Genomic DNA, 121,896 nt, shown 5'->3' on the forward strand with positions numbered 1-121,896 from the left:
AGAGAGAAAAACTAAAAAAAAATTCCTGATGTGCATAATGTAATGTAAATTGCTTCAGTGATTTTAATGGGAGTTTTTGAGAGTGCCTGAACTCTGGCTAGACTGAATGTTAAAATAAGTAACTTACAATATTGTTATTAAAATGTACATTAAATGCAAATTCAGTTGTATTAAAAATATTTTATGGCACGATATGGCACTTAAGTAAAAAGTCGGGGTTTTATGTGTAGTTAATAGATTACACTACCTTTCCATTTATTGATCAAATAACAATCTATAAAGGTAAAGGTATAAACATAAGCCTATATAAGTTATACAGTGCTTTCATAGCATGACTCAGTTGTTTATTGTTTTGTATCAATATTTAAGGTGGACTTATTGATTAGGTGCAAGAATAGTAGTGATGGTTAAAATAATAGATTGATAATGAAATAGTATCAATCAATCAATCAATCACCCTTATTTATATAGTGCTTTAAACAAAATACATTGCGTCAAAGCACTGAACAACATTCATTTGCAAAACAGTGTCTCAATAATGCAAAATGATAGTTAAAGGCAGTTCATCATTGAATTCAGTTATGTCATCTCTGTTCAGTTTAAATAGTGTCTGTTTTTATTTGCAATCAAGTCAATGATATTGCTGTAGATGAAGTGACCCCAACTAAGCAAGCCAGAGGCGACAGCGGCAAGGAACCGAAACTCCATCGGTGACGGAATGGAGAAAAAAACCTTGGGAGAAACCAGGCTCAGTTGGGGGGTCAGTTCTCCTCTGACCAGACGAAAACCAGTAGTTCAATTCCAGGCTGCAGCAAAGTCAGATTGTGCAGAAGAATCATCTGTTTCCTGTGGTCTTGTCCTGGTGGTCCTCTGAGACAAGGTCTTTACAGGGGATCTGTATCTGGGGCTCTAGTTGTCCTGGTCTCCGCTGTCTTTCAGGGATGTAGAGGTCCTTTCTAGGTGCTGATCCACCATCTGGTCTGGATACGTACTGGATCCGGGTGACTGCAGTGACCCTCTGATCTGGACACAGACTGGATCTCGTGGCCACGGTGACCTCGGAACAAGAGAGAAACAGACAAATATTAGCGTAGATGCCATTCTTCTAATGATGAGGAAAGTACGGTGTTATGTGAAGTGTTTCCGGTTCCGGTTTACCTAATTAATGCAGCCTAAAAATCCTTTAACGGATTTGGATATTAAAAGCATATTAGTATGTTATGTGTATGCCAGGTTAAAGAGATGGGTCTTTAATCTAGATTTAAACTGCAAGAGTGTGTCTGCCTCCCGAACAATGTTAGGTAGGTTATTCCAGAGTTTAGGCGCCAAATAGGAAAAGGATCTGCCGCCCGCAGTTGATTTTGATATTCTAGGTATTATCAAATTGCCTGAGTTTTGAGAACGTAGCGGACGTAAAGGAGTATAATGTAAAAGGAGCTCATTCAAATACTGAGGTGCTAAACCATTCAGGGCTTTATAAGTAATAAGCAATATTTTAAAATCTATACGATGTTTGATAGGGAGCCAGTGCAGTGTGGACAGGACCGGGCTAATATGGTCATACTTCCTGGTTCTAGTAAGAACTCTTGCTGCTGCATTTTGGACTAGCCGTAGTTTGTTTACTAAGCGTGCAGAACAACCACCCAATAAAGCATTACAATAGTCTAACCTTGAAGTCATAAATGCATGGATTAACATTTCTGCATTTGACATTGAGAGCATAGGCCGTAATTTAGATATATTTTTGAGATGGAAAAATGCAGTTTTACAAATGCTAGAAACGTGGCTTTCTAAGGAAAGATTGCGATCAAGTAGCACACCTAGGTTCCTAACTGATGACGAAGAATTGACAGAGCAACCATCAAGTCATAGACAGTGTTCTAGGTTATTACAAGCAGAGTTTTTAGGCCCTATGATTAACACCTCTGTTTTTTCTGAATTTAGCAGTAAGAAATTACTCGTCATCCAATTTTTTATATCGACTATGCATTCCATTAGTTTTTCAAATTGGTGTGTTTCACCGGGCTGCGAGGAAATATAGAGCTGTGTATTATCAGCATAACAGTGAAAGCTAACACCATGTTTCCTGATGATATCTCCCAAGGGTAACATATAAAGCGTGAAGAGTAGCGGCCCTAGTACTGAGCCTTGAGGTACTCCATACTGCACTTGTGATCGATATGATACCTCTTCATTCACTGCTACGAACTGATGGCGGTCATATAAGTACGATTTAAACCATGCTAATGCACTTCCACTGATGCCAACAAAGTGTTCAAGTCTATGCAAAAGAATGTTGTGGTCAATTGTGTCAAACGCAGCACTAAGATCCAATAAAACTAATAGAGAGATACACCCACGATCAGATGATAAGAGCAGATCATTTGTAACTCTAAGGAGAGCAGTCTCAGTACTATGATACGGTCTAAATCCTGACTGGAAATCCTCACATATACCATTTTTCTCTAAGAAGGAATATAATTGTGAGGATACCACCTTTTTAGTATCTTGGACAGAAAAGGGAGATTCGAGATTGGTCTATAATTAACAAGTTCTCTGGGGTCAAGTTGTGGCTTTTTTATGAGAGGCTTAATAACAGCCAGTTTGAAGGTTTTGGGGACATATCCTAATGACAATGAGGAATTAATAATAGTCAGAAGAAATAGTAGATTGTGCCTTGTTCCTATATGGACAGAGAATGGAAAGTAATATCAGATGAGGAGATGGAGATAGAGGAAGAAAAAGAGGCAAATGTAGACGCACAAGTGACAGAAAGAGCAGGTAAGCAAGCCAGGAGACAGAGGCTGGTGAGGAAGAGGAAAATGTAGAGTGTTTTCTGTAGTTTTTACTATAACAGCTGTTCTTAATTATTCTGTAGAACAGAGAAGAAAAAGCCATTAGGTTGGGACAATTTAAGACATTTCAGTTTCTAATCCCAGAGCTATTATTAGGTGGAAATAATTTTTCTTTTTGTTACTTTTAAACTTAAAATTGTCTCTTCTAATCTTTTTCTTTTTAAAAACTGCATCACAGCATTTGCTGCCATATCAATACATAATCATCCATATCGATACGCAAATCGGCAAGGAATGCATCACAATATATTGCTGTATTGCTATTTTGAACCGCGCTATTTAAAGCCTTGTTCCATGTGCCCCTTTTATACTTTGAGCACCTGCCCCTCCAAAGGTCTCTGCACGGCCCTGGGTAACGCATACTCAGAACGGGTTCTCTGCGTTTGACCCATCCAAGGTTTGCCACACATTGTCACTCAGTCACTAACAGTCGCTGTTGCAGGCTATTATGTGTGTTTAATAAACTTTTCCTTGGCAATAACAGTAGATAAATGTTTGATAAATGTTTTAAATTAAGCATGACTTCTAAAATAACTGAATCCACACTTAGAAATTATTACTGCAGGAAAAGTCTGTCAGTAAAGGCCCTCTCCCTAATATAATGGATTATGTGTATTCTTTTTGCTGTGTTATCAGGCATTCAGGTAAGATGACTTTCATGAATGCGTTTTGCTTGAGGGCTGATATGGTACTTTGTAATTTATCAGCAAAGGTGGAAATCACCGGATGTATTATTTTACCGGGTTGCCAGATTTCTTAAAAATTGAAAATATCAAAATACAACGATTCACCATGTCAGGAGAATTCATATTTAATCATATGTATATATTACATTTACATTTATTCATTTAGCAGACACTTTTATCCAATGCGACTTACAGATGAGGACAGTGGAAGCAATCAAAAACAACAAAAAGAGCAATGATATATAAGTGCTATAACAAGTCTCAGTTAGCTTAACACAGTACACGTAGCATGGGATTTTAAATAATATAATAAATAAAAAGAAAACAGATAGAATAAAAAAAAAGAATAGAGCAAGCTAGTGTTAGAGATATTTACACGTACACACACACACACACACACACACACACACACACACACACACAACTGCATAATAAATGAAAAGAAAATAGAATATAAAAAGATTAGAAAGGTAGTTAGATTTTTTTTAAAGAATAGAATTAGAATAGTGAGTGTTAAAGTTAGAGGGTCAAATAAAGATGGAAGAGATGTGTTTTAAGATGATTCTTGAAGAAGGACTCAGCTGCTGGGATTGAGTATATATGTGTGTGTGTGTGTGTGTGTGTGTGTGTATATATATCCATATGATCCATATATAATGTATTAAAGCTCGAACCGATCGCCTTGTTGCTTTGTCGGACAATAATGCAATATTTGGCAACCCTATCAAGAGCAAGTCCAGATGAATGAGAGCAAGTGAGTAGAGACGTACACCGACTCGAGCCGGCTCACGAAATGCTGCTTGGGTTTAGGAAATACCTCTGAAATCGCCCTGCACCGTTTTAGAAAACCGATTTAACACAATGCCGAAGCATCTTGTATTTGAGTTTGGTGTTTTTCATGCATTACTGTTCGCAGGAGTCTTTGGTTTTGGTGAGTATTGCTGAAGTCTCTCATGCACGTCGTTGTATCAGTTTCTCTGATCAGTTTATCTGTCCGATCGTGTGTATCCACAAGATATGAAGCATGCGTTCATGTGATATTAAAATAAATGACATTCTAAACAGTCCATTTTTATAAAATATCTTATTTTATATTATTTAAATGCGCAGATAGTTTCTGATAGCAGGAACATACTGGATATTACAATTATGATTCCCCTGCCAGGAAGGTTTTTTTTTTTTTATATAGGCTATAATTTTTTTTTTTTTTTTTTTTTTTTTTTTATATTATACTATTTTATATAGTCTTAAACTATTTAAATTTCAAATCCCTTGGGATTCAAACTAGTTCACATTTGGTTGTTTAAAACGTTTGTTTAGAGAACTTGTCATGAGCCTGTGTGTGTATTGTGAGGGTATTGGCCTGTGCAATAACAGTTAAAGATCCCCTTTCAGTTTTACTGCTGTTGTTTTCAGGCATGAGGGAGCCAAAAAATTGTGGAGATTTATTTGTATTGTACCAAAAATTTTCCTTTTCCTCTTTTCCGCTTAAAAAAATAAATAAATAAATAAAAACAAGTATTATTTTCTGGGGGAAGGGGAAGCCTAATGTCAGATTTTGACTTTAAATACTTAATATAAATGTTAACCTTTGTATAAGATAAAAACAAACTATACAAAGGCTACACATAAACACTGTACACTAACTAACCTACAGATTTGAATATGAATATACTATATATAAATGTTTACTTCTACATAGACTGAAAAGGAAAAATATATAGACTATACGAATGCTTCCCATAATACTGTACATGCGCTAAGAGAAATACTGTAAGTCAAGCAGCTGGCTGAGGAATAGTGCAGGATGATTTGAAGTGCATGAGCATGTAAACACATATTTGAGTCTTTTGTGGGATTATGTACACACAGCAGTGTGTGTGAAAAGTGTCTAGTGGGCATACAAATAATAACAAAAAAAAAATACAATTGCTAATTATTAAATACCAGTAAATAAATACTTTAGTTAGCACCACAAAGTTTTTACAAAAGTACTTTTGGACTTGCCAATACACTTAAATTATTGTTATATATTGGTAATATTTTATTAGCATTATAATTTGCAGTCTCATAAAATATTTGAGGCACACAGAGTTTTTTTCTTTCTTTTCCAAATACTGCTAGGTTCATGGCTTAATAGTTTTTCTTCTGTAGTGTTTTTTTCTTCTTCTCCAGACTCTCTAGACAGAGTATTCCCGAAACAAGGTGGCTGGTGAAGTGGATGTCTGTGTTGCTCTCTTTCTGTAGTCCATCAGCACGCTAATCGATTTATGAGCGTCTGCAAGAGAGAAATAGAGCTCTATATCATTTACGAATCGGAAGTGGAGTCAGTGTTGATTATCACGTTATTATGTACAGTAAAGCATATTTTAAGTGTTTGCTTTATGCCTAACAAATCTGTACACCATATACGCTACACTCAAATATATGTAAGTGATAAACACCTTAGTATTTCTATTTATTTCTGCGTCTGAAGATCTGTTATCTGGATCTTGCATCTCTCTTGCTCTAATTGCAGATTGTCACATGGCTTTCAGCTAGATTCCCACACGTTTGACTTTAGCAGGTCTCATATCTTTATTGAAGTCACTAGTATCAGTTTGCAGTATGTCTCTATAATGAGTGAATTCATGTTTTGGTTTAGAATTACAATGGGTGTAAGTTTTTCTTCTTCTGTGTTTGCGCGTTGAACCTCTCTTTCGTTTCCTTCCTGTTGCTCTTATCATTCCCTCACATCTTTCTCTTATGTCTCCCTTCTCTTTTCTTGTTGTGTTCAGCCAGTCACATGCTGAAATGTTCTGGCCAGGTTTTGAGTACAGTTCTAGAATGCAATGCATAGTCTTTGGTTTTATTTTCACACTTTTGTCTCAGTAAAACCACAGTTAGGTCTGATCTGAGCTGGTCTGAAAACGTCACTGATCGCACGTGGTTACAGCTGCAAATCAGTGTGACCTTAAACCTTGTTTGTTAGTGTACATGGATGTGTTACTCTGTCACTCTCGGGTTGATACCATAATAAGAATCAAGCAACAAACAAAGCAACACCCTTCAGTGGATGAGTGCTATTATTAAACCCCTGCACCCAGGACATGTACGACAGAGCCATGATCAGAAGACAGTAATGGAGAGTAACAAAACAGGATGGGAGAAATGAAAAAAGTTTGTGTGATCTCGGTTCTGTGGCATGGCTGTATATTCTTATATACTTTCCCATCTAATCTTAACCGTTAGCACTCTGTTAGCAGCACTAAACTACTTCTTACGAGAAAAACTGTATTTCTGCTTTCTAAATTTCTCTTCTCTATAATGGTGGAGTGTTCTCAAACATATTTGCAAGTCTTACATTTTTTTTTTAAAGGTTGCTTTTTCCATGGAGCCCATGCATTACAGTTTCCAGTTGAGTCACTTCTGCCATCTTACAGTGAAGAAAACAAGGGCATGGATGCACGTGAATTAACTGAGAGTTCTATTTTAAACTTTTAAACTAAAGCAGCCTAATATTAGTGTAATACTGTATATTAATTACACAATATATATTTTTAGTCTAGTAGAATATGGATGTCATGTCTCAATTTTTTTTAATATGACTGAATTTTTATTTTAATATAAATATTTACTAGTTACTAATTATAATGCTTACATTTACTCAGTTATTCAAATAACAGCTACAGAAAACTAGCAAAAAACATTTACATTATCATCACTGACTTCAGGCTAGCATGAGTTTATGCACTTAAAAAAACACTCCCATTATAATCAGTGAAGCTATCTACACTGTATGATGAATAAATCTCTTATACTTGTGCCATGTTCCAGGCAACCCGTAATCCATGTTTTTCAGCTCTGACGTCACATAGTCCGCGAAACAACAATGGCAGCCGCTACGGATAATATTGCCAACGGATGCAATGTATATGTAAGTGATACATGGTAGAAATAGACTTTAGGAAAATATATCGTTGCAATAAAATTAATAATCTAGCTACAATTCCTTGTGCTCATGCAGTTTGGCGTGACTTGCCTGGAATGCTACAAAGTCGTGAGTCGTGGTTTGAAGTCGTGACTTACGGCTCAAAAACCTGCCTTGAACGCAGCATTACAATGCACATACATTTGCACTTTGTTGTTTATGATGAGAGAATTTGGGAGTGAGCAGAAATCAGTCAGCAAAATTATCACAAATAGTTACTGATGCTTTGAAATAGTTTTCTATTGGTATATTGCTATTGGTCTCCTCGTTTACAGTTGGAGTAATGATGTGAACATCAGTTCCAACAATTCCAGGAAAGCCCACAATCCTCATAAAAGTGGCTTGTTTTTTGCAGCATGGCTTGACAGTCAGTCAAAGAACTGCCATATAGTAGTGGCCAAAAGTGATGTCCGATGGTCCTCGCCCCTTCTGAGACTTTTTCAAAAGCCTAGAAACAAAATCTATTTCTTGGACAAACCTTATCAAGATTCCAAGAATCTCCCATTTATCTAAATTTATATTTATATAGATCAGTGAACTCATCATAACATAATTACATAATCTAGCAGCATTACTGACTGTTTTAGCTACTTTCAGTTGAAAGCATTTGGCAACACTGGTCCAGTGTTTTCTTGACAATCAAATTTGTATCGTTTGATCATGTCCATATCATCATATAACTCAGAATACGCCATATCTTCTTTGAAAAGTGTGTTGTAAAGTGTGTCTCCTCTTTGCTGCCATCTTGTTATGACAAAACATTTACTCTGAGTGGCTTTATACGAATGGCCCCAGGTTTTTCCAACCCTGCTCCTGAAGAGTTACCTTCCTTTAGACTTAAGTTCCAACTCTGGTCTTTAAACTGGCCAGTAAGAGACTATTAACTACAGGTGCATCTCAATAAATTAGAATGATGATTTTGCCTCACATTTAACAAAAACAGACCAATTCTCGATCTCAACAAATTAGAATACTTCATTGCATCAATAAAAACACATTTTTAGTGAATTGTTGCCCTTCTGGAAAGTATGTTAATTTACTGTACATATACTCAGTACTAGGTAGGGGCTCCTTTTGCTTGAATTACTGGCTTCAGTTCGGCGTGGCATGGAGGTGCTCAGTCTGTGGCACTGCTGAGGTGGAATGGAAGCACAGGTTTCTTTGACAGTGGCCTTCATCTCATCTGCATTTTTTGGTCTCTTGTTTTTTATTTTCCTCTTGACAATACTCTACAGATTCTCTGTGGGGTTCAGGTCTGGTGAGTTTGCTGCCCAGTCAAGCACACCAACACTATGGTCATTTAACCAAATTTTGGTTCTTTTTGGCAGTGTGGGTAATGAAAATGAAATCATCATCTTCCAAAAGCTGAAGTGCTCCAAAATTTCTTGATAAACGGGTACAGTGACTGGTTTTCAAAAAACACAATGGACCATCACCAGCAGATGACACTGCATCCCAAATCATCACAGACTGTGGAAACTTAACTCTGGACTTCATGCAACTTGGGCTATCATCTGAAAAGAGGACTTTGGACCACTGGGCAACAGTCCAGTTCTTTTTCTCCTTATCCCAGGTAAGACACCTCTGATGTTTGTGGTTCAGGAGTGGCTTAACAAGAGGAATACGACAACTGTAGCCAAATTACTTTACACTTCTGTGTGTGGTGGCTCTTGATGCCTTGACCACAGCCTCAATCCATTCCTTTTGAAGTTCACTCAAATTCTTGAATCGATTTTGTTTGATCTCATAAGGCTCTCTCTTCTCTCGGTTTGTTTCATATATTTTTCTTCCACACTTTTTCCTTCCACTCAACTTTCTGTTAACATGCTTGGTTACAGCACTCTGTGAACAGCCAGCTTCCTTGGCGATGAATGTTTGTGGCTTACCCTCCCTGTGAAGGGTGTCAATGATTGTCTTCTGGACAACTGTCAGATCAGCAGTCTCCCCCATGATTGTGTAGCCTAGTGAACCAAACTGAGAGACTGTTTTGAAGGCTCAGGAAACCTTTTTCATGTGTTTTGAGTTGATTAGCTGATTGGAAGGCACCATATTTGTTCTGCAATACATTATATACACACACAGAGTTAAAAAATGTGCTCTTTTCTGATCCCAATGTCAATAATTTCACAATTTCATATAAATACTATTTCTTATTTAATATTGATAGGCTACTTAACCACAATTGAAAAAAAGATGGGTTTTGAAAAACTGTTTTGTATTGTTTTGGACACCTGTTGCTTATTTTGTTCAATGTTTCCTATTTAAGTCTCCTTACCATTCTGCCATGTGTTAATGAAAATTACACCAAAACCATAATTTTTAAAGCATGAAATTGCAGTTCTTTTGGAGGAGCTGGAAAATAATAAAGTCCAGCTATTTTCAAAGCTGAAAATTGACTTGTTCGGTGTTGCGTTACATAGCTGTGTGGGTGGACTCGGCGTGGGGAAAAAACAGTCCTTTCCCCCTCACTGAAAAAACATAGTGTAGACTACATAATGTGGCCTACATAATGTGGCCTGTGTACAAATATGGCTTAAATAAAATCATTTCTGTCACTCGACAAAACAACATATGTATAAAAGCTGAGATGTATTGGGTCGGACTGTCCGTGCGGTATCTGTGTCTTGACAAACGACCCAACGGAATGAACAAAGGTGTCGCTTCCCAACATTTTCTGTTACTTAATGGAGCAAGAGACCACTTACTACAAACCTTTATGAGAATGAGAGGACTTGTGAGAAGTGAACATTTGACGTTTTGATATGGTTCATTTTAATAAAGTGGTAAAGACTTGAGTAAAAACCTGTCGTACTTTATTATTATATATTAAAAATATTGTAACATTGACAAAACAGGTTCACTGAAGTGCCTTGAAATGCGCAGAATTATTCTATGTGGTGTGTGCTGGCTGCCTAATAATTTTCACAAATACATGCCGTAAAATAAATATATAACATGCACATTTGTCTATATGGTTTTTGGTTACTAGTTAGGACTAATCAGACAGATCACTGCAGATTAAATAGTGTAGCCTATCTCTGCTACCCGCTCAATGCTTCCTCCGGTAGTCTGTCTGTTTAAAATCATATACATCTTCAGATCGAGTTTTTTTTTTTACTTGAAAGTGACATGACGTGAAATTCAGCCAAGTATGGTGACCCATACTCAGAATTTGTGCTCTGCATTTAACCCATCCGAAGTGCACACACACAGAGCAGTGAACACACACCTGGAGCAGTGGGCAGCCATTTATGCTGCGGCGCCCGGGGGGCAACTGGGGGTTCGGTGCCTTGCTCAAGGGCACCTTAGTCGTGGTATTGAAGGTACATGCACTCCCCTCACCTACAATTCCTGCAGGCCCAAGACTCGAACCTACAACCTTTCAATTGCAAGTCTGATTCTTTAACCATTAGGCCATGACTTCCCACATTTCAGCAGTCGAGATTCCCACATTTGGGGAATTCACAGGGGTCAGTATGGCCAGAGTGCAATGGTGAAAGCCTCGCCCTGGGTGAACCGCCTTCTTGATCATGGTAAGTACTACAATTTTCATAGTCATGAAAATAAAGAAAACTCTTTGAATGAGAAGGTGTGTCCAAACTTTTGGTCTGTACTGTACATGTGCATGAACCAGGCCTTTGCCTTCAAAGTTCAGGTTCCCTTTCCACCCTGGGCCTCTAACATCAGGCCCTCTCCAGTCTAGCCCTGTAACATCAGGCCCCCTCCTGCCTGGTCCTCTTACATCAGGCTTCACATGTTCAGAGGGCAATAAGAAGAAATAATGCTTTAAATTCAGTTGTTAGCAACAATGCATTATTATGCTTTTGGAAAATTATGAAGGTGTTTATTAATGCCTGATGGGTGGGTGATAGAAGCACACATGACTCTTTTGTGTGGCCCACTTCAGCAGTTTGCAGGTGGCTGAAGAGGGTGCATGGCTTTGGTGATAGCTGGCTGCTGGAGACAGTGGATATCCTCTTCGCCCATACCTCCTGACACCTGTGCAGCATCCAGCCACCATTGCAGTTTAAACCATTTGTTTAATCTGACATTATTTCTGTTAAATATTTGGTTTATAAATATCGGTTTATTTGCCGATATGCATCAAATGAACACTTAAAAACATTAAAAAGTACTTTTGCAAACAGTGTATATACTGTGTGTGTGTGTCTCTCTTTCTATCTCCATATTTATAAACACTCACCTAAAGGATTATTGGGAACAGCATACTAATACAGTGTTTGACCCTCTTTCGCCTTCAGAACTGCCTTAATTCCACGTGGCACTGATTCAACAAGGTGCTGAAAGCATTCTTTAGAAATGTTAGCCCATATTGATTGGATAGCATCTTGCAGTTGATGGAGATTTGTGGGATCCACATCCAGGGCACGAAGCTCCCGTTTCACCACATCACAAAGATGCACTATTGGATTGAGATCTGGTGACTGTGGGGGTCATTTTAGTAAAGTGAACTCAATGTCATGTTCAAGAAACCAATTTGAAATGATTCGAGCTTTGTGTCATGGTGCATTATCCTGCTAAAAGTAGCAATCAGAGGATGGGTACATGTTGGTCATAAAGGGATGGGCATGGTCAGAAACAATGCTCAGGTAGGCCATGGCATTCAAACGATGCCCAATTGGCACTAAGGGGCCTAAAGTGTGCCAAGAAAACATCCCCCACACAATTACACTACCACCAGCAGCCTGCACAGTGGCAACAAGGCATGATGGATCAATGTTCTCATTCTGTTAATGCCAAATTCTGAGTCTACCATCTGAATGTCTCAACAGAAATCGAGACTCATCAGACCAGGCAACATTTTTCCAGTCTTCAACTGTCCAATTTTGGTGAGCTCATGCAAATTGTAGCCTCTTTTTCCTATTTGTAGTGGAGATGAGTGGTACCCGGTGGGGTCTTCTGCTGTTGTAGCCCATCCGCCTCAAGGTTGTGCGTGTTGTGGCTTCACAAATGCTTTGCTGCAAAGTTGCTCTTCTATCAGCTTGAATCAGTTGGCCCATTCTCTTCTGACCTCTAGCATCAACAAGGCATTTTTGCCCACAGGACTGCCACATACTGGATGTTTTTCCCTTTTAACACGATCCTTTGTAGACCCTAGAAATGGTTGCACGTGAAAATCCCTGTAACTGAGCAGATTGTAAAATACCCGCCCATCTGGCACCAATAACCATGCCACGCTCAAAATTGCTTAAATCACCTTTCTTTCCCATTCTGAATTTCAGTTCAGGAGATTGTCTTGACCAGAACCACACCTCTAAATGCATTCACACACAAACACATGTAGGGAGTATTATATTTTCTCATTCTGGAAAAACAACAAATCACTCATTTATACATTTTTGTTACTTTATTTTGGTACATTTGTTTACTATAAAAATACTGTGATTTAAGTGTTAATATTTAATATATGTGAAAACCTCTAACACACTGTTTCACCAATATTGTTACATGAGAAACAAAGAACTCTTGACAAACTCTCAGTTTCTTCGCACAAACGAAACGATGGCTGTGTTCCAATCGGCATCATTAATGCTTTCAGAGGGCACTTCGAAGAAATAATAATTGCGAGGGCCACACTGCTATATAGTTTCAAACTGAATTTGTAATAATAATAATAAAGAAGGTGAATTAGGTAATAAACTTAAACCACAACTTTAAGGGCCCTATTTTAACGATTTGAAACGCAAGTGTCAAAGCGCGAAGCGCAAGTAACTTTGTGGGCAGGTCTCGGCGCTGTTGCTATTTTCCCGGCGGGATAAATGGCTCTTGCGCCCGGCGCAAATCTAAAATGGGTTGGTCTGAAGTAGCTTCATTATTCATAGGTGTGGTTTGGGCGTATCGTGAAATAAACCAATCAGAGCGTCATCCAACATTCCCTTTAAAAGCAGGTGCACAAGTTCCATTATGGATTGCTATTATTATGGCGTATTTACCAGGCGCACGCCAGGAGCGGTTCACAGCCGAGGAGACTGATGTTCTTGTAAGAGCAGTGAAAGACAGAGAAGTTGTGTTGTATGGGGATGGGAGAAACCCAGCCAAAATAGCGTCATGATTTCCGTCATCTCATGTGTTAATATTTTTTATTATTTTTAATATTTTTATTTTTTAGTGTAAGAATTTATGATTTGCAAAAATAACTGTTGCATCTGTGTAGATTACATGAGCAAAGTGTATGCGCGTTGTGCACGCTATACATTATGGTCAAGCATGCGCCCCTAAAATAGCATAATGAACAACGCGCAACGCGCCACTGACTTTAGACTGTTTTGTGTGGCGCAGTGGCGCAATTGTTTAATGGAACAGCAAAATAGCACCAGGGATTGTTTGCGCTGGAACACGCCTCCTTTTGTGCGCTGAACCGCCCAGGAGGCGCAAGTACATTCACTAGTTTAGCGACGGTCTTCTGTTAAGGGAAAAGCGCGCTTTGCGCGGGTGCAAAATAGGAATGACACATGCGTCGGTGTACAAAGTCAATTGCGCTGGGTGCAAGATAGGGCCCTAAGTCTTTTAAATCACTCAAAGTGGATGGTGAAATCTTTTAAAGGAATAGGACATAGGGTCGATAACTTTGAATAGAATACATTCCAGGTGCGGCGCAATCAATGATGTCAACAAAACCAACCAACAATGAACTATGCTTCTAACCACAGGTGAAGAGCTGTCGTTCCAATGACACAATTTTGCGATGAAGTTTGCGAATGTTTGTTTGAACTATGGTTTCAGGAATTGTTGAGCTACGTTGGTAATGACAGAACTTGCGACCATAGTTGGCTAATGATGCTTTTGGGAAACGCACCCCTGATCAGAAGCTACAAGCAGAAAGTTTTTTTTTTTTTTTTTTTTTTTTTTACAATGTTTTGACCATTATTAGGTTCTGTGCCTAATCTACTCGATCAGAATTTGTTAAAGCATTGCAGAGATATGCATTTTTGCACAAACTCAGTAAAATTTGTTAATTGCTTTACAAAAATGGTTTGTTATATCAGAAAGTTTTGATAACTTTTTGCCAGAATACCGTTAAGATTATCAGATCCAAGATTGGTGAAAATTGGATAAAATATCTTGGACAAATTCAGAAAAAGTTGGTTTTTAGGAAAATTCAAATAGAAATTTACATTTTGGTGTGCATTCAACTCAGCACGAGCCAATGAATCCAAGGGATTCAAGACCTCGCCATATTAAAGTTGTTAGCAGAAACATGAGAACAAATTTGGCCTGTGGGTGATCCTAAAGAGTTTGAGATAGAGATGTCAAATTTGCTGTGGCTAATGATGAGACTGTCCTCTATCTGTGTGCCAAATTTAATATCTTTTGCCCAAGTGGTTCTATGGGCGGCCATAGACTTCCATGTATGAAGAAAGAAAAAGAAGAAGACAGCGGATGGATACAATAACTCAATAAGGACCTTTAATGTGTTTGCCCCTAATAATAATAATAATAATAATAATAATAATAATAATAATAATAATAATAATAATAATAATAATAAAAAACAATTTTATATGTACCAAAGTAAAATGAAAACATGCACAGATGACTGTGTGTATTTGTGTATTTGTGTAGCCTAGGTGTGCAACTTCTTTCTGTTTTCATTTTCAGTGTTTTTTTGTTAAGAACCCTGTTTTGCTTTTGTTTTGATTTTAAATGTACCAAAGTAACAATGCATACCAGTGTATAAAAAGTTACGGACACTTCCATGAACAAATCTGAATGTTTTTTAAGTCTTCATATTTAGTAAGACCTGCATTTCCTGTGACGGCACATGCTTAAAGCCACTTCCTCAGTTTAGTATGACCTGAAATATCAGACTATTATGATGGTTGATCATTTAAATAAAACATCTGTCTAGGGCCTATATATACTGTATCTTAATACTATGACTCTTAAATAGATTAGCCTCATATTATACATTACCAATCATACAATCTATTAACACAATTAGAAGTATAACTGTAGAATAACTGTATTTACCGTGTTGAAATATGAAAACTTATTTTTCAGTCTAAACTGGTTTACTGATTTTAGCTGCTCTCTCACTCTGTTCAGGCTGGTTTTAGGGGTTATTGAAGTAGTTTCCTTGTAAGCTTGACACTTGTATACTGCATGTTTTATTATTTATATATATAGTCATGGCCAAAAATATCAGCACCCTTGGTAAATATGATCAAAGAAGGCTGTGAAAAGTCATCTGCATTGTTAATCCTTTTGATCTTTTATTTAAAATAATTCACAAAAATGTATCCTTTCATTGGGTAATAAGAATTTAAAATGGGGGGAATTTTGGTTTTCGACACCTGTTTTAAACATTTATATTTAGATAATAAGATTAATTCATGTGTGTCCAAAACTAAGTGATTGTGTTTAAGCAATAATCAAAATTTACTCTAAGATTTTTTGAAGAAGATGATGTCTGTTTTAAAAATGCCTCTACATTTCAGCAGCCATTGAGAAATATTGGAAGGATTTGAGTTTGTATAATAGACTAATAGATTTTTTAATAGACTTACTTTTTTTTTCTACAGTTCCTTCTCCAACAAACGTCAGTGTTGTTTGTCACAACTTTGTGAATGTCCTCTACTGGAACTACAGTAACCCAACCGAACAGCTGAAATTCAGTGTAAAGATCGGAGGTTATTTAAGGTCTGTGTGTGTAAGCAGCTGATACTATTTCATTTCTTATTCATTATCACATTGCTTAATCTTTCTATCCCATTTATCTCTAGTGGTTCCCAAACCGTTGACACCCCTCAGACGTACCTTGATATCAGCAGCTACAGCAGTGATGTGGGTGACAACTACTTAGTGTTGGTGACGGCACATGATGGGCCACACAAATCAGAAAGCGTCTCCATTAAATTCACCTACAGCCAAGACTTTATTGCAGGGAAAAACCCTAAATGTAAGTTCTCCAAGTATAACCTAATCAAATGGAGACAGTATTACTGTTTAATACAGCGTTTTCAAGGCCCTTTAATGATGAAACACTAAGTTTCTCAGACATTTTAAAGATCGTTTTCTAAGTATTGTTTAGTATAGTTTCAGCCCAAACCATTGGTGTAGTTGATAAATCTAGTATTGACTTGCCTTAAAGCAGTGTTCAGCAGACAGTGTTGATGTCACTGATATTTGCTTAATTTTTCCTTTCTCTACTGCATCTATTTAACAACACAACTGCCTTATAATGAGAAAAGCACTGCATCATGTTCATGCTTATACAGCAGCATTTCATTTACCGAATTAGAGCCTAAAAAAAAAAAAATTCACTTCCTTAAATACTTAACTCTCGTTCTGCTGCCTTGCAAGCTCTGCTGCCATTTCCTTCCAGAAATGCAAATATTTTTGGATATTGTTGTAGTGTTGAAATTAATTTGCTTTAGTCTTTTACAAGATAATTTTTGGTAGCACTTTATTTTACAGTCCTGTTCCTCATGTATATACAATGTACTTATTATTGTAATTACAAAAACTATGTAATAACTAGGTACTAACCCTGAACCTTCCCCTAAACCTAACCCTACCCCATGTAGTTACCCTGTGTTACCAGAACTTTCTTAGATAAATACACTGTAAGTACACTATAATATAAATGTTAGTACACATACTGTAAAATAAAGTGCAACCACTTTTTTCTTGTTATTTTATCTTATATTGGCTTTTTCTTTTTCCAGGCTCTTTGGACTTCCCGCCTGTAAATACGTCTGTCCACAAAGACATGATTGAAGTGTCTATTCAGCACCCTTTCTTTTTTCATAAGCAATACATTCTGAAGGAACGGTTTACCTACACAGTCACACATGATGAGGTTAGAAAAGCAGTCACACAGACTCGCTCGTGTCCTTCATTTAATGTTAGTCATGTTAGGATGTTGAACTGTTCACTCTGTTCTTTTCTCCTTCAACAGCAAAAGTTTTCACACTCATGTTTTGTGAAGGACAAGCTGTGCACTGTGAAAATCCACCTGAATGAAAGCACAGCTGGACAGTGTGTGGAGCTGAAGTTTGAAGGGAAGATTGCTGGTATCCCTTTGAATACCTACAGAAATGTTTGTGTCCCTCAGCAGCTACCTGAGACCGGTAAAAACGTTACCAGTTTAATGTTGTTAATTTTTCTAGATTTCTTGTCATGCAATTAATTGCTGGCAGTGTGTGAAAAAAAGAGTTAGTTTGAGAGCTGTTTGAAATCACCACCATTCCCTCAATGACTTTTCCACATACACTTATCCATGAGACCTTTTGAGAGCATTATGGGCCTACTTTTTATTGTGGTGCATTTTCGATTTTAAATGAGCAGACATGATCACCTTCACTACAGTTTAAGACACCATAGGTTAAAGGGCAATTTTGGAGTCAAGACATGACATATGGATGTCATGTTTTAAAATATTCTTAATATGACTGTTATTTAATATGATACTATTTTAATAGAAATATAAATATTGTAAGTTACTAAAAAGTTACTTACAATTGCAGCCCCTACGGATGCAGTGTATATGCATGTGATACATTGTAGAAATAGACTTTAGGACAATATATCGTTGCAATAAAATTAATAATCTAGCTACAATTCCTTGCGCTCATGCAGTTTGGCGTGACTTGCCTGGAATGCTACAAAGTCGTGAGTCGTGGTTTGAAGTCATGACTTACGGCTCAAAAACCTGCCTTGAACGCAGCATTACAATGCACATACATTGAGATGAGAGAATTTGCGAGTGAGCAGAAATCAGTCAGCAAAATTATCACAAATAGCTACTGATGCTTTGAAATAGTTTTCTATTGGTATATTGCTATTGGTGTCCTCATTTACAGTTGGAGTAATGATGTGAACATCAGTTCCATCAATGGCTCCAACAATTCCAGGAAAGCCCACAATCCTCATAAAAGTAGCAGTCAAAGAACTGCCATATAGTAGTGGCCAAAAGTGATGTCCGATGGTCCTCGCCCCTTCTGAGACTTTTTCTTTTCCAAACGCCTAGAAACAAAATCTATTTCTTGGACAAACCTTATATAGATTCCAAGACTCTCCCATTTATCTAAATTTATATTTATATAGATCAGTTAACTCATCATAACATAATGGCGTAATCTAACAGCATTGAGAAAAAAAACCCTCCACACCCACTTCAGTGAAGACCCTCATCATTAGTGCTTTGCTGCATTTTCCAGCCAAAAATTTAAAATAAATAAATAATCACTACTTTAAATTCTGCAGTTAGAGCATTGATTTGTAGAGTGGAAGAATTAATTACATTTCTTACTTGGCCATATACAAAAATAATTAACTATCTTGACAATCAAATTTGTATCGTTTGATCATGTCCATATCATCATACAATTCCAATACATTGTATCTTCATTGAAAATTGTGTTGAAAAGTGTGTCTCCTCTTTGCTGCCTTGTTACTCCTAACTAGGTTGGAGACCTCTCCACCTCTTTTAAATAATTTAGCAGCTGAGACCTAGTCTTAACTTCATGAATCACTCTTATTTTTAAGTATAACAAGTAAGTCTTAAGTGTTTTGAAACACACTTAAGACAAAACATTTACTCTGAGTGGCTTTATACGAATGGCCCCAGGTTTTTCCAACCCTGCTCCTGAAGAGTTACCTTCCTTTAGACTTAAGTTCCAACTCTGCTTCGACACACCTGTTTGTAATTAGTAGTCCTGCACACCTTTATTTGCTTAGTGATGGGAGAAACAAACCATTTCAAAGCTTCAAATCCATTGAACCACTTACTTTTCAAAATGATTCACTGTTTTAGTTCTGTTACTATGGTTTTAGTAGGGTGTAGTACTACTCCTGTCCTCTAAGGAACCTAAATAGATTTTCTCATCTAGCTTAAATCCCAGTGAGGTAGTAGAGGAAGGAGAGAACTGTTTGGTGAAGTGGAAGCATGGTTCCCTTTCATAGGTCACGTCAATGCTGTGGTGACTTCACTTGATATGGGAACACCCCTCGGTGTGAAGAATGTCTGAAGCCCTATACCATCCCGCCAATCCTATTGGCCAAATAGCGCTTGGCACCACCCTACGCATGCGTACGCATTATATACCTGGGTGCCGCATGCCATTTCGCTCAGATTTCATTCCTTCAGGGAAGCGAATCATCTGTGCCCTAGGATTCATCTCGCGTTCTCCAGCGGTTTCTACGAGCAGTGTTAACTCCTCTTCGCGGATGCGATGAGTCAACGAAAGGTAAGAGCCATATAATTCGTTAGCAGCCTCTCTACATGTTCTCTCCGTGATAGCCTACGGCTACAGTAAAAAAAAAAGAAAGAAAGAATCCGCACTCTGGAGTGTATTTCTATAAGTCGCCTCGCGTCTAACCCCCACTGTTTCGCTTCTGCGGTTGCCGAGGCCCCGCACGAGGTGTTGGTTAGGGGCAATATGTTCGGCTTGACTATGAATACAGTGATGCACTGGAGTTTTTCCACTTGCTCGCTCTCCCCCACTCGAGCGTATTAATCAGCAGATTCGCTTTTTCAAACTATGTTTGTCCAACTGCGGCTTCGAACTCAGAGTAGGCTCTGGCTGGCATACGCTGTTCTCTCCCTCTGAGCGGACAGGAGAAACACGGCTCCCCTTCCTCAGTGAGCTATTTATGTGGCTACCCGCGTGGTGGATAAACTATCCCCCCCCGTGAGCCGCTACCCTTCTCACGGACCTCCATCAAGAGGTTTCGAAGTCCTGGAAGCAGCCTTAATCAGCACACGTCACGAACGCCGCGGGTTTCGCCACCATTGACTGACATGGCGGACTGCTGTTATACAGCAATGCCGTTTTTGACTAACTCTCTAGCCGAACGGATCGCATCTAACTCGGCCGCGGCCTAAAGTCTCATCGAAGGCGTATTGAGTCGTGTCTAATTTCTGCAAATTTACTTCTCTTTATGGTGGTTCTTAATGAGAAAGCCTCTCGTCCTCAACCCCCACGCTCTAACATTGACTGTCTCGCAGCAAAGGCACCTCGAGCGTCATTGAACTGAGCTATCATTTGAGCGCCCCCTCAGACACTCTGCACAATCCAGCCCTCAGAGTTTGAGGGACGGAACAAGAGGCTGGCAAAGATGGCCAGTTTATGACAGCTCACACAGCTGCCACGTTCTCACTAGCGGCGTGGCCCGATGTTTATCTTGTTGGATTAAATCCTGCCATGGATGCGCTTCAAGATAATACACAACGAAACACAGCGAGTTTGACAAATGCACTTTCCTTCATGTTTGCCAGGGACTGTGCCCTCCACTAGAGAGTGCTGTTGGACTGCTAATGCACATCCAACCCTCTCACTGCAGTCCCCACGCTCTAACATTGACTGTCTCGCTGCAAAGGCACCTTGAGCATCATTGGACTGAGCTATCATTTGAGCGCCCCCTCAGACACTCTGCACTATCCAGCCTTCAGAGTTTGAGGGACGGCACAAGAGGCTGACAAAGATGGCCAGTTTATACGGCTCACACAGCTTCCGCATTCTCGCTAGTGGCGTGGCCCGATGTTTATCTTGTTGGATTAAATCCTGCCGTGGATACGCTTCAGGATTATAAACAACGAAATGCAGCAACTTTGACGCATGCGCTTCCTTCCTGTTCGCCAGGAATTGTGCCCTCCACCAGAGAGTGCTGTTGGACTGCTAATGCACATCCAATCCTCTCACTGCAGTCCCCACGCTCTAACATTGACTGTCTCGCAGCAAACAGCGCTTCGAGCAGCATTGGATTGAATTGTAACGGCAAATGTTCCCTGAGACACTCTGCGCAATCCAGCTTTCAGAATTCGAGGGGCGATTCAAGGTTCCTGCACAGACGACCCGTTTGACGGCTCGCACAGCCGCCGCTTTTCGCTAGTAGCAGAGCCCGATGTTCAATCTTTTAGCCTAATTCCTGCTGTGGACACGTTTCAGGATTATACACAACGGGACGCAATGGCTCTTATGCATACACTTCCCCTGTGCACGAACGCCGCAGGCCTTTCGTGCCCGGACATTTTAACGTGTATGACAGCGTTGCAGGAAGCGGAAATTTTGAGACCGCTAGTATTGTTTCGGGCCGTGTGGGAACGCTTGCCCGACATTTCTCAATGGGTGTAACGCACAATTTGTCACGGATACACCATTCAGTTTCGAAGAGGCCTGCCTCCTTTCCGCGAAATTCTTTCTACGGCGGTGAAACCGATGGAAATAGCCGTGCTGCGACAGGAGATGTCAACTCTGCTGAGCAAAGGGGCTATAGAAGTACACCCCTCTGAGATGGAGGCAGGGTTTTACAGCCGTTATTTTGTGGTACCAAAAAAAGACGGGGGATTGCCACCCGTTCTGGATTTATGCCGTCTGAATCTTGCACTCAGGACGAGCAAATTCAAGATGTTGAAGGTAAAGTCAATTTTATCTCAGATTCAACCAAACGACTGGTTTGTCACGATCGATCTGAAGGATGCATACTTTCATATTCAGATCATCAAGAGACACAGGAAGTTCCTCAGATTCGCTTTAAAGGGAAAAATTTATTAGTACCGCGTTCTTCCCTTTGGCTTAGCTCTAGCTCCCTGTACTTTTTCAAAATGCATGGACGCAGCTGTGGCCCTGTTGCGGCTCCAGGGCGTTCGTGTTTTGAACTACATAGACGATTGGCTGGTGTTAGCGCAATCGCAGACTCAAGCACACTCTCATCGGGATCTTGTGCTGAATCACTTAAACAGCCTGGGTTTCAGCACGAATTTCCAGAAAAGTGTTTTAATCCCCCCTCAACGGATAACCTTTCTGGGAATAGAATTGGACAAAGCTATCTCTCCCGCACGCTCAGTCGATTGCGTCATGCGTGCAAGCGCTTCAAAGCGGGTCGCACAGTGACAACGAGATTGTGCCTCAGACTTTTAGGTCTAATGGTAGCAGCATTCCCCATAATACGTCTGGGATTACTTCACATGCGCCCTTTTCAGTGGTGGACGAAAAGACTAAATATTTCACCCCGTTGTCTTCTGCATCGGACGATTTCGGTGACACGGATGTGTGTGATGTCGTTAAAACTATGGATGTCAACCGAATTTCGGTCTCCTTATCCCAGGTAAGACACCTCTGGTGTTTGTGGTTCAGGAGTGGCTTAACAAGAGGAATATGACAACTGTAGCCAAATTCCTTGACACTTCTGTGTGTGGTGGCTCTTGATGCCTTGACCCCAGCCTCAGTCCATTCCTTGTGAATTTCACTCAAATTCTTGAATCTATTTTGCTTGACAATCTCATAATAATTCTTATTTATTTACAAGGGCTTGTTTTGTTTGCTTTATGGAGAGCTTGTTTAAACAGGCCAGTAAGAGACTTTTAACTACAGGTGCATCTCAATAAATTAGAATGTCGTGAAAAAGTTCATTTATTTCAGTTATTCAACTCAAATTGTGAAACTTGTGTACTAAATAAATTCAGTGCACACAGACTTAAGTAGTTTAAGTCTTTGGTTCTTATAATTGTGATGATTTTGTCTAATAACAAAAACCCACCAATTCACCCACAGTTTCAAACGATTCAGTTCGATTTGGAGGACTGGTTCAAGAAGAACCGGTTAAATCGAATGATTCGTTCGCGAACTGGACATCACTACACTGCAGTGTTGTGAACGTGCTCACAACAGACCCGGAAGAGAAGCCAATGCTGAATAAAGTCGTAGTTTTTGTTATTTTTGAACCAAAATGTATTTTCGATGCTTCAACATGCTCTCGTACTAAATCTTAAATATCTTAAACTGTGTTCCGAAGATGAACGGAGGTCTTATGGGTTTGGAATGACATGAGAGTCATTAATGACGTAATTTTCATTTTTGGGTGAACAAACCCTTTAACATGCTCGATTAAAGCACTCTGTGAACAGCCAGCTTCTTTGGCAATGAATGTTTGTGGTAGGGATGCACAGATATTGGTATCAGTATTGGGCCCGATACCGAGCTCCTGTACTCGTACTCGTTAAAATACGCCAATACCACACAGTATGTGATAAGTGCCATATTCAGACAAAGAAACACTGACAACAGAACAACAGACAGCAGAATGGAGTTATTAGAGATTTAAGGTTGTCTACGTAGGATATGTATGCAATGAATATAATGTTAAGCATTCAGTATTAATGCATGTATAGCTGATGTGCACGAGCTGATAAAGCACACTGAGTGGATTGAGTGCGCAGTGGCGGAGACACGCGAGCTTGTCGATTGAATATACATTTCATCACTGGAAAGTTTTTAGTTCAGTCGGATCTGTCAAAATCAAGTAAAACAACGCACAAGTTACTTAAGGGTAGGGAGAGGGAGAGAGAGATTGAGTACGCTCGTGCACTTCTGTTGTGTGATCTTTGACGTTCACTCATTTAGCACACGCATATGGATTAAAACTAAATCGTAAAAAAAAGACTACTTATAGGGGCATTCACTATAAACATAATTTATTTTCAACCTTAGGCATACATGACTTTCTGGCAAAAGTGAATCTAGCAGCTTGTGTGTAATGTGCTAGGCAGTGGGTTACTACTGACCCTCTCATTCTGCACCAGTACAAATACATGCACGCATTGCACGTGTTTTGCTTGCTTGAGTGTTTTTGCATTATATGAGTGGCTTTGAAATTTAAATCGCAGCACGTTTCAGGTTATTAAAAAAACTTGCCTTCTGTGTGTGAAAAATATCACAGGAGATTTATAACGAGTGGTTCCCTTCATTATTACATTATTAATAAGTCACTGCAATGGAGCAGCTCTAATGGTTTTAAATTACAAATGATGAACCAAAGAGCAAAAAAAAAAATAACAAAGAAAGTAATAAAAACTTGTAAAATACATTTTGATGGGCATAATTAAGTGTGAAAATATCTGAAGGATATACAGTCAAACCAACAATTATACAGAGACCAGATATAATTTTTTTTATTTTTTACTAGTGGGTGCAGGACACTATAGCAAAATAGAGGATAGGATAGCAAAATAGCAAAATAAACTATGACAAAAATTCTTCAGATGCTGGAAACAGTAAAACTGATACAATTCTGGAAATAAAAATTATTCAGACCAGGAAAAAAAATGAAGTTCAGGTTTGCATGAACCTGGATGACATCAGGCCCAGGAGACTACAGACAGTCATTAAGGCTTATGGGTTGGCCGACTAAGTATTGATAGTTGTGTAAAAAATGTCATGCTTATAGCTGTCTAAATAATTCTTGGTTGATTGTAATCCATTATGTAGGGGGTACCGGACTTCTGCATCAGCTAACAGTTAAGTGTTCCCAGCAGTCTGTGAAATTATGGAATAAAGACAGGACAAAAACGTGCGTGTGAATAGCTCTTGTCTTGCTGGGTTATATATTTTCAAAAAATTCTCACATTAGGACAAACATGTCAAAATATGCATTTTGTAACAATAAGTTGATTATGTAAATGTTCACTGTTTCAGTCTCTTTTTTGTGAATACACAGCATTTCAGTGAAGATCTGTCCATCAGCCAATTGCCGTGTTACTCGTTCACATTTTTACATGTTATTTTGTGTCAAATGACTCTGGCTTTCCCCTTGATTCAACTGTTACAATTACATATTCAAACAAAACACTCTCTGAATGTTTTACCCATTTTAGATCACTCACATGTATTTTAGAGTAAACTAAACTTTATAGGAACTGATATAAGAACATATTTTAACATCTTCACCTTCAGTAACCACTATCACAGGGCATATATATCCTCCAATCGCAGGTGAACATTGTGATTTCATTGCCGTATTAAACATGGAAAACTTCATCAAAACAAATCAAATTCCAACACTTGATATGCATGTTATCTTTCAACATTCATACAGATTGACACACAAAACAATCAACTAACTAGAGTTGATGGTGAAGATGGTGCCATTGTGTATGGCATACCGTCCACTGTCTTCGTTACTCACCTGGTTTTTGATGTCTCTACTATTTAAATTCAGTCACAATTTTTGTTTACGATCACCAACAACTCATTGATATCTATCATGATATGCCAAAAGATTATGGGCTCCACTCTACTCCAAAAAACTATGAGTTCCACTAGGGCTGGGCGATATGGAGCAAAAAAGATATTGTGATATATTTTGCTATATCTCGATATACAATATATATCTCAATATCTTTACAGGAAAAATAACCCCCCAAAAACTACTGTAAAAACATATATGCCAAATATTACATGTTTAGGGCCCTAAGAAATGTTTTATTTTTTTCTTCACCATATGTTTTATTGTTACCTAATTCAGTTTTTTAGCATGTGTAATCATTTAAATGCATGAAAACAACTTAATTTGTTAAATATTTTTCTTAAAATAGCCTTATGTAAAAATTTTTTTCCACTCTGAAATTCTGTATTTACATTTATCTGGTTATCAAATTAATGCATAAAACATTCATTTAATTTATCTTTTAATTATTGAAAATTAAGCAAACTAAATTTTTTGGTAAACAAAGGGGATTTACTATTAAAAATAAAACATGGAAGAAATGTTGTGTGATTATTCATTAAATTATGTTCATTTCATTTTAATAGTAGTAGTAGTAGGGTATGTACATTCAGTTGAACAATAGTAATAGATTTTTGGCAAATACTTTTATTTTGATGGGTTACTGTACCTTTACAGTTCTGTGTATGTGATACTACAGTCAATGATGTGATATGACGCTAGTTTTACTCAAATCAAACGGTCAGATGCTCATGAAGTGACTCTCAGTGCAGTTCTGGAGATGTTGTTCATGTGTTCACATCCTCATTTAGTGAGACAACGGATGCTGAAATCACCGCGAGCGTCACGCACGGTTCCATGTGACAACGCGCTTCTGCACCATTCATTAACACAGACACACAGAACATGCAGGATTCATATATAAATAGACTTTTCTGGCTTAATATTTAATGATATTAGTCCATATCGCAATTTGATGTGAGTGCAATGACCTACTTTTGATTAATTCATTCAACATTTGACAAATTCCGTGACATTCTACATTAAACTGTAAATTCCATTTTAATGACTGGATTCCGCGATTCCATGAACGTTTTCTGCATCACAGAAATCATAGGGCCCTACAGTAGACATCTGCCTGCTGTTCATCCAGTGCCTTAAAACCGAGGTATCTCCATATAATAGAGCCAGTTGTCCTTTTCTTTTTAGACTAGTTCTGTAGCCTCTGGGCTGGTTGTGGACGACGCCATGTTCACTGAGACAACACGCGAAGGTGGAGGAGGGAACAAAATCAAGGAGGTGGGGGCGAGCACAGCACAGAGAAGACAAACAAGCAAAGTGGCGGAATCAGAATTAAATATAAACAATATATCGATATATACGATATGTCAAAATCCATATCGTGTTTAAAAAATATCTTGATATATCTTAAATATCGAGATGTCGCCCACCCCTAAGTTCCACCCACCACCTACACAGTACAGTTTGTTTGACTACCCTTACTGGCGTACTCCCGGGGTTTCACGTAAGAGACACCAGAGACAATGCAGAAAACGAGGTGGTGTGGCTGTGCAACTGAAGCTGGCCTGGGCATTGGGTTCTGCTACTTCCCTATTGTCGGCCTTGGTCCCGCTGTGCTTGGTCTGCCGCATCTGGATTCCCTGGTGCTCAGTGGAACTCGGTTGTTCGGGGATGTTCAACCATTCCTGATTCAGATGGACTCTGGACTCGTGACTGTTTTTAAAAATACATTTCACCGACAATCATCTCCTATGGCCATCTATTTTTGTTAATTTACCCCCCCCCCCCCCCCCAGTAACTTTATAAATGAGTTTGCAGATCTCCCAGCAGATGTTTTGATCAGATATGATCATATTTTAATACTTGGTGATTTTAACATTCATGTATGCTGCTCTGCCTTAGCAAAGGAATTTCTAAATTTACTGTCTTCCTTGAATGTTACCCAATGGGTAAATGGTTCTACACACTGTCATGATCATACGCTTGATTTAATATTGACATGTGGTCTGTCTGTGGCTGACATTGACATCTGTGACACTCAACTTTCTGATCACACTTTTCAAATTTTTAATGATTTCCGATCACTACGACAGCAATGTTGATGGTTTGAACGTAGATGGAAGAAAGACAGGCTTCACATATCATTTAAATTGTTGAATGTTTCCTTATGGAATTTTCAAAGGGCTGTCAGGACAGTTAAACACAAATTCTTATCTGATAGGAATTTCTTCTCCAATAAATCAATACTACTCAAGCGCAAATGTTTACCTCGATACAACCTGTTTCCAGTCTCTTTTTCCCACTCACAGTGGAGCGAATTTACGCCGATTCCTCTTCAGACATGTACATTTTTTTAAAATGGAAACCTACTTTTTCTCCCCATGAGATCCTTCCACCACATTTTTTAAAACATATTTTCGAAACAGTCTTTCCTGACGTTTGACGTATTATTAATAATTATCTGTCGACAGGGACAGTCCCAGCCTGCTTTAAACTCAAAAGAAACTCTTAAAAAGAACGCAGACAATTATGCAAACTATAGACCCATCTCCAATATGTCGTTCCTATCCACACTTCACAGAACTGAGTCTGCTCTTGAAGTTTTTTAATGATGTTTTATTGACCACCAATGCTGGTGATACCATGGCTTTAGTGTTATTAGACAGTGTTATTAGACTTGAGTTCAGCCTTTGACTATGTGGACCACAGGAAAATTTTATCCCTACTTGAATGTTCAATCAGCTTATCTGGCACAGTTTAGAAATTGTTTCAATCCTTCCTGTCAAATAGAAATTTCTCTGTTACCCAAGGTGCTTCTTCATCCTCAATGCCTCAACTTACTTGTGGTGTACCCCAGGGATCAATTTAAGCACCATTACTATTTTCACTGTATATGCTACCCTTGGGATCTATTATTATTAAACTTGGGGTATCGTACCACTGCTATGCAGATGATACACAACTTTACATACCCATAAAACATAATTATAATTCAGCACTCAAAAGACTGGAAGACTGTTTGCAAGAAATCACAGTGTGGCTCACTAATAATTTTATGTTACTTAATGATGATAAAACCCAAATCATTCACTTTGAGAAATTCACGAGTTCACCCTTACATCTAATTTGAAAGCGAATAATAGGCATATTTTGGCATGCCGTCCTGGGGGAGGGGTCCGGGCCCGGAGCATAGCCCCAACCAAAAGAACTCCCCCTATCCCTAATTTGGGATAAAACAGATTAGAAGTGAGGAGTTAAAATGGAGGATGGATGCCCAAAAACTGTCGTAGAAAAGGAGGTAGGAAGGCTGGATATATATACACTTGTTGTGCCAGTTAAGATGGTTAGCTAAACAAGATGCACCTGTGCCAAATTGGATGATTATCTGATCGTGTCCCTCCCGAACTTTGTTAATAAAACCCAATTTCACATGTTCACCCTTACATCTAATCTGAAAGCAAATAGTAAGCAAATTTTGGCGTGCTGTTCTGGGGGAGGGGTCCGGGCCCGGAGCATAGTCCGAATCCAAAGAACTCCCCAAAAGAAGCTTAAAGGCATAGGACAGCAGCCAGAGAGCTAGATTTAGTTGGCCCCCAAAATATGCATGCTGAGAAGAGAGAAAAGCGCAGAGCGACCGGGAGAGCCCACGCAGAGTTCAATGAGATCTGTGGCTCGCAGCGCCTTACTGGCAAGCCCTCTGTGCCGCTATGAGAGGAGCACGATGCTCAAAATGAGGGACTCTTGCTGCATCCAAAGGGGAGCTGCAACTTTGCTGCACTAGAAGGGAGAGTCCCTCTTGTGGCAGAGTAAAAGGCGAGGTTTGATGCATCTGATGGAGGGCTCTCACTTCAACCGAAGGGAGCCAGCAACAGTACCCTATTGGGAGGGAGATCCCTGGCCACCATTGAGCATGCAACATAACTCAGATGGGGGATTCACACTGCGACCAAAGGGAGCCGTGGGTCTACTGCACCGGAAGGGAGAGCCCCGTCAGATGCTGAATAGACAATGAGATTCGAGGTGGGGTTTGGCGCATCGGATGTAGGGCTCCCACCGGAAGGGGGAGTCCCCTATTGCGAGTTGATGAGAGGCACGGTTTTACACCTCAGAGGGCTCTCCCAGCGACCGAAGGGGGCCCGCGACTCTGCTACATCGGGAGTGCTGCACCGGAGGGGAGAGCCCTGATTGATGCTAAATGGAACACGACTGGTGGAGGGACTCTTGCTTTCTCCAAAGGGAGCTGCAGCTCCCTTGCGACTAAATGCGAGGCATGGTTTGATGCGTCTGATGGAAAATTTTCTGCAGGTAGGCCTGATTGAGCAAGGATCAGTTTTAAGTTTTATTTATTTATTTACTTATTTATTTATTTATTTATTTATTTATTGGAACCAAAAGTCGTTGACAAAGAAAGGATCCAGCGCGAATTTAGATTTTCCTTTCTTTAGTTCTGCTATCAAGTATAGATAATCAGAGATTGTGTTTTTTTATTGGGGCCTCCTTCGGGAGCGAGAACTACTGCAGCAGTAGTGAAGGATGGAAGGGGCTCCTGCGGGATCAGACACTGCTGCGGCACAGAGGAAATATGGAAAAAAGGCTCCTGCGGGGGTGGACATCTGGTCGACTGTACTGCCTGGAGTATGGAAACTCTGAAAAGGAAGTGGGAGAGTGCTGGATGGTGGAGACATAGCATAGGGCAGTGGTTTTCAACCTGTGTGCCGTGGTATTGCAGGTGGGCCACCAATTACTATTAAAATAAATAATAATATTGTTAATATAAGTAAAAATGTCTAAGTCATAACATAATAACATCACTTATATATAATTAAATAACAAAAAATAAATATTAAACTGTTGCTAAGCTTCTACTATTCAAACTCGCTGATTGGTTTCAGGAAGAGGTTGTCGGGGTGCAGGCCAAGAGGTTAAGAATAAACCACCAATTTATCTTAGATATTTTTGGTGCATATGCTACAGAACAACAAATTCAAACATGCATAAATGGCTGTCAACGTGTTCCCTCCTGACTATTGCTCTGCTGACTGTCTACCTGCTGCCGAGCTCTGCCTGAATCTGGTTTTCCGGTTTTGCTGAGCAGTGCTAGCCCGAGTTATTTTCTCTTCATTTCCAGTCCATTCTAGAGCCGTGTGGTTAATCGAAATTGTCATGAACTCACGATTTTGAGCGTGCATGCAGTCTAAATCACTTTATAGCATGATTTTCCACGGTCCTGACCTCCTGCAGTATGCTATCCGATTCACACACTGTCTGTGATGCGCCTTTTTCTGAGCCCATGGTAATGGATCCGAGCGTTCACACTGCACGTGGTAAAAGGCTAGAAATAAAAACATGCAAAAATAATTAATATTATTAATATCTAGCACATGGGCATAGAGAGAGTTGTGAGTGCACAGGATGCAGTTTAAGTGAGGGGAGACACGTTTTAAGTGCGCACTCTCTCCGCACGAGAGCGGTGTGTATCTGAGCAAGCACATCTGGTTTTGTGACAGAGCAAAGGAAATCTGCATGGGAACAGAGAGATTCGTGCTCGTGCATTATTTTAATGTTACATGAATGCGCTCTCACTGGTGACCGTATACACAAACTGTATATGCACTTCAAACGGAGTGCATGTGAACCTGTATGTATAACAAATCTATTTCAACACCTGAGGCACTGCTACAATTAATGAGCTCTATGCAAAATGCATGGCAAAAAAGAAAAAAAAGTCACTGGACATGGGATTTATTTATTTATATTTTTTTTGCCTTTACTATAGTGATTATTTTGACTTATGTCTGTTCTAGAGACATTGCAACTTTTTGATAAAGCTCTAATTGGTATTCTTTTGGAAATATGTTTCAAATAAGGGAAGTCTTGGCCTAATTTTTAGAGAGTCGGACTGGCAATCGAAAGGTTTTTGTAGGTGGCGGGAGTGCATGTACAGTTCTCTCTCCACCGTCAATACCATGACTTAGGTGCCCTTGAGCAGGGCACCGAACCCCCAACTGCTCCCCGGGGGCCGCAGCATAAATGGCTGCCCACTGCTCCAGGTGTGTATGTTCACTGCTCTGTGTGTGTGTACTTCAGATGTGTTAATTGCAGAGCACAAATTCTGAGTATGGGTCACCACACTTGGCTGAATGTCACGTCACTTTCAATTAATCCTGAATGCATTTATGACTGTAAAGCATATCTGTGTGTGTCACAATTGCAAAATTTATCAAAGAAATCACAATAGGATTTTTTTTTTGTCCATATCGCACAGCCCTAGTTCATTCAATAAATATAGTTAACAATTTAGCTTGTTAACTAAGTTATTAACCCAACTATAGCGGGGACAGTTCATTTGTTTTGCAGTGTGCCACGCAAACATATGTGTTTGATTGTGTAGGTCGCAAGTTGAAAAAGGTTGAGAACCACTGGATTAGGGGCTTGTAGCTTGAATCTTTCTGCCGAGCTCCTCGTACGTCTTTAACATCTGCTGATAATCAGTGTTTGCTGTATATGTGTGGGTACAATTAGAATTTGTGTTTGTATCAGGTGTTATGCAATCAGAATAACCCAGCTGGCCCTGCATCTGTGCCATGTGTCTTATCTTTTTGTACTGCTATGTGCTGGGATTGAGTAATTTGTGAAAATGTGCCTGAGACAGCCCCGGCTGCACGCGCACTCACAGTCTTCAAACAACACGAGCGCTTCTTGCTCTCTCTCTCTCTCTCTCCCTCCTGCATATTAACCAAAATCATTAGACACGATAGAAAAAGGGCGGAATGCCAAAGTTTCACGTGGAGCATTCGGAGATTTATTTATTTATTTATTTTTTGGAAAAGCACTCTGTATTAGCTTAAAGCCCTCAAGTTTACATTGGTTTCTGTATTCTTTCAGTTGCTCTAAACGAGTATTTTGGGTGACCTTTTTTATTGAATGCTAGACATCAAGTTGTTATTTTCATCTGAAAGAAGAACTTTTTTTCAGTAAGCTAGGCCCTATGTGTTCAGTAAGCTTGTTTCAGTAAGCTATGTGTTTTCAAGGCTTCAAGGTTTTATTGAATGCTATCTCTATACAAGTGCAAAGTAATGCATTCTTAGTCTTTTATTTTGTAATTTTAAGATCAATAAACATATATTGCAATGTTAAGGAATTCATGTTTTTTTCATTCAGATATGTAAATCAACATGTATAAATTGTTAGTAGTCAATTAATGGGGAGATAATCTAAATCGAATCGGTCTGAAAAAATTAATCGTTAGATTAATCGATGCATCGAAAAAATAATCGCTAGATTAATCGTTTAAAAAATAATCGTTTATCCCAGCCCTGGTTCCCAGCAGTCTGTGAAATGGTGGAATAAAGACAGGACAAAACCGTGCATGTGATCAGCTCTCGTCTTGCTGGGTTATGACCAGCTGCCTGGCAGACGCATGACAACTCTCAACACTCTCAAGCGCCCTCTGTTGGTCTAGCAGAACCAACATTCCCTTAATGCATTTACACATGCAGAATCAATATTAGCTTCATCAATTGTGACGAACCAACAATTGGGGCACCACAATTACATACCTTTCTATCAAAGATATCTAACATTATCCAGATTAATTTGTTCTGGCACAGTTTAACTGTGAGTTCTTGACACATTTTATTAACATCTTTAAACTTTAGAGAATAAACTCTGATAATGTGAAATGTTGAACGTGTCGAAATAAATTTGGTTTTGAGTATCTATGTAATAAATAATGTCAACCAGCTAACATTATGCATACTATTTTGGTTTCTATACCCAATATTCTATACTCAAAATATTACTGTAAAAAAGTGGTATCAGTGCATTCCTAGTTTGTGGCTTACCCTCCTTGTGAAGGGTGTCAATGATTTTCTTCTAGACAAATGTCAGATCAGCAGTCTTCCCCATGATTGTGTAGCCTAGTGAACCAAACTGAGAGACCATTTTGAAGGCTCAGGAAATCTTTGCAGGTGTAACAAATTAGCTCAAAGTGAGATGTACATAATTAATCATAACAGGTTATTATTAAATACATTTATCTTCAGGAATTACTTGTAGCATTATAGCATTAATAGTACAATAAAATTTGTTCATCCACAGGGCGGACAGTGTTAATCGTTTATTGACTGTAAGTAAAATTATTTCTCTAGCCACAAAAAATAATTTTACAACTAATACATTGCTCCCAGAGCAAGGAAGGCATGGAGAGAGAGAGAGAGAGAGAGAAAGAGCGAGAGCTCACGTGCAAGACAGTGGAGAGTCATGGCAGTATTTACTCATAAACCAAATAAAAATCTGTTAAGAACCATCAAAGAATCTCATCACCTTAATTAAAAGGAGTCAAAGCCTAGAAGCGCACTTTAATAGTTAACAAGAAGATACTTGTATTGGTTCTGTAAAGTGTCTGGTCTGTAAAAGTGTCCCGGTGCATGTATAAAGCGTAGATTCCTGTTGAATCCTGTTAGGAGTGAAACCTTCATCATTTCGTCCATGGGTTTCGCAGTGCATCAACAAAGTTGCTGAAAACTGCCAGAGGATTAGACTCCCCCGAAGGGGAGTCGGGAGGTGTCCAAGGTGATGGGTGTCTCCAGGGTATCACAAATTAAGAGAATAAGCCTCTTTGGGTGTGAAAGAGTTTTTAACTGGTTTCCTCGTTACACCCCTTTTGGTTGGATTAACTAATAACAAGGCATATAACTAGTCATTCAGTACCTCGACTATGGCTGCAGCAATACAGACTATCATAGCTAGCGAGAGTGATCTGCGGCTTTGCTTATGCGTGAAAAGATCTCATGAAAAGACACACACCAGGCCTGCTCTGCATGTCTGGGGCTGAAACATGCTCAAATGGTGATCGATAGTCACGGATCCAGTGAGCACTGCGCATGTGTGGGGTGAACAACTGGATGTATGCAAACGCGCTGCAGAGAAACTCAACATTCTGTGGCTGACCATAGTAGCTGAGACTGCAAAGTCAAGTTATGAGGGGAAGACGCTGCCGAAAGCTAAACGGGCAGTGAGACTACTCCTTCCAATCTTTCCAGAGCTTCTGGAAGAGGTTTCTGTTACCTGGAAGGACAACCCTTTTACTAGTAAAATGCCCATCCAAGGGGGGTCTGCGATCGATGTGGAGGGTATGGAGAAGGGGGGTCTTCTTCGCATGCCCCCCATGGAGCCTTTAGTCGCAGCGCATTTGCATCCAAAGCATATGGCGGCTGCAAATCCAACATTGCCATCAAGAGTGGACCGATTCCAGTCAAGCATGATGGAGCGTGCTTACAAAGCAGTCCCTCTCTCAGTCTGGGCCATGAACGCCATCTCTCTGCTCACGACATACCAGGCCGAGCTACAAGATGAGTTGTGTGTCGTCCCAAGACAGACACAGCGGGAAGAAAACTGTGTTATCAGAGATCTCTCGCTCTGTCTTCAGAGATGTGCCGTTCAGGCAGCGGGGACAGCCATGGCCACAATGGTCATTCAGGAGAGAGGACGCTGACTTAATTTGGCAAATCTCTCCGACAGAGAAAAGGAAGCTATTTTAGATGCACCGCTCATCGCAGAAGGCATTTTGTTTTCTTCAGCGCTGACAGAAGAGATGCAGAAGAGATGCGAGTAGAAGAAAAGTGATGAAGAGGCCTTGCAGCTTTCCATGCCAAGAAATAATGCAACGACAGGTCAGAGTTGCGTACCAGAGCAGAGACCTCCCTAACCCAAGAAAATTTCCGGCCCGCAACCACTCAGACGGACCAGCTGGCCCCTCGCCCTACCCAGGTTATCAGGAGGAAGAAGAAGATTTACTAGTACCCGTCCCTCAGTTGTTTAGTGTTCAGCAGAAAAGAAGTTCAGATGTTTACAGATGTTCTGTGGGGAAACCAGGCTGTTCCAGGGGATGCAGAGCAGTGAAGCGAACGAGAGACGGTGCAGTGGTGCACACACACCCACTAGTCACAAGCACTTTACATTGTCAAACTTCAATATAGTTTTCACTGTTTACCCCAGAAATGTTGCAAAACATAATGCACATAATTCTACACTTCTGAAACTGGTGCACCTTAGGTGATTGGTTTACATCAATCGCCCTGAAGGATGCATTTTTCTACATAAGAATATATCCACCCCACAGGAAATTTCTGAGGTTTGCATTCCTTGGCGTGGCATATGAGTATCTAGTCATTCCCCTTTTGCTTATCTCTTAGTCCGAGGGTATTTGTAAAATGTACAGAAGTGGCCCTAGCCCCGCTCAGGGAGAAAGGCATTTGTCACGCTACTTACATAGACGACTGGCTGGTGACAGTTTAATCAGAGCACAAAGTGAGAGATCACACAGCCATGCTCCTAGAACATCTACAAAAACTGGGATTAAAATTTAACACCAGAAAGAGTGTTTGAGTTCCCAGACAGTCAATAACGTATCTGGGGTTGTTACTGTACTCAGTGACATCCATCAGATTCCCCATACTACGACGATGAAGTATTCCACACTTTACAAGAAGAAATTAATCAATACCAAATTCTTGGGAAAATTTTATTATGTGGAGATTTAAATGCTCGAACTGGTTCAGAACTAGACTATATTGATAATTCAGGAGATAAACATCTCTCTTTAGTACCCTACCGAGAAGAAATAGCCAGGATACAGGAGTCAATAGACACGGGAAAGAGCTAGTCCACCTCTGTCAGACTTCAGCTCTTTATATCCTCAACGGTAGAATCAGTGGAGATTCCTGTGGACAGTTCACATATAGCTCAGATCTCAGGAACAGTGTTGTAGATTATGCTATATCAAATATAGGACCTTCCCATTTCAGTGCATTTACCGTCAAAGCTCAGTCGCCCCTGTCTGATCACTGCCAGATCAATCTCTTCATTAAAGGGGAAGACAACAAATCAAGGGGAATTCATAAAAAGCCAATTCATCTACATAAACTCAAAGCACCATATAGATGGACTCGAAGTGCTGCTGAAACATATATTAAAGCATTGAAGTCAAACGAAACTGTCAGTTCCATTACACTATTTAACAATTCAACATATGATAATAATTGGAAAGGAATAAATTTAGCAATTAAACATATTAATGACATTTTTGAAAATATAGCAAAAAAGGCTCATTTAAATGAAACAACCACATATAAACACAAAAATAGAGCTAAACAAAAACCTTCTAAAAAGTGGTTTGACCATGACTGTAAAACAATAAGACAAGAGTTACGATTCATTTCAAATCAAAAACACAAAGATCCGGTCAACTTAGAGTTACGCTCTAAACACTCTGAACTCCTGAAACAATACAAAAACACAGTGAGACAGAAGAAACTGGACTATTATAACAACACACTTCAAAAGATGGAAAACTCAATTGATCAGGGTCAGTTCTGGAGCATGTGGAACAGTCTGAATAAGACAAAACCACAAGAGTTAGCCATACAAGATGGTCAGATCTGGAAGGATTACTTTGAGAAGCTCTATACACCTCAAACTGACCCTCTGAATAACCCCAACCAATTAAAAGTCCTCCAAAACTTGAATGCTCTTGAATCATGTATCAAAAACAACCAAAACCCACTAGATTATCCAATAACCCAACAAGAATTTAGTGAAAAACTGAAATCCCTCAAATGTCAGAAATCCTGTGGCCCTGACAACATAAAGAATGAGATGCTTAAAAACAGCTCTCCTGAACTGCAAACTGCATTACTCAAACTTTTTAATTTGATTTTGAGTTCAGGTGTTTTTCCTGAGGTCTGGAACACAGGATTCATCTCTCCCATCTTTAAAAGTGGAGACAAAACCGATCCTAATAACTACAGAGGGATCTGTGTAATCAGTAATTTAGGAAAAGTATTTTGCTCTATAGTTAACTCTCAGATTTCATCTTTCTTAAAGCAGCACAATGTCATCAGCAAATCTCAGATTGGCTTCCTCCCTAAACATCGAACCACTGACCATATTCACACACTACACACGCTAATAAATGAACATGTACACCAGAAGAAAGAGGGGAAAATATTTGCATGCTTTATAGATTTTAAGAAGGCTTTTGACTCAATCTGGCATAATGGACTATTTTATAAAATCATTCAAAGTGGCATAGGGGGTAAAATATATGACTTAATTAAAAACATGTATAACCAAAATAAATGTGCAGTAAAAATTGGCCAACAAAGGACAGAGTATTTTCCTCAACAGCGAGGAGTGAGACAGGGCTGCTGCCTCAGCCCGACCTTATTTAACATATATATCAATGAACTGGCAGATCTTCTGGACCAGTCGAACAGTCCAGGACTACAATTACACGACACAGAGGTCAAATATTTACTGTATGCAGACGACTTACTAATTCTGTCTAAAACACCAGAAGGTCTCCAGAACAACCTCGACATTTTAACTAAATACTACCAGGATTGGGCCTTAGACGTCAACATCCCAAAAACTAAGATTATGATATTTCAGAAAAAGCCCAGAAATCTAGAACATAAACATTTATTCACATTAAACAACACCACACTTCAACATACTTTACAATATACTTATCTTGGTCTGGTTTTAACTCCCACTGGAAATTTCAAATTGGCAATTAAAACATTACTTATAAAAGCCCGCAGGGCACTACACGCTATATGAATGAAATTATTTAAAATAAACATCCCCTTTAGAATCTGGACAAAGATCTTTGATAGTGTGATTCTGCCCATTGCCCTGTATGGAAGTGAGATCTGGGGCCCAGCGAGTAACTCCAGCCATAAAGACTGGAACAAACACCCTTTAGAAGCTCTGCATGTGGATTTCTGCAGAAGCATCCTTCACCTGCACAGAAACACTCCTAATAACGCCTGCAGAGCTGAGTTAGGCCGTCTTCCCCTACACCTCATCATTAAAAAACAGTTTTAAAGTTCTGGATCCATTTAAACTTTAGTTCAGAAGATTCTCTCCATTATAAAGCACTAAAAACACAAAAAAAGAGTGCTAAAAGTAATCTTTGTGTAATGGTATCAGAGCTAACTAACAAAGCACTCGATATCACCAATCCTGAAAAACATAGAAGAATCAAAGAGATTATGAATGAAGAGAAGGAGACATACATGCAGTATTGGAAAGAACAAACCAAAGACCAAAGTCGCCTCCAGTGTTATCTGAAACTCAACAGAGAGTACAGTATGGCTGACTATCTGCTCTCAGTCAGGAATATAACACACAGACAGTTACTGACCAAGTACAGACTGAGTGACCACCAGCTGGCCATAGAGAGAGGACGACCAGAAAGAGCTGGTTACCTAGAGAAGAGCGAGTCTGTGACGAGTGTAGATCAGGATCAGTTGAGACGGAGGAGCACTTCCTCCTCCACTGTGACAAATACACATCTCTGAGAGACTCACTGTACAGTCAAATACAGCACAACACTCCTGAGTTCCAGTCACTCAGTGAACATGAAAAAATATTACTTGGTGAAGGACCTGCTTCATCTGTGGTAGCACATTATATTTACAAATGCCACAAACTAAGAGGGAAAGAGTGAACACATCTACATTAGAAGTACTATCAATGTTTATAAAAATGTATATGGATTTATTTTGCATGTATTCTATTCTATTTTATTTTATTTTTTCTTATGGATATATATGAATTTTTGTTTTGTTTGTTTCTATTCTGCTATGTACAATGCTTTGGCAATATGTACCTTTGTATGGCATGCCAATAAAGCAATATGAATTGAATTGAAATTGAATTGAATTGAGTGTTATCAACTGTTTGTGTCTTGGACGAAGCTGCGAATGGGGAAGACGATTACTAAACAGCTTTTATACCACTGGATAGTGGAGGCAATTTCTTTTGCATATTCCAGTAAGGGTCTTACGCCTCCATCTGGAATGTCAACAACATGGGCCATCTTTAAAGGGGTTACGTTACAAGATATTTGTGATGTGGCGAGTTGGTCCACACATTTGCGAAACGTATGCTTGAAAGAGAACAATAGTTCTCTGATAGCATTAAGTGAGGTGTCTCACCAGATCACCCTCCTTGCTGTGTGAAGTGAGGAAGAGGTGTGCTTGTTTTGAATGTCGTAATGACGTTGCGTCACTTAGTGGTCTCACTTCCCCATAGGCACCTCACCACAGACACTACAATTCCCACAAAGACGTGACCCTTCATCACAGTAATTGCACTCCTGTTAATTGCATTCAGGTGTCTTCACTTGATAGTCATTACCCTGCCTATATTAACCGGTCTGTTTCTGTTGTTTTCATGGAGTCCTTACTTTCCGTCACCCAGTTTCCTCGCGTTCCTAGTTTCTAGTTCCTATTACTGTTCCTGTTCTTTTCCCTGTTTGTTTGTTTGTTTTGGATGGATTTTTGGTTTTGACCCTCTACTTATTGGATTCTGAATTTGGATCCACATTACGTTTGGATCTCTCGTCTCGTGTGTTTCCCTGGGTTCCCGATTGTAACAGCCACTCCCTGACACAACGTCATGTCTGCCAGCCAATTGGGGCTGGTGTAAAGGAATTGGGCTTCTGAGGAATATGCGGAAAGGGTGTGTCCCATAGTGAGACACCTCACTTAATGCTATCAGAGAACCGGGGTTATGCAAGTAACCTATCGTTATATCAGAAAGCTATTGATAACTTTTTGCCAGAATTCTCTTAAGATTGTCAGATCCATGATTGGTGAAATTTGGATAAAATGTCTTTGGACAAATTCAGAAAAAGTGAGTTTTTAGGAAAATTTTAATAGAAATTTACATTCAAGACCTCACCATATTAAAGTTGTTAGCAGAAACATGAGTGCAAATTTGGCCTGAGGGGTGATCCTAGAGACTTTGAGATAGAGATATCAAATTTGCTATGGCTAATGATGAGACAGTCCTCTATCTGTTTAATTTCATACCTGCAAGTGGTTCTTTGGGCAGCCATAGACTTCCATGTATGAAAGAAGAAGAAGACGACAGCTGGTGGATAAAATAAATGCTTAAGTACCTTAGGTGCTTGCCCCCCAATAATAATAAACTATTTTATGTCATGATTCTGCCCTCGTGTCATTGATTTTTCCTAGTCTTGAGGCAGGATCATGACAGACCCGTGTTTTGTGTACAAGCGCATGGCCTTGTCTTTGGGCCATGTGCTTGTGTTGTCTCGTTCCCTTGCCCCGCCCCCCTTGTTAACCTAGTCGTGTCTTGATTGTCCTATCTGTAACACCTGTCGTGTCTTGATTAGTACCCCTATTTAGATCTCCTAGTGTGCTCTGTCTTGCGTCGGTTCATTGTCATTGTGATTGTACCTCAACTGTGTCCTACATCGTGATTGTGTGTGAGATTGTGCTGTACCCGCTGAAGTCCTTGTATTACCGTGAGTGTTTATAGTTAGTATTTAGAGTCCTTGTTTATCTTGTCAGTCCAGTCCCGTTTTAGTTATTTAGTCTTTACCTTGCTCCGTGTTTTCCCCCTCGTGGGTTTTGTTTTCCCCTTTTTGTAATAAACCCTTTGTTTGAGAATCCCTGTCTGCACTTGAGTTCCTCCCTTGCAAACCCTGACAGAATGAACCGACCAAAAGGGAACTCAGCAGACAGGAGGCAATACTGGATGTTGTCAGCCAGCAAGCGAGATTGTTTTGAGGGCTCTCGCCTTGTGGTGTTCCGGGGGACCAGGGGAGGTCGTTCCGGAGCGAGCGGGCGAGAGGAGGAGCCCCAGAGGTCCCCACCTACCCAGCTGCCAACGGTTCCAGAGGGTCGTATCCTGGCCGTGGCCACTCTGGGGGATCAGGCACTTCCCTCACCGAGTCCTGAGGTGCCTCCCACACCCGTCGGTCTCCCCGGGAAGCGAGGGAGACGGTTATCGTGGGAGTCTGCCTCGGAATCGTCGGAGTCAGCCCTGCCAGAGACCGAACTCCCCCAACCCGCCTCTGACCCAGCTGTGGTCTCTGCACCGCGCCCAAGGAAGAAGAGGAGGAAGAGGGGGCCTGCCGGTCCTGTGACCCCGTTTCCTCCCGTGCCAGCAGCGGAGAGCGCTGGCGTGCCCGTGCCAGCAGCGGAGAGCACTGGCGTGCCCGTACCAGCAGCGGTGGGCGTGCCCGTGCCAGCAGCGGAGAGCGCTGGCGTGCCCATGCCAGCAGCGGAGAGCGCTGACGTGCCCGTGCCAGCAGCGGTGAGCGCTGGCGTGCCCGACCCAGCAGCGGTGAGCTTGCCCGAGCCAGCAGCGGAGAGCGCTGGCGTGCCCGAGCCAGCAGCAGTGAGCGTGCCCGAGCCAGCAGCAGTGAGCGTGTCCGAGTCCGCAGCGGTGAGCGCTAGCGTGCCCGAGCCGGGAAAGAAAGCTGTATGCAAGTCGGCAGTCGTGAGAGCGGAGGAGAGAGCCGCGGCCGACTCTGCAGCAAAGACTCTTGTACAGTCGGTTTCATCTCATAAGGAGATGCCAATTGTCCTAGCTGCTAAAGCATTTTCTGATTATTTGTCCCGTCTTGTCCAAATTTTAGAAATCCCCGTCAGTCCTGTCTTGTCCCCTGACCCTGTCCCCAGAAGTCCCAAATGTCCAGCCGTTGTCTCCCCGTGTCCTGTTGATGTGGCCCCGTGTCCCGTTAATGTCCCCCCGTGTCCTGTGGTCCCCCCGTGTCCAGTAGATGTGGTCCCCCCGTGTCCAGTAGATGTGGTCCCCCCGTGTCCAGTAGATGTGGTCCCCCCGTGTCCAGTAGATGTGGTCCCCCCGTGTCCAGTAGATGTGGTCTTCCCGTGTCCAGCCGTTGTCTCCCCGTGTCCTGTTGATGTGGCCCCGTGTCCTGTTGATGTGGCCCCGTGTCCTGTTGATGTGGCCCCGTGTCCTGTTGATGTTGTATCCCCGTGTCCAGTAGATGTTGTATCCCCGTGTCCTGTCGTCTCCCCGTGTCCTGTCGTCTCCCCGTGCCCTGTAGATGTAGTCGCCCCGTGCCCTGTAGATGTAGTCGCCCCGTGCCCTGTAGATGTAGTCGCCCCGTGCCCTGTAGATGTAGTCGCCCCTCGTCCTGTAGATGTAGTCGCCCCTCGTCCTGTTGATGTTGCCCCGCGTCCCGTAAGTGTTGCCCCGCGTCCTGTGTCTGCTCCTGTCAGTTATCCCGAGAACCCTCCCCGCCCCTCACCACCCAGACCTGCCCGTACCCCCCGTCGTCAGCCTTCGTCCTGTCCTTCTAAGATCCCTACCCCTCCCACCCACCCTGGTCTGTCCCCCATGAACTTTGTACTCCCGCCTCCTCCCCTTCCCTGTTTGTTTTTTTTGATTTGTCACCCTAACCCTGCCGTTGTGTACTCCTGTTTGCCTTTGTTGTTATTTGTCATGTCTTGTTGGTTTGTGTCTGTGTCCCAGTCTGTTATGTCAGTCATGTCCCGTGTTTGATGTTCCCTGAGGAGCGTCTGGAAGCCGCTCCTTAAGGGAGGGGTTCTGTCATGATTCTGCCCTCGTGTCATTGATTTTTCCTAGTCTTGAGGCAGGATCATGACAGACCCGTGTTTTGTGTACAAGCGCATGGCCTTGTCTTTGGGCCATGTGCTTGTGTTGTCTCGTTCCCTTGCCCCGCCCCCCTTGTTAACCTAGTCGTGTCTTGATTGTCCTATCTGTAACACCTGTCGTGTCTTGATTAGTACCCCTATTTAGATCTCCTAGTGTGCTCTGTCTTGCGTCGGTTCATTGTCATTGTGATTGTACCTCAACTGTGTCCTACATCGTGATTGTGTGTGAGATTGTGCTGTACCCGCTGAAGTCCTTGTATTACCCTGAGTGTTTATAGTTAGTATTTAGAGTCCTTGTTTATCTTGTCAGTCCAGTCCCGTTTTAGTTATTTAGTCTTTACCTTGCTCCGTGTTTTCCCCCTCGTGGGTTTTGTTTTCCCCTTTTTGTAATAAACCCTTTGTTTGAGAATCCCTGTCTGCACTTGAGTTCCTCCCTTGCAAACCCTGACAATTTTATATGTACCAAAGTAAAATGAAAACATACATAGATGACTATTATTAGATTTGTATATTTTTGTTGCCTAGATGTGCAACTTTTTATTTTACTTTTTGTTTTAATTTTCTGTATTTTTTGTTGAGAACCCTGTTTTACTTTTGTTTTGGTTTTAAATGTACCAAAGTAACAATGCATAACAGTGTATAAAATGTTACGGGGACTTCCATGAACAAGTCTGACTGTTTAGTAAGACCTGCATTTCCTGTGACGGCACATGCTTAAAGCCACTTCCTCAGTTCAGTATGACCTGAAATATCAGGCTATTATGATGGTTGATTATTCAAATAAAACATCTGTCTAGGTCCTATATATATTTTAATACTATGACTCTTAAATATATTAGTCTCATATTATGCATTACCAATCAAACAATATATTAACACAATTAGAATTATATGAATTACTGTATTTACCCTGTTTAAATATAAAAACGTCTTATTCCAGTCTTAGATGGTTTACTGATCTTAGCTGGTCTCTCACTCTGTTCCGAATGGTTTTAGGGGTTATGGAAGTAGTTTCCTTGCACTTGTATGCTGCATTTCTTTCACTTATTGTATGTGTGTGTGTGTGTGTGTGTGTGTGTGTGTGTGTGTGTGTTTTAAACATTTATATTTAGATAACAAGATTCAGTCATGTGTGTCCACATAATCAAAATCTACTCTAAGATTAAAATCTAGCCTCAGCTTTTCAGTAGTCATTGAGAAATACTGAAAGTATTCGAGTTTGTATAATAGTCTAATAGATTTGTGTAATAGACTAACTTTTTTTTTTCTACAGTTCCTTCTCCAACAAACGTCAGTGTTGTTTGTCACAACTTTGTGAATGTCCTCTACTGGAACTACAGTAACCCAACCGAACAGCTGAAATTCAGTGTAAAGATCGGAGGTTATTTAAGGTCTGTGTGTGTAAGCAGCTGATACTATTTCATTTCTTATTCATTATCACATTGCTTAATCTTTCTATCCCATTTATCTCTAGTGGTTCCCAAACCGTTGACACCCCTCAGACGTACCTTGATATCAGCAGCTACAGCAGTGATGTGGGTGACAACTACTTAGTGTTGGTGACGGCACATGATGGGCCACACAAATCAGAAAGCGTCTCCATTAAATTCACCTACAGCCAAGACTTTACTGCAGGGAAAAAACCTAAATGTAAGTTCTCAAAGTATAACCTAATCAAATGGAAACAGTATTACTGTTTATTACAGCGTTTTCAAGGCCCTTTAATGATGAAACACTAAGTTTCTCAGACATTTTAAAGATGGTTTTCTAAGTATTGTTTAGTATAGTTTCAGCCCAAACCATTGGTGTAGTTGATAAATCTAGTATTGACTTGCCTTAAAGCAGTGTTCAGCAGACAGTGTTGATGTCACTGATATTTGCTTAATTTTTCCTTTCTCTACTGCATCTATTTAACAACGCAACTGCCTTATAATGAGAAAAGCACTGCATCATGTTCATGTTTATACAGCAGCATTTACCGAATTAGAGCCTAAAAGAAAATGCACTTCCTTAAATACTTAACTCTCGTTCTGCTGCCTTGCAAGCTCTGCTGCCATTTCCTTCTAGAAATCCAAATCTTTTTGGATATTGTTGTATTGTTGAATTTAATTTGCTTTAGTCTTTTACAAGGTTACGTTTTTATTTTTATTTTATCTTATATTGGCTTTTTCTTTTTTCAGGCTCTTTGGACTTCCCGCCTGTAAATACGTCTGTCCACAAAGACATGATTGAAGTGTCCATTCAGCACCCTTTCTTTCATCATAAGCTAGAAATTTTGGATCATGAGTTTACCTACACAGTCACACATGATGAGGTTAGAAAAGCAGTCTCACAGACTCGGTCGTGTCCTTCATTTAATGTTAGTCATGTTAGGATGTTGAACTGTTAAAATCACTCTGTTCTTTTCTCCTTCCACAGCAAATGTTTTCACACTCATGTTTTGTGAAGGATGAGCTGTGCACTGTGAAAATCCACCTGAATGAAAGCACAGCTGGACAGTGTGTGGAGCTGAAGTTTGAAGGGAAGATTGCTGGTATCCCTTTGAATACCTACAGAAATGTTTGTGTCCCTCAGCAGCTACCTGAGACCGGTAAAAACATTACCAGTTTAATGTTGTTAATTTTTCTAGATTTCTTGTCATGCAATTAAATGCTGCCAGTGTGTGAGAATCAGTATTTTTTATGCTAAACAAAACAGTTTGTTTGAGAGCTGTGTTTGAAATCACCACCATTCCCTCACTGACCTTTGCACATACATTTACATTTATACATTTTAGCTGAAGCTTTTATCCAAAGCGACTTAGAATTGCTATATATATCAGACTAATGGCATGCATCTTATCCATTGCCCCATCACCACCCCTATATACATACACTCATCCATGAGACCCTATGAGAGCATTATGGGTACACTTTTTACTGTGGTGCATTTTTGGTATTAAATGAGCACCCATGATCAGCTTCATTATAGTTTCAGACACCACTAAGATACCAGAGGTTACAGGACAATTCTGGTGTCAAGAGTGCCTCTAGCTGCACTAAACAGAACTACCTTACCCTAAAAGCATATTTATAATTAATTCAGTACTGAAAAGGGACTCTTTAATTTATATGTCTGCTCAGTGACAGTTTGGGGGAGCACTTGAAACTTATTTGAAAATTTTTGATCTGTCTGATTTTGATAGTGGTATGGAAATTCTGAACTTTGTATTCTGAAATAAAGTCAGTATTTGTGAGTACTAGAGTAGATGCTTCATTGAATTGTTCTTGTCTTTTCAGTTGACGAAACGGGATTCATCGGAGCTGTGCTAGGCGGAGGGACCGTCGTGCTCTTGGTTATCATTGGCTTTGTGTGGCTGTTTCTCAGGAAGTTGTCCAAAATCCCCAAAATTCCTGAATTTTTGGTATGTGTCTTCCGGTCCTTTTGTTGTGTATTTATTATTATTATTATTATTATTATTTATTCATTTAAATTGTAATATAGGTACTTTTTATCAAAAGAACTGGTATTCACCCTTATGTTGGTCCTAACATTTTTATCATCTGTGGGAATGTCCCTGTGATAGTGATAGCCTGTGAGTTCCACTTTCATTTTAAGAGCAACCCACAGAATAGTCATTCATGTTTGAAGCAATATGAAGATCAGTACATTGACTTGCTGTCGTCTCAGTAGTTTTAATAGCACCAGCAGCAGTACCTAACCGTTTGCTCCTTTCCATATGTAGCGAAATGGTATACCTGGCCAGTCTCCACCAACCCAACCAGAGTCAACTGCCATTTCTGCAATGACATCTCAGGGACACACACCCCTACTGACAGATGACACTTTTAGTTATGGTTCTCCGCCCATTTCCCCGAATGAGAAAGACTGCAAAGAAAACACTCTCCTTGATGAAACAGTAGTGCGTCTACCTGAGATTTCTGATGATGTAAATTGTGGTGACTCTGAAAACTTTGGCTTTTCATCTGACTATGACAGTCCCAAATTCCTGCATGAGATGAGTACGGGGGATATTACTGAGGGATACGGCCCACGACCACCAGTACTGTAGGTCCGAACGTGAAAAGATGGGTTGTTCACATCAGTTAACAATTCACACACCGATCAGCAGACTTGTTCTGGCAGTGTGACGTCTGGTTCTCACAGTGCACAGTGTTTGATTGTGGTGAGAGAGATGGGGTTTTTTGTGATGTGCCACAGCGTAGATGCTTTGATGGTATTAACATAACATAGCTGGTTGAAGTAGTTCCTCATATCTAATTTTACAGACATTTTCTACAATCCTAAAATACAACTCAATGCAATGCGTGATTCTAAATTTTGATACACCTGAATAAACAGACGATGGTACCTCCTACAGACGATGATGCTGTATGGTCACTTCGTTTGATATATTTGGTACTGGTCCGCTGAGTGTTCATACTGGCATTTTTGACAGCGAACCTAAAATACCGAACGTAAAGGCATAGTGAAACGATCACAACCTGACTGGTCTACTTGAATGAGGTATTTCATGACTGAACTCACCGAACACCCCAAACAAAAGATTGTTTAAATCGAATCAAACATGACAAGTGTGAACACACCGTTAGGAAGTAATGTGAATCAATTAATGAATGCCTGCATCAGATTGCGTTTCAGTAAAAATATATTTTTTTACTGAAACGCAATCTGATGCAGGCATCCATTAACCAATGAGAGTGTCAGATTGGTGAATCCAGAAATTGCTGCATTCCCACTCAATTTAAAACTGACCTGACTTTTCAACAATGAAACTCGCTCCTTCCTCACTCCTGATGCTTTGGCAAGGCCTCTATAGTGTGTGAGGAACTAAAACTGCATGCGAGTGTGATATGAGCCATGACTTTTCTGTTTTTCATAAGGTGATATTGCATGTTGGTACTGTTATTTTTGATTTTTGTCATGAAAAACGTGTCATAGCATACATTAACATCAGAGGCGAATGACTTGCTGGATTCAGTGCTGCTGTAGCTTTCTCTTTGGAGAACTTTCCAAGCTGAATATATAACTTGTGTCACTATATGCACATTTCTAGGCAGTGGTTTATTGTTACGTTTGTGAAGTGTTTGCTGTGATAACCCTTATGTTCAGATGCCTGCAAGTATCTGCCAAATGCATCTCTGTTAATGTACAATTCTCTGGCTGAAAATTTTACACATTCTAGATTGTATAAACAGAACTGCATTGCTCTGAATGCCTCATAAGCAAAAAATACATAGTTGTGATGTTGCTATTTAGTAATTAGAAATATGCCAAGATTTAAGTTCAAGGGGAATACTGTGGTATTCAAATTTTTTTTCCTTATATATTGGAAAATGCTTCTATTTTATTTTTTCTTCTCATCTTAACGCTTAATGCTCTTTGAAGAATCAAGCAAATTTGCACTAAATCATAATTTATAATCTTGAATATAAGAGTCTCTACACTGAGAAGAAAAGAGACTATAAAAAAGGCAAATACAAAATTAGACCGGGGCTGCAAAAATGACAATCCTATATTGTACTAATCAATATTTTCCTTCATGGTTTTATCCGAAAACACACACAATACATTCAATGCATACATTTGATCAGTATGGGTATTTCCAGGAAATTGCACTTTTGGCTTAGCTGTTGTGCACAGATATTTTCTGCACTTTACTGTTTTCTTTTCTAATAGAATTTAATTTTTCAACTATAACTTGATAAAGTCTGTATATCATGTCTGTTTCTATTTGTATTACAATAAATGGCTGCTTTGTTACTAAAGCTGTTGATTAAATCTCTCTGGCACTGCAGTGCATACAGTTTGGAGGAGAACTGTTTTTACTCTGCTCCGCTATTGGCTGCTTGTTTGTTAACCTAGAAACATCTCAATATATATGTCGCTATATTATATGTCCCTACTTCCACAATTTTTCAGCAGTTGGAAAAACTGTAAAGACAAGCTGTTAATACAGTATATGTACTCTGGAAACAAACAAACCGTATTTTCCGGACTATAAGTCACACTTTTTTTCATAGTTTGGCTGGTCTTGCAACTTATAGTCAGGTGCGACTTATTTATCAAAATTAATTTGACATGAACCAAGAGAAAAGAACCAAGAGAAAACATTACCGTCTCCAGCCGCGAGAGGGCGCTCTGCTGCTCAGTGCTCTTGTAACCTACACTGAAGACATAGAGCGCCCTCTCGTGGCTGTAGACGGTAATGTTTTCTCTTGGTTCTTGGTTCTAAACGTATTTTTTTGGACTGATGCGACTTATACTCAGGTCCGACTTATAGTCCAAAAATATGTTAAGTAAATTCATCAATGTATGAGTTGCAAAGAGCACATGTCTGAAATCATGTACCTCTTTCAAAAAATTGTTTACGTTCTCTTAACCCTTAGTTTGCAAGGATGGTGATGAAATCCACAGAAATTCCTTATGTTTATAAACTCATATCTCAGTCGGATCGTTTCTGCTAAAAGGTCCTGGGCAAAAAACAGCTTTGATCTGCCGTGGATGATATCTAGCTGTCTCAGGGAGTGCAAGATAAACTCCTCATCTTGAAACTTGAGAAAATGGATGAGCACTGCTTTATTTTCAGGTTTTCAGGTGCCAGCATGCGGTGAACTCTCTCCAAGGTGAAGGATTTCTCGGCTCCAAGCTTCAGCCACTAAGCAAACATATTGTGTTTTTTAAGTCAAGTAATGAGCATCTGCCTTCAGCTCCCTCTTTGAGGCCGAACACCCGAATATCCTTCCATGGTTTTCCAGATCGTCTGTCTTCAATTCAAGCTGTTTAATCCATTCTGAATCCAAAGCTAGTGTGGATTCAGTCCTATCAATCTTGTCCTCTATTGCAACTGTATGGATCTCAATACAATATGGGTTCTCCATACATTTTTCATTAGCTGAAACAATTAATGTCAGACATGCTGCTTTCCAAAGCAGATATGGAGCTTGCCTAGATGATTGTTTATACCATCTAATTTTGATCCAAAATGTGAGCAAAGTGCTTTTAGCATGGTAAGCACCTCAGCTATCTCTGCCATGCTGTTAGCATCCACACTCTCTTCTGACAGTACTCTTTTCAAACTTTGTGTACTTGTCTTACATGCTTTCGAAAAGGTGTTACATTCTTTAACTGAAAGGGGCTTAGACTTAATTGCACCCAAGTTGAAAGATCAGGTTTATAAAAGTTAGGGGTAGATTATGTGCAAAGCTGTGGATGACTCTCACACTATGCAGCCATCGTTGTTGAGGTCACGTGCACCCCCCAGGAGATACTCTGTTAATAAACTGTGTGGACAACAATCTATTTGTAATGTTTTAGATGACCATGCTCCACTAAAAACTAGAACTGTCCCTTCTGCTCACTCCTCTTGGTTCACCCCTGAACTTAGAGTAATGAAAGCTGAATACAGGCACCTTGAATGACTTTATAAAAAATACTCCATTGTGTTGTATGCCATTGCTTTTTTAGATTCAGTAATGAAATATAAATGAACACTTCAACCTCTAACTATATCTCCACTGTCATTAATAAAGCCAAGTATCTATGAGCCTAAAGCTCTTTTCTCTGAGATCAACAAACATGTTAAACCAACATCTGTAGCTATTAATAGCTCTGTTGATCTTTGTGAAAGCGTTAAGTGTTCTTTATAGGGCTGGCCTCAGATTTTTCTGGTCGATTAGAAGTCATTTTATTTAAGCATTAGTCGACATTATTCGCCTGTCTGTTAATAAACCATTTAAATCATTATATCGAGCCTTTAATTGCCTACATAGCTAAAAAAAAGCACACAAGCACACACATAAAGCTTCCCACAGCGCACCGGTAAAAGTAAAGATAATGAATGTGTCTGTGAAAAACAGTAAGGAAGATTGCATTAACATTTTAATAATTTGATAAACTTTAATGAAGCTTTCTTTGTTTTAAGCTTCAGAGATAAATCGGCGACACGGACTCGTCATCTCCGCAGTACTGATGCGCCTGTATGCATGTTTCATATAAATTACATAATCTGAGAATATCTGTTTTCTATTTAAATTGGTTCATTTGAAAGTAGATATTTCATTCTCTATAGATATTGTAAATTTCTGTTAGGCAAAGATATACACAGAGATTTGTGCTCGAGTTCACAGACTGTTTGAGTCCCTCAGTTAATTTTGAAGATGCTGAAACTATTATCCATGCTTTTATAACCTCCAGATTGGATAACTGTAACTCATTATATTGCGACTTACCTGCCAAAGTTATTTATTGCCTCCAAATGGTACAAAATTCTGCTGCTCAAGCCCTTACATTTAATAAAAAATCTGCCCATTCACTCCCATTCTTCACCAACTTCACTGGCTTTCTGTAGCCACACGTATTCAGTTCAAACTCTTAGTTTTAGTTTATTAGGCCTGCACAGACTTGCACCTCAATACCTAACTGAGTTAGTGAAACCATACATTCCTGCATGGAATCTTTAGATATAGCAATGATATCTTGCTTGTTGTGCCCAACTATAAACTCTCTATGGTGGGTTGTAAGGCTTTCTGTATTATAGGCCTGAAGCTACGGAATTAGCTGCCCCATAATATTTGTGCCTATTTGTGCAGTTTTAAATGTCTCAACTTAAAACTAATCTATTACCTTTATATCTAAGTAACTAATTTATATCTCTGCTCTTCTTTTCAACTTGTTTTATTACCTTTCTGTTCTTTTTTTTTTGCCAATTTGCTTGTATTCTTTTGTAAGGTGTCCTTCGGTTCTTGAAAGGTGCTGTAAAAAAAAAACATAATATTATTAGTATTATCATTATTATTATTTTCCAGGAACGGTGGTAGCTTTGACCATTGCCATTAGAAGATATTGATTAACTCTTTCCCAACCAAACACAGAACTTTCCATTATTTATGAGACAATATTTAATATTGTATATAACATATATAACATATATATAAATATAACATATTTCTGATATTATCAATCAATCTTATCAGATTAATTTTGATCGTTCACTTTTATTTTATATCCGTGAGTGCAGTAGCCTGATAATACCAGACTCTGCTACTTCACTTTGCTTCGTAGACAGAGTCTGGAATGGCATAATAGAGAAGTGTTTTCTCTCTCGCTAGGGGGCGCTTGTCTGAAGTTTAAAATCATTGGTTACCCGTAAGCCAATCAGATGCGTTTAGTTATGACGTATGTTATGCGCCTGTACAGCCGCATCGAAGCACAGACATCATGCATCGAACTCAAATCTATGATTGAACTTCCACTGTAAACCTGTTGTGAAACACTCTTCTTGTTCTGGCTTCAGTTTGAAAAAGAGTTGAATGTTCTCCATAACAGAGCGAATTTCATCCCGTGTCTCGTTTCCCATATCCGCGGTCGTTTCGGTTTTCGATTTCTCTAACCTACAATTTAAAACTCGGTGCTTAGCATCTATGTCATGGCTCTCAGCCCGCCCTCTGCTCGTTGATTGGCCCGGCTGTTTTCTGACCGGTGGCAAACAGAAAGCTCTGACGCTGTATCAGACCGAGTACAGAAGCTAAATTAAATTGAGCGGAAGTAGGAAGTCTGACGTAGTCAGGCTGTGAGTGCAGTGCACCTGCATTGCATTAGCACTCTATAGCTTGTCATTAGCGTTTTCATTCGAACCTATCACTGTTTTCTTTTCTCCTCTCCTCTCTCCTGCTCCAGTTTTTCACAAGTTCATCAAACAACTGTGGTAAGAATATTTCATCAAGCACGGTGAGTAATGGCTTCTCCTGCTATTGTTATTTGCACCTCTTGCCACATGTACAGTTTATCTATCTCTGTCGCAGATGAGGGATTCACATGTGATAAATGCAGGGAAACAGTTAGGCTGACAGAGAAGATTTCAGAATTAGAGACATGCATCCAAACTTTAATTGAGGACAGTAAGAATGTTAGGGCTCTAGATGCCCTACGGCTTTGGATGCGTCTAACTCAGGGATTCCTGTACATTGTTTGGTTCCGACAACAGAGCACCTGCAGCAGGGCAACTGGGTGACAGAGAGGCAGCATAGTCGTGGGTCAAAACACCGCTCTTCTGTTCCGATCAAAACATTAAACAGGTTCTCCCCACTCAGTGATGCACCCACTGAGAAACCTGATGAAAGTGCTCTAGTTATTGGTGATTCTGTTGTACAGAACGTGAATATAGAGACACCAGCCACCATAGTCAAATGTTTACCGGGAGCCAGAGCGCCTGACATCTTGGCAAATTTAAATGTGGTGGCTAATGCTAAACGTAAATACAGTAAGATTGTTATTCATGCCGGCGCTAATGATGTTCGACTTCGCCAGTCGGAGATCACTGAAAATAACATTAAAGAGGTGTGTGAACTTGCAAGCACGATGTCAGACACTGTAATATGCTCTGGTCCCCTCCCTACTTACCGTGGTGATGAGATGCATAGCAGATTGTCATAACTCAATGGCTGGATGTCTAAGTGGTGCCCACAGAATAACATAGGTTTCATAGACAATTGGACGAGCTTTTGGGGCAGACCTGACCTGTTGAAAAGAGATGGTCTTCATCCCTCCTGGGGTGGCAACACTATTTCTCTCTAGAAATAGGTCAATTAGTTTTAGAGTTTATACTTGACTAACTGGGGCCCAGGTCAGGAAGCAGACAGACTGGCTAAACCGACCGTCTGCTAGCTGCCTCCCGTCACAGAGGTCAGCTTATTCTCAGCACATAGAGACTCTTTCACCTAGATATCACACTATAGAGACTGTGTCTGTTCCACGAACTAGAAAATACAAAAAACGTCCAAACCAAGTTAAGGTTAACAATTTAATTGAGGTTCAACAAATAAAAAACAAAGGCAATATGGATAAACAAATGATAAAGATTGGCTTATTGAATATCAGATCCATTTCAACGAAAACACTTTTTGTAAATAATATGTTAACTGATCATAATCTAGAAACCTGGCTAAAACCTGATGATTACATTATTTTAAATGAGTCCACCCCCCAAGATTACTGTCATAAACATGAGCCGCGTCTAAAAGACAAAGGGGGAGGTGTTGGTTCAATTTATAACAACGTTTTCAGGATTTCTCAGAGTGCAGGCTTCAAGTATAACTTGTTTGAAGTAATGGTGCTTCATATAACATTATCCAGAGAAACAAATGTTAATGATAAATCCTGTTATGTTTGTACTAGCTACTGTATACAGGCCACCAGGGCACCATACAGACTTTATTAAAGAGTTTGGTGATTTTACATCAGAGTTAGTTCTGGCTGCAGATAAAGTTTTAATAGTTGGTGATTTTAATATCCATGTTGATAATGAAAAAGATGCATTGGGATCAGCATTTATAGACATTCTGAACTCTATTGTGGTTACACAACACGTTTCAGGACCTACTCATTGTCAAAGTCATACTCTTGATTGAATACTGTCACATGGAATTGATTTTTGTGAGTTTTGTACAAACTTCATATTGTGACGGTGGGATTAAGGAAAGGCTGGAAACAAATGCGAGTTAACAGTTTTTAATGAAAATAAACAAACAAACAAACATGAGGGAACAATGAGGCTGAGAAGACGATAATCCAGTGTGGTGGTGAGGAGGTGGGGAATCCAGATGATGGCGGTGAGAAGGCAGCAGGAGAGGATGGCACAGGAACTGCGAGGAATAGAGCCAAAGGTAAGTCTTTGTAGCTGAGTGGTAGTGCGTAGAGTGGATGAGGTTCTGGGAAAACACAGACATCCAACGCAGATGACACTGAAGCCGACAAACAGGGTAGACAACATTAAACAATGATCTCACAAACACAAGACGTGAGACAAGCCAATATATATGGGATGAGTAATGAGTGACAGCTGCTGCTGATGACAATTAACGGGGACGCCCACAAACTAATCAGTGCAGACGCGAAACACACAGACTTCACCACAAAGTGCAAACACCCAGAGATCACGGTTTACCAACCGTGACACATATAGACAAAATTGTAAATTCTACTTCTTGTTACAAGTATGGAAGAACCATCACTTCTACCACAAAAGACTGCATTTTAAGTTATCTTCCTGATGTATCCGAATTCCTTAGCATATCCAAAACCTCAGAACAACTTGATGATGTAACAGAAACTATGGACTCTCTCTTTTCTAGCATTTTAAATACAGTTGCTTCTTTACGCTTAAGGAAGGTTAAAGTAACCAGTATGACACCATGGTTTAATGAGCATACTCGCACCCTAAAGAGAGCAGCCCGAAAAATGGAGCGCAGCTGGAGGAAAACAAAACTAGAGGTAATTTGTATTGCTTGGCGGGACTTAACCTATCCTGCAGAAAAGCATTAAAGGTCCCCTTCTTCGTGATCCCATGTTTAAACTTTAGTTAGTGTGTAATGTTGTTGTTAGAGTATAAATAATATCTATAAAATTCTAAAGCTCACAGTTCAATGCCAAGCGAGATATTTTTTTAACAGAATTCGCCTACGAAAAACGATCCGTTTGGACTACATCCCTCTAGTTCCTGCAGTAATGATGTCACTAAAACAGTTTTTTGACTAACCTCCGCCCACATGAATTCACAAAAAGGGGGGCATGGTCTTGTTGTGCTCCAACGGAGAAGAAGGAAGACCTGCGTTTGTGTTTGTCGCCATGTCGTCGAAACGCTGTAATTTTCATCTCAGAGTCCAATCATCTTTGTTTGGGCTTCCCAGGGACGCTGTACTTGTTCATGCGCATCTCATCAGTAAAAACGCTCCTGTGATTATAAGTACATCTCCAGCACATGCCCCTGCCCATTTGCTTCTCAAAACTAGTCTAATCACGTTTCCAGCCTGCTCTAAGATGGTGTCGAATCACAACACAGGAACTGCAGGCCCAATCAGAACTCATTACATATTTCTGAAGGACGGACTTTATAGAACAAGGAAGTCATCAGCCCGTTTTTATGACAGTGAAAACAGCGGTATGCAGATAGGTGAATTGTGAACACACGAAATATGAACACATGTTATATTGCACACTGTAAACACAATCAAAGCTTCAAAAAAGCGCAAAAAAGGGGCTTTTAAAAACTGCTAGATCCGATTACTTTTCTTCTCTTTTAGAAGAAAACAAACATAACCCCAGGTATGTATTCAATACAGTGGCTAAATTAACGAAAAATAAAGCCTCAACAAGTGTTGACATTTCCCAACATCACAGCAGTAATGACTTTATGAACTACTTTACGATACTATTGCGAGCCTCTGCAGTGACCCTCTGATCTGGATACAGACTGGAACTGTTGGCTACGGTAACCTCAGAATAAGAGAGAAACAGATTAATATTAGAAAAGATGCCATTCTTCTAATGACGTACCAAGTACATTGGGTGTTATGGGAATTGTTCCCGGTTCACCTAATTAATGCAGCGTAAAATCCTTTAACGGATTTAGATATTAGAAGCATATTAGTGTGTTATGTGTAAGCCAGGTTAAAGAGATGGGTCTTTAATCTAGATTTAAACTGCAAGAGTGTGTCTGCCTCCCAAACAATGTTAGGTAGGTTATTCCAGAGTTTAGGCGGCAAATAGGAAAAGGATCTGCTGCCCCACAGTTGATTTTGATATCTAGATATTCTAGGTATTATCAAATTGCCTGAGTTTTGAGAACGTAGCAGACGTAGAGGATTATAATGTAAAATGAGTTCACTCAAATACTGAGGTGCTAAACCATTCAGGGCTTAAGTAATAAGCAATATTTTAAAATCTATATGATGTTTGATAGGGAGCCAGTGCAGTGTTGACAGGACCGGGCTAATATGGTCATACTTCCTGGTTCTAGTAAGAACTCTTGCTGCTGCATTTTGGACTAGCTGTAGTTTGTTTGCTAAGTGTGCAGAACAACCACCCATTAAGAATTACAGTAATCTAACCTTGAGGTTATAAATGCATGTATTAAAATTTCTGCATTTGACATTGAGAGCATAGGCCGTAATTTAGATATATTTTTGAGATGGAAAAATGCAGCTTTACAAATGCTAGAAATGTGGCTTTCTAAGGAAGGATTGCGATCAAATAGCACACCTTGGTTCCTAACTGATGACTAAGAATTGACAGAGCAGTCTTAGACAGTGTTCTAGGTTATTACATGAAGAGTTTTTTAGGTCCTATAATTAACACCTCTGTTTTTTTTCAGAATTTAGCAGTAAGAAATTACTTGTCATCCAGTTTTTTATATCGACTATGCATTCCATTAGTTTTTCAAATTGGTGTGTTTCACCGGTCTGCAAAGAAATATAGAGCTGAGTATCAGCATAACATTGAAAGCTAACACCATGTTTCCTGATGATATCTCCCAAGGGTAACATATAGATCGTGAAGAGTAGCAGCCCTAGTACTGAGCCTTGAGGTACTCCATACTGCACTTGTGATCGATATGATACATCTTCATTCACTGCTACGAATTGATGGCGGTCATATAAGTACGATTTAAACCATGCTAATGTACTTCCATTAATGCCAACAAATTGTTCTAGTCTATGCAAAAGAATGTTGTGGTCAATTGTGTCAAACACAGCACTAAGATCCAATAGAACTAATAGAGAGATACAACCATGATCAGATGATAAGAGCAGGTCATTTGTAACTCTAAGGGGAGCAGTCTCAGTACTATGATTGGAATTCCTCACATATACCATTTTTTTCTTAGAATGAATATAATTGTTGTGTTTTTTTGATGAGAGGCTTAATAACAGCCAGTTTGAAGGTCTTGGGGACATATCCTAATGACAATGAGGAATTAATAATAGTCAGAAGAGGATCTATGACTTCTGGAAGCACCTCTTTTAGGAACTTAGATGGTATAGGGTCTAACATACATGTGGTTGGTTTAGATGATTTAACACGTTTATACAATTCTTCCTCTCCTATAGGAGAGATGAGTGGAACTGTTCCTCAGGGGGTCTATAGTGATTTAATTTAGATATATTTTTGAGATGGAAAAATGCAGTTTTACAAATTATAGAAACGTGACTTTCTAAGGAAAGATTGCAATCAAATAGGCTCACCTGATGACGAAGAATTGACAGAGCAACCATCAAGTCTTAGACAGTGTTCTAGGTTATTACATGCAGAGTTTTTAGGTCCTATATTTAACACCTCTGTTTTTTCATGATACAACCATGATCAGATGATAAGAGCAGGTCATTTGTAACTCTTAGGAGAGCAGTCTCAGTACTATGATAAGGTCTAAATCCTGACTGGAAATCCTCACATATACCATTTTTCTCTAAGAAGGAATATAATTGTGAGGATACCACCTTTTCTAGTATCTTGGACAGAAAAGGGAGATTCAAGATTAGTCTATAATTAACTAGTTCTTTGGGGTCAAGTTGTGGTTTTTTGATGAGAGGCTTAATAACAGCCAGTTTGAAGGTTTTGGGGACATATCCTAATGACAATGAGGAATTAATAATAGTCAGAAGAGGATCTAAGACTTCTGGAAGTACCTCTTTTAGGAGCTTAGATGGTATAGGGTCTAACATATATGTTGTTTTAGATGATTTAACACGTTTATACAATTCTTCCTCTCCTATAGTAGAGAATGAGTGGAACTGTTCCTCAGGGGGTCTATAGTGCACTGTCTGATGCGATACTGTAGCTGACGGCTGAATTGTTAATTTTTTTTATCTCTAATAGTATTGATTTTAGAAGTAAAGGAGTTCATAAAGTCATTACTGCTGTGATGTTGGGAAATGTCAACACTTTTTAGGCTTTATTTTTCGTTAATTTAGCCACTGTATTGAATAAATACCTGGGGTTATGTTTGTTTTCTTTTAAAAGAGAAGAAAAGTAATTGGATCTAGCAGTTTTTAATGCTTTTCTGTAGGATAGGTTACTTTCCCGCCAAGCAATACGAAATACCTCTAGTTTTGTTTTCCTCCAGCTGTGGTCCATTTTTCGGGCTGATCTCTTTAGGGTGTGAGTATGTTTATTATACCATGGTGTCATACTCGTTTTCTTAACCTTCCTTAAGCGTAAAGGAGCAACTGTATTTAAAATGCTAGAAAAGAGAGAGTCCATAGTTTCTGTTACATCATCAGGTTGTTCTAAGGTTTTTATATGCTATGGAATTTGAATACATCAGGAAGATAACTTAAAAAGCAGTATTTTGTGGTAGAAGTGATGGTTCTACCATACTTGTAACAAGATTTACAATTTACAATTTTGGCTATATGAAGTTTACACAAAAATAAATAATGATCTGAGATATCATCACTTGGTTGCAAAATTTCAACACTATCAACATCAATTCCATGTGACAGTTTTACATCTAGAGTATGATTTCGACAATGAGTATGTCCTGAAATGTGTTGTCTAACCCCAATAGAGTTCAGAAAGTCTATAAATGCTGATCCCAGTGCATATTTTTTATTATCAACATGGATATTAAAATCACCAACTATTAAAACTTTATCTGCTGCCACAACTAACTCGGATGTGAAATCACCAAACTCTTTAATAAAGTCTGTATGGTGCCCTGGTGGCCTGTATACATTAGCTAGTACAAACATCACAGGGGATTTTTTCATTAACATTTGTTTCTCTGGATAATGTTATATGAAGCACCATTACTTCAAACGAGTTATACTTGAAGCCTGCACTCTGAGAAATCCTGAAAACATTGTTATAAATTGAAGCAACACCGTCCCCTTTGCCTTTAAGACGTGGCTCATGTTTATAAAAGTAATCTTGGGGGGTGAACTCATTTAAAATTTAGCCAGGTTTCTGTCAAACGGAGCACATCTAGATTATGATCAGTAATCATATTTTTCACAAAAAGTGTTTTCGTAGAAAGCGATCTGATTTTCAATAAGCCAAGCTTTATCATTTGTTTATACGTATTGCATCTGTTTTTTCTTTGTTGAACCTCAAATAAATTGTCACTCTTATCTTGATTTGGACGTTTTTTGTATTTTCTAGTTTGTGGATCAGACACAGTCTCTATAGTGTGTCTGACATCATGCTTGCAAGTTCACACACCTCTTTAATGTTATTTTAAGTGATCTCCGACTGGCGAAGTCGAACATCATTAGCGCCGGCATGAATAACAGTCTTATTGTATTTACATTTAGCATTAGCCGGCACATTTAAATATGCCAAGATGTCAGGCGCTCTGGCTCCCAGTAAACATTTGACTATGGTGGCTGGTGTCTCTATATTCATGTTACATACACTAGAATCGGCAATAACTAGAGCACTTTCATCAGGTTTCTCAGTGGGTGCATCACTGAGTGGGGAGAACCTGTTTAATGTTTTGATTGGAACAGAAGAGCGGTGTTTTGACCCACGGCTATGCTGCCTCACTGTCACCCAGTTGCCCTGCTGCAGGGGCTCTGTTGTCGGAACCAAACAATGTACAGGAATCCCTGACTTAGACGCATCCAAAGCCGTATGTATCACATGTGAATCCCTCATCAGCGACAGAGATAGATAAACTGTACATGTGGCAAGAATGCAAATAACAATAGCAGGAGAAGCCATTACTCACTGTGCTTGATGAAATATTCTTACCACAGTTGTTTGATGAACTTGTGAAAAACTGGAGTGAGAGTGAGGAGAGGAAAAAAAAACAGCGATAGGTTAGAATGAAAATGCTAATGACAAGCTAACGAGTGCTAATGCAATGCAGGTGCACTGCACTCACGGATATAAAATAAAAGTGAACGATCAAAATTAATCTGATAAGATTGATTGAAAATATCAGAAATATGCTGTGAATTAAGTTATAATTTATCATTTTAAACAACAGAGAGTGATAGTAAGATAAAGATTCTAGAGAAAAAACCACTACACGGAGCTACGATCAGCTGCAGAAAAGATGAGCCAAAATCATCACAATTTAAAGAACCAAAGAGTTAAACTACTTCAGTCTGTGTGCACTGAATTTATTTTATACATGAGTTTCACAATTTGAGTTGAATTACTAAAATAAATGAAATTTTCTACAACATTCTAATTTATTGAGATGCACCTGTAAAAGCAAAAATACCTTTTTTATTATGTTTTTCCATGGCTTCCGTAGACTACTACTATAAAACTGTAATTTTCTGCCACCAGATAGTGTCCACCCACAAAATACTTCATCACTGTTTGGAAACACAAAATTGGTCTATATCAGTAGCTGCGTTTACATGGACTCTACTAATCCTATCATAATAGGACTAGAAGCACAATCAGAATAAAAAGTCACATGTAAACATGTTGATCAGATTGAATTGGCCAGATTTGACTAAAATTTTGATTGGATTGTAAGGGGTGGTTTATTCCTTTTGTAATCCAAGCAAGAGGAGATTTAAACACTTTTGAAAACCAAAACTGAAAAAATAATTCTGAACTCTATTGGGGTTAGACAACACGTTTCAGGACCTACTCATTGTCGAAATCATACTCTAGATTTAATACTGTCACATGGAATTGTTGTTGATAGTGTTGAAATAATGCAGCCAAGTGATGATATCTCAGATCATTATTTAGTTTTGTGCAAACTTCATATAGCCAAAATTGTAAATTCTACTTCTTGTTACAAGTATGGAAGAACCATCACTTCTACCACAAAAGACTTTTTAAGTTATCTTCCTGATGTATCAAAATTCCTTAGCATATCCAAAACCTCAGAACAGCTTGATGATGTAACAGAAACTATGGACTCTCTCTTTTCTAGCATTTTAAATACAGTTGCTCCTTTACCCTTAAGGAAGGTTAAGGAAACCAGTATGACACCATGGTATAATGAGCACCCTAAAGAGAGCAGCCCGAAAAATGGAGCACAGCTGGAGGAAAACAAAACTAGAGGTATTTCGTATTGCTTGGCGGGAAAGTAACCTATCCTACAGAAAAGCATTAAAAACTGCTAGATCTGAGTACTTTTCTTCTCTTTTAGAAGAAAACAAACATAACCCCAGGTATTTATTCAATACAGTGGCTAAATTAATGAAAAATAAAGCCAACAAGTGTTGACATTTCCCAACATCACAGAAGTAATGACTTTATGAACTATTTTACTTCTAAAATCGATACTATTAGAGATAAAATTGTAACCGTTCAGCCGTCAGCTACAGTATCACATCAGTCAGTGCACTATAGACTCCCCCGAGGAACAGTTCCAACCACAACTTGACCCCAAAGAACTAGTTAATTATAGACTTATCTCGAATCTCCCTTTTCTGTCCAAGATACTAGAAAAGGTGGTATCCTCACAATTATATTCCTTCTTAGAGAAAAATGGTATATGTGAGGATTTCCAGTCAGGATTTAGACCGTATCATAGTACTGAGACTGCTCTCCTTAGAGTTACAAATGACCTGCTCTTATCATCTGATCGTGGTTGTATCTCTCTATTAGTTTTATTGGATCTTAGTGCTGCGTTTGACACAATTGACCACAACATTCTTTTGCATAGACTTGAACACTTTGTTTGGCATTAATGGAAGTGCATTAGTATGGTTTAAATCGTACTTATATGACCGCCATCAGTTCGTAGCAGTGAAAGAAGATGTATCATATTGATCACAAGTGCAGTATGCAGTACCTCAAGGCTCAGTACTAGCGCTGCTGATGATACTTAGCTCTATATTTCTTCGAGGCCTGATGAAACACACTAATTTGAAAAACTAATGGAATGTATAGTCGATATAAAAAACTGGATGACGAGTAATTTCTTACTGCTAAATTCTGAAAAAACAGAGGTGTTAATTATAGGACCTAAAAACTCTGCATATATTAACCTAGAACACTGTTCAAGACTTGATGGCTGCTCTGTCAATTCTTCGTCATCAGGTGTGCCTATATGATCACAATCTTTCCTTAGAAAGCCATGTTTCTAGCATTTGTAGAACTGCATTTTTCCCATCTCAAAAATATATCTAAATTACGGCCTATACTCTCAATGTCAAATGCAGGAATGTTAATCCATGCATTTATGACCTCAAGGTTAGATTATTGTAATACTTTATTGGGTGGTTGTTCTGCACGCTTAGTAAACAAACTACAGCTAGTCCAAAATGCAGCAGCAAGAGTTCTTACTAGAACCAGGAAGTATGACCATATTAGCCTGGTCCTGTCAACACTGCACTGGCTCTCTATCAAACATCGTATAGATTTTAAAATATTGCTTATTACTTATAAAGCCCTGAATGGTTTCAGTATTTGAATGAGCTCCTTTAACATTATAATCCTCTACGTCCGCTACGTTCTCAAAACTCAGGCAATTTGCTAATACCTAGAATATCAAAATCAACTGCGGGCGGCAGATCCTTTTCCTATTTGGCGCCTAAACTCTGGAATAACCTACCTAACATTGTTCGGGAGGCAGACACAATCTTGCAGTTTAAATCTAGATTAAAGACCAATCTCTTTAACCTGGTTTACACATAACATACTAATATGCTTTTAATACCCAAATCTGTTAAATTTTTAGGCTGCATTAATTAGGTAAACCGGAACCAGGAACACTTTCCATAACACCCGATGTACTTGCTACATCATTAGAAGAATGGCATCTACGCTAATATTAGTCTGTTTCTCTCTTATTCCGAGGTCACCGTAGCCACCAGATCCAGTCTGTATCCAGATCAGAGGGTCACTGCAGTCACCCGGATCCAGTACGTATCCAGACCAGATGGTGGATCAGCACCTAGTAAGGACCTCTACTGCCCTGAAAGACAGCGGAGACCAGGACAACTAGAGCCCCAGATACAGATCCCCTGTAAAGACCTTGTCTCAGAGGACCACCAGGACAAGACCACAGGAAACAAATGATTCTTCTGCACAATCTGACTTTGCTGCAGCCTGGAATTGAACTACTGGTTTCGTCTGGTCAGAGGAGAACTAGCCCCCCAACTGAGCCTGGTTTCTCCCAAGGTTTTTTTCTCCATTCTGTCACCGATGGAGTTTCGGTTCCTTGCCGCTGTCTACTCTGACTTGCTTAGTTGGGGTCACTTCATCTACAGCGATATCATTGACTTGATTGCAAATAAATGCACAGACACTATTTAAACTGAACAGAGATGAAATCAGCGATGAACTGCCTTTAACAGTCATTTTGCATTATTGAAACACTGTTTTCCTAATGAATGTTGATCAGTTGCTTTGGCGTAATGTATTTTGTTTAAAGCGCTATATAAATAAAGGTGACTTGACTTGACTTGGAAAGTACTGCGCATGTGCAGTGATGTAGAAATAGCATAATGATGTATGACGCATGGTAGAGCTGTTCTTCCTGGTGAATAAAGCGTCATAAATAAGTGTCCTGTCATTATAAAACTCCCCTTTCACTCAGCGTCTGTAAAGAGGAGCAGGACAACGTCCACCAGTCCTTGTTTAAGACTCTCATCAACAGACAACTAGTTTTGGGTGTGGGAAGGGGCACTTTTACTACTTTTTAAAAAAAGTAACATTAAGCAGCACAGCAAAACAGTTTATGTGCTGGTCGTCGCCTAATTAGGACCCTAAGTAGATTAATATCACATGTGCTTTTTAAAACAGTATGCGACACCAGCAGGGAAACTCTGTATATTCATGAAGTGTGCGCATGTTAAAAGATTAAATCCGATCAGAAGCTTGTGACATATAAACATGCTTATCAACCCAATCACTTTTTTTAGCGTTCATGTAAACACTACGTTTGGATTGGTCAGTCAGAATTAATTTATTCCAATGGAAGCAAAACGTGTCCATGTAAATGCACCTATTAATCCTAATAACCTGGCTTGCAAGGTTCAATGCATTTTTGTTGTCCCACCAATAGACTGTGGGTCTTCGGGTATCCAGTTCAGGTATCATCCAACTTCAGTCCAAAGTAGAGTCAATTCCCAACCTTCCTGTGCCAGCCTCATCTGGACAGCCTGCATCCTTCCTTGGCATGACTGCTTAGTATCGCAGGTTCTTACCTCAGTATTCTGCAGTCTATGTATAAATATTTATAGATAAATATAAATATATCTATAAATATAGATAAATATCTAGATTTCAAACGCAATAAACATTTTGACATGCGCATGCATGACACATACATCTTCCATCTTCCACCTGCATGTCTTCCGGTTCCCCATAGTCAGCAGAAGTGAAAAAAAAAGTGTTTATTACATTTGAAATCTGGATATTTATCTCATAAAAACACATTGATTCACTACAGGGCATCTTTATTCACCCCCCGGAGGGATGTTTTATTACAGCTGCACCCACTTTTTCATGTCTTCAAAACAGTTGACAAACACCCGCTTACCCCATTGAAAAGCTTGGAAGAGCAAGGACTATTTTTAATATAACTTCAATTGGATTATTCTGAATGAGGAAAGTCACATACACCTAGGATGCTTCAATGTTATATTAAGTATATTGACATTTCATCGTGGTATGGAAACAGCTCAGCCCAGGATCGTATAGCCCTGCAAAGAGTAGTGCACTCAGCTGAACGCATCTCCAGAACATCTCTATAGAGACAGGTAGACCCTCTTTGCAAGACATCCACATCTGAGTAGTACTGTAATATATTGTTTATATTTCATTATTTGTATTAAATTTTTTCTTATTTTTTCTTCTAATTTTTTTCATATATTTCATTATTTGTATTTAATTTTAAATTTAATAAATCTTTTTAGCATAGTCTACAAAGAGTATGTCAGACCTATATTTCACTGCTTGTTGTATGTGATATAACTTGTATGTGACAAATAAAATCTTGAATCTTAAATCTTGAATCTTGAACGGGTGATGTAGCCTACGATAAGTCGATCTGATGACACATTTTCTTTCCAGTGAAGGTTATTTTCACAGAAATTGTATTATTTTATTTAGATGATTGTGAAATTATGAATTGCTTAAAATAGGAAATTGTGTCATTTTATTTAAAAATAATGTTTAAAAGTTTGTCATTTAAAAAAATATTTAACAATTATAAATATTGTTTTTACACTAGAGGGCCCTGACGGTTCCCCTTAAGGTCATATATGTGCTTTTTTATTAGTTGAATGTTGTGTTTTTGTTTCTATGGCGGATTTAGCTAATCAGGCGAATTAGAGATCATTACTAATATATTTTTATTAAACATTATCAGTTGTCCAAATTCCTGTACAATTAATCTTTAATTTGGCCAGAATTACAGGTAATATTCAGCCTATAATCCGCCCCGCCCCCGGTCGGAGTATTTGGTAACCCTGTCAGAGCAAGTCCAGACGAAGTAAGAGCGCGTATAGAGACTACAACGCAGAGTCGACTCAGGAAATGTCTTTTTGGTTTAGGAACCACATCTAAAATTGCCCTGAGACGTTTTGGAAAACCGGCTTATCATAATGTCCAAGGATCCCGCTGTCCAGTTTGGTGTGTTTTACGCCTTTCTGCTTCCAGTCTTTGGTTTTGGTGAGTAGCTATCGCTGAAGTCTTCGTACTAACTAACGGTGGCACATCGTTGTTTCAGTTTAACTTATCTGTCCTTATGTCTAAAACCTTTCATTTTGCAATATTTAAATGCGTGGACAGGCTCTGATAGTAAGTTTGGGTTCGGAAGTAAGTTACGATTCTGGAATTATAAACACGTTTTACAAACATGAGATTCCTGTCTGGAAATTACGCAAATCTCAAAGTCACCTTTATAGAGAATATGCTATTATATTAATGTAGACTACTTTATCGTCTAGCCAGTTTTTGAGTTCAATCTATAATTAATATACTTAAATTTCAAAACCTCTCGAGATTCAAACTAGTTCTGATTTCTTGGTTTAAAACACTTATAGGGAACTTGTAGGCTATACTGTAGCAGCGAGCCGTGAGTCTCTGACAGTTTGCTAATATTGAAATGTTCCCCTTCATCACGAGCAGTGACCGCTCGTGGATTTTAAAATAGACGAAATTACTCAATTGTGGCTGTACCTGACGATTATTTTGTTGTTGTTGTTGTTGTTGTTATTGTTTTGGTTCTTAGCTGCTAAATAAAAGCATTCTTTTGGTCACGTTTATGTACGAAGATGTATGCGTACACAATATAAATTTTAACTCACCTATTACACAAAGAAAAAAAAATCCACCCTTCTGTCCTTTTTTAGCAGCAAATGTGACTATGACTCTGTTGTTAAATACGCCTGTCTTCTTCGGTTCATCAATAAAAAATAAAAATCTAACTACCTTTCTGATCTTTTTCTATTCTATTTTATTTTAATTTATATATATATATATATTTATTTATTTATAAAGACCTCTAACACTAGCTTGCTCTATTGTTATTCTACTCTGTTTTTTGTTTATTTATTATTTAAAAGCCCTTGCTATGTGTACTGTGTTAAGCTAACTGAGACTTGTTATATCAATTATATATCATTGCTCTTGTGTAGTTTTTGATTGCTTCCATTGTCCTCATTTGTAAGTCTCTTTGGATAAAAGCATCTGCTAATTACTAAATGTATATGTAAAGGCTCTTTTCTTCATAGACCACAAGCGGCTAAATTTTCACTGCAAACTGTCAAAAAATGGGTAGCGTTAGACCTTTAAAAGTGTGGCCAGTTCAGCATCGGGAAACCCTTTTTGTTCAACAAAATCTGCAAATGCTACAAATTTGGATAAAATAGGACATTTGATATCACTAAAACTCTCTGTCATCTGACAGATAACTGCATCTATGATTAATAAGTGTCAGTGAAGCTTGCCGAAGATAAATGCCTCCTCAGAGTCTTGCCACGGTTGCCAGCCCAGACGGCGCCGCTTCCTTCAGTCATGAATGGGGTTCTCATCACTTCTGTGAATGTTGTGTCGTCTGTGTAGTCAAACGACCATCTCAGATCAAGGCACCTAGCTTGGAGACTTGTAACTAAACATCGGTGTGTGCAAAAATTGTTCAGAAAACATCCAGCAGAAGCATGACCTTTAAATCCTGCAATTTCTCTTTGAGTGCCATGGCCTGAGCAATCGTGTCATTATTCCAACCTAGTTCTGTTATCATTCATTTAAAGTCAATATTCAGACACTGGCTGCCTTCACATACATAAAATAAAAATGTGTGGAAACAGGCCAGTGTAGCAAAAAACTATATATCTTTGGAATATTGTATGTTCTTCATTCCCTGAACCAATACTAAATTCGACATGTGAGGAACCAATGAGATGTGCTTTCGTAGAAAACATATTTGACAAGTTCCTGGTGAAGAAACATTACACACAATCCTAAAGAGCCATTCATCAGCCACAGAGCCTGTTGTTACCATGGGAGCGTAGATTACGGCAGGAGAGGTCAGTGAAGGCCATCTGCCTCTATGAAACACTGGGAATGATGTAATGAAACTGGTGAGATCATTAGCTCAGACAGGACACCCATTTCTGTCAGAAAACCACACCTCAAAATGACTTGACAATAAACTTGAATTACTCCGTAATTTTATATATTGTTAATATTTTATTATTATTGATGTTATTATTTACATAATTTGAATTGCCTTATAAAACTCTCTCTAGACAGGGTATTCCCGAAACAAGGTGGCTGGTAAAGTGGATGTCTGTGTTGCTCTCTTTCTGTGGTCCATCAGCACGCTAATCGATTTATGAGCGTCTGCAAGAGAGAAATAGAGCTCTATATCATTTATCATCAGAAGTGGAGCTCAGACACTTGCTGAGGGGGGTGCTTTTGGGGCTTTTTCCAAAATTAACCAAAAGTGCCCCTTTGTCATCAATTATCAGCAATGATATTGTGGTCAATGAAACAGAAAGCATTTGAATTATAATTATTATGACAGTAACAGTAACAAATGGCTCAAAACTGACCCTAAACAAGTCTTAGAAAAACCAAATTTGTCAGGATGTTTCCAAATCTCCCCCAATACCCGGGTGCCCACCCACCCAAATCAGACCATAGGTGGCGGAAAGTACCTTTGTGTTTTTCCTCATATTTCCACAACCACACAGGCTAAAATCAAACCTTATGGAATGATCTGTTGAACGTTATAATGTAACTGATGTTTTACCTGCAGTTTCTTGCATTTCTCTTGCTCTAATGGCAGATCATCACATGGCTTTCAGCTAGATTCCCACTCATTTAAATGGATACTCCACCCCAAAATGAAAATTTTATCATTAATAACTTACCCCGATGTCTTTCCTTTGTTCCTCTTCGGAACACAATTTAAAATATTTTGGATGAAAACCGGGAGGCTTGTGACTGTCCCGTTCACTACCAAGCAAGTTACACTGTCAAGGTCCAGAAAAGCAGAGGTGTAAAAAGTACTGGATAATTTTTTGCAATTGAAAGTACAAGTATCTGCCCAAAGGCATACTTGATTAAAAGTAAAACTTTCAACTGTACTCAAGTATTAAAAAAGTAGAAGTACTTTTTTTTTTACAGAAGTTTTGTTAAAGGCAGAAAATGAAACTTGAAAAATTACAAATGTACAGGTCAAACACGTACAGTACAGACCAAAAGTTTGGGCACACCTTCTCATTCAAAGAGTTTTCTTTATTTTCATGACTATGAAAATTGTAGATTCACACTGAAGGCATCAAAACTATGAATTAACAAATGTGGAATTATATATGGAATTATATACATAACAAAAAAGTGTGAAACAACTGAAAATATGTCATATTGTAGGTTCTTCAAAGTAGCCACCTTCTGCTTTGATTACTGCTTTGCACACTCTTGGCATTCTCTTGATGAGCTTCAAGAGGTAGTCACCTGAAATGGTCTTCAACAGTCTTGAAGGAGTTCCCCGAGAGATGCTTAGCACTTGTTGGCCCTTTTGCCTTTAGTCTGCGGTCCAGCTCACCCCTAAACCATCTGGATTGGGTTCAGGTCCGGTGACTGTGGAGGCCAGGTCATCTGGCGCAGCACCCCATCACTCTCCTTCTTGGTCAAATAGCCCTTGATGCCTTCAGTGTGACTCTACAATCTTCATAGTCATGAAAATAAAGAAAACTCTTTGAATGAGAAGGTGTGTCCAAACTTTTGGTCTGTACTGTACATCTAGTGCAACAATAACATAAAATGCAGCACAATGGAACATACACACACACACACACACTCACAAATACAGGGAAGGGGATTAAAAGGAAAAAGCGTCAGTGTCATGAAAACTCACAATAGACCCGGAAGAGAAGACAATGCTGAATAAAGTCATAATTTTTGTTATTTTTGGACCATGTTAAATGTATTTTCGATGCTTCAACAAATTCTTACTGACCCTCTGATGTCACATGGACTACTTTGATGATGTTTTTATTATTTTTTCTGGACATGGACAGTATTTTCTAGCCTGGTAATACCAGACTCTGCTACTTCACTTTGCTTCGTAGACAGAGTCTGGAATGGCATAATAGAGAAGTGTTTTCTCTCTCGCTAGGGGGCGCTTGTCTGAAGTTTAAAATCATTGGTTACCGTAAGCCAATCAGATACGTTTAGTTATGACGTATGTTATGCGCCTGTACAGCCGCATCGAAGCACAGACATCATGCATCGAACTCAAATCTATGATTGAACTTCCACTGTAAACCTGTTGTAAACACATGATGATCCGAGCGAAATACCAGAGTGAACATGGCTGTAAACGACTTTTGCAGATTATTCGAAGTTAATCTACACATCTACGTCACGGCTCTCAGCCCGCCCTCTGTTTGTTGATTGGCCCGGCTGTTTCCAGACCGGTGGCAAACAGAAAGCTCTGACGCTGTATCAGACCGAGTACAGAAGCGAAATGAAATTGAGCGGAAGTAGGAAGTCTGACGTAGTCAGGCTAAGTATTTTCAGGTTTAAAGATTTTTATTATTGTTAGCAGATAGTCACTTGTAATTAAAAAATTTTAAAATACAAACATATATATTACTTACATTTTAACAAGTCACCTTTATTTATATAGCGTCAAAATACATTGCGTCAAAGCAACTGAACAACATTCATTAGGAAAACAGTGTGTCAATAATGCAAAATGATAGTTAAAGGCAGTTCATCATTGAATTCAGTGATGTCATCTCTGTTCAGTTAAATAGTGTATGTGCAATCAAGTCAATGATATCGCTGTAGATGAAGTGACCCCAACTAAGCAAGCCAAAGGCATACTGGATCTGGGTGACTGCAGTGACCATCTGGTCTGGATACGTACTGGATCTGGTGGCTACGCTGACCTCGGAATAAGAGAGAAACAGACTAATATTAGCATAGATGCCATTCTTCTAATGATGTAGAAAGTACATAGGGTGTTATGGGAAGTGTTTCCGGTTCCGGTTTACCTAATTAATGCAGCCTAAAAATCCTTTAACAGATTTGGATATAAGAAGCATATTATGGTGTTATGTGAAGGCCAGGTTAAAGAGATGGGTTTTTAATCTAGATTTAAACTGCAAGAGTGTGTCTGTCTCCCGACCAATGTTTGGTAGGTTATTCCAGAGTTTAGGCACCAAATAGGAAAAGTATATGCTGCCCGCAGTTGATTTTCACAATCCTTCAGAAATCCTTTTAACAATCTGATTTTCTACAAAAAAACAAACAAACATTTATTATTATTATTATTATTAATGTTGAGGATTAAATTTAAAGAACAGCATTGCTTATTACATTTGTGACAGTTACATTTATTTGTTACATTTATATTATTTACATCAAGCTTTTGAATGGTATAGTAGTGTATATTGTTATTGAAACTTCATAATGTTTTACTTGATTATACATTTAGTCGGGAATTATAGTTTGGAAAAAGTCTAACTAGTACAATGTTTGCACGTTATGTGAAAACTAGTACAAGTATATACAGTACAGACCAAAGTTTTGGACACACCTTCTCATTCAAAGAGTTTTCTTTATTTTCATGACTATGAAAATTGTAGAGTCACACTGAAGGCATCAAGGGCTATTTGACCAAGAAGGAGAGTGATGGGGTGCTGCGCCAGATGACCTGGCCTCTACAGTAACCGGACCTGAACCCAGTCGAGATGGTTTAGGGTAGGGGTGTGCCGGTACTATTATCGGTACCGAACGGTTCCTGGGCAAATTCCAAATGGAAGTGATCATCCCTATCACCTTGGAGTGGGGACTTTGGAGTGAAAGTTAACAGCTTAAGTCATTTGTGGATTAATGCTTATTGGAGATGTGAACCGTTTCAAATTATTCAGTTCGATTTGGTGAACTGGTTGAACTGGTTCACTAAGAAGAACTGGTTAAATCAAAGTATTCTTTCATGAACCAGACATCATTACTCACTATTGCGAACATCGAGGGGAAGAGAGTTCCATAGGTGGGGGGCAGCATAACTAAAAGATCTGGCACCCATGGTAAGTCGAATCTGAGGTACCACAAGAGAAATTGAAGATGAAGATCTAAGTGCATGTGAAGGAGTGTAAACATTGAGAAGTTGAGTAAGGTATTGTAGTGGAAAGATTATGAAGTGCCTTATAAGTGAGGAGCAAGATTTTGAATTCAACTATATATTTTACTGGAAGCCAGTGCAATTGCTTGAGAACCGAAACAATTTAATCAGTATCAGGTGTTCTAGAGAGAATTCTGAATTCTGAACCAACTGAAGCTTATATGCAGCAATTTGGAGGGAATACCTGTTAGAAGAGCGTTGCAGTAGTCTTTACATGAAGTGATTAGTGCGTGAATGAGAACTGCATTATTTGAAAGAAATGGACAGAGATTGTTTATATTGATTAATATTAATTTGAGCTTTAAAGGATAGTGTGTTATCCATGATGACACCCAAACAAACTTTTAACTTGAGAGGAAGGACAGATTGCAGTATTGTCTATGTATAGAGAGAAACAATTCAATTAGGCACAACAGATCTTAGTGCCAACAAGCAGAGCCTCTGTTTCGTTACCATTTGCCTTCAAGAAGTTCGCTAAAAGCCAATCTTTAATATCAGCTAAACAGCTTGACAAAGATGGCGGAGGAAAAGACCCGGTGGGTTTGGCAGACAGGTAAAGTTGGATGTCACCCATAATTTTCATAACAGTGAAAATTAATACCATATTTCGGTTGCACTTTATTTTACAGTACGTGTACTAACATGTACTTATAGTGTACTTACAGCATATTTATATAAGAAAGTTCTGGTAATACAAGGTAACTACATGGGGTAGGGTTAGGTTTAGGGGTAGGTTCAGGGTTAGTACCTAGTTATTACATAGTTATTGTAATTACTATAATAAGTACATAGTATTTACATGAGGAACAGGACTGTAAAATAAAGTGCTACCCATATTTCCTTAAAATATAACCAAGAGGGAGCATATATATAATGAAAAGAAGTGGGCCCAAAACAGAACCCTGGGGGACACCAGTGATGACTGTAGATATTCGTGAACTAAAACCTTTTAATTGAATACGATGATTGCGTCCAGATAGATATGACCTATACCAAGAAAGAGAAGTGCCAGTAATACCAATTAAAACCCCAGAGTCAGCTGCCAAAAGTAGATCATTGGTTATTGCAATACACTTTTTCACTACCTTAGAGATAAATGGTAAATTAGAAATTGGAAAATATTTTCATAATTAAATGGATCACCACCTGGTTTCTTACGTATGGGTGTAATAATAGCAGATTTAAGGGATGGAGATACAAAACCAGAACCAAGTGAAGAGTGAACAATTTTAGTAATCAACGGCAAAAGTGCTGGTAAACAAGCTTTAACTAAAGGAGTTGGTAGGGGGTCTAACTGACAAGTCGAAAATTTAGATTTACTTATCAGAACCACTATCTATGAAATAGTTGATAGTGTAACGTAAGAGAAAACTGAGTGGGGAGGTGTGTGAGTTATAGACTGACAGGAGTCATTGAGTACCATTAAGTAATTTCTGATGTACATTTTCAACCTTAGATGCAAAAAAGTCAAAAAGTGAACACATAAGTCAGTGGAATAGATATACGATGGCAAAGAATCAGGTGGTTTCAGAATATTGTTTACCACCAAGAAAAGAGACCTAGAGTTCCCATTGCTAACTCAAATTATGTTGTAGTAGTAATCGGATCTAGCTTTAGTCAGTGCCTTTTTATAATTTTGAATATGTTCAGCATACATTTCTTTATGAACAGTAAGGCCAGACCTGACGTACAGCCACTCTAACCTACGGCCTTTAGTTTTAATTTGACACAATAAAGATGTAAACTAAGGAGCTGAATGTACAAATGAAACCGTTCAAGTTTTCACAGGTGCGAATTCATCTAAAATCATGTTCATCAACAGTAGAGAAATCAGATTTACTGAAGAAGCTCATCAGCAAAAGTGGTCAAATCAATGTTCTTAATATTCCGAAATGTAACTGGGCGACACAGGTTTATCTTAAAAATGGCCAGTTAGGAACAAAATGACACCAGAAAGTGATCTGATAAGGATAGATCAGAAACAGTACAATTAAAAGATATATTATACCAGAGCAGCAAACAAGATCAAGAGTATGCCCCTTAGTATGAGTGGGCAGTGTGTTAAATTGTTGTATACCAAAGTAATCCAAACGTGATCAAAATTCACTTGTAAATGCTTTACTGACATTATCTGCGTGAATGTTAAAATCACCCAGAAGGATAACATTTGAAGATATGGAACATAGATAAATCAAGAGTTCAGATAGTTCAGTTAAAAAGACATTATTGCTCTTGGGAGGGCGGTAGATATGTAGACGAAGTTAATTGAGATACTTTCAATTTTTCTTTGTAAAGTATTGCTAGCCCCCCTCCTCTTCCCGTGTAACGAGATTTACAAACATAACTACATCTTGGGGGAACAGACTAGTTAAGATGGAAAAAGTCATCTGGTTTCTGCCGTGTCTCAGACAGAAAAAAGTCAAACTCTCAGTCAGACAGTAGATCATACACCAGGGGTACTTAAGTGGAAAGCGGTCGTATATTAAGTAATCCAAAGGAAAAATATTTTTATCAGAATCGTTGCCAACCGATCTGGCCATGTTGGTTAATACACTGCGATCGACAGTCCGTGTAAGCCTCCTTAGTGAGCATGGTTTAGATGACCAAAAGGACCGTATTTGACATGAGCCATCGATGTTATAACTCCGCCGAGACCGACGATGTATATATTTCCGACGTGGTACATACACAATATCCAAGGGAAGATGTGGAGCTGACAGAAGATTAAAAAGATGCAAACAGAGCTGAGTAAGTTCCGCCGCCGAATATTGGAGCATCGTCTATACTATCGAGTGGTATAATACAGGAAGGACGACCCAGATGTAGTTCATCCGCATCAGTAACTCAGTAATGAAGTAAAAGTACAAGTAACCAGTTTAAATTGTACTTAAATAAAGTAAATATCTGACAAAATAAGTAAAATATTAAGTAAAATTACTAGAGTATTTTAAAACCTCTCCAGAAAAGTATGAAAGACATCATCAGAATAGTCCATCTACCATCAGTGGTTCAACCATAACGTTATGAAGTGACGAGAATACTTTTTGTATGAGAACGACTTTATGAAAGGTTTTGTCTCCTCTGTGTCTCTCTGCATCACTGTATCACCATTTTGGAGAATATCCGCTTAATGCAAACTGCGTATTCTATTCTTTCATACTTTTCTGGACCTTGACAGTGTATTTTACCCTGCAGTCTATGGGACAGTCACAAGCCTCTGGTTTTATCCAAAATATCCTAAGTTGTGTTCCAAAGATGAACAAAGCTTTTAGGGGTTTGGAGCAACATAAGGCTAAGTGATTAATGACCTTTTTTTTTATTTTGAAATGGAGTATCCCTTTAAGGTTTTACTTTAGCAGGTATTTATATCTTTATTGAAGTCGTTAGTATCAGTTTGCAGTATGTTTCTATAATGAATTAATGTTAGGGTCTAATTGCTGTTCATATGGTTTCCTTCTGTGTTTGCATTTTAAAACTTCTCATTTCTCTTTTGCTCTTTCAATTCCTGTTGTTCTTTTGATCCCTTCCCTTACATTTCCTTCTCTATTCTTGTTGTGTTCAGCCAGTCACATGCTGGAAAGTTCTGGCCAGGTTTTGAGTTGTTTATTTAAAGCACAGTTCTAGAACGTGATGCGTAGCCTTTGGTTTTATTTTCACACTTTTGTCTCAGTAAAACCACAGTTTGGTCTGATCTGAGCGGGTGTGAAAACAGCACTGATCACACGTGGTTACAGCTGCAAATCAGTGTGACCTTAAACCTTGTTTGTTAGTGTACAGTACATGGATGTGTTACTCTGTCACTCTCGGGTTAAAATCATTTTAAGAATCAAGCAACACAAACAACAAACAAATCAACACCCTTCAGTGGATTATTGCTGTTATAAAACCCCTGCACCCAGGACATGTACGACAGAGCCATGATCAGAAGACAGTAATGGAGAGTAATGTTGGCATGTGATCTCAGTTCAGTAATTTTTTGTTATTTTATTTTATCTTCATTTTTTATTTTATTTTTACAAAAACACAATGTTTTGTTTATTGTTTTTTTTTTTACAATGTTTATTGTCTCTTGTCAGGGACTCGTAAGTGAAAGCATATATCTTCTATTCTGTCTTCACTGTTTCAGATTGATTTTAAGGCATTCGTTTTTTAGTATGTAAATGATTTAGCACCATATTATTTGTTCTTTTATTTTTATTATTTTTATCTTTTACAGGTGTATAAGCCCGTTAGGTGTTTAAGATCTTCTGATTAATCTACGTTAACTGTACAGAAGACTAGGTATAAGTGGATGGGAGATTGGGGCTTTGCAGTTGCCACTCCAAAGCACTGGAATAGGCATCTGCCTCATATCAGACATGCTAACTCTAAATATTAGACATGCTCCAACTCTACATGTTTTTAAGAAACACCTGAAGTCGAAAGGGTTGGCGTGTGTCTGAAGAAGGAAATGGTGACCTTTAGGTTTCGCAAAAATAAAACTGGCAGAGGCATTGGTGGTGTTAAGGATGGTAGATGTAGATTAAAAGCTAATGAAATGATCTGAGATGTGTAAAGGTTTAAGATGTTATCTATGATTCAATTGCATGTAAAGATGAGGTTAGTCTGGTTACCTGATTTATGAGTACCTGTAGTAGGACATACATAGTGGAGTTCAAAATTAGAGAACATTCTACAATTTCCTACATTTTGAAGTCACTAATTGTGGTTCTATTTGTAGTTATCATAACAGAAGTAAAAGCATAGTTTAAAATATTGTCTGAAAACAGTATAAAAAAAACTTAAATTAGATATTAGAAAAAGAAAACTAATACAAATTAGAGAACACTTCAGATACCTCCCAGTTATTGGTGTTAATCTGGCACCTGGTGCTTATTATCTGACAAACCCTATTTAACTGGCAGCCTAACTTTCCAGTTGTCAATGACTTTGCAAGATGGTGAGAACATTCGTTCTAAAGGGACTGAAAGCCCTCGACAGCAGGTTGTCCAGATGACGGCCATTGGCAGCTATAGCGAAAGAAGATGGTCATCCAAAATTTGTGATTTCTAGAACATTGCATTTTTATAGTGTCACTTACTAATTCAAGTCGAACAAAAAGGCTGGTCGTCCACATAAGACTAATGCACGAGAGGACAGGATAATGTGGAGACTCTCAATGGGAAATTGGTTCAACACTGCAGCTGGAATTGACCGTTAAGTGCTGAACAGGATAAGGATCTGTTTCGGCATTCAGTGTCTCAACGTTTAAGAGAATTTGGACTGAAAGCCCACTCTGCAGTGACCAATCCTCTCATCAGCAGAAAGAGTCAAAAAGCTAAGCTCGTCTTTGTTGAGGAGCATGTTGTGTTGGAGAGAGGAGAACTGGTCCAATGTTTAATTTATTTGGGTCTCATGGGAAACATTATGTTTGATGCCCAAGTGTGTAAAGAAGTCAGTGAAGGTGGAGGAGGAAGTGTCATGGTTTGGGGGATGTTTTCTGTTGATCAGAAACTTCAACAACATGCAGTTCCTTCCCTGCAAGCATCTCCCAATCAGCCTGCAATTTTCCTGCAAGACGAAGCTCCCTTCACACTGCAATTGGTTAAGCAGTTAGTTGAAGTTGGAAATATTGAAATAATGAAATAGACAGCCCAGAGTTCTGATCTAAACCTGATTGAAAATCCTTGTTGAGAAAGTTATGGCACAGAATACCACTACAGTCTCCGAATTATTGAAGAGACTGGAAGAAGAGTGGACTTAAATCACACCAGTGCAGCGTGAGAAACCTCCGATATCCTGCGTCCCGGATGTGCTGAAGGGTGTATTTCCTCTTAAACACATCTAAACTGAACTGTTAGTAAGCACTCAGAATGTATAAAAGCAATACACTTCCTCATTTGTAAAAAAAAATCCCTTCTTTGCAACGTACTGCTCTCAAACATGTTTGCAAGGTTTTCATTATTAGGCTGTCTTTCATTGCTAATTTGAGGATTTTCTTCAAAGATACTATGCAGAAACTGCATTATAAGCTTTGCTTATCACTTTTTTCTGTCTTTGTGTGGTATAACATTTTAAAATCTAACACCAATGACTAAAATTACATGATTAAATCGGAAAAAATAATTTGTTTATGCTCTGATGGATCCAGTGTTTTTGTGTGTGTGTGTGTGTGTGTGTGTGTGTGTATACACAAACAAACAAACGCACACTCACGCAGTTCGACCATGAGAATGGAAATCTTCATATTGAGTAAGACCTGCATTTCCACATGCTATCAGCCACTTCCTCAGTTCAGAATGACCTGAAATCTTTATGATGGTTTATCATTCAAATAAAACATCTGTATACAGCCTATATATATTTTAATACTATGACTCTTAAATAAATTAGCCTCAGATTATGCATTACCGCAGAACCTGATTTTACCAAGTGAGACATGTCCCTGGCACAACATTGTGATTAACCAATCAGATTTTAAAAACCAGTTTATAGATTTTGTGAAGTTTATGCTTAAAATCAGTGTTTGGTGCTTGTACATCAGTGTCATTCATCTATAATTTCGTCTGATTTTAGGGAATACTCATGGTTAGGGTTAGGTTTAGGTGTAGGGATATGGTCAAGAAGACATTTTTGGACTAAAATGTTGTTCCAGGGTCTACAAAATATGTTGACCTAGGAACACATCTAACTCAGAAATCACATCTAACCCTGTTGAAATATGAAAAAATTCTTATTCCAGTCTAAACTGGTCTCTCACTCTGTTCAGATTCATTTTAGGGGTTATTGAAGTAGTTTACTTGTACACTTGACACTTGTAGGCTGCATTTTCATTCACTATTTGAGCTGACTCATCAATGTTTTATTAACATTTAATTTACAATGTTTTCCATTTAGATTCAGTCAGTATGTCTACAATTCAGTGATTGTGTTTGAGCAATAATCGAAATCTACTCTAAGATTTTTTGAAGAAGATGATGTCTGTTTTAAAAATGCCTCAGCATTTCAGTAGTCATTGAGAAATTTTGGAAGGATTTGAGTTTGTATAATAGACTAATAGATTTGTGTAATAGACTTACTTTTTTTTTCTACAGTTCCTTCTCCAACAAACGTCAGTGTTGTTTGTCACAACTTTGTGAATGTCCTCTACTGGAACTACAGTACCCCAACCGAACAGCTGAAATTCAGTGTAAAGATCGGAGGTTATTTAAGGTCTGTGTGTCTAAGCAGCTGATACTATTTCAATTCTTATTCATTATCATATTGCTTAATCTTTCTATCCCATTTATCTCTAGTGGTTCCCAAACCGTTGACACCCCTCAGACGTACCTTGATATCAGCAGCTACAGCAGTGATGTGGGTGACAACTACTTAGTGTTGGTGACGGCACATGATGGGCCACACAAATCAGAAAGTGTCTCCATTAAATTCACCTACAGCCAAGACTTTACTGCAGGGAAAAAACCTAAATGTAAGTTCTCCAAGTATAACCTAATCAAATGGAAACAGTATTACTGTTTATTACAGCGTTTGCAAGGCCCTTTAACGATGAAACACTAAGTTTCTCAGACATTTTAAAGATGGTTTTCTAAGTATTGTTTAGTATAGTTTCAGCCCAAACCATTGGTGTAGTTGATAAATCTAGTATTGACTTGCCTTAAAGCAGTGTTCAGCAGACAGTGTTGATGTCACTGATATTTGCTTAATTTGTCCTTTCTCTACTGCATCTATTTAACAACACAACTGCCTTATAATGAGAAAAGCACTGCATCATGTTCATGCTTATACAGCAGCATTTCATTTACCGAATTAGAGCCTAAAAAAATTCACTTCCTTAAAGACTTAACTCTCGTTCTGCTGCCTTGCAAGCTCTGCTGCCATTTCCTTCCAGAAATGCAAATCTTTTTGGATATTGTTGTAGTGTTGGGATTCATTTGTTTTTACAAGATTACCTTTTTCTTGTTATTTTATCTTATATATTGGCTTTTTCTTTTTTCAGGCTCTTTGGACTTCCCGCCTGTAAATACGTCTGTCCACAAAGACATGATTGAAGTGTCCATTCATCACCCTTTCTTTTTTCATAAGCAAGACATTCTGAAGGAACGGTTTACCTACACAGTCACACATGATGAGGTTAGAAAAGCAGTCACACAGACTCGCTCGTGTCCTTCATTTAATGTTAGTCATGTTAGGATGTTGAACTGTTCACTCTGTTCTTTTCTCCTTCAACAGCAAATGTTTTCACACTCATGTTTTGTGAAGGATGAGCTGTGCACTGTGAAAATCCACCTGAATGAAAGCACAGCTGGACAGTGTGTGGAGCTGAAGTTTGAAGGGAAGATTGCTGGTATCCCTTTGAATACCTACAGAAATGTTTGTGTCCCTCAGCAGATGCCCAAAACTGGTAAAAACATTATCAGTTTTTGTTCATTTTAATAAATGCAATGCAGCCGTCTTGTCATGCTGACAGTGTGTGAGAATCAGTATAGTACTGTGCAAAAGTCTTAGGCCAGTGGTATTTTCACCAACAAAAAATGATGGTTTAATTTAGTTAATAGAAGTTAATGAATAAAATCTATTTATGACATTATTTTTGATGGCATCCTCACTTTACAGCATTTGTAAGTGTCTAAAACTCTGCACAGTACTGTAGCTTCACAGGTTTCTTGAAGTGTATTGGAGACATTGCCACAGTTCTTCTGGATTGAGACTTTCTCAGTTTGTTCTGTTTCTTCAAGTTATTGTAGACAGACTGATGAAGGTCAGATCAAATCTCACTGGATTATTACATTAAATGGCAAAAATAAATAATTGTTTGTAAATGTAAACTGATATTAATGACATTATGGAGTTTGTTTGAGAGCTCAGACACGAGCTGTGTTTGAAATCACCACAATTTCCTCACTGACTATTCCACAATACACTCAATGTCATATAGTCCATTACACTGAAAGGGGTGAACAAAAATGAGAATATATTTATTGTAAAGTAATATATACTGTTGAAATATAAGTATGCTGATTCCAGTAATGGTTTCCGGTTGAGTAAACGATAGCGCTTCTGTTTCCTGCTGCTCTCCAGTGTTTCTTTGCCTGAGTTTCGTTTCCCTTTTCTGGAATAAACTCTGTGGACACTGAATTTTGCACCTTGTGTATTTTTACTCTTTGTGAATTTTTACTCTTGCACCCTGTTTTAGAGAACTACAGATTATCTCTAACACGCGCGGTTTGATTTGTCTGTTGCTGCTTTTTCCTGTTTTGTTTTTTTTTGCCCTGGTTTCCCCTCCCTTCCTGGATTAATCCCTGTGGAAATTGTGCCTTTTTAACCCCCATTTCCTGTGACTAAGCCCAACTTTTGGTGTTCCCTCGTGATCATTTTCCTGTCTTTCATTGACATATCACATGCCTTGATCCCCTCGTTTTCCCCAGTTTGTTTTGTATCGACCCGTGAGTAAAGGCTGATTATACTTCTGCGTCAGACATAAGCTGTAACGTTTTCATTTATATTGCTGCTTCGTTTGTCCGTGTTGACGTGTAGTAGACATGCAAACGCCTAGTCTGCAGTGTCCACAGGCATATTGCTTGTGTAACCCACAGACCATGGCAAAAGCTGAAGAAGAAGCAGCTTGTTCGAGAAGCATCAGCCGTGACAGCAGCGAATAAATATATATATTAAAAAAAAGACAAAAAAAGACAAGACAATGGAACAGCAGAAGATGGCATTCTTTCAATCTCCACAAGGACTTGAACAATGGCAAAAGAACTGTTTGTCGTGGACAATAAAGTGATGCTACATTTTATTATAAATGATAAGACACTTGTTCGTTGCTTTGTTTTATCTTGTAACATTAAAATATATTAAAGTGCAAAACACTCATTAAAAACTCCAATGTATACAGAGGGAGGGGTACTAGCAGACCAATCACAGTGCTTGCAGTAAGCGTAGATTTGACGCTTTTTGGAGAGGTGCACGTAAGGCTACACTGCAGCCTGCATGTACACAGAAATATAAATCAACCTTAAATCTCCACTTTCTCTCTTGTTTGTTACCTGTTTTAATGCTCATTTTGGGTTTTTTAAAGGTCTGGGGGCATTCTTATTCGGTCTTTAGAGCTTGACGTTGGGAGTAATACAAGTACTTTCTCTCCCAGTGCAAATTTGTGTAACCTAGTTCCCCTGTTATACAGCTGGCTCTGTCGGTCCTGGGCTTTTAACAAATTCTCCATTGGTCCCTCCTCCCAAGTTTCTCTCAGTACGTCGAGCACCCCCCGGGGCTGGCGTCCATAGAGAAGCTCGAAGGGGGAGAACCATGTGGAGGCTTGCGGGACCTCTCACACAGCGAATAACAAGGGCTCTAGCCACCTATCCCAATTTTTGGCGTCTTCGTGGACGAACTTACGGATCATGGATTTAAGTGTGCGATTAAATCGTTGACCAGGCCGTCAGTTTGTGGGTGATAGACAATAGTTCAAATCGATTTAATGCCCAACAACCCGTACAGTTCGCGTAGCGTACGTGACATAAACGCCGTGCCCTGATCGGTGAGGATTTCTTTTGGAACCCCCACTCGGGAGATAAGACGAAACAGGGCATCCGCAACACTTTTAGCGGAAATGTTGCGGAGGGCCAACGCTTCAGGATATCGTGTTGCATAATCAACTATGACTAATGCAAAGCAATGTCCTCGTGCCGATCGCTCTAATGGCCCGATGAGGTCCATACCAATTCTCTCGAAGGGGACCTGCATTAAGGGAAGAAGGCGCAAAGGTGCTTTTGTGGCAGTAGGTGGGTTTACCAACTGACATTCTCTGCGCGAACCTCCCGATCGATCCAGCTCCGGAACCTCTTGCGGTTCTCCTGCTGGGCCTGGACAATGGCCTGGAAACGCCTCTCCTGATCAGTCCTCAGGTCCAGCAGGGCCTGGTGTTGTTCGCAGTGAAGGACCGCAAGGGAGGCGATGATATCCGCAAGCGGCGTGGCGGCCGGACTTTGCATGGCGGCAGCGACGGTCCTACTTCCTCCCGGTGTAGCAAAGTTCATGGGATGGAAGGAAGAGGACAAAGGGGTCGGCGGGACTGCTGACAGGTTTATTACAAACAAAAATAATTAAAAGGTTACAAACACCCAAACGGTGACTCTTATTCTGACACGTCAACACTACTTTCGTTTCACTCTTTCCGGTTTCCATTTCCGGCTCGGGTCAGCAGTCCGTCTCTCTATCGCTTGCTTCTGACTCTCCTGGCGTTTTATACTCTCTCCACGCCAATTACTAGAACAAGAAACAGGTGATGATAATTTTTGCCCAAACCACTCACTTACCGCTCATCTCCTGATTCTCTCTCCCGCTGCAGACTTTGCTAAACCACGCCCCCCTGCCACAAGAGCATTCATGAAATGGGTTTTGTCACTACATTTCAACCTGACGTGCGATCTTTGCCGCTCTGTAATAGTGCCTGCTCGGCAGCCATGTGCCACTGGAAGAGCGCAGACTTTTACACACAGGGAACCCCTCTGGGGACGGTTATGATGTGCAAAATTTGTGATGAAAGATGCATCCTTAACAGGCTGGGGCGCCACCCAGGAGGGCAGAACGGTGAACGGTCTGTGGCCGAGCAGACTACGCTCAGCGCACATAAATTATTTAGAGCTTCTGACTGTATGGAAGGCTCTGAATCATTTTCTGCCTCGCTTGCAGGGACATCATGTGCTCGTACGCTGCGACAATATCTACCCGCCCCTCTGGGTAGATGCACTGGTCCACCCATGGCCCAGAGTGCCGCTGTATGCTTTTCCTCCCCTGTGCCTGATAATTCCCACACTGGCCAGGGTGAGAGAGCAGGGCCTGTCTCTCATTCTAATAGCATCCAGGTGGCCCAAAGCACCATGACTGGTGAAGGAAATCCCTCTGTTATATGCCAATCCATGAGCCCTCCACGGCTCACTATCAGCAGTTATTTTATCTATGTTCATAACATTTCTTACAGATTATTGCTCAGTGTAAGAGATAAATAAAGATCAGATAAAGATAAATTAGCACAGTACCAGTATGAGTGATTGCGTGTGTGAATTAGTCATACCGTTTCTATATTATTGTGAAGCTGTGGGTTGTAAATAGCCTAGTTCCTTCAAAAGTAGAAAAATATGCTATAATATGTTTTGAGATTCTAAGCTACTTTAGTGATAAATCACAGGACAGCGCTGACAACTAGTTTCTGCGTTCCTGTGTGCGCGATCTTCACAGCTACTGTTTATATGAGTGTCCATGCCACAATGCAGACCTCTTGCGCGTCATCACTATGTGTTGAACTGACGTTCACCTCCGTGTTTTGCATTTATACCACTGACTGGACGGGGCAGAGTCCTGTGGCTAAACACGCCGTAGTATGCTTTTAAGGGGGAAGTATTAACAGGATTAAAAAATTTTATAACCAACATGGGAAAATTACCTCAGAGGTTCTGAATTTCAGTTTCGATTACTTACTAACTGGACTTCAAACAATGTGGATTGTGTGCCTCTCCTCTCTTTCTCCAGACTCTGGGACCCTGATTTCCAAACTAAATGCAAAATTTACTTTTTATCAGAGAATATAACTTTTGGACCACTCAGCAGCAGTCCAAACCTTTTAGTCTTTTGACGCTGTCTGTTGTTCAAGAGTGGCTTGACACATGGAATGCGAGAGCTGAAACCCATGTCTTGCATACGTCTGTGCATAGTGGTTCTTGAAGCACTGGCTCCAGCTGCAGTCCACTGTGCTTAAAAGCGCAATCTCCCCCACATTTTTGAATGGGTTTTGTTTCAGAATCCTCCCCAGGGTGTGGTTTTCCCTACTGCTTGTACACTTTTTATTTTTATTTTTTCTACCAAATCTTTTCCTTCCCTTCGTCTCTCTTTTAATGTGCTTGGATACAGAGCTCTGTGAACAGCCAGCCTCTTTTGCAAGGACCTTTTGTGTCTTACCGTCCTGTCAATGGTTGTCTTTTGGACAACTGTCAAGTCAGCAGTCTTCTGCATGATTGTGTAGCCTACATAACTAGACCGAGATACCATTTAAAGGTCTCTGCAGGTGTTTTGAGTTAATTAGCTGATTAGAGTATGGCACCTGGTGTCTTCAATATTGAACCTTTCCACAATATTCGAATTTTCTGAAATACTGAATTTGGGATTTTCCTTAGTTCTCAGTGATAATCATCAAAATTTAAAGCAATAAACATTTGAAATGTATCAGTCTGTGTGTAACGAATGAATATAATATACAAGTTTAACTTTTTTAATGGAATTAGTGAAATAAATCAACTTCTTGATGATATTTTAACTATATGACCAGCACCTGTAAGTGTATGAGTGTATAGATAGTCTTGTGTTTTCCACAGTTATTGTCAAGTGTTCATTTGATGGATTGCCTGAGGGAATAAACTGTTCCTGTGTCTGGCAGTTCTGGAACTCCGTTCTGGTGGAGCTCTGTAGCGTCGACCAGACGGCAACAGTTTAAAGAGGGACTATGCTGGATATGAAGGGTCCAGAGTGATTTTACTAGCCCTTTTGCTCACTCTGGATGAGTAAAGTTCTTGAGAAGGGAGGGTTGTACCAATGATTCGCACAGCAGTCTGGACTGCCCTCTGTAGTCTTCTGAGTTCAAATTTGGTAGCTGAGCGGACAGTTATTTAAGTGCAGAGGATGAAGTAGAATGGCGGAGTAGAACTGTTTCAGCATCTCCTGTGAACTTCCTCAGATGGCAAAAGAAGTAAAACCTCTGCTGTGCCTTTTTCAAAATATGCACAAAAGGTGTTACAGTGTTAAAAACCTTGGGGTTGTTTTGATCCTACATTGTGTTTTGATAAGCAGATCAGTGCTGTTGTGAAAAGCAGTTCCACACCCGCCCGTACCCGCAGTGCTTAAAAGCGCATCCGACCCATTTTCCGACAGCAGCACTAATTAAAATCCGCACCCGCCCTGACCCGTTTAAAATAGAATCGACACCCGACCCAAAATCAAATTAGTTAAGCCAATCACATTAGAAACACTTTTTTCGAATTTTATTGCCAGGTCATACAGAAGTTATTTATGGAAAACTCTTTTTAAAAGATATTTGTTTTTTATACATTTTATCTTAATTTTGATCAATGTTTTATCAATCAATTGCCCGTAAAGTTAAATATTTTTTGTCACGCATGCATGCATGTCTATTTCTCTCTTATTAAATATAAAACGCAGGTGGACTGATATTTTTTCAATGTCTGGACTCCTTTATTAATGGAGTATATAAACAGACATTTCAATATATTGGTATTAAATGCATTTTCTGAGAATTTATATTTCACGATTTTACTGCAAATGTTGAAATACGTACTCTTTGGTCCATCAGTGCTTGAGTCACTGATCACATTAGAATAAAATATCATAATAAAATACAAAATTTACTGATTTATGAATGTACGTATATGCATAGTTCTCATCAGTCGGAAATACAGATAAACACTTTCATTTGTTGTATTTTTGATCCTGAAAGAAAACAGAACAACAAAAGAGTGAATCATACCACCTTCTGAGGTTGTGCTAAGTCGAACGCACCGATTTTTAAATCGTTCACAGCTGAGCATCGCGAGAGGCGGATCTGTGCCAGAGCGCACATATGAATGAGCTGCTCAAAGTCATTTTCAGATGCAAAAAAAAACAAAAAAACAACAACCCTGGATAGCCTAGATTAGGCCCATATTCACAAATATGTTAGCTATGGAATGAAACATCTGATATTCCGATTGTCAAATACATGCAAGTGGAAGTGTATTGTTGTTTAAACACCTTTATAACTATCGCGTTAGTTGAGCTGTATGCGCGATGTCATTTTATGACACAAATTTTGAAATAGGCTTAAATCAAACACATTTTAATTCAGATTCTGTATGTATATATATATATATATATATATATATATATATATATATATATATATATATATATTTTTTTTTTTTTTTTTTTTTTTTTTTTTTTTCACCCGTTTCAGCCAAATTTGCGGGTCACCCGTCGGGTACCCGAACCCGTGCAGGACTCTAGATCCATGTTCTCATTCTGTTTACGCCAAATTCTGACTCTACCATCTGAATGTCTCAACAGAAATCGAGACTCATCAGACCAGGCAACATTTTCCCCGTCTTCAACTGTCCAATTTTGGTGAGCTTGTGCAAATTGTAGCCTCTTTTCCCTATTTGTAGTGGAAATAAGTGATACCCGGTGGGGTCTTCTGCTGTTGTAGCTTATCCGCCTCAAGGTTGTGCGTGTTGTGGCTTCACAAATGCTTTGTTGCATACCTTGGTTGTAACAAGTGGTTATTTTAGTCAAAGTTGCTCTTTTGTCTGCTTGAATCAGTCGACCCATTCTCCTCTGACCTCTAACATCAACAAGGTATTTTTGCCCACAGGACTGCCGCATACTGGATGTTTTTCCCTTTTCTCACCATTGTTTTTAAACCCTAGAAATGGTTGTGGTTAAAAATCCCAGTAACTGAGCAGATTGTGAAATACTCAGACCGGCCCATCCGTCACCAACAACCATGCTATGCTTAAAATTTCTTAAATCACCTTTCTTTCCCATTCTGACATTCAGTTTGGAGTTAAGGAGATTGTGTTGACCAGGACCACACCCCTAAATGCATTGAAGCAACTGCCATGTGATTGGTTGATTAGATAATTGCATTAATGAGAAATTGAACAGGTGTTCCTAATAATCCTTTAAGTGAGTGTATACTAGGAGCCCCTTTGCTGACGAGATCCGCATGAAAATTGCATTAGATTTTTTGCACAGCCCTAATAAAGGGTTCCATTCTATTTTAGATCTGTGTCTTTTGAACCGCTAAGTCAGGGGACTGAAGTTAAACACACTTGCACTAAAAGCAGACAATCAAGTCTGCGGACTGGTGTCACAATCGATCTAGAAAGATGCAATCTCCATCCTTCCCCATCATAGGAAGTTTCTGAAGTTGGTTTTTGGGGGCAAAAGCCTACTAATACCGGTTCTTCCTTTAGCCTTGCATTCTCACCCCACACTTTCATGATTTAAGCACATGGTGTGATGATTGGTTAATATTAGCTCAATCAGTCTAGATGGCGTTTTGGCATTCAGATGTCATTCTCGCTCACACGAAAGACCTGGGGTTAAGACTTAATGCCAAGAAAGGTGTACTTTCTACAGTACAGAGAATCACTTATCCGGGCATGTTGTGGGATTCGACCACGGTGCAGGCACAGATGCCACCTGTTCAGATCAAGTCGATCCTCACCACAGTCACAAGAGTAAGAGAAGGCCGGTTACTCACTGTCAAACAGAATGCTGGGTCTGATGGCAGCTGCGTCCAACGTGATACCACTTGGTCTGCTGTACATGAGACCCCTATAGTGGTGGCTCAAGAACAAGGGGTCCATGGGAGATTACCTTCAGGAGGGGTCTCCTCTCAGAGACAGAGGACACGATATTCTATCCCTGCCCGGAGCTATGGAAGATATGGTAGTGGCCCCTGAGGGGCCCATCTCATAGCTTTTGGTCTCTCAGCCGAGGTTGCTGAGATCATCCTCCAATCCAGAACTCCCTCCATGAGGAAACTTTACACATTGAGGTGGAAACCTTTCACCTCCTGGTGCAAAGACTTCCAGCTCAACCCAGTTATTTGCCCAGTTCCTGCATGGCCTGGAGTTCCTGCAGGCCCTTCTCTCTGCAGGAGTCTGTCCTCCAACAAAAAAACAACCATATAGGTAATTTGTGCAAGCATCTTATTACGACCTATATTTATGTTTTAAAGAGCCAGTAAGATGAAAATTCTAAGCTTCCTATCATTGTTTATAAGTCCTGTACAACAGGTTTAAATCCATGCAAGGTAAAAAAAAAAAAACATTGTCATTTTGTCAAAATAAAATTTTGAAATTACCTTAATTCTCAGAGATCCCCAAATCGTTCGCATGAAGCTGTTCAAAAGATTCAGTTTCCTTAAACCCCACCTTTTGGTAGCATACTGTGTTCTGATTGGTCAACTGACATAGTCAGTTTTGATTGGTTGTTCCGCATGTATGTGTTGTAAAACGAAATGCCCATAGCTCACCCAAAAACTTTGAATTCACTCACAAAACATTTACATTTGCTTGCAACCATTTGCAATCTCTTGCAAAACTATTTTTCCCCCAAGAAACATTGCATTCACACAGAAAACATTTGCGATCACTTGCAAAACTATTGTGTTTCCCCAAGAAATGTTGCGTTCACTCACAAAACATGAACATTCACTCGCAACCGTTTGAAATCTCTCGCAAAACTACTGTGCTCCCCTGAAAACACAGCATTCACTCCAAAATATTTGCAATCTCTTACAAAACTATTGTTTCCCCAAGAAATGTTGCGTTCACTCACAAAACATTAACATTCCCTCATAACCATTTGCAATCTTTAACAAAATGACTGTGTTCCCCTGAAAAACACTGCGTTCACTCCAAAAAAATACATTGCATTCTCTCCAGAACATTTGCAATCTCCTGCAAAACTATTGTTCTTCCAAGAAATGTTGCGTTCACTCACAAAACATTTGCGTTTTCTTGCCTTCCCTGAGAAACTTTGCATAACCAAACTTAGCACACAACTTTACGGTAAACAACGCGTTAGCATTAACATATAGTGCTAGCGCAACATACTGATAAGACGCTCGGGAGAAAACAAACACATAACTTAATCATACTTACAGGTTGTGATTCGGAGATGCTTGTTGGTCCAAATAAAGTTGGTAATGAACCCTCTTTTATGGTCAAACGCTTTGAAAATCCCGCCTTGTACTCACAGAGATTAGAAAAGCAGTCATCAGTGAAATGTTGTGAAGACAACAAAAGGGGGTGGGGCAGGTCAGAGTTTTGTTTCTCCCAAGACGGTAGGCAGAGATTATTATGCAAAGTGTTCTCATTACGTACAATGAGATGGGCAAAAGATTTGAAATCTATAACGACTTGTTTCAGTGATTCAGAGTCAACTCCTTACTTTAGAAGCCAATGACTTTATAAATCGTGTACTTTTTGGTTTAATTACTTTGCACATTGTTTACAATGATGGACAGCTACATCATACACTGTAATACAAGTAATTCTTGATTTCCCATCTGTGTGGCTCTTTAAAGTTAAGCGCCTCTAGCGGGCGTAAAAATAATGACAGTATCGCAATGTGTCTGTCGTCATGAAATGACGTATAACGTCATTACCAATCAAAATGCACGTTTATTTAAATACAATGTGTGGACATTTTACACCGATCTCACAGTAATTCGTACATATTTTACTAGTTGGCTTATTCGTTCGAATGATCACACCTAACCCCACCCCTAAACCTAACCCTCACAGAAATTATGTTAAATTATGATTTATTGAGCATATATATTTTACGTGCACATCCATTCTCTGGGATCGAACCCATGATAGCATGATTACATATAAAGGTATAACGCAATAATCTACCAACTGAGCTACACGAAATGCAAATCAAGGAGTGCAAATAAAAGAGAACAAAACATTAATATGAAAACAACCTTTTGCCGATAGGGGTGTAATTGTAGTATATGCTCTGATGGGTCGTATTTCAGGGATTTAGACAAAAAACCTATACGAGCGTATTGGTTGGAGGACAGGTTGCTCTGCAGGGTTGACCCACTCCACCCTGAGGGTCTACGTGGCGGCCATTACAGCCTACAGTGTCCCTCTTGGTGGCCACTCAGTGGGCAGACACCTCTGGCCAGAAGAAGCTTATGCTAAGTGGTTGATCAGGATGCTATCCTAAAACTTGAGCAGGGACTGGCGGCGGCGTGGGCATTCACATTCCCATAGCATTTTCGGACGCAGCTTGAGTTCCTCAAGGGGAACGTCCCAGGTTACATATGTAACCATGGTCCCCGAAGGGAATGAGACGATGCGTCTCAAAGCCATACTTTTTCCGACATCCCTGCCAGATTTCGCTTCATTCCTAGAAGCTGACGCTCGTTCCACCTCACTTGCTTTTATAGCTTCCTGGTTGCTACGTCACCCGCCTATGATGTCACACCCATGATTTCACATATTATTCAGAGCCGGTCATGCTGAAGAACATTCCCATAGCATTTTTGGATGCAGCGTCTCGTTCCCTTCGGGGAACATGGTTACATACGTTACCTGGGACGTTTCTTTCAATAATGATCAGTTGCTAGAATCGAGAGGATGCTTTCCATAAAGGATCTTGAAACACTAATTCATGTGTTTATATTTTCAAGCTTGGATAACTGCTACTCACTTCATCTGGGTTCGGCTAAATCATCTCTGGACCAATTGCTATTGGTGTAAAATGCGGCAGCCAGATTATTCACTGGCACTAGAAAACATGAGCACATTACCCCAGCACTCGCCTCTCTACTCTGGGTCCTGTCATGTTCTGTGTTGATTTTAAGATGTTGCTCTTTGTTTTTAAAGCTCTACATGGTTGTGAATCCCAGTATATTTTTAATCTTCTCATTCTGCATTCCATCTCTAGATCTCTTTGGCCATCTTGCCAATTTCTCCTCTCATTTCCTTGTTCACATTTTAAAACTAAAGGCGAGTGGGCTTTTGCTGTGGCAGCTTCTATGCTCTGGGACAGTCTTACCCTTCACATAAGAGCTTCCCCTTCTATTTCTTTGTTTAAATCCTTTTTGAAAACCCATTTTTATTCTGTATGTTTTAACTAGTTTTAGGGTGTAACATTTTATTTGTCCCTTTTACTTTGTTTTACTCAAAAAAAAAAAAAATGCTGGGTTGTTTCAACCCAACTTTGGGTCAAATATAAAATAATCCAGCTTTTGGGTTAACTTTTTTAATTAAAGTTCCATAATTGACTCAAATTTGGGTTGAAACAACCTAGCATTTTTAATTTTATATTTTTTGTACCTCACTTTGGTTGTAATTCCTGTTGTTTTAAAATGTGCTTTATAAATAAATAAACAAAAATAATAATAATTATTTTTTTTTTGTGCCAAATTGTAGCATCTTGTGTAATTGTGGTTGAGAATGCAACCTCATAATGCATTGTAACCAGCTTGTTGCAGCAAACCAATTCAAGGCAGTGGCTTAAGCAATAGAAATGTTGCTAAAAACTTATTTTTAATTCATAACATTTTTCTCGACTACATCTTTATCTTAAATAAGTCAGTATTTACTAGAGTAGATGCTTCATTGAATTTTTCTTGTCTTTTCTGTAGACCAAACAGGATTAATCGCAGCTGTGCTAGGCGTAGGGGCAGTCATGCTCTTCATTATCATTGGCTTTGTGTGGCTGCTCTGGAAAAAATGGTCCAAAATTCCTAAAACACCTCAAAGTTTGGTATGTGTCTTTCAGTCCTTTCATTTTGAATTTCTTTTTCTTTTTTTAACATCATAATTCTAGAATTGTTCCTTTAGGACTTTATATTTATTCAGCAATGTTTTGTATTTGTGATGTGTCTGGTGAGCTGCTGTTGACTCCCCATCAGCAGTAACAAGATTAACCATTTTCTCCTTTCCATATGCAGTGGAAAGTTATCCCTGGGCAGTCTCACACAATCCTTGTTTCCCAACCCGAGCGGACCACTGTTTCTTCCTTGACATCTCAGGGACACAAACCTCTACTGACAGATACTTCTCCCCCCATTTTCCCGGATGAAGACTGCAAAGAAAACACAACCCTTGAAACTGATCTGTCTGAGGTGTCTGAAGAGGATGTGAATTGTGATGACTCTGAAGGCTTTGGCTTTTCGTCTGATTATGACAGTCCCAAATTCCTGCAGGAGATGAGTCCGGGGGACAATACTGAGGGATACGGCCCACGGCCACCAGTACTTTAGGTCTGAATGGGTGTAAAAATGACACTGGAAAGTCTTTGTATTTCATGTGCAAAGATGGCCTTTTAAATAATTTTTTTTGGTCTATTAACAATTTCACACAGTGATCAGCTGGCTTGTCCAAGTCAAAGTTACTACAAAGTAGAGCCATGCACGAGACTGTTTTCTTAAACCCGCAACCGCCCACTCCCGCTGAATGTATGACCAGGCCCGCCCGCTCCCGCAACCTATGTGTTGCACTCCCGCCCACACCCGCAATGTTTGTGTTCACACCCGCCTGCTCCTGCGGTATTTATCTCAGAGCTTGTGCAAAATGTAGCATACACAAATAGGTACTCAGACTAAATATTTGTTCAAGGTTGAATAACAGATTTTAGACATGATTGCATTTAAATAATATAAAGCAACCGATGCTAAACCAAAGTACCATTAATCTAGATTAAAATGTTTAATCTAGATTAAAATGGCTCATTTGAATTCTGCCGAAGGCATTCAGAATATGTGCACAGCACGTTAACACCGATAAAGGCCACCACTAATATATATATATATATATATATATATATATATATATATATATATATATATATATATATATAAAACACAGAGTATAGTCGTAGACTACTTAACAAACAAATGAATTTGATCACTGGGCCTTATTGCTTTGCTTACTCCATATTACTATGAAGGAACAGTATATTGCTGACTGACTGCGGTCCTAGACTTGTGTGTCCTTCTTCCAAATTCTACCCATACACGCTGAATGCCCTGTTTGACGGCGCACTAGAATGTAAGAATGCTCAAAATAAAACGTTTGAATTTTGAGAGGACAGAAATTTGCACTTTCTCATTTTTTCCATTGACAAATGAGAATTGTTTAAAGATGTCTGACTTGCCTTGCTTTGCTTTAGTCAAGTAAACAGCAGCTTTAATTTTCTTCTCAACTTCTTGTATTGACACTGAAGGTATTAACTTCTTGTATTCCCGCGGGTCTCCTGCAAAATGTTCTGACTGCCCACTCCCGCCCACAGCAAAGGTAAAAACCAACTGCTCCCTCGAGATTTGCATTGGGTCCCTTGGGAGCTCAAACCCAATGCAGCCCTCTACTACAAAGTAACTACAGCCATGGTGAGTTTCCCATTAACCATCATTAACATACTGCAGATGAATGTGTAAATAAAGTCATTTTGCTAGGGAAAAAACAACCAAACAAAAGAGAACAGGTACAAATATTAAGGGTGTCTGCATGGTACACTATAAGAAAAACAGTAAGAGAGAAAGAATAATGTCCTGTCAAAAAATTCCCAGTACCTTTTCCAGTACTTTATCACCAGTAATTTTATGGACATTTCCTTCAACCCTAAAACAACTAAATGCAATGCGTACTTTAAAATTCAGGTAAATTAACACGTGTTTCCCAAGGGAATTGCAAATATGAAGCTTCTTCAATCATCCAAAAGTGGTAAAAATATTTTTTTACTGAAACGCAATCTGATGCAGGCATCCATTAACCAATGAGAATGTCAGATTGGTGAATTCAGAAATTGCTGCATTCCCACTCAATTTAAAACTGACCTGACTTTTCAACAATGAAACTCGCTCCTTCCACACTTCTGATGCTTTGGCAAGGCCTCTATAGTGTGTGAGGAACTAAAACTGCATGCGAGCGTGATATGAGCCATGACTTTTCTGTTTTTCATAAGGGGATATTGCAGGTTGGTACTGTTATTCTTGATTTTGTCATGAAAAACGTGTCATAGCATACATTAACATCAGAGGCGAATGACTTGCTGGATTCAGTGCTGCTGTAGCTTTCTCTTTGGAGAACTTTCCAAGCTGAATATATCACTTGTGTCACTATATGCACATTTCTAGGGAGTGGTTTATTGTTACGTTTGTGAAGTGTTTGCTGTGATAACCCTTATGTTCAGATGTCTGCTAAATCTACAGCTAGTATCTGCCAGACACTTCTTTGTAATTGTATAATTCTCTGGCTGAAAATGTTACACATTCTAGATTGTATAAACAGAACTGCATTGCTCTGAATGCCTCATGAGCAAACATTACACGCTATAGTTACTCTGTTATATGTTACTAATTAGTAATTAGAAAAATGCCAAGATGTAAGTTCAAGGTGGAAATATATATGTGGTATGACACTGTTAATGTGACTTTTGTTTTGCACTTTTATTAAGATGCTTCTTGTGTTGCTGAAATTCTTAAAGATTTATGCTAAAAATGAAGCAAATTTTCATTTAATCAAAACTGATTAAGGAGTCTCTACGCTGACTTGAAAAGGTGACTATAAAAAAGGCTCCCGCAATTACAAAATTAACTTAGAGCCTCAAAATGACAATCGTATGTTCTACTAACAGAACAAAGTATTGTAATTTTCATTTGGCAAAAGCTTTTATCAAAAATCACATATATTGCATTGAAGGCATACATTTCATCAGTACCTAGTGAAAAATAAATATACTAAAATATATTTGAATTACATTTATTTCATGCTAAGTATGCTACAAATACATTTACATATGTATGCAAGAACCCTGCAATTGTACTTTAATACTAAATTGGTATAATTAACTAATTTTGTACTTAATGCACTTTAATTGTGCAGAAGTAGTGCTAAAGTCCAACTAAAAATATACTGAAGTATATTTGATTGTGCTAAAGTGGAACTATTGCAAGTATACTTCAGGTACACTTTAAACATTTGCCGATATTATACCGATATTATACCGATATTATTGATCCTCATCATAAAACACATTTTAGGCTTAATATTAAGTAGCACACCAAATAAAATTTTATAATAATTTTTATATCGGTAAGTCTCAAATTATATGTCAGTAAATACTTTAATAGAGTTGAACTATACTTGGTATGAAATAAATGTATTTTAAATATATTACTTTTTTACTATGAGTTTTTTCAGGAATATTGCACTCATGACTTTGCTGTTAGTACTGCCAAACTTATCAGTTGAATTTGATGATTTTATATAGGTTTGTGTCAAGTTTCTGAAATTTGCACTATTTTTTTTTCTTTTCTAATATATATTTTTGAATATACTTTATCGCTACATTTTTTACAGTTTAATGTTCATGTGCTTTACTGTAGTAAGTTACTGTTTAATGTTCATGTGCTTTACTGTATTAAGTTACTGTTTAATGTTCATGTGCTTTACTGTAGTAAGTTACTGTTTAATGTTCATGTGCTTTACTGTATTAAGTTTTAAGATATTTTAATCACAATAAATCAGTTGACTGGCTGCTTCATTACTAAAGCTGTTGATTAAAACTCTGGCACTAAAGGCATACAGTTTGAAGGAGAACTGTCTTCTAGTTGCTGCTTGATTTGTTAAATTAGAAAAAATACAATATATATTTATTTGTACTATACTCACTACATAAGTCGTTTTTTAAAAGTTGGCAAAAAAGTTTACAGACAAGCTGTTGTATGTAAGTGAATATAATTAAAATACAGTATATTCTCTATATTTAATTTCAACAATGTAATGCAGAGATCTTTAACCCTGCACCTGGGGACCCACTTCAGCACTGGTTCTGGTGTGGTTGATTGGGGTTGGAGCCAGTGGCAGAGCTAGTTTTATACTATACATTCCTACCATAACTTCAGTTTTTTGTCTATTGGAACTTATTTATCTTATTTCTATCTTCTGATTGACCAGTGGTTGGAGCAAAAGATCTTACATTATTTTGTAAAGTGAATTGATGTTGTTCAGGATACGTAAAACTTCAGTTCATATTCAGGATACGCAAAACTTAAGTTCATATTCCACCATTTATATTAGAATATTATAAATATTAATTTGTATTAAATAAAATAAAAAAGCAATTATTTGAGTAAAAATATAAAGATGTATTTTGTGTCAAAATTCTCCTCTCTAATGTAAATTTCTCTCACTCAGTGTGATTGCATGTGACACTAGGCTACACCAGGGGTGAGGCCAGATATGTTATATAACCCAATATATACTTTTTAAATACTGAATGAGGTTTGTTTCACTATTTTCAAATTTAGCACTGTTTTCAAACATGTGTGTCCTCAAGTCGTTAACATAATTGTGGGTGGGACTAACAGAAACTGACCAATCATTATTTTGACAAGCGTATGGTATGCATCTATAGGAAGAGGGGAAATTAATAAACTGCCTTTAATTGACTATGAAAACCAATGTTAAATATATTTTAAAACACATATATATAGTAATAGTGAACCTATGCATTTATAATTATTATCTTTTGAAAAATAACATTCATCTGGAAAATTACCAGCTTCTCACTGGGTGAGCCACAGCTGAAGGCCCACCCATAGCTTCAACACTGGTCTATACTAGGGGTGCTACAATCGGGATTTTTGAGGCAACCACAGAAAACAGCATCTGCCGATAGCGATATATTTAAAGCTTTCTTTTTATCATTTATAACCATTTATAGTGATACTCCATTCATGATTTAATTTAATTATTTAAATCACATTTAATTGAATTATTACTTTGATATTATATTTATTATTATTATTATTATTTATGTGACTTGTGAGATGGGAAGCAGCACGGACGTGTTTTCGAAGAAAAGTCCACTACTGATCCATGGCTGTTTACCACAAACACAACATTTATAAATTATTTTGTTTTCAAATCCAAACACTGTTACTGAAAAGGCTTTTTCAGCACTGTGATTCCTTTTTTCTTACTTTTACAATACAGTAATACAATCAACAAGTAATACACTGACATGTTTAAACACAATAAATATAAGCAACACATTATTCAATGCTTTTTACTTTTTCATTAACTTATATATTAAGTTGCTCAAGCAATTGGCAAAACATTACAACTCCCTTTCTTAAGTTATCACAAACTTACCAATGACAGAAATAGTCAGCTCTACTGCCTTTTCTTTTGCATTTAAATCTTTATTAGTTTACATCCAACCTGTGGTTCATAAATAATATTGTTTCCCGACCTCCATGTGTTGCATCTATTATTGCTTTCTTGATCTAAAAGGGCTCTAGCCAAAAATCCATATGTTGAATTTGAAACACAGTAGATTTTAATTATATGCATTTATGGTGTAATTACATTTTTGTTTGAGATTTACCTATATAAAAATCATAATTAAACTTTATTGGGTCTGCTACTTGTGCACAATGCATACATTTTAATATTAAGGCTAAAAAAATATTTTTTTGATGAGGATTTTATGATTTTTCAATAATATTGGTATAATATCGGTAAAATATCGGTAAAGATATTAACGTGTGCCTGAAGTATACGTGCAATAGTCCAATTTAAGCACAATCAAATATATTTCAGTATATTTTAGTTGGACTTCAGCACTACTTCTGCACAATTAATAATTTAGACATAATATCGGTAAATGTTTAAAGTGGCTACTGCACAATTAAAGTGACCCATGAACCGGCCTGCTTATAGGTTATGCAATCTGAAATCTGCTATAATTTTGTCTTATGGGAACAGCTCTTCTTTGTGCTGATGGAATTTTAATTATTATTTTTTTTATTGTGCATTGTTCCAGCTGTGCTCAAAAGTCAAGGCAGGCTCTTATTTTGAAAGGGTCTGTCTGGTGGGCGACAGTCAGAGCGCTGTCTCCGAGTGCTCGCGCGCTTCACGCTGACGCCGCTCAACAGATCAGACGCACGGTCGTGAAAGACCGCAAAGCACGCGAAGACGCTGCTGTATCTCAGGTCATTTGTTTCCTCAGAGCCCGTTTATCTCTGGAGTATCCAAGCGGGATCGTTAGCCGGTGTAAGAGACACACAGAGAGAGCGGTGAAGGAGGAGGAGGCCACTCCTTGATAAACTGTGCATACGCACAAGGCTCGCTCATACAGCTGCTACTGCTGCTGTTTACCATCAGCAGATGTGTTTGGACTCATAAATCACTACAGCCGTGTGTGTATGTGTGGATCCTCTGCGTTCACGATCATCCCGTGTCGGATATTCAAAGGGAAAACATGTAACCAGGCAACACGAACGCAGGTGAGACCATCCTGCAAACATCTCTATTGTCTCTAACACTGAGTACCATGGTCTTATTCTGCATAAACATGGGAATCATTCAGTACGTCAGTATAGTAAAGTATCAAGCTGTTACTCTCTGATATATAACTGTAATTTCACAGTTACTTCTACTTACTATAGTTACCACCAACTAACCTAAACCAAACATAACCTAATGCAAGTAACTACATGTTTTTAATACTTAAATCACAAGAGCTTTGATTCTATTAGGCTTCCTTTAAAAATATAGTGTTCTTTGGAAGTAGCATCTAATACCACGGTAAATTATTTTAGGACACTGTACTTTTTGCATTGGCCTTGACAAAAAGTATGGTGATAGAGACAGATGGTATTTTGATTTGAGCCATACCCTCCATTATTTGAGGTATAGCCAATCTCTTATTCAGACGGACTGCTGCCACACATGAAGTCCTGTGATCTGACCAAGGACAGCTGCTTTGAACAGGCCGATTTCACTCGTCTGTCTCTAGGGCTGTGTGTGTTTTGACTGCGCTCTGTGTATCACACAGACTTCCTTGGTTACGTGGATCTGAGTGCCATGGCCCTTCAGACAGCCAGACCTCACAAACACCTGTCAAGAACCAACGCTGGGATCCCGCTTCTGATCTAAAAGCACAACCAAACGGAAGAAAGGTAATCCAGTCTCGTCAATGAAATGCTTTCTTAATGCAGTTTAAAATACCTGTTTGCTTTAGGCTACAGTGGTCTATAAATGTAAAAAGAATCATGTGGAGCTTCTGCCGTGGCTTCAGGGCTCATGCAGGGTGTTGTTGTCTCAGGTTGGCTGCTGTATTTAGTTACCCAGCAGAAGCGCGGGAGGCCTCGGGAACGTAACCTGATATGTTAGCGCTTGTGTCCTGCTGCTATCTATCCAGCATTCTTGAATTGCATTTTTGCATCCAAGTTCAAGATTCCTGCTGCAGACAAAACTATTGATGAACCGTAGAGTTATTGAACTGAACTGAATCAAACACTGAACCGACTGGAGCTGGGTAATGAGCCGGTCACCTGCTGTAGAGCTGAGCTGAGTTACCTCCAGGTTTGCTACATTCGCTCTGTTACTAAACTGATTTGAGACGCATAATAGCACCATTATATTCTGTAGAGCGGCTTTACAACTAAAAGTGAATGTGACCAGATTAACACTGTTATTCTCCTGTTTATTACCGTGACTGTGTTAACAGCAGTTGTTCTAGCAAATGAAACCAGTTTACATTGTTGTAATTGTTTAATGCATTGTTGATTTGCAACCAGATTACTTTGAAGGTAAAAGCTGGGCCTTATGGGTGAATCTCATGAGACCTGTCCAAAACATCTCTGCTTAGGTTTCTCCCCAAACCCACAAGAAAGAGAGCACTTCCACTTTGCTTATAGTAAGGAATCTTTTTGAGTTTCCTTGGGAAGTTCTTTTCATGATAATTAAGCATGTTCACCTAAATGTTCATTACTATATATTTATATGTCACCATTGAGAATAATAGGATTTCAAATAATTTCAAAATTACAACTCCAGATGCATTAACAGTAAAGAGAATTTCGGGACAAATGGGCTTATTTGTTATGAAAATAAAGTCTTCAAAATAAATAAATTGACCATGCAAAATGCATTGTAAAATGCCTTGGTACGCACAGCCCAGACTAAATGCTGACGCAAACCCTTCAGGGACCAAAAGATCACGTTCAGTCATGATGCAGGAAATGACAATGTCATGTGGTGAAAATGTGCTTCTGTACTTTGAAGTAACACTTGATGTGTCATAACTGATGACTGATCCGTCAACTGCTTTCCTAAAACAGGCTAGAGTTGAGATCCTACAGCAGCAGGAGTGAGGTGAAAGCACAGGCACATCGCAGCCATGCTGGAGGAGGACATGGAAGTGGCCATCAAGGTGGTGGTGGTGGGGAACGGGGCGGTCGGGAAGTCCAGTATGATCCAGCGATACTGCAAGGGCATCTTCACCAAGGACTACAAAAAGACCATCGGGGTTGACTTTCTGGAGAGACAGTTCATGTAAGCATGCTTTTACGCTTCACTCGGGTCGCTTTGAAATGCTTTTATAGGTTTCTATTGTCTGTGCTCTTTTACTTGGAAGAAGAAAACCATTTCTTTAGAAACTGAGTAATCCAGGAAGTTTCTTTGGATAGCGCACACTCATTACTCACGCAAAGCATTTTTGTGAATGAGTACAGCTCTATTGCATTTGTCAGAATGCATTGTAAAGTCACAAGAGTATATTACATGGAATGTGTATTACACAATACGATGCATTCACATTGGCCTTCATTGTACAGATGTTACAAAAAAACCAGAAGCGATATTAAATGTGAGTCTATAACCATGAGGAATTGTCTTGAACATTGTGGGGAGCCCAAGCACATTAGTGATGTGGTAATAATAGTGGTTTAAAGGGAGTTGCGGGAATAAAGATAGAACATTAGTAAATAACTTTATTATTTAGTAATTAAGCAGGATAATAAATCTTAGCTGTGTAATTATGCCAAATGTTTTTTTGTCATGTCACATTCAGTTAAGAATTACATTATTACATTTTAAAAACTCATTTACTTTATTAATGTCATTAAACAGTAGTCAGATCATACACGTTTATCTACTTTTACATATTACCTTGCACTCTTTCACTGTTAAAACTGAGGGGGCATGTTGGAATTCATTATTGTTTTTGGTGAACAGTAGACCCCGCCTTCTTTGATCTGATTGGCCATCTGAATCATTCTGACTAGCGGTCAACCGATATGTGTTTTTAACACCAGATGCCGATATCTTGGAACGCAAGGTAGCCAATAGCAGATATAATTTTTAAATTATTATTATTATTTCAGAAATTTGAAATCATTTGACAATGGATTAAAAAATAAATGTGAAAAAGAAACATACTTACACTTTAGATGACAGTATTTTTCACAAATAAATAAATATTTAATAAAAATTGAAAAATTTAACACCGTAATCAGCAGGGCACTCAGTATTCTGGAAATGTGTGTGCATTGGGAATCATATTTTTCAAATAAAGCCATGGTAATCCTCATTTTACTTACAGCACCCAGTGAAAATGACGTGTATGACAGTGGGCAAATGCATAAAGTGCACCATAATTTGAAATCACGAGTTTAAAGTTTAAAGCATTCAATTCACAATGGACCGACCGTCACACACAGAACACACGATCATGCTGGATACACACTTCACAAGAGTTTGCAATTAAATTATTAAATAAAATAATAAATAATTAAATTCATTAGTCATTCAAAGATTATGCTTAATGCTGACGGCAAACGAGTAAGTATTATAATGTTTGCCTTTCTATTACTAATAAGCTTAATATAAAAGCAACCGTTATAATACTTTCTGTATACATTAATTCCTTTGTTTAACCGTTTTATCTGTATTAGACAGAAATGTTAATGACGACGACAGACAAGCGAGAGTGTGTGAGCACTGTGTGCACTCAGGTGCTGCTCTCAGCGCCATCAAAATAAAAGTTACACCTCGAACACATCGACTGATGCCGATATTTAAAAAATGCAAAATATCGGCCGATATATCGGCAGTAGCTATATATTGCTCGAGCACTATGTCTGACATTTTGAATGACTGTTAGACCACTGAGGGAGTAGGGCTCGATTTTTAAGACATAAGTTTTCATTGAATCGATTGTAAAATCTATTTTCCATGTCTGAAAAAAAAAGAAGTTTCCATTTTCAACACCAAATAACAGACTAACATAAAGAGAGCGCTGGAAATGCATGCAGAGTGGACTGCTGCCATAACATAAATGAAAAACATTCTTTATTCACTATATGTCCAGCTGTTGAGAGGACGAGCTCCGACCGCACTGAAGTCCCAGGGACAACTACTTCATTGCCAGCTGTGCAAGGTGGGGGTATTTCATACTGCCAATCTTCCACCACTAAAGCGGGTCGCTGTCAGCTGGCAATGGTGGCTACTTTTCATAACTCATCATGCCGTTTCTTTGAAAACACTAGATGCAGCGATTCAAACCACCGTGAAACTATAGGCACATAAAATTGCTGGTATTTTCTGTCTAGCTTTCGCAACGCCTACTGCACTTTCGGAATTTTTTATTTTCTTTTTCTGCTTGTTTTGAGTTTTGTTACATCTAGAATTTGTTTAATTCTTTTAAAATTAATAGTGTACATATTTGGTTAAAATCAATTCCCTATTTTTGTTTTCGAAACTTTTTTTGGTTGGTCCGATTGATTGTGCAATCAATTTTCGAACGAAAAGTGACAGCCCTATGAGGCAGACCAGACTGAAATGTGATCATCATCCTCTGACAGCGTGTACTAATGGACAGCATCAGAATGATCTCGAGAAAATCAAATGATGTGAGGAGAGCTTGGCCAAATCTGACGCAATGTCTGTGGTAGTAATGGCTCTGCCCGCAGGGATTTTGCTGTGCTGTTCATAGTGCAGCAGATTCAGTGTACAGGGGCTGATTTACATTATTTACATGTGAGAGTGACCTACTGAGTGTCAGGCGAAGCATAGTTTAGTTATTAGTAGGCTATGTTATTTGTATTTAATTCAGTAGATTATCCATAAATAGGCTTTATCGTTATGTAATATAAAAACCAGTTTGTGTTAATCCATCTCAGGTGGACCATTGATCTTGCTTGAACATTATAAGCACACAAATAAAGAAGGTTTTTACCTCAAAACAAAAATATTGTTAAAACAGTATTATACAAATAAAATAAATGGTAGTTTTGCAAAACCAGTACATTAAAGAGTTACTAAACAAAAAAAATTAAAATAAAATGTAAAAAAAAAAATGGGTCAAGCAGCCAATTTTACATTTTTTGGGCCACTTGAAATGGCCTGACACATTTGACACACGCGGTTACTGTGATTAATTGTCATAGGAAGATTTTGGCAGTACTGCCCAGCTCTATTTCATATACTGCTATTATGTAGTATGTACTAGGGCTGCGTATCAACAGCAAAGTCATGATACAATATGTATTACGATAAAGAGGCTATGATACGATACATATCACTATACAGAGGCCATGATACGATACTTATCACGATATAGGACAGCACTAAATTTTACCTCAGCAGAACTTAATAAAACAGCTTTATAAAGCGCCTCCATAACAGTACTACAATATAGGAAATGGCATACATTTCATGCTAACATTGGGCAATCCCCACCAGGTACAACATTCTGATTGTTTGCATCTTATTTTTAAGCCCTTAAATAATAAAGTACACTACTCGTTCTAATAAATTTATATTGCAACTGTCATTGCACAAATGAATGCAGTCTCTACATTTTAATAATGCTTAAATAAAATAAAAATAAGAGTTCTAAACTAATACACTGTCTTCTGTATCTAACGCACACACTCGGTCACTCACACTTCCCTGCATTTTTTTTTTTTTTTTTATATATTCTAAATAGAATAAATAGTGTCTAAATACTAAATAGCTTAATCACTCGAGCTACATTTATCTTACTCAACAAGGAGCTGGTAACATCATTGTTTCTAAAGGAATTAAAGCCAAAGCTTCACTGTTGTTCTGCTGAAGCTCTCTCATCACCTGGATCTCTTCTTCGCTCGTTTGACTCGCGCCTGGTGCTGAGGTGAAGCTGAAGCTCATGTCTGAAAGGCTCCCATTTGATGGTATCATAAAGACATTCTGCGTCTAAATAAACACAATTCTTGTCAAGAAAAAGAGACTGAAGCAGCAGTTGTGAGCGGAGTGGCCAACACTAGCTCTGGCCCTGCGTTAATTACATTAAATATGTTTAATGTTTTAAAATGGAAAAATGTATCGCCTGCATAAAGACGCGTAATTTTTACAGCACTAAAGAAAACATCAACATCAAAAAATGCATTCAAAATTAGATTACACCAGGGTTTCCCAAACTGGGTTTAATTTAAGAACTGCAGTTGGTTGATAATTATTGAAATATTAAATAAACTCTTTTATATTAAGGAGAAAAACATGGAAATGTTCATTACATGAACAGACATGAATAAACATGGAAACAGCAATGGCACACCCAAAGTCTTCCAGGTTTGAAAAGTTTTTTTTTTTTTCTAGAACAATATGTAATCCATAAAATGATGATCCATGAAACCCTTGAGCATTTTAAAATGTAATATACTCTACTTACTAGTATTTAATTTTTGTAATCTGTTTAAATAATCCAGATTACATCAGTTTCTACTCAACACTGCACACAGAAGGTACAATAATCAACTCACACATGCAAACAAAGCCTGAATCATTCACAACTTTAAACAGAAATGAATGCCAGGAAATATGGCTCACATTTGTCATGGCAGATGACAAAACGCTTCCAAACAAGCAAACGTCATGTTTGCATTTAAATATGGTTTATGACAAATAACACGCGGTGACACACAGGCAACCCCTTGGGAAAGAACATCCTCAGTTCCTGGATCTCAGTCTCTTTCCAATATACCATGAGACATGTCATCGGCAGTAAATGCCAGAGAAAATCTCTGCGGTTTACTGTTTGTCCACACAAAACTAAATGAGGAACAAACGAGCTGGCAGTGGCTTCATCTGTTGCAATGCCTAGTCAAACTGAGAATGAAAGCAGATGTGAATTGTAACCTGTCATGCGGCCCAACCGATTTTGGGAAATGATTTGACCATTTTTATTAGTTTTTTTTTTCAGCTAATTATTTTCTAGTTTTATTGTTTTCTAGTATCTTTCAGATATGCATATATCAGTTTGACATTTGTTTGCACGTGTTTCAGAGTTAATGGGGAGGACGTCAGGCTGATGTTGTGGGACACGGCAGGACAGGAGGAGTTCGATGCCATCACCAAGGCCTATTACAGAGGTGAGAGCGTCTGGGGTCTTTCTCTCCAGCTGTACACCTGTGTTTGTCTGTGAGCAGGTGTGTGACGAGTGTGTGGTCCTGCAGGAGCTCAGGCCTGTGTGCTGGTCTTCTCCACCACCGACAGAGAGTCCTTCGAGGCCATCAGCAGCTGGAGGGAGAAGGTGGAGACGGAGGTCGGGGACATACCCACCGTCCTGGTGCAGAACAAAATCGACCTTCTGGACGACACGGTTATCAAAAAGTAAGACGGAAAGAATCAGGGTTCATTAATGTGTCTGTAGAGAGCGATGTCAAAGCCTGTGTTGTTTCTTCAGTGAGGAGGCTGAAGGTCTCGCTAAGAGGCTGAAGTTGAGATTCTATCGGACGTCAGTGAAAGAAGACCTGAACGTCAATGAGGGTGAGCCAGAACGCATTTGAGTTTAGAAAACTTATCCACGCTCAACTGTAAAATAACTCATTTTTAGTGCTGTCAAATGATTAATCGTGATTAATCGCATCCAAAATAAGTCTTTGTTTACGTAATACATGTGTGTACTGTCTATATTTATTATGTGTATATAAATACACACACATGCATGTATATATTTAAGATAAATAGGTTATGTTTATATTTTAGATATATTTATATATAATATAAATTACATGAATATAAATATATACATCTAAATATTTTCGAAATATACTGTGTGTGTGTTACAATTATGGATGCCAGAATTATGTAATTGCTCAAAGCTAGAATTAATTTTTCAAAGTCCACTTATGTTATTCTGTGCACTTAATTTGTTTTTTTCTTTCTACGTGTTATCTTAAGGGTTTTCCCATTGTTTTAGTTTTAGTATGACGTTATAATGCCATTCATATATTTACTTTTTTATAATTTAAAGAAGAAACAGATCCAGTGTGTATTTGACATTTGAGGCTTAATATTATAGAAAAGCACTAAAAGTTTTCAGCTTGTTTATTTTCATATAAAAATACAGCATGCAGTTGCATCAAACAATGGTATAAATTTATTTCAATGTAAATTGTGATAGTCATAATTAATAATCGCAATTACAATCTCAAGGGAATAAATGGGAATTATGATTTTCGTTCAGCCCTAACACAGACACACACACACACACACACACACACATATTATGTAAACAAAGACTTTTATTTTGGATGCGATTAATCGCACTACTCATTTGATATATTTTTGATGTTGTAGTTTTTAAGTATCTAGCTGACAAATATCTACAACGACTCAAGCAACAGTCAGCAGAAGAGACAGAGGTTGTTCACACATCCAGCAATAAAATAGGTATGTTTAAAAAAACTTTTTTACAATGTTTTATTTATGGATGGGTATTTTCGGACATCACATGATCCGATCTGATTTCTAGTCTTGGACTTAAGATTCTAAAGCATTTCTTAATCTACTTATTTTATTTTATTTTTTTATTAATTGATTTGTTTGCTAACCTTACTAAATGTATTTCATTTTTATTAAATTACCATAAGTGGGATACTTTTTTTGAATAATTACAAATAATAAATTAATCAAAACAATTGCATGTTAAGAATTATAACCAACTAAATCTAGTTTCAAATCATACAAGCAAATAAAGGGGAACAAAGAAACATTACAAGCAATAAACAAAAAGTGCTTTCGCTCTCTGAGAGTTTCCAGACAGGCGAAGTTATGGATTTTTCTCAGAATTGTTAATATTGGTGTCCCTGGAGCACAAAACCAGTCTGAAGTCTCTGGGGGGTATCTTTTATGCCAAAAATCATTAGGATATTAAGATCTTGTTCCATGAACACATTTAGTAAATTTCCTACTGTAAATATATAAAAACTTTATTTTTGATTAGTAATGTGCATTGCTAAGAATTCATTTGAACGACTTCAAAGGTGATTTTTTTTGCTCCCTCAGATTCCAGATTTTCAAACAGTTGTATCTCAGTCAAATATTGTCCTCCTAACAAACCAGACATCAATGGAAATTTGATTTATTCAGCTTTTAGAAGATGTATAATTAAGACTAAATTAATTTTGTGTTTCAGGGTCACATTTGATTATTACTGATGACATCACAGACACATCGTGTACATTTTATTTTATTGTATTACAACACTGCTAGTGTTTAAATGTAGCTTTAGCGTGGCTGTTTTAAATGCTCATGACATGTGTTCTTACTGTTTTGAGGTGTTTTCAACACTACCGGGGGCAGTCACCTCCACCAGGCCGCCGGCGATCTGAACGGCCGTGAGGTCATTAACCTGCGCCCAAACAAGCAGAGGACCAAGAAAACCAAAAACCCCCTGGGCAGCTGCAGACTGCTGTAGAGCGTGTCTGATCCACAGTATGCCTTGCTGCAGGTCATCTCAAGCTTCAATAGCACTAGAGTCCACTCTGAACGTGTGAGATCCAGAGCAGAGGTGTGTGTGTGTGTGTGTGTGTGTGTGTGTGTGTGTGTGTGTGTGTGTGTGTGTGTGTGTGTGTGTGTGTGTGTGTGTGTCGTCATGCTGCTGGCGTCCTCTGCTGGCTGACACTAGTGTTTCTGCCAATAGCAGCCTCACACAGTAAACTGTGTCTGTTGAGCTATTTTTGACAAGTAAATCTTTCGGACACTGCCCTTTCTCACATTTGAACAATGATTAAGGCTCATAATTGGAATGAAAAGCGAGCATATTTTCTCCCAGTCAAATCTATGGTGAGTTCCTTCAGATGTGCATTATATCACGTGGTTCACAGCAGGGTAGTTTTCTCTGAGGAGATTCTTTACAGCAGAAACCGTTTCTAACACACCGTTTGTGCGTTTGGACCGTTCATCGTTTGTGCAATATGTTTGTATCGATGGAGTCGCATCATTTGCTGTCACAATCTTCCCTTAAGAGTTGTGTAGATGTGTTTCTCACCAGTTTCAATCCACATGTTCTTATAGGTATTTTTGTATGAAAAATATAATAATGACTTAATTAGATTCGTAACATTTAACAGAGTGCCAAATGTTTCTAAACTCTACGTACTTGTAAGAAATGTAAATATTGTTAGTAAATGGACAGATTTTGAACTCGATATGATTGATATGCATCAGCATCCTCTTCTGAATCTCTGTCATATTAAAAGAGATGGTATTATAGAAACATTTCTTTAGGGATGAAGAAAAGTTGTTTTTTTATTAATTTGCTGATAACTGGCAGCGCGGGCAGATATTACAGCGTGAAACTGCTAGGGCTGGGCGATATAGCTGCTAGAAATTAGATCTTGATATTATTTAGCCTTTATGAAGATGGCATTGAAATGGCATAAAACAGAGATTTCTTTTCAAAGTAGTTCTAGCCAAAAGAACTACTTTTAGCCAAGTTAAGACATTTAAATGTTAAAACTTAAGTGCAGTAAAATCCATGGCATGTTTTCACACTATTCACTAATTGAACAAAATGCTGTTTAATTATTTTCACACCAAGCAATAAATATTAACACTTATTTACACATTTCCCCCTCTTTTTAAATTTTGACTCTTAAATGTGCATGAACTTTTAAATGTATTCATTTCTATTTTTAATGCATTAAATGCACTGTTTCTTGCATTAAAAATATTTAGCTATTTACTATTGCTGCTATTGCAACTGAAGTTGAAGTAAAAGATCTCTTTCCTATCGCCCAGTCCTTCTGATACACATGTACATCTGCACCAGTTATGATGCTGCGCACATATAGACACTCAGCTTTTTCCAAAATTACTGGATTCAATAGTCTTCATTACTGGAAAGTAAATACACGTTTTAAGCAAGTTAGTGTCAAAACCCACCCCGACCCATGAATTTACAATAACTGTATAAAACTCACTGTTTTCAGTGTATATTTGAGTAAGGGTTCGAGATTACCAGTGGCACATCACCCGACTAAATCACACTGATGTTCAGCACAGTATTAGGCTTTTGATGTGTACAGGAATCCACCAAGAAACATTTCAGAAGAGTTTATTTAATGTGTGTTTCTAGAGGATCTATGACTGACACTAGCCTCTCAAAGTCCCAGAGCCTTAAGACACGACTGATCGGAAAATTGATGTGCTAAATGTTTTCCTCGATTTGGGTCTATCATATCGTCCATGAACTCAGCCTTTAAAATATATAGTTACAGACCGTCCCTGCTGTCTTATAAGGATAATGCTGAGCTGAAGCAGGATTCGTGCTCTTGCCATTCTCCGTTCCCTTGTTTCATGTGGCTTAGCTCTCGATTGATTGTATTGTTCATGAATCGCATGCCTTGCATTTTCGTTTGAAAGTGGAGTTCTGGTACTTTGCCTCCACGGCCTTCATGTTTACTGCGCTCCTCAGCTTCACGTGATGATCACTGGTTTTCTCATTTTGCTGCAGTGAAATGATGGCGACACTACAATGAACTAAAGGCACTTTATTGATCTGATATAATTCCTGATCATGCTATTGCTTGGTTATCTTACATATACTGTAAGGATACAGTTATCTTTATTTCTAACACAAGAGCTGCTCGGTTGTTTTCTAGTAGACATAAGAATATGCCAGCAGCAGCATCTGTCACTACCTGTGTATTTTTGTAGTCATTTGAAGTGATTTGTTTTTGACTGTACGATTAAACTTCTGATGGGATCGTTCTGTGACTGATGTGTCTTGTCTGTGCACCGCTGATACTTGGCTCCGTTCTGAAAAAGGACAAAAATAAAAAGGTATTTCTATTGTACTGTTTTATTTTACTGCAGAGGCTGTAAAGACCATCCTAATAGAAGAAGGTGAAATTCCCAGCAAACTGAGAGTCAAACCTCATTAGATTATACAGAGCAAGAGAGAAAACCATGTGCTGCTGCTCTGAAAATAATCACAGGCCAGTCAAATCATATTCACGGGGCTTCCAGCGCCAATGTCAGTCCATACCAACAGAATTAGTGATTTTGCATTGCTTCATATCAGTTAATAAAGTTTTTATAGTTTATTTTAAAGTTATATGAGTTTAGTGAAAAGTGAAAAACACAGAAGTAAAAGTAAAATAAATATGCATAAGATCAAGATGACATCATTGGTTATAAAACCTGTGACGTGTGTGTGTGTGTGTGTGTGTGTTGTCCTGAAGGCTATCAAAGGCACGTGTGGCACTCATCAGTCCCTCATCCTCTATTTGCCATTGGCGAATCACAAAGAAATGATAGTAGTATACAACGGTATATGATTAAATGTAATTATTAAATTTACTAAATATCATCCAACTCGTCTTGAATGACCATATCCCATGACCCACACAAAAGATTCAGTGAATGGGACCTGTTCGCTGAAATGAATCGTCCAAAAGAGCCGATTCGCTTAAATGAATCGGACTTCTCAACGCTATCGACCAAGTTCTAGCAGTTTCCAGCGGTCTTGAGTATCATCTACAGATATGGGCTGGGTCTTTCCTTGGTTATACCAGAATACACTCATTCAGACAAGAGTGGAGAAGTTCACCTCGGACACTCAAACAAAGGAAGGGGGATTCATTTCAAGGATCAAGATGACATCACAGAAAAGACAAAAACCACCAGAACACAGCGAGATCTCTCAGACAGGGACAGGCAAGATATGGCTTAATAATTAATCATTTCCTTTATTTAAACTTAAGAAAAACAGAAAGAAAACTACATGCTTAATCAGTACAGTGCATGAACGACATGGGAAAACAAATACTTGGATAGTGTCTTCCCTTTTCAAAATTCCTGTAAGCTTCTTTTCAAGGCTTCCTCCATCTCTGTAAAATGAGAATGCAAATATTTCTAAAAAAAAATAAAAAGGCATTTTTTTTAAACAAACCTCATCAATATGAATGTTAAGATCAAACAAATAAAATTGTTGTATGATTTGTGGGTCTTTCACCGGTGATTACTCAAACTAACATGATGCTTCAGTCTCAAACCCAAACCATAAAACAAGAAACAGACAAAACACCGCACCATACATGTGCTCATGGATCCTGCCCCAGATCCCATCTATTACAAGAAGTATCACACTGGGCCAAAGCCCAAGAAAATGAAACATACCCACAATGATAATACGGTTCATGCATGTAAAGCTGGCAAAATAAACATCGCATTAATGAATGAACAGCATACTCTCAATGAGCTCTGACACTGTTCAGAAATATAAGATTTTTGGTAGCATTATTACATAAATATGTCGAGTTTAAATTATTACCAATATCCAGCTCTTTGGATTTCTTGGCCTCCTCTGCACTCAGAGCCAAAGCCAGTTTCAAGTCCTGATCAAATGGACCTACGGAGAAATAATGTTACTTGTCCATGTACTTTGTTGATCTGCTGAATCATCACAGTACTCCGTTACAACACAACATCCCAACGGACTAAAGTAAAGCAGTGGAAAGAGTAAACCTACCATCACCATCCTGTGAAACGGTCACCTCTTTTTCAAGAATACTTGAGGTAATGGCATTCTTTACGTCTTGAAACTCATTGACTGAAAAAAACAAAAACAGAATATATATATATACATACACACACGTTTGTTTTTGTGAAAAGTGGGTTCATCCCAAAGGTGTAATGGTTTTTACACTGTACAAACTATATACTCTATGGCCCTACACCAACCCTACTCCTAACCCTCACAAGAAACTTTGTGCATTTTTACTTTCTCAAAAAAAAAAACTCATTCTGTTTGATTTATAAGCGTTTTGAAAAATGGGGACATGTCCTCATAAGTCAACCCTCTCCCAGAGTTGTGTCCTGATATGACACAAAAACAAGAGCGCACACACACACACAGTGTGAAAATATTCAGACCCCCTTAAATTTTTCACTCTTTGTTATATTGCAGCCATTTGCTAAAATCATTTAATATATATATTTTTGTTCCCTCATTTATACTGATTGGACTTGATTAGGAAAGCCACACCTTCCAGCTCACAGTGCATGTCAGAGCAAATGAGAATCATGAGGTCAAAGGAACTGCCTGAAGAGATCAGAGACAGAAGTGTGGCAAGGCACAGATCTGGCCAAGGTTACCAAAAAAAAAAAAAATCTGCTGCACTTAATGTTCCTAAGAGCACAGTGGCCTCCATAATCCTTAAATTAAGACCTTTGGGATGACCAGAACCCTTCCTAGACTTGGCCGTCCAGCCAAACTGAGCTATCGGAGGAGAAGAGCCTTGGTGAGAGAGGTAAAGAAAAACCCAAAGATCACTGTGGCTAAGCTCCAGAGATGCAGTCGGGAGATGGGAGAAAGTTGTAGAGAGTCATCCATCACTGCAGCCCTCCACCAGTCGGGGCTTTATGGTAGAGTGACCCGACGGAAGCCTCTCCTCAGTGCAAGACACATGAAAGCCCCCATGGAGTTTGATGAAAAACACCTGAAGTATTCTCTGGTCTGATGAGAAAACCAGACACTGCTCATCACCTGTCCAATACAGTCCCAACAATGAAGCATGTTGGTGGCAGTATCATGCTGGGGGGTGGTTCTTCGGCTACAGGGACACGACAAAGAGTTGCAATCGAGGGAAAGATGAATGCGGCCAAGTACAGGGATATCCTGGACGGAAACCTTCTCCAGAGTGCTCAGGACTTCAGACTGGGCTGAAGGTTCACCTTCCAACAAGACAATGACCCTAAGCACACAGCTACAATAACGAAAGAGTGGCTTCACAACAACTCTGTGACTGTTCTTGACTGGCCCAGCCAGAGGTCTGACTTAAACTCAATTGAGCATCTCTGGAGAGACCTGAAATTGGCTGTCTACCAACGTTTACCATCCAACCTGACAGACCTGGAGAGGATCTGCGAGGAGGAATGGCAGAAGATCCCCAAATCCAGGAGTGAAAACCTTGTTGCATCTATCCCAAAAAGACTCATGGCTGTATTAGATCAAAAGGGTGTTTCTACTGAATACTGAGCTAAGGGTCTGAATACTTAGGACCATGTGATGTGCTGTGTGTACATTGAGGGAAAAAAAAAAATTACTTAAATGATTTGAGAAAATGGCTGCAATATAACAGAGTGAAACATTTAAGGGTGTTTGAATACTTTCCATACCCACTTTGTGTGTGTGTGTGTGTGTGTGTGTATATATATATATATATATATAATAAAATCATGATACACATGATGTTATACAGACTGGTAGTGTACATATTGGTTTATTGCTGTAGTTTGAAGGGATATTATTGATCTATAATTCAGCTGGAGTCATCATAAAGAGGAAAAACCTGCAAGTAACTCAATATCCATCCAGATACTAAATGGATGCCTTACCATTACTCTGAGGGAAGATCTCCTTGGCATTTATTATGCTGGAGGAGGTGCCTGGTTTCTCGTCTGCGCCGCTGGCTCGTGAAGAAGCACAAGGCTCTGACTGGCAGTGATGCTTGTGGTAATGTGAATGGAAACTGGGTATATCTTTGTGGCTGTGTGAGCAAACAGTGCACAGAACATCGAAACTCTTCTCATTGCCCTGGGTCTTGTGTGTCAGGAGGATGTGCGTCTTCATCTCGGCGTAGGTGGGTGTGTTTTTGTCACACTGGCGACAGCAGTAACTGCATTTATTTTCGGTGGCCAACTGTTTCATGCACTTTGTGAATATAGGTTTCCTTTCCTCCCTGGATTTCTCGGAGCCCATGCAAGGACAAAGTTGCTCAGGGCTTGCAGTCGGACTCTCAGTGGTGTTTTCCATGGCTGCTTGGGAATTATTCGGAGCCTCTTGTAAACAGTAGTAATCTTGGCTGTGCAGACTGTTGTAGTGCTCCTGAAAGTCTTCCTCGGTGTCGTATAGCATGCTATCACACAGCCCGCAGAAGTAGCGCAGGATTATGTCGCCACCATGCTCATTGGCACAATGGCGCCGCAGGGTGGAGTCCTTGAAAAACTTCTGCGGACAGTGGCCACAGGCAAACCTCTGGAAACTGTGGCTGCCCAAATCACCGCAGTGTTTCCGCACCGCCGCCTCAGAGTCGAAGAGGTCTTCACACATCCGACAAAGCCAAGACTCGGCTTTGGGAGGCGAGACACTAGAGCACACGTCTGGCCTGGTGATTTCAGTTTCCGCACTGGTGGACGGTTTGGGGGACATACTGGACGAGACGCAGTCGTCTGCTGTGTCTTCTCTTTCCTGGTAGTAGTTGTGCCCTCTGTGGCTTACACCAACATGGGCCATCATGTCTTCCATCCGCGGCATCTCCACCTTGCACTGTCTGCAGTGGAAGAGGAAGTTGGACAAATGAGCACCACCGTGGAACCGGCTCATGTGCAAGCGCGCTATGGACAATTCGCCCATTAGCTTGCCACAGACTGCACATTTGTGAAAGATCTGATTGGCGGCTTGGAGGTGCTTCCTTGCTTGATCCTCCTCTATGAAGCGTAGGCCGCACTCACAGAACCAGGCGAGCTGTGACCATTTTTTGGATTTGAGTTGGGAATCTAAGCTGGCCAGTCTTTTTCTCTTAACTGAAGGCCCATCTGAATCGCTCCCACACGCCGTGGCCTTCTGAGCGCTCTGGATTTCACAGTAGTTGCTGTAGTACAGAAGGGCCCTGTCCATGCTGCTCACCCTCTTCACCTCATGCTTCAGGAGCTCTCCGTGCTCCTCCATCTCATCCAAACTAAAAAAAGGTTTGGGGCATGAGGAGCAATGACCCATGACTGCCATCGTCCTCATGATTTCAGCCTTGCTTTGATCAGCAGTGACAATAGCGCAGCCATTATTGCAGTGCACACTGGGAAACAAAACAAAAGAATTATCCATTTATTATCCTGGGTTATCCATTTGCTTAATACTTTTTGGATCTTAAAATAAACTAAGCAACTCAAAGAGGGTCTTCGCACCATTGGTACTCAGGCTCTAAAATCGAGGGCACCTTTAACACGCAAACACATGTATCATGTCGGACCGAGAAAAATAAAATTTGAATCAGAGAACCCCCAATATAAACTTACTTGAAGTGTGCTCTTGCCTCCATATGTGAGGTGAGCACCTTAGAGCAGGCTGTGCATTTGACTGTGAAGTCAACGTCCTTACAGAGCGCGATTAAACGGTTCTTTGCATACCGTGGAACTGGTATAGGCAAGCATAATGGTTTCATCTCTGAAATGCAAAATATTAGATTAGTAAAATGTTAAATAAAAAGAAAAAAAAAAGGAATCGTTCAGAGATACAGGATGAAAAAATTGTCTCAAAACAGCTGGACACAATGAGACCACGCACCACAGAGAGTGATGGACTGAGTGAAGTGTTTCTTTGCAGACATGTGCTCAAGGCATTCTTCCTTGATGTTGAAGAGGAGGTAACAGGCAGGACATGCAAAGCAAACAATCAGCTGATAGCTCTGGGAACGGCTGTGACCATCAGTGTCAGGGAAAGACACCTACAGATGACATCCAACACAAGAGACAAAAGCATGGCTTACATGACACTTCTTTTTTTATATATAATTTCTCTCATAAGACAATGAGGTAAAAACTTCTATTTTCATTAGATCTTTCAGATAAAGAGTTCAACTTTAGTTCTGGTCTTAAAGGAGTAACTCACCCAAAAATTAAACATTTTCAGGCCACCCATGATGAGAAGTAAAAAATAAATAAATAAATCTGATACCTTGGCTCATACCAAGTCAATTGCACGCTTCTACGAGATTTAAGATTTTTCACAATTTTGAGAAAAATCTATTTTTTCAGGCTTGTCTTCGATGATGTGCCTGATTTTCACCAAAAGTGGCTCAGATCATCTTCAGATCATACTGCTAAAAAGATTTTCGATAGACCAAACCGTTCATGTTAACAAATTTGAGCAAAAATGGACATGAGGCTATTTCTCCCCAACGCTTTAGCAGATTCTGACCAACATTCGGTATGTATTATAACAAGCATGAACTGAGGGCACATAAGTATTGCCACCAACTGGTTAAAAGATAATAAAAAAGAAATATAGCTTATAACTTCTGACCAGTGTGGCCAAAAATCTTAAGATTGGTCTCGTTAGGTTTGCAATAACATACTGAATCAAACAATACCTAAATTTCATATATCAGCCTTTTGGGGCATTGGCCCTTTTGAGTTGTAGTGAAATGACCATGACCATAAGATGAGTTTTCGTATTTTCTCTCAGATTGGTCCTGAATCACTCTTAGAGGAACATGCCACTATTTTTGAAAATAAGCTAATTTTCGAACTCCTCTAGAGTTAATCAGTTGAGTTTTACCGTTTTTGTATCCTTTCAACCGATCTCTGGCTGTCTTTTAGCTGCAGCTTAGCATCGATCATTGAATCTGATTAGACTGTTAGCATCTCGCTCAAAAATGACCAAAGAGTTTCAATATTTTTCTTATTTATGCAATTTTCTAGGTTCGAGCACAGCCTTTTGGATCTGATGCTACCGATGCGAAGCCACCACAGCGTTGGCTTTTGTCGCCGCTAGTTCTTTGCAGCTACATTTTAGAACTGTTTTTGCTTGTAAATGGTGCTTGATCAGTGCAAATTTCTCTCCTGATGAGTAGATGAGATTACTTTTTCACAGAAGCAGAGCTGGCCTGTGGCATAGGGAACATAGTCAGTTACCCAGGGCATTAAATGATGTAATGCTACATTTCTCTGAATCTTTTTTGATGAAGAATCAAACTCATCTATTTTGAATGGGTGAGTACATTTTCAGTTTCATTATCTTGGGTGAACTACTCCAATTTGAGTGCCAATGCCTTCAGACTTCCATGTTTTCAGGTATGACCACTGTCCTGTTTATCTGTAAGGGCCTGAGAGGGCATTAAAACAGGTGCACTGCTGCAACACTGCCCTTTACACATCTCACTAGCACAAAACACTGCTCTGGACTACTCTGCTTCAAAACACAGGTAAACAAATGCTGATTAGCGCTCCGCATTAACATTTCTATGAATAATGCTCTCACTCACGGGTGATGTTTAACTTGTAGAGCTTCAATGAAAAGTGCATTAAATCACACAAACAATGCAAACGGGTTGTGTTAAACATCGCATCTGGGTTTGACTTGTGAATAAATTATGACCACCTTATAACATCAATAATCATAAAGATGAAAGAAAAGTTTGAAAGTTAAAACCTTGGACTCCACGTGGTCCTTCCACGCACACTTGGAGTGAAAGTAGCACCCACAGGCCACACAGGCATAGAAAGCAGCAGGGCTGCCTCTCAGCGTAATCGTGGGGTCACAGGGGGAATGATCAAACCTAGAAACAAAAACTTAAAGTGGGTCAAACAGACCTCAACTACATCCCCCTAAAAATCAGAACAATTTCTGAACGTGTACCTTTTAAGATGACCCTCGAGCAGAGGAACATTGTCATAGACTCTGGCGCAGTTGATGACCGGGCAGGTCTGAGGGGAACATCTGGCTGCAGCGGGAGCCGATCTGCGCCTCCACAGCGAGCTGGAGTTAACCGTGCCTGGCTGTAACCCTGAGCGATCCAGAGAACGTGAGCAGGAGAACCACACACACACACACACACACACACACACACTCACACTCACACACACTCTACTACTGGAAATAATGAAGTCAGACAAACATTACACACCTGGCATCTTTAGCCAAATATCCACACAGCGCTTGGCATCACTGCTGCCACTATTACCATGGCTGACCGACAGCTCACGCCGCCCATGTGCTTGCTGCGAAATCATTTTCTCCTACGATACAGATCACAAAATACAGTTATCATCAATGTCAATGATTCTACACATGCACTGCAAGTCACCTTCATTTCTACAGCGCTTTAGACACTACACACAGTTTCAAAGAAGCAAATGATTGACTCCTGCTGTAAAGCAGCTCTACAAACACAAAAGTTAACTTTATACAAAACGTACACATTTATTTTTACAATTATTTTTCTAAATCAGCACTTAAAAGAACAGCTCAAAAATGTGAATTTGCTGAACATTTACTTACAATCTAAGTTGTTAATAATAGATTTGGGAATGGGAACAGATTTGAAGAAATGCAGCATTGCATCACATCACTAATGGATGCTCTGCAGTGAATGGGTGCCGTCAGAGCGAGAGTCTAAACCGCTGATAAAAACATCACAATTATCCACATCACTTCAGTGCATCAGTTAATGTGTTGTGAAGCCAAAAGATGCGTGTTTGTAAGAAACAAATCCATCATTAAGATGTTTTTAACATCAAACCGTTGCTTCTTGCTAAACTACGAGCCCATAATCCAGAATTATGCTTTCTCCAGTAAAAAAAGTGTTCTGGTCTGAATCAGGAGTGAAATCTGCACAGATCAAGCACTGTTAACAAGCCAAAACAGTGCTAAATAGTTGGGTGTTGTGAATTTTGATACGAGAGGACAAGAGGGCATAGACTTCTTTGTTATTATGGATACTGGTCAGAAGCGACAGATTCAAGTTAAAACATCCAAATGATGGATTCGGTTTTACTCTCAAGACATTAACTGGTGGACTGGAGTGGTGTGGATTACTTGTGATGTTTTTATCAGCTGTTTGGACTCATTCTGACGGCACCCATTGCACCCATCTTTGGTGATTAATTGATGCAATGCTACATTTCTCCAAATGTGTTCAAACTAATTTTCTTTCATTCTTGGGTGAACACCTCCTTTAATCTTCAGTGATGCTACGTGCACCTATGCATTTTTTAAACTTCTATAAGGATTGAGAAAAGTCCAACCTTAAAAGCTTTGCACTTTTCCCGTCTCTCCAGTTTTTCCACAGCTACTTGCCGTGCCAGTCTGTCCAGCGTGGACATAGCATGAGCCCTCTGCTTGTCCACCTGCTCCTCAACCTGAGCACATCAGAGACAAAACAAGAGCATTTAAACACAAACATGATGCTGTGTATGCATGCAGAAACTAATGAATAGAATATACAATGAAGAGCTTGCCCACAAATTATATATATATATATATATATATATTTTTTTTTTTTTTTCATCTGTAAAAGAATACATCTGAAGATTGCCAGAGCTTGAATGAAGAAAGATGCTCATCGACTCCAAAATAGCAGTCAGTCCCTACTTGCATCCACATGTACTCCTTGCAGACATCAGTCACACAACAAGGTGTTTCTATCAGGGGTGTGTGTGTGTGTGTGTGGGGGGGGGGGGGGTGTTAATGGAGCACAGTTACTAAAGGAGAGGAGCGCGAGGAGTGAAAACTTTCTCTCTTTTTTGTTGTTTCTGACACCCCTTCTTCCTGTTTGCCCTTCTCATCTGCCTCCCAACAAACACTTCAGTATCAGAAAGGTGTCTGTAAGAACTGTGTACTTTAAGCTATTCGCTGTTAAATGAGCCATGTTTGACTGATGCCAAATATCACTTGATCTTCCATGGAGTGTGACGCAATCAAAATGCAAATGAAAATGTAAGACCACCACCATTGACATGCCATTTCTGCATTTGATAGATGCTTTTATCTAAAGCGACTTACAGTGCATTTAGGATACACACACAATCTCTGAGAATTGAACTCATGGTCTTGGAGCTGTTAGGATCACTACAGTTGCAAAAACAGCAGAAGATCACATAAAGCTATCATAGGGCGTGAGCTATGATGTTTGTGTACTGGCTGTGTGACTGAACTCACGGTGTGTGTGGCAGACATGCCTCCCTCATCCTCTCCATCACTCAGCAGGTCAATGCACTCCAGCACCGGTCTCAGAGAGCCCTCCTGAAACACCAGGCTGAGATCAGTCATTCAGTTCTGCTGTATCACACAGACTCAGATCCAGTCCCCAAGTGTGAAGACCTAGATCCAAACCACTGGCCTAATAACTCAGACTCACAGACACAAACTCCACCTCGTCCTCCAGCTCGTCCTCAGTGACTGCAGAAGAAGACATCACATCTGTCCTCTGTGGAGCTGCACATCGATCACTGACGATTAAAACACAGCAAATATTGAAGAATCACATGCAACAACTATCTGCACGAGCTGTAACCTTTAACTAGCATTTAACTGTTATTTTACTTCATTGGATGTGGAGGGTGATCGCATTTTACAGGAAATCAAATGTTATCAATCCTGTAAACAGCTTGAACGTCAACAACTCGTCGACAGGAAAACGAGAGAAAGTCACACCAGACAAACTGAACTGAAAGACGTTCTGCAACGATAACGCTCTCAATCGACTCGCAGTCAAGACAAAATAACAAAATCTGATGCTAATTCGAATAAAAATTAGCAAACCATTACCTAAACTGAGTTCGTAGGAAGCGAACATCAAATCTCGCATCACAGGAAGTGAGCCCTTCAAAATAAAAGTTTCCCGACCACGTGTCATTATTTTTACTTTTACTATTATTTAGATACTAATAATAACGAAACTACTGTGTAATTTTTTTTCTACAAAATATTACAATTATCTTTTTTTAAAAGATCTGGACAAATGACTGAATAACTCACACAGGACTCGTTCTTAAATTATTAGTCTACTATAGGCTATAAGCAATTTTAATAAATAATAATAAAAAAAACTGTTATTAATTGTCAGAGCTGATTAATCTGGATTACGTAATGAGACTTCTTTACTTTTTATTTGATTAAATTACATTTTATAATACGACAGTTACTTTTTAATTGATTACATGACTACACATTATTAACACAATTTCCATAAATGAATAATAATTTATTGATTCTGCCTAATTCCTCTTTTCATGTTTTAAATGTAGCTTTCTCAAATAACCTACCACTTATATACATCCAGAAATTATTCCAGTTTTGTGTAAATACACACAGACCAGTTTCTACTTAGAATGCTGCATTCGACCATAAAAAATAAAATACAAAATAAAATCATTTTCGTGGGTAAGAAGTGTTTCAACATTGCATTAAC

General features: G+C 39.0%; 3 protein-coding genes across 8 annotated transcripts; 2 read left to right on the top strand and 1 right to left on the bottom strand.

Moving 5' to 3' along the window:
• The first annotated feature begins 4,270 nt into the window (after positions 1–4,270).
• On the top strand, positions 4,271–96,418 carry LOC128026722 (uncharacterized). Its single transcript, XM_052613988.1, has 15 exons — positions 4,271–4,472; positions 16,055–16,172; positions 16,256–16,431; positions 17,201–17,334; positions 17,434–17,605; positions 44,238–44,355; positions 44,439–44,614; positions 45,145–45,278; positions 45,383–45,554; positions 79,382–79,499; positions 79,583–79,758; positions 80,287–80,420; positions 80,520–80,691; positions 92,509–92,630; positions 92,818–96,418. Exons 1-15 carry the CDS (start codon positions 4,403–4,405, stop codon positions 93,127–93,129), a joined length of 2,304 nt encoding a protein of 767 aa, XP_052469948.1. The 5' UTR covers positions 4,271–4,402; the 3' UTR covers positions 93,130–96,418.
• Positions 96,419–98,687: 2,269 nt separating this feature from the next.
• Positions 98,688–110,701, top strand: LOC128026740 (ras-related protein Rab-23). Of its 3 annotated transcripts, XM_052614011.1 has the most exons (10): positions 98,688–99,159; positions 99,711–99,834; positions 99,981–100,240; positions 100,527–100,574; positions 100,999–101,212; positions 105,983–106,068; positions 106,153–106,309; positions 106,383–106,465; positions 107,279–107,371; positions 108,259–110,701. In XM_052614011.1, the coding sequence occupies exons 5-10, from the start codon at positions 101,058–101,060 to the stop codon at positions 108,396–108,398; spliced, it is 714 nt and encodes a 237-aa protein (XP_052469971.1). In that variant the 5' UTR covers positions 98,688–99,159; positions 99,711–99,834; positions 99,981–100,240; positions 100,527–100,574; positions 100,999–101,057; the 3' UTR covers positions 108,399–110,701. The 3 variants fall into 3 exon arrangements, with proteins under 3 accessions (XP_052469971.1, XP_052469970.1, XP_052469969.1); XM_052614010.1 differs by having other exon boundaries at positions 99,981–100,574; XM_052614009.1 differs by lacking the exons at positions 99,981–100,240; positions 100,527–100,574 and having other exon boundaries at positions 98,690–99,159.
• A 954-nt stretch (positions 110,702–111,655) lies between these two features.
• LOC128026721 (E3 SUMO-protein ligase ZNF451) lies at positions 111,656–121,323 on the bottom strand. 4 transcript variants are annotated; one of them, XM_052613985.1, is made up of 14 exons: positions 121,029–121,242; positions 120,844–120,934; positions 120,645–120,728; positions 119,732–119,845; positions 118,612–118,723; positions 118,344–118,491; positions 118,137–118,263; positions 116,271–116,430; positions 116,003–116,150; positions 114,326–115,782; positions 112,458–112,538; positions 112,260–112,337; positions 112,106–112,137; positions 111,656–111,816 (listed from the first exon to the last, which is right to left on the bottom strand). In XM_052613985.1, the coding sequence occupies exons 1-13, from the start codon at positions 121,031–121,033 to the stop codon at positions 112,124–112,126; spliced, it is 2,619 nt and encodes an 872-aa protein (XP_052469945.1). In that variant the 5' UTR covers positions 121,034–121,242; the 3' UTR covers positions 111,656–111,816; positions 112,106–112,123. The 4 variants fall into 4 exon arrangements, with proteins under 4 accessions (XP_052469945.1, XP_052469946.1, XP_052469944.1 ...); XM_052613986.1 differs by lacking the exons at positions 112,106–112,137; positions 121,029–121,242 and adding an exon at positions 121,254–121,323; XM_052613984.1 differs by lacking the exon at positions 112,106–112,137 and having other exon boundaries at positions 120,859–120,934; positions 121,029–121,243.
• Between the last annotated feature and the right edge of the window lie 573 nt (positions 121,324–121,896).

Source organism: Carassius gibelio, chromosome A13, assembly GCF_023724105.1.
Source record: "Carassius gibelio isolate Cgi1373 ecotype wild population from Czech Republic chromosome A13, carGib1.2-hapl.c, whole genome shotgun sequence".
Lineage (NCBI taxonomy): Eukaryota > Metazoa > Chordata > Actinopteri > Cypriniformes > Cyprinidae > Carassius > Carassius gibelio.

Bases quoted from the DNA above. Each gene is read 5' to 3' on its own strand.
- LOC128026740 (XM_052614010.1), top strand. From the start codon at position 101,058: ATGCTGGAGGAGGACATGGAAGTGGCCATCAAGGTGGTGGTGGTGGGG. The intron at 101,213-105,982 runs GTAAGCATGCTT...CACGTGTTTCAG, and splicing joins TTTCTGGAGAGACAGTTCAT to AGTTAATGGGGAGGACGTCA. The intron at 106,069-106,152 runs GTGAGAGCGTCT...GTGGTCCTGCAG, and splicing joins CACCAAGGCCTATTACAGAG to GAGCTCAGGCCTGTGTGCTG.
- LOC128026722 (XM_052613988.1), top strand. From the start codon at position 4,403: ATGCCGAAGCATCTTGTATTTGAGTTTGGTGTTTTTCATGCATTACTG. The intron at 45,555-79,381 runs GTAAAAACATTA...TTTTTTCTACAG, and splicing joins TCAGCAGCTACCTGAGACCG to TTCCTTCTCCAACAAACGTC. The intron at 79,500-79,582 runs GTCTGTGTGTCT...ATTTATCTCTAG, and splicing joins AAGATCGGAGGTTATTTAAG to TGGTTCCCAAACCGTTGACA.
- LOC128026721 (XM_052613983.1), bottom strand. The intron at 119,846-120,644 runs GTGAGTTCAGTC...TGATGTGCTCAG, and splicing joins GCATGTCTGCCACACACACC to GTTGAGGAGCAGGTGGACAA. The intron at 112,539-114,325 runs GTAAGGCATCCA...TGTTTTTTTCAG, and splicing joins GATCTTCCCTCAGAGTAATG to TCAATGAGTTTCAAGACGTA.